At 44.4% G+C, this 112661-nt stretch overlaps 1 protein-coding gene across 9 annotated transcripts; it reads right to left on the bottom strand.

The window, feature by feature from the left end:
- Window positions 1-21345: 21345 nt before the first annotated feature.
- ENTPD4 (ectonucleoside triphosphate diphosphohydrolase 4) lies at window positions 21346-54190 on the bottom strand. 9 transcript variants are annotated; one of them, XM_059695965.1, is made up of 16 exons: window positions 54008-54190; window positions 50469-50590; window positions 48491-48589; window positions 48123-48343; window positions 46562-46759; window positions 45846-46051; window positions 42497-42647; window positions 41873-41976; window positions 34478-34537; window positions 34073-34203; window positions 33893-33967; window positions 32060-32226; window positions 27789-28113; window positions 26132-26217; window positions 24455-24616; window positions 21346-23299 (listed from the first exon to the last, which is right to left on the bottom strand). In XM_059695965.1, exons 4-16 carry the CDS (start codon window positions 48137-48139, stop codon window positions 23071-23073), a joined length of 1911 nt encoding a protein of 636 aa, XP_059551948.1. In that variant the 5' UTR covers window positions 48140-48343; window positions 48491-48589; window positions 50469-50590; window positions 54008-54190; the 3' UTR covers window positions 21346-23070. The 9 variants fall into 9 exon arrangements, with proteins under 9 accessions (XP_059551948.1, XP_059551949.1, XP_059551950.1 ...); XM_059695966.1 differs by lacking the exon at window positions 54008-54190 and adding an exon at window positions 52587-52708; XM_059695967.1 differs by lacking the exon at window positions 50469-50590.
- Between the last annotated feature and the right edge of the window lie 58471 nt (window positions 54191-112661).

The raw sequence follows: 112661 nt of genomic DNA, 5'->3' as shown, positions 1-112661 counted from the left end.
AAGGGTCGCGGCATTAGGAAGGTTGAGAGCCACTCTTCTATGGCATCATTTTCCTATTGCTAGACATCAAGTTGTGTACAACTTTTTACTGGCACAAATTACACCATGGCCATTATCCCTGGGAAAGGAATAGTTACTGAGCAGCTATTACATGGTTTCTACTAATTGTTCTAGACCAGAAAGCCAAGCCTCGGAGACACCCGGTAATTTCCCCAGAGCCACAAAGCTGGCAACTGAAGGTGCCTGACCCCTCCATCAAGTCCGTAGTGGCCGCACACCGGAGGCCTCAGGCAGTCCACCTGTGCCTTACTGCCCCCTCCAAGAGACAGCGAGCTCGGGGAGTTCATTGGCGCGCTGTGGTTGAATTAAACCGAAGGCCTGGGAGACCCTTTGCAGAGGGCAGCAGGCCTCTGCTCTCGAGGAGATAGAGTCATGACCGCATGCTCACGTCTGTAGGTCCGTCTGTGCCATCCCCCATCTTCCAGGCCCTGTGCTGCTGCAGAGGCAGAACCACACCGTGGATTCAGAGCCGTCAGGGGATCTGGGTTCAAATCCCAACTCCCCCTGGACGAGGGCGTGGCACTGTGTGAGCCAGAGCGGGAGGGAAGCAGCACCCTCCTGCCCTCCCCGCGCCCCCTTCAAGGGCAGCAGGAATGACTTTCTGAGGACACAGTCCAGGATGTGAGACTGTCTGCCGTGTCCATCACAGCCACTACTGAGCGAGGACACTACGGGAGTGGCTGGGAGCAAGTCCCACTTTCTCCTGGGAGGCAGCGCCCCCTCGTGGTCCGCGTCTCATACCGCAGTGTGCGTTTGCAGTTTTCAGGGCCAAATTAGAAAAGGAGTCGGTGTTAGAGAACATCCTGTCCAAGCATCTTGCTTAGACCTGGAACCAGAAACCCGGAAAGCTGCAGACTGGCCGCGGCCCCGGGCAGGGCAGCAGCGTGCTGCACCAGATGCAGATGCAGGTGTCTGACCCCTGGAGCCTCCCGCCTGCTCAGAGCGCACAGCCGAGCACCGCACGTGCGCGCCCTCAGGGGCAGCGAGGATGCCTTTGCCTCTTCTGCAGGAAGCGCATGTGTGTGTTTCTAAAGCATCATTTCATTCGTGTAACTGTTTTCTAGGATGCGGTCACCCTTTGTTGCGCACTTTGGGCGGAGCTTCCCCCATTTCTTTCCCTTTCCTTACCCATTCACCCACTAAAGAATATCTTGGTTGCTTCCAAGTTTGGGCCGTTAGGAATAAAGCTGCTATAAATATCTGTGCGCAGGTTTTTGTGTGAACATAAATTTTCAACTCATTTGGCTAAGTACCAGATTGTGCAATTGTTGGATTATGTGGTAAGAGTATGTTTAGTTTAAATGGTATATACACACAATGGAATGGTACACAGCCTTGAAAAGGACAGGAAATTCTGAACGATGCTACAGCATGGATGAAACAAGGATATTATGCTAACTGAAATAAGCCAGTCACAAAAAGACAAACACTATATGATTCACTCATATGAGGTACTTAGTCAAATTCATAGAGACAACATAGAATGGTGGTTGTCAGGGGGTGGGGGGTGGGGGAGAGGGCGTTATTGTTTAATGACTACAGAGCTTCAGTTTTACAGATGAAGGAGCTGGAGTTATGGGATGTCATAGAGAGTTATAGAGCTGGATGGGGTGATTATTGCACAACATTATGAATGTATTTAATAACACTGAACTGTAGCTTAAAAATAGTTAAGAGGGGAAATTTTATGTTATGTGTACTTTACCACAACAAAAACAATTAGCGCCCCGAATGGTGTTAAGTCAGTGGTTAACGCACCGGCCGGTGCACCAAAGGGTCTCAGGTTTGATTCCTGGTCAAGGGCATGTACCTGGGTTGCAGATTCAAACTCCACCCCAGCCAGGGCATGTGTGGGAGGCAACAAATCAATGTGTCTCTCTCACATTTCTCTCTCTCTCTCTCTCTCCCTCCCTCCCTCCCTTCCTTCCACTCTCTCTAAAAAAAAATCAATGGAAAAAATATCCTCAGGTGAGAATTAACAAAAACAATTAGAAAAAAAGTCACATAACGCAGTTATTGGGGTTCGGGGAGAGTTAGTTTATTAAGAAACTGCCAAACTGTCTTCCAAAGTGGCTGTAGCATTTTGCATTCCCGCCAGCAATGAAGGGGAGTCCCCGCTGTCGGGTCCTCACCGGCACTGGTGCCGTCAGGGCTCTAGGCTTTGCCATTCCTGTAGGTATGTGCTGCCGTGTCACTGCTGTCTCAATGTGCTTTCCCCGGGTCATGTATGATGTGGAGCACCTTTTCATGTACTTGCTTGCCATCTGCTTATCTTTTTTGGTGAGGTGTCTTTCAGATAATTTCTCCTTTTTTTTTTTTTTTTTTACAAATGTTTTAAATTTTAGAGAGAGAGGAAGGGAGAGGAAGGTTGTTTGTTTCCTTATTGTTGAATTTTGAGGGTTTTTTTGTATATTTTGGACACAGTCCTTTACGAAGATTTTCTCCCAGTGTGTGGCTTGTCTTCTTATTTTCTGAACAATTTTCACGAAGCACCGTCCTGAAGTTTCATACCTTCCCGTGTGTGCGCATGTGTGTGTGTGTGTGTGTGTGTGTGTGTGTGTGTGTACTAGGAATAAATAAAACTTAATGCAGTGCCCAAGGGGCTTACACTGTGATTTGGGGGAGAAGATAACATAGAAATTAAATAGCAATACAAAGCCATATGAGACTCAGTTCAAAATGCCTGGCTACAAGCGGTGAGCAGAGACCTGAAGGACTTGGGGGGTGGGGGAGAGAGGAGGGACTAGACAGGCAGGAAAGAAGAGCAATCCTCTCCAGGCTGGGCCTGGAGTGGCGAGAGAAAGCCCAGACCTGGAAAACCAGCTCATCCTTGCCTAGGGAGGTGCCCAGGGACACCTGGGAACAGGTGGGACACGGCTGGCATAGAACGAACCTGGAAATTTGGCAACGGCATGAAACACAGGGCAGGTTCTGAAGACGAGCTTTGCCCACATTATAATTTTGCTGCTCCCTCACTTCCCATTTGCCCCCTCCACCAGGAAAGCCTCCTGCTCAGAGGGAGACTCACTTAGCGCAGTGATTTAGGGGAGCAGGGGGGAGGAGTAAAAAAACAACAAAAACTGGTCCAAATCTCATTTCCAGACACCTGGCTTCTGCCAGCTCTGACCACCTTGTCTCAAAGACGCAGCCAAAACAGGGAGGGGTGGGGGTGCAGACATAAAAGGAAGCTTTTCTGTAGTGCGATGCGCTGGCACCTGGCAGGGCCCTCGCTCCAGGCCACGGCCCAGCAAAGCCTCGCTGACTCCCAGAAAGCATTTGAGCGGCTGCCCAGGTCACTCAGGGTTGGCTGAGGACACAGCCAGGCTGTTCATTCCAGCCACTGGCATTTACGAGGCTTCTGAATGCCCAGGCCAGTTCAGCACCCGAGGGGAGGGAGGGAGGGAGGGAGGTGCGAACCTTGCTCTGCTTGCCAGCCCCCCAGTCTGGGGGAGCAGGCCCAGGACAAGCCCACAGGGCACCTACATTATTGTAAATATCTGGAGAAGATAAGAGGTTCAGAAACAAGTCCCCAAACCCACAGGGCTAGTCACCAAAATGGCAGGAACGCTGCTGGGACTGAATTGTGTCCCCTGTTAAGGTAAGAAACATTCAAACCTGTGAAGAATTTGTGTGAGTTTATTTGAGCCAAACTGTCGACAATTGGAGAATCTCAATGGATTGAGATAATGCTCCAGAGAATGGCAGTTTACACCATGTTTTACACAGTGTAATAAAGAGAGAAGTGGGTTACATGAAATCCACTGGTGATAGATTAGGTAGGGAACCGAAGCAAAACAGGGAAACCTCTTGCATTGGCTACAAAGTAAAACGATAGACACACACTTCTTTTACTTGGGTGGGTGCAGGATAGTTAACAGTCAACAGTTCACTCAGTGACAACGAGGGGATGTATGGTCTCCACAGAGCGGTGCCTGTGCTTTGAGGGGCCTGGAAAAAGGAAAATTACTTTGACATTCCAAAGATTTGTTATCGTAGATGCAGAAAGACAATGGGCTCAGTTAAGGTAAAGATTAACCTCTCTTGGGAAGATGGCTAGGACATGACAACCCACCAAAAACTGCTTTTACTTTAAATTTTAATTTCAGACCATCCTGAGTTTGCAAGGCTGCCATGCAGGCTTTCCCAGAGCTTGTCAGGTTAGCACGTGGCCCCTTTTTGTCCATAGCCCCCCGCCTAGATTCATCTGCTGAAGCCCTAAGCCCCCAGCGTGATGGATCTGGACGTGGCCTTTGGGAGGCAATAAGGGTAAGATGAGGTCATGAGGGTGGGGCCCTCATGATGGGATTTGTGGCTTTATAAAAGGAAGAGAGACCAAAGCCCTCTCTCTCCTCCCATCATGTGTGGACATAGCAACAAGGCTGCCATCTGCAAGCTGGGAAGCAGGTCCTCACTAGGCACCTTGACCGTGGCCCTCCAGCCTCCAGAACTGTGGGACATAAATGCCTGTTGTTCAAGCCCCCAGGCTGTGGTATTTTGTGTCAGCAGCCTGAGCTCCAGACAATACAGAGACTTGTGTAGGGGGTGGGAGGGAGAAATAGAATAGTGGAGACTAGTTATAGTTATAAGAAATATTAATCATGTTCTGTTAACTGCGATTGTTTGGTTCTGATTAAAGAAAGCACATTCCGACCTGGCTGGGAGTCGTTCGCCCTGAGACCTGGGAGGCAACCTCCACATGCAGTCCATTCTCCTTACCTGAGCACTGCCTATGGTCATGGAAAGATGGAGAAAGCAATGGAGTCCTGGGGTGCTCAGCCTTTGCAACCCCCCAGCCCAGTAGCCTGTGATCTGTAACCATTATACACATTCTCATTCCTTTGCCATGTGATCTCTGTCCTTCTACCCAATATACCAGTAAGCAGCTGGCTTATGGGAGTCAGGGGAGAGCAGAGTTTTGACCTGCTGTTCTCCCATACTGCCGCAGTATTGGAAAATAACAACACTCATATTCAATTCAGCCCTGTCTCTGCATAATTGGCTCAAGTAGCGACAGGCACAGCCCTGACCCATGTATTGTCTGGTTTCGCTTGGACCCAACAATGGAAAAGTACGTGGTAGCCAGGAATCCAAGTTAAGACCAAGAGGGTAGAAGATGTTGAAACCACTGTTCTGCATATGCATTTGATCAAGGTCTGGCTGCTATATGTCATTGCTGGGATGATGGCAATGAGCAACACCACCGTCTTTCCCCCTCCCCCTTCCCCGCCTCCCCAGCACTGGCACAGAGATAGTTGCCAAGCAACCTACAGAAGGAGGAGCCCTGACATAGAGAATTCTATCCCTGAATCCTTCCAAGCCCACCTTTCTGCCCCCAGCTTATAAAAGCAGCCAAGCAGAGCCGACCTCCAGCCAGTTCAGGGGGCCTTTCTTCTGTGCTGCCTCCCTTGTGATCAAGCATAAGGTTAATAAAGTCTGTCTGCACATTTCTCTGGAGTGTCCTCTGATTTCCATCTAGGGCAGCGGTTCTCTACCTGTGGGTCAAGAACAATGAAAATACATCCTGCATATCAGATATTTACATTATCTTTCATAACAGTAGCAAAATTACAGTTATGAAGTGGCAATGAAAATAATGTTATGGTTGGGGGTCACCACAACATGAGGAACTGTATTACAGGGTCGCGGCATTAGGAAGGTTGAGAACCCCTGATAGGGGAACACAAGAACGGCAATGCCGGTAGCACGCTGACGAAGACACACACACAAGTGGTGTTTCCTTGCCAGGCCTCTCAGCCACAGCTGGGTGCTGGCCACGCTGGGACCAGGGGCTTCTCCTCTCCATCCCGCCCTCTGCTGCAGGCAGTGGGAACAGCACTGGGTGTTAAACCTTTGGGGTCAGACTGGACCTGGGTTTAGCAACCTCGGTACTTGTGTTCTGGCTAGGAAAGAATTCACAGCCAAGGCTCAAATTATAAGAGAACATTTATTTATAAAATCACACAGATAGAAGTAATTTGTAGAAGAAATGGGGTGAGGAAAAAGTTATAGAGGTAAAGGAAGGGCCCATGGAGCTGGAAGTGAGGAGGGTAAAGGTGACATGCCTCCGGACAGGGAGGAGGGGGGAAGGAAAGGCTCAGGTGTGCTGCCATGGGGTCACTTGTCTGGTTTTGCTGCTTTTCTGGGCCTGGAGCTGAAATACAACTGAGGCCTAGATGTTACCCCTAGAGAGGAAAGGTCAGGGGGTTCAAAACGCATGACCAGCGATATGCTAGGGGAGGAAAGCTCTCCGTGGAGTGAGGTGCTGTGGTGGGCAGGCAGACAGGCATGAGCAGAGCAAGGAGGATGGTCAGGTACAGGAGGCCACCAGGGCGGAAAGCCCCGGGTGCCTGGCAAAGGACAATTAAAGGTTGGGACCTGGGCCCCGGGTGCGGCTTGGGAAGGTTACCAAGACCCTTCTGGGGGCCCACGAGGTCAAGCTGTTTTCATAATAAAACTAGGATCTTGTTTTCCTTTTATGCTCACTCTCTGGAGCTGACAACGTGCCAGGCGCAACCAGAGCCACTTCCTCCCGACGGGCGGACCGTGTGGAGAGCTCCAGGAACGCCCGGCAACTTGGGTTCCAGTCCCAGTTTTCCTCCTCAGGAAACAAGGGGCTGAATTCGATAACAAAGTCCCCTCCCAGCTGTCACAGTGCACGGTCCCCACCTACCTCACAGAGCTGTTGAGAAGGTCAAAGAAATGAAATGTGCATGTACTCCAAAGAGGGGCAGGTGCTCCATTGTTCTTAGGTGTGATTATGAAGAGAGGAGCTACCCAGGGAAATCAGTGTAGTTACAGGCGCATCCCTGGTGACCAGATTCCTGTGTTGCTAGGAGACCGCATTCGGGATGCTCAAGGCAATGCAGCATTCGTCTTTGAACATAGCCCCTCTCTCCACTGGCTTCTACCTGGAAAATTGGAATCATTTTTTCTTAAAGGATCATGGGTGTTCCTGAGCGGAAGTAAAATAATAATAAGTAGTGACAAATAAATAATTTTTTAAAAGTAATTTCTTGTGGTTCAACATAAATAATTTCTTTTTAAAAAAATGTATTTTATTGATTTTTTTACAGAGAGGAAGGGAGAGAGATAGAGAGTCAGAAACATCGATGAGAGAGAAACATTGATCAGCTGCCTCCTGCACATCTCCCACTGGGGATGTGCCCGCAACCCAGGTACATGCCCTTGACCGGAATCGAACCTGGGACCCTTCAGTCCGCAGGTCGACGCTCTATCCACTGAGCCAAACCGGTTTCGGCAACATAAATAATTTCTGGCCATTCTGTCTCATTCTCCTGGGTTTTCCTTATTTGGCAGATATCTATCTCAAAAATTTTAAAGTTATGACATATAACCTATATACACAAAAGTGCATAAAATATAAACATGCTTGTAATGAAATAATATAAAGCAAAAAGCCATAGAATTACCACCCAGCTCAAGAACTAGACTATTACTGCCATCCCAGAAGCATCTCCGCAAACCACAAGTTCTTTCTCAAAACTGCCTCCCCGCTCTGAAGGTGAACATTCTTTTTTAAAATTTTTTTTATAGTAATGACTTCTTAATGTCTGGAGGGTGCCAGGGCTGCCTCTGGTATGAGCCCTGACCTGGGATTGAACCTCCACCCAGGCAGGTGCCCTCACTGGGAATCCAGCCCTCAGTCCTTTCTGCACAGGATGATGCTCCTACCGACTGAGCCACCTGGCCAGGGCGTGTCTGATATTTTCAAAGTATTACTTGAAATACTGGAGCGATCCCATCCGGGCACCTTAGTCTAACTGCTTGTAGATGCTGCCAGTTCACGAATGTGTGTCTCCAGCCGGCTCTCTCCCGTACTCTTCCAACTCCTGTGAACACCGCGCTTAACCTCACCACCGGGTAGCTAAGCGGCAACTGTGTTATGTCCCAAACTGCGCTCCTGACCCTCTCCCCACATCTGCCCACGCCAGGAAGGGTAAGGCCGTCCTTCCTGATGTTTGACGCTTGATTGACTCCAAAGCTCGTGGGCTCCGCCTTTGCAGGATGTCCAGAGTCGGACACGCCTCACCTCCTCTACTGGCGTCTCATCGAGAGGACCGGAAGAGCCTAACTGAGCTCTTTGCTTCTACCTTTGCCCCAACAGTCTATTTTCAAGCTCACAGGCCAAGTAATACTTTGAAAATATCAGTTATGCCCTGGACGGGTGGCTCAGTCAGTAGGGACATCATCCTGTGCACCAAAAGGCTGCAGGTTCAATTCCCAGTCAGGGCACATGCCTAGGTTGCGGGTTCAATTCCCAGTCGGGGCACATGCCTAGGTTGCGGGTTCAATTCCCAGTCGGGGCACATGCCTAGGTTGCGGGTTCAATTCCCAGTCGGGGCACATGCCTAGGTTGCGGGTTCAATCCCAGGTCAGGGCACGTACAGGAGGCAGCCAATTGATGTTTCTCCCTCACATCAGTGTTTCTCTCTTCCTCTTCCTCTCCCTTCCTCTTTCTTTAAAATCAATGGAAACATATTCTCTGTGAGGATAAAAAGTATATACCAGTCAGATTCTGTCACTCTTCTGATGACCACCATGTGTTGGCTTCCCACCACATTGAGAGTGAAAGCAAATTGTAAGGACAGAAAAAAAGGCCTTTCCTTTTATTTGATGTGGACTTCCACAATTTATGAGAAGCACCTGGCAATTAAACCCCAAGATTGTGAGCTCCTCTGATTCAGACAGACCCTCTGTTCAAGACAAGTTACTCTAAAGCAGTGGTTCTCAACCTGTGGGTCTCGACCCCTTTGGGGGTCTAACGACCCCTTCACAGGGGTCGCCTAAGACCATCGGAAAACACATCTATAATTACATATTGTTTTTGTGATTAATCACTATGCTTTAATTATGTTCAATTTGTCACAATGAAAATCATCCTGCATATCAGATATTTACATTACAATTCATAACAGTAGCAAAGTTACAGTTATGAAGTAGCCACAAAAATAATTTTATGGTCGGGGGTCACCACAACATGAGGAACTGTATTAAAGGGTCGTGGCATTAGGAAGGTTGAGAACCACTGCTCTAAAGGCTACATTCCTTCATACATACCCCTCCTCCCTGTTGTTTTTACAACTCAGGGATTATTAGTAGAAAGTTCCCTTTCCCCTCCTCTTCAAGAAAGCCTCTTTTGCACTTCATAACTTTAAACATGTTGTACAGACACCTCCCTAGGACATCTGCCTGGTCTATCTCCTAAAAAAAAAAAAAAAAAAAGCAAACAAGTTCGGTTGGCGTGGCTCGGTGAACCAGGTGGTCACGGTTCAATTCCCGGGCTGGTCAGGGCACATACCCAGGTTTTGGGCTCTATCCCTCAGTGTGGGGAATACAGGTGGCAGCCGATCAATGATTCTCTCTTGTCATTGACATTTCTATATATCTCTCTCCCTCTCCCTTCCTCTCTGAAATAAATAAAAATATATTTACATTAAAAAAGCAAACAAACTTTTCAAAGACAACCCTCCTGATGTCTGTTCCATTTCAGCCCCCGAATCCCCTCCCTTCTTTGTCATCTAGCAACAGCTTTAAAAGGCGGAGCCACAGTTTATTTCTTGCCCTTGTAATGATTAGCAATGCACCAGCACTTTCCCTTCGAGGAAAGTAAAATAAACTTTCTCTCTGCGTCTATCTTTTCTTTTAGTTCTGAATTCATTCACAGCCCGTGTCACCAGCCAAACCCTAACACAAAGTTATTACAACAGCCCACAAACTCCTTACATTCTCTGTCCCAAACCCATACTTCTCTAACCTCCTCTCCTCTTTGATTTCTCTGCTTTAGTCCCACTGCCCAAACTGTTGTTTCTCAAATGCCCCAGGGCCTTTGCACAGGTCCCCTCTGCTGGGACTCTTTTACTTACGTCTCCTTGGGCTTCCTCCCATGCCTCCTTCAATGCCACCATTCACAACTAGGGAGTTCCCTCCTCTTCCTTGTTTGTAAGTGGATTTTTATTATTACAAGTATGTTGAATTTTATCCTATGTCTAGGGATGTGATTGTATGGTTTTTCTCCTTTAATATTGAGTTGTTTAATTTTATAAATACATTTCTTGGCTCTTCCTTTTCCTATGGCCCTTTTCTAGTATTAAGGTGCTTAATAAATGGCCATCTGATGTTGTGGGATAAATTGTGCCCCCAAAAGATACTAAGTTGAACCCGCAGTGCCTGTCAATGTGACTTTGCCTAGAAACGGAGTCTTTACAGATGCTGTTGACCTAAAACGAGACTGTACTGGATTAGGATGGGCCCTAAATCCAATGACTGGTGTCCTTGGAAGGAGAGATTTGAAGACACAAAAGAGACACACAGAGAAGGTGGAGGCAGAGGTTGGAGTGATGCTGCCACAGCCAGGGAGGCCAAGGGTTGCCGGCAACAACCAGAAGCTGGAAGAGGCCAGGAGGATTCTTCTCAGATCCCTAGGGAGGAACGTGGCCCTATCGACACCCTGATTTTAGAGTTCTAGCCCTGGAACTGTGAGAGAATAATTTTCTCTTGCTTTAAGCTACCAACTTTTTGGTAATTGGTTACAGTAGCCACCGAAATGAATATATCTGCTATTCCAGCTTGTTGAAGTACTTTTTCTCTAGCCTGCCACTCACACCTCACCACATGGGCCAGGCCCTCCACATGGGGCAGTGAGGGGTGAGCGATGCCAGGCTGCACCCGGCTCCTTGGGTCCTCGACCAGCCCCCACTCTGGTGAGAAGCAGTGGGAGCTCCTAGACAGGCCTGGGCAGCACGGATGCCTCCTCCAGGGGAGCTAACTGGTCAGGTCATCACATTTTCTGGCTCCCTCTGAGGAATGAGTGGAGAAAACAAGATGAAGTCGGTATGCTAAGCTCACTTCAGATGGCGTCCGTAGAGTCAAGCTGACAAAACTGGTTCAGATCAAACGGGCTGAAGCATGGGGAATAGACTTTACTTTTCTTTAGCCTGAGAGCTTAAGCTTTTGAACGTTTCCGTTGTGCATCTGTGCCTGGAGAGATATAGGAACCCTATAGGTAACCCTCTGAAGAACTTAGGAGAGAATGTTCACGTATCCAGACAACCTGGCGTCCATTATCCAGACCTCTGGTCATCCAGAGGATGAGCCTCTCGGACCAATCCAGAGACATTCTTCTCAAGAATGTACTCTTTACCAGAAGAACTCTTAGCTTTTCTTTCTGTTCTGGAACATTCTATTGCATAGTTTTGCTTCGGGTTTGCAAACCGTATGACCCCTGAAGAAATCTTCGTCACTTATTTCCAGCCAAAGCCTCCTGACTCTGTGTGCTCTGTGGATACACTAGCAGTTGGAGTGACGAGGACTTTAGTTCAGGTTCAGAGCGAGCTAGTGCCTCCACGCAGCCACTAGGTGGCGACATCTCTTTCTGTAGCCGACAGCCTGACCAGGGGACACCCCAGACCCCACTCAGGCCCTTGGTCAGCCTCTGAGGGGAAACGATCCAGACGGAATGACTGAGCTGCACCTGGAACCTTATATTTTAAAAAAAGGTGGGTCTGATACTTGATTGGTGACTGGTGATTGATTAGATGGAAAAAGAGGGTGATAAGAAAGAAACCATATGGAATGAATTCCACGTTTCTGGTCTGAGTTGCCAGGTGGTGCAGAGGGAGAGAAGGTGTGGTGCAGGAAGTGTTCCCATTTGGACATGAGTTTTAGGATCCTATGGGACATCTAAGTAACATAGTAGGAACCTCGTAAGAAGGAAATGAAAGGCAGAGGATGGCGTCTTGGAGGCGGGGGGTCCTTCCTTAATATTAGGCCCAGCATAGGCCCAGTATCTGGGTTGGCAAACTACTGCCCACGGGCAGAATTGGCCCACTGGCTGCTTTTTGTAAAGAAAAAAAAAAGTTTCGTTAGAACAAAGCCACACCTATTCATTGGCATATTCCTATGACTCATTTCTCATTATAAAAGCAGAGTGAAGCAAGTTTCAGACAAATGTCAGACGGTCTGCAGCGCTGACGTGTTTACCATCTGGCCCTTCGGAGGAGAATTTCCTGCCTCCTGGTCTAGACAGCACTTGTCAGTGTCCAGTGTCATTGTGAGTGACCTGGAGGCCGTGTGACAGTAAGGATCTGGCTCAGGCCTGACGCCGGCCCTGACGTTCCGCATTCCCACCGGCCTCGGTGACACCGATGCTGGGGCCCAAGGACCACGCTGTCCGATAGAAACGTACTGTGAGCACACACATCAGTTAAAGTTTCCAGTCTCCACGTTGAAAAAGGAAACAGGTGACAGTACTCTACCGACAGTTTATTGAACTCCATAGAGCCAAAATACTATCATCCACACCCAATATAAACAAACTGAGCGATCTGACTTGCTTTTCGTCCTAAGTCTTTGAAACCTGGTGCATAGTTTGCACTCACAGCCACCACAATTGGACTGGCCACACTGGACAGGGCAGCTCTACAGCACAGACTGGCCTGGCTGTCAGCCCCCCGCCCACCCCCCCCCCCACCCCCCCGCTAGACTAGCTGTGCAGCGCAGGCGTGTTACAGGACCTCTCCACGTCTGTTTCTCCACCTATGAGATGAGAGTAAGGAGTGTACCGCCCATGGCATTGTCTTCAGGACTGTGGGTTGATAAAGCGCTGAGGCCGCTATTGTGCTATCACCTTGGTTCTGCGTGAGAAGCGCTTTCTTTCCTGCCAATGAGGAGGCCCTGCTTCCTGCTGCCATGGCCCAGGGTGGAGTTAAGCCTGCCCTTCAGTTCTCAGCCCATCGTTACCCCTTCCTTCAAGGAGCTTTCCTTTTCTTATATTCCACAAATATTTACTGAGCCTTTCCCGTGTATCGGTTCTGTGCCAGGCACTGGGGATACGCTCTGGTAGAGAGATATATGAGGAACATAACGAATATAGAGCATACGAGGAGGTAGGTACCACGGGGAGAAACTAAGGCCGGGTAAGCGGGATGGCAAGTGCTGGGGGGGGGGGTAGAAGTTCAAGTGGGTGCTTTCAGCTTTCAGTAGGTGCCAGGTGGTCCTCCATGGGAGAGCTGGTTCTTGAAGACCCTGAGGCCAGAGGGCTGGGGCAGAGTGAGTTGGGGAGAGAAATTAGATGTGGTCAGAGAGGTGTGGAGACAGTTTGTATGCCTCATAGGCCATCATACAATCTTTGGTTCTTCCTCTGAGTCAAATAGAGCCAACTGAATGTTTTTTAAAAATATATATTTTATTGATTTTTTACAGAGGAAGGGAGAGGGATAGAGAGTCAGAAACATCGATGAGAGGGAAACATCGATCAGCTGCCTCCTGCACACTCCCTACTGGGGATGTGCCTGCAACCAAGGTACATGCCCTTGACCGGAATCGAACCTGGGACCCTTTAGTCTGCAGGCCGATGCTCTATCGACTGAGCCAAACCAGTTAGGGCTGAATGTTGTTTTTTTGTCAAACAAGTTTCTTGATCTGAATTAGGTTTTCCAAGGCTGCCATGCTGGGTGGGTGTGAGGTGACCAGCCATCCCATTGGCCGTGAACGGGCTTTGCTGGAAGGTGATGCTTTCAGTACCCAGACTAGGAAAGACTCAGGCAAATGGGTATGGTTGGGTCGGCCTAAAACAAGACGAATTTTATCTTTTGTCCTCCTTTCAAAACCAGTCTGTGTTCCCCATAACACCCATTTTAACATTTGAGAGGTGAAATGTGCATGTCCTCATGACATAGTGCAGTGTGCTTTACACTTACATGAGTGGCATTATGCAACAGATCCCATTTCTTTAAGCATTCAACATTAGTTTTTAGATCCATCCATTTTGCTGTACTTATCTCAAGTTCATTGTCTCTAAAGGCTGCCCGGTATTCAATGGTATGCATCTGTCACCTTCTACTTATCCAAGAGCTGGCTTGCCTCCAGCACAGTAACTCCAACAGCACTGTGGAGAGCATTCTTCTGCAGTCCCCTTATGGATCCAGGTGGGGATTTCTCGGGGGAACACGGCTCTTGGACATATGCACAGCTAACTTCAAAGTGCTGCTTTTGCTTTCCAGAGTGCCTGTGAGGTTTACATGGCCATCAGCAATACCTGAGTGTTGTCCCCATAGCATTGTCAACATTTTAAGTTCGGCAATTCTGAGGCCACAGGTAGTGGCTCTTTAATTTCATTTGCATTTCTCTGGCTTTCTCAGTTATTTCTCTTGTTTTAAATAGAGGTTGTGCATTTAATTATTACTCTCCATATCTCATCAAAGTGACTATGAGGCACATTCTCACTTTCACTTTTTCTTCTCAATCTTCTTTTTACCATTTGGACTTGCCCTTCTTTGAATCACCTGTTAATACCTATAACTCATTTTTCTTTTGATTTCCTTTTTCTTGTTGATTTGCAAGAAATCTTGTATAATATATATTAATCCCTTTTCAGTTTTAGTCACTGCAAATACCTTCTTGGTCTTCCATCTGTTAGCTTTGACTATGATGGCTTCGAACTTTTGATGTAGCTAAATCTATCTTTTCTCCCCTTACACTTGGTGCTTTTGGGGGAAGATTCCAAATGTAACTAACTTTTAAGGACAATTTAGAGTGGATAACATTTTGAAGCCATGCTTAGAATAAGATCAATATCCTGAAATTATTTTCTCTATGCTGGGCTTCAGAAAACACCCATCTTTTGCCCCTACCCATCGCTACCTAATTCTGGGGCTTCGTTCCCCCCCCACCCCCAAGACTGAATGGGTTAAGAAAGGAAATCAAGTCGCTTGAAGTAATTTTGGTTCTCCTAGTTTTTTTCTAAATATAGCTTTAAAATGCAACACTCCACCCTGGCCAGTGTGGCTTGGGTGGACCATTGGCTTGTGAACCATGGGTTCAATTCCCTGTTGGGGTGTATGTGAGAGGCAACTAATCAATGTATCTCTCTCACATCAATGTTTATCTCTCTCACCCTCTTCCCTCCTCCTTCTCTAAATTAAAATCATTAGAATGTAACACTCCCTTAATAAACTTCATGGTGGCAAAGAAGTGGACAGATCACTGACTGAGAGAGGCTGGGAATTCCATTTCACCCTTCACCTCACATAGTATGTGGTTTGAAAAATGCACAAAACTCTGCAATCTGGAAAGAGGATTGAAAATAAAATACTTGTAAACTATTTGTTTTACAAACCCTAGAAACCTAAACAGGTGATTTGACCAAGAAGTTAGATTTTATTCACTACAAATATGTACAAAGCACTATGTGCTACAAATGATTCTTTACTAGATTATCGAGAAATACAGAAAGTTAACATGATGGTACGGCTACACTGGCACACAATAGGGCCACATAAGATTGAAGAGAATTAAAAAAATGTAATTTGAACATTATGGAGAGCAGTCAGGAAATTCCAGAAAATTCTCTTGTGATGTCATGACCACAATAAAGGGCATACAAGGCTGAGTAGAGCCCATTAAACATGTAAGAGTCTCGATCTTTTTGAATGACATGTATAATCTAGGTAATAAAGCTTGTGCCAGGTGGAGAAGACAGAATCTCAGGAGAAGTGCCGAGTCGGGTTCCTGGGGTTTGTGTCATCACAGGCAAGAATTTTCCAAAAATGCCCACTTCAAACTGATTATCATGAAGACAAAGATAGGTGAAAGGTGGCATTAAAACTGCCAATTATAAGCGTACTAGAGGCCTGGTGCATGCGGTGGGGTCCCTCGGCCTGGCCTGCGGGGATCGGGCGGAAACTGGCTCTCCGACATCCCCCAAGGGGTCCCGGATTGCGAGAAGGCGGTTCTCAGGTGACTCGCCCTGGAATCGGGCTCCCTCCTCTCTGGGTCTGGGGTGCGGGTGAAGCAGATTCGGGCTGACAGTGCCCCAGCAACAACCTAACCCACGGCCAAGTCCTCGAGGAATTGGGCTCCTTCCTCTACTGGTCGGAGCATCTGCCCCCTGGTGGTCATTGTGCATCATAGCTACTAGGCCAGTGGTTGGCAAACCGTGGCTCGCGAGCCACATGCGGCTCTTTGGCCCCTTGAGTGTGGCTCTTCCACAAAATACCACATGCAACCGCGCACACACAGTGCGATGGAAACTTCGCGGCCCATGCGCAAAAGTCGGTTTTCGGCCTGGGAGAAACAAGTATACAAGACGAGTGTGGATGGGAGTCGGAAGGGGTTGACCTCAGCGAATGTACCTCAATCAGGTTGAGGACGTTTTTAGCAAAGGCCAGCTTAGGAGTCCCCTAATTAAGTTAATAACAGTGTCCCTACCTATATAGTTTAAGTTTAAAAAATTGCCTCTCAAAAAGAAATTTCAATCGCTGTACTGTTGATATTTGGCTCTGTTGACTAATGAGTTTGCCGACCACTGTACTAGGCGAACAAACGGTAGGTAGGACGGCCACTTAGGCTTCTATATCTACAGATGAGAAGAGCAAGAAAAGCCAGCCTGGGTACTTCCTAGAGTTAATAGAAGGAAAGAGTAAGTCCCACACCAGGAATTAGGAAGACATTCTTGTCTTCTGATGACCTGGCCACAAACTAACTTTTCCAACCCCTTCCGAGAGAAAAACCAAAAGCCACCTCCCCCTTCCTTTAGTTGAGTTGACACGTTTAAACAAGAAGCCTGTCTTTTGTGCCTGTCACCACGATGTTCTGTGAGGAGCGGTCAGTATTTTCCTCAGCGCAGACACCCTTCGCAGGCCTGGGTTCTTGGCTGGGCTTCTGCAGGTCTGACAGCAGCAGCGTTTATGGCCAGGAAGTCTGGAGCCCAGACAGGACCAAGGAAAGGCACAGGGGGAGGCCCAAGCAGCCCGCCCCTCTGTGGCAGGTCTGCCAACCTTGATGGATATATTCATAGAAAGAGGCATTTCATCCTGCCCCTGCAGCTCCGGGCAAACTGCTGAGGGGCTTTGGGATGACAGGTGGCACCTGTCTTTTCAGGACCTTTCTGAAGAAGACAGTCTGACTCTGACAGACCAGTGAGTGCCACAAACCCCGCTGTGCTACCATTAGCATTCCAGGGTCTCAAAAATAAGTAAATAAATAAAAATGGACCCACCTGTATTCCAGGTTCTTGGGACAAATGGAAACCAGTGAAAAACAAAAACCCAGAACCACTGTCTTTCACATGGCACACCGGCGCGCACTTCCCTTCCATCAAGTTAGTAATGTAGGCCTCTTTAGGTGCCTTGGAGGTGCATTTGCGCGCCAGCACAAAGACCTATACTTCCTTCTCTGCCTCAGAAATACTTAAAGTTCTCTTTGGACAGCTCTCCCAGTCCTCACGTGCACTTCCGCTCACTCCTCTCTGCTCTCCCATCTTGTCTGCCTTCCCCTCCCCTCACACACACTTATTAGGGTTTTATTATTAACAGCTGGTCCCCTTCCCGTTCCATCTGTGTCCATCATCTATTTTCAGCCCCACCTCCCTCCACTAGGAAAACTTTTATTTACATATTCTCCAACAGCTGAAAAAAGTTTTAGCTTCTAAGAGTTATTAGCACCATTAATAAGATTCAAATTTCTCTGGAAATAAGCCAATGGCTTTAAGCTTAGCTTGAAATGCAAAATGGTGTAACATAAAGTCAGCACTTGTTTTTATTATAAGAGGAAATACATAAGTTAGTTCATTTCTTGTCTTTACATATAGTTAATAGGTATTGTTTTAAAAATATATATTTTTTATTGATTTCAGAGAGGAAGGGAGAGGGAGAGATATAGAAACATCAATGATGAGAGAGAATCATTGATAGGCTGCCTCCTGCACACCTCCTATTGGGGATCAAGTCCAAAACTTGGGCATGTGCCCTTTCTGGGAATCAAACTGTGACTTCCTGGTTCATAGGTTGATCCTCAATCACTGAGCTACATCAGCCGGGCAATAGGTACTTAAAGTACTTTAGACATGCCCTAGCCAGTGTGGCTCGGTGGAGAGTGTCAACCCGTGGACTGAAGGGTCCTGGGTTCAATTCCGGACAAGGGCACGTACCAGCTGCAGGTTCAATCCCTGGCCCTGGTCAGGGTATGTGCAGGAGGCAACCAATTGGTGTGTCTGTCTTACATCAATGTTTTTCTCTCTGTCTCTCCCCCTCCTTTCCATTCTCTCTAAAAACCAAAGGGAAAATATCCTCGGGGGTGAGGATTAACAACAACAACAAATACCTTAGACATTGTTTTTCTTGGTGTGGCCTTTATTGCTGATGAATGGCTTAGTGTTGTTTCCCTTGGTAAACACTTCTCCTTGTGGTGTGTTTGGTTTCTGTGGCCCAGGACACACAGACCCCTCTCTCCACGATGACACGGGCACTTCACCACATGCACACCGGACACAGCAAACGCACAAGCGCCCCCAGGTTCAGATAATTTATTTTACTGAATTTAGAATCAAGTTCAACTAAGCATAGCAACAGGTAACAAGATTCAAAGGTCAGAAAAATCTAATTAAACCACAAGGAAGCAAGCTCACACAACTCTGTGGGCCATTGGTGGACTTTCAGCTTGATTCTCAACACCTACTAATGTGCAAGTGTGGCCACGTGAGGTTACTATAAATGAAAGTGACACACCACAAGAATCCCCCAGAGAGAATTATCTCAAATGGAAAACGTTAAACAGAACACATTTATACTCCCTTATTCTTTTTGTAATTCCTAACTGCAAAAATAACATTATAACAGAACAAATCTTTTTCCTTGGTTGGTCACGTCATTTATTATTGAAAGGGAAAATCAGTATCATTAAAAAGAAAACACTGAAATAGAAATAAATAACAAATAATTTACTTGTAGTTTTGCTGAATTGCACATTACCACACAAAAATCCTAAAGCTGATTTTTTTTTAAAGCTTGGAAAACACATTTGCCTTTTTGAGTTTCTTGCTAAGTGAAATGCACGCTTCTTATAAGGAAATCAATTCTACGTAAGGCCGAGTTAAAATTTGAGTATCTGTTAATCTAGAGCTTTCCAACCTGAGTGCACAGGTGTGGACAACAGGTGGTGAACAAGTGATCTCGGCCTCCAAGGTGGCCAGGCTGAGCCACCAGCAGCCTCTTCGGTTTACCCCCAGGTTGGGGGTGCTGCCTAAAGGTAGGAGTATGGGGTGAAATGTGCAAAAACCACTGGTACAAAACAGTATGTTTGTACTTTTACTGCGATTTCCTTAAATGGACTGTAAAATCTTGAGAACAGCCTCTGGGGTCTTCACAGTAGCAGCACACAGTATGACCACAGGAGCAGCACACAGTATGACAGTGGAACAGAGTGTTATTGCAGTGGCTGCTGCCAAGACTGAACACAGAATGTCTTCCTTTGGCAAGGCTTCTAGCAAGTACCCACCAGTCTAATTTCTTTTTCTTTCAATTACAAGTATTCAGAGTTTACAGCCTTCTTGGCTGGCCCTAAGTGACAATAATTCTTCCCCTGAATTAAGTTCTCCACTGCCTGCCTCTCACAGAAACCCATCCCTGTATCACCGAGAAAGCACCTGGCTGCCTCTCCCCTGTGGTATAAGGTGGTGAAAAAGTATATGAGATCTTGTGATTGCAGGTATTTCAACATAACATAGTGAGCCCTCCTGAATAGCACTTTTTAAATGTGTGTGTGTGTGGGGGGGGACGGGGGACGGGGGGGACGGAGCGGGGGGGGGGGGGGGGGAGAAGGACATGATTCCTGGTTTATTAGAAAAGTGACCTTGAAAATAATCTAGAGGAAAGGTTAAGAAATGAAATTCTGGTGCATAAACAAATATTTTAAAATTGAAGTTTGGTCACTTGTCTTGCCATCATTTTTGTGCCCATGAAATGGTAACCCCTAAATTAGGGGGAATTCTGTGTGTCCTTTCTTGAATGTGACTACTCATGCAGGGACAGTCAGTAAATATTTTAGGCTCTCTAGGCCACAGTCTCTGCTGCATATTCTTAACTTCTTTTTGTCTCTAAGTTCCCTTTAAAAATTGAATCACAGTCTCAGCTCAAGGGTCTTCAGATGTTCACCATAGGCAACAATCCGTCAAGCTCTCTGTTCAGGAAGCTCCCTGCAGGGAGCATGGGCACTGACCTGTGCCACGTCTAAGGCTGTGTGGGCCTTGGAACCCTAATTTGGGGATTTCTTTCTTTCAGTGAGTGAGGTGGCTCCTTGCAGAGGGATCCTGAGGCCGGGTGTAGAGCAGGGCTGCTGGGTCCGTCCTTGCACTGCTCCCTGAATAGTACAGAGCAGGACCAGCGGGCACCCTTTACTCAAACAGTAGCTACTTACGGAAGGAAGTTGTAATTCAGGCCTATTTAGCCTGTGCCTTGATTGTAAAGGCAAAATCACGTACACTAGGCATTTAAAATTCTTTATTCTGCAGTTTTGGGCCTTACTATTCCAAATGGTTGGTGGAGAAAAGCTCCAGTGTAAACTTACTTCTTCTTCACCACTAATGCCACCCCCCGTCTAAGAGCAAACCCAGCTAAGAACTCGAGGAGACGCAGACCGGCTCATTCTACCTCCAGAAGCTCGCTTGTGGCTGGCTTCTGATAAGAAAAGGGTTTACCAGGGACCAAAGATTCAGTATCTGGAGACCAGCATTTCTAAGCTGACTCCTTGTGGGGGACAACTATCTCCATCCTCTCTGAAATAAGATTCTCTCCACATTAGCTGCTGTAACACCACACAGCTCCTCCCACCTTCTGAATATCTGAGAAGCAAATACAGTGGCACCTTGGTTCTTGAACTTAATTCATACCCTAAGGCTGTTCAAGAAGCAATTTGTTTGAAAACCAAATCATTTTTCCTCAGTAGAAATAATGTAAATGGAATTAATCTGTTCCAGATCCCCAAATGATTCCATTTTAAAAACTTTTCTTATATACAGATATGCCTAATGTAGTTTAATGTATTAATAAACACTTTAAAATTTGTCAAACTACCCCTTCCTAGCCGTAAAGGAATCATTTCAGGACTCATTCCAGGGTGTCTTTCAGGTCAGCATGAAGCATCTTTGCTTGTTCATACATCACTGCCTCTCAAATGCTGTCACTGGCTAACTGCTCTCCTTTTATCCAAATCTACCTCTTTAATCACTGTTTCTTTCACAGCCTTAGCAACATCAGCACTCTTGATGGCCTCTTTATGTTTTAAGATTGTGCTAATCACTGATTTTGCTAGCAACAAAAGCATTCTCTCCTTTGTTGCCTGAGATAGCTTTTTGTCACACTGAGGTATCAGCATGAAAGGGTTGTCAGGTGGAAGTTTGGTTCAACAACAACAGAGACATTCTTTCTGTGAACAAGCTGATCGAGAACCAAATTGTTGAAGATGGAAGACATTTGAGAAACGAGGTTTGACTGTATTCTACCAATAATTCTTTCCTTGTTAAGATATTCATTTTGAGGAACATAATAAGAGAATCTGCATTTCTTTCACAAATCTGTAATCTTTTAAAATCATCAATATACAGTAATTAATAAACAAGATAAAAATCCCACTCAGGATCTCAATTATTTCTCTAATCAGTGATTTTTTTTTAAAAAGCAGCTGATAGTTCTTGAAATATACATCTGGTACCAACTAGACAGATTTAACTCTTCTGGGGTTAAATAGCGCGCGAAATCTAAGCATTCCCAATGGTTCCAAACTCAATGAATTGGTAAAAAAAACAACTGATCTCACATACGCCAATCCAGTTGTCTTTTTTAGATTTCTATTTAAAATATCAGACTTGTTTTCTTCAAAATGTGGATTTATAGTAGCATTGTCAGTGCAGCCTTAACCCCAACAGTAATAAAGAGAAGTTATCAAGTTACGTATGGGGTCTTCAGAATAAAACTGCAGAGACAACGTTTAATTAAGAGGAGAATACCAACTTAAGTTGGAAGAAATGTGAGCACAATTAAACAAGCAAAGATGCACTACTAAGAAATGCTGGCGTGCCCAGCCAGTGTGGCTCAGTGGTTGAGTGTTGACCTATGAACCAGGAGATCAGTTCGATTCCAGATCAGGGCACATGCCCAGGTTGCAGGCAAGACCCTCAGTAGAGAAAGTGTAGGAGGCAGCCAATCAATAATTCTCTCTCATCATTGTCATCATTGACGTTTCTCTCTCTCTCTCCCTCTCCCTTCCTCTCTGAAGTCAATAAAAAATATATATATTAAAAAAAATACTGGCGTACATGTCAGTTGGCACCAGCTCAAGTTCTATTAACATCAAAACCAGTGAAACTACAAATTTTCCAACTCTTTCAAAGCCCCGGTATTCTAAGGCCACTGGAAAATGGGATAAAGAAAGTAATTACCTATGGTCAGGAAAAGATAATAGTAATGGGGATTTTTCTAAATAAAATAAAACGAAACAGTAAATTTTGAAGTGTGTTTCCAAAAGAGCACTGTATTCCTCATTCTCTTTCCTTAGCATTTTTCTCGCACGTGCACATACACACACACAGCACTCTTAGTAATTATTTCACATTTTTCAGGTCTTTTCACTATCAATTTTAAAAATAGTTACCTCCTGGGAGCTAGTTTTCTCAATTTTGGATATTATATTTCTCTATTTTAGATTTTGATTTTTTGAACCTGAAAAGAAAACATAGTGACAGACCTAAACAATAAATAAAAACTAAACATCACCCTCTTTAGGTTAGAGCTTTCAAGATAGAGGGAAAAGCCTTTTAATTTCATTCAGTAGGTTCTGGGTTCTGTAAAAGTCTCACTCTTCAGTCCCATCTTCACCATAGAAAACACCTTTGCCATTTCCCTCCACTATCAAAGTGCATCTGTTTAAAATTAAACATACCTTAAAGAAAAACCAAAAATGTCCATAATTTTTGGCAGATGTCCTATATAGCAAGTATGAAGTGATTTTCCCTTTTCCCTACTCCTCAGTTTAAAGCTGTGTACCAAGCAGTGGCAAATGCAATCTTCCTGGAGAGCAGAGTTTACACACAATGGATTTTGTTTTTGTTCCAAGGACCAAACAGGGAAGGGAAAAATAAAACAAAGATAAAGAGAAGAAACCCTGAGGCAAAAATGGCTTTTCCTTTAGGTCTTCCTGGGCACTCACTCCTGTTCCTGTTCACAAGGTTCCCGCCATCTTCTGGGCCGGAAGGCCCTCCTCCAGCCAGAGGGTGGCGGCTGCCCCACTGCGCAGCATCCGCCTGTGAATGCGCCTGAGCCGCAGCAGGTAGAGGAGGATGGAGAGCAGGACCACCAGGAAGCAGCCGGAGAACAGGTAGTGATTGTAGACAAAGGAGAACCCCCGCCAGTGAGCGTGACTGGCCCGGAATGCCTCCTGCTGGATATCTCTGCCCACATGGAAACAAAAACCATCAACCATGAGAGGTCACAGCGGACTAATCGGGCAATAATGTGACATAACAGTGCACAGGACATGGGTTAGAGGGGCATAGGTCAGGACACAGCTCTGCAGACAAAAACTAACCTTGAGACTCAGTTTCCTTACCTCTAAAATGTAGGATAATATGGCCTAATAGAGGGCACTTGCAAGTATTAATGAGATAACATGTGAAAGTGCACTCATCATCATAATTTGGTTATAACATATAGAACTGTGAGGGTTTCACTATACACGGAAGGCAATGTGGAGTCAAACCATGCTTCTGATCAGTAACACCCACTACGCACAACTTTTGCAGTTAGCCCCGCTACAAGTATTGCTTGCAGGTGCTCAAGGAAATGAAGTGGGAGGGGGGGTGGGTCTGAAAAAGCTAAGACCTCATTTATCAATGAACCAGGGATCTTCTGTGGGGGTCAACTGAGAGCCTGGTCTGTGAACCTGAATGGGGAAAAGCACACATCTTTCTTTACCCAACTCCACCTAATGTAGTGTCCACTGGACATGAATGTAGCCAGCAAACTACTGTAGTAGCAGCAGGACCTGTGACTTTGTTCCTAGTAAAACTCACAGGTCTCTAGTTCACACTGTGCTGCTCTGCAGATGCCTTAAAATATGACACTAGGACACTACACTGAAATTACAGAAGGTACCATTTCTGTTGCCAGACCTTGTAATTTTATATGTTAATAAAGAAAAGATTACTATATTACAAACTTACTTTCTATAATATTTTGATAAATATATTGCAATACAATGGTTTCCTCTGTAACCTATATATTAATGTTATGCATTAAAAACATTATTTTGAGAAGGGCTCCAAGGCCATAAATGTTAAGAACCCTAGAACTGACCCTTCTGTGCAGGGGTTGGGGAGCTGACACTTGAGAATAATCAAACCCTGTGCTGCATATGAAGGGATGGGGAAGGGCAAGGGGAGGACTGGGGGTGAGGGTGGAGCAAAGTCAAACTCATTGAGTCTGCAATTCTGCCCACGGTCAGTGCTAACAAGAGTGCCCAGACATTCACAAACCACAGGTGCCATGATGATGGCAAACAGAGAAGCATCTTGTGTTTGATTCTTGCTCCCAATTCACGCCCGTACCTTAAGGGTAAAAAGCGGGTCCTGTAGAGGATTGCTCCGAGGGTCCACTGCACCTCCTTGTCATACACCTGCAAGGCTGTCTTTAGGGTTTTATAGTTGACAGGAAAGGAGAAGCCCCTGTGAAACACCTCGAACATCCAGGCAGACTTGAAGCACTGGTACCTGCCAACGCCAAGCACACACAGACGTGGGACTGACTCACTTGTCAAAATACACTGTCACGACAGTCTTCCCCTTTGGGACCAATGTGGCTGTGACGGCTTCATGAGGCCAGTGCTCTGTGCAGCCACACCAGTCGCTTGCATTTCAAGGTGATTGACGTGGTCTATGTCCCTTATCCCACAACACGAAACAGTTTACCTGGCAAATCAACCAGCTCATGAAACCTGGCTCAGGGGAATTTAGTACATTGCATGACACAATTTTTCCTCTGGCATTCCAGATCTTATTCATTAAATAAATGCTGAGCAAGTTCCAACTTCTTAGACCTCATTTTCGTTATTATAAAATGAGAAGAGAGGAGGGTCCTTTTCTGTTATTCTACGATTCTAACTGTTTATCAGAGGCTTACTTTTTGAAAAGCAGTGGGCTAAGCAAGTTATTAAGACACTAGTGGCCTGGAGCACAGATTCATGCACACTGAAAGGAAACTAATTAGAAGGTGGCAGGTGAGGCAGGACTGGGCGAGATGGGCCAGACATGCCCTGGAGCCAACCTCCTCGGGTCCCTCCCCGGCCGGCCACACCTGGCCGTTGCTCAAAGGGCGTCTATGGAGTGAGTGGGGTCCCTCTGGCAGGTAAGGTCCCTTGGCCGAAACCGGCTTTCTGACATCCCCCCGAGGGGTCCCAGAGTGTGAGAGGGCACTCCACAAAGTTGCTGTCGTACAGGGTGCAGAACACAAACACAAGTGTTTAGTAAACCAAATTTGGGGCCAACAGTACCCAAGTAACAACATAACCCACAGCCAAAGGTGAAATCGCGTGGCCCTGTGAGGAATTGGGCTCCCTCCTCTCTGGTTCTGGGGTGCATCACCCGAGAACCGCCGCTGCCATGTCACCGCAGCTCAGCAGCTCCTGCATTAAGCATCTGCCCTGGTAGTCAGTGAGCGTCATACCTACCAGCCAGTCGACTGGTCGCTTAGCCTTTTATATATATAGTATAGATAATAACTATAATAAGTAATAATATAATATATAGAATAGATAATAACTATATATCTATATATAATATAGATAATAACTATAATAAGTAATAAGATAATAAATATACTTAAATAACTTATAATGAAAGGACTTTTTTAAAGCAGAAAAGGTAAACACCACTGGAGAAACATAATGAGCGTTCTGGAGACCCAGAGGGAAGAAGGGAGTCTGGCTGAAAGAAAGACTCAAAAGGGACAGCGCCCACCCTGACTGATCTGGGCAGGACTTCAACAGCCAAGGATGAAGAGAGGAATCCAGGTGGAAAGTGCAGGAAAAGTGAGCAAAAATACATTTGGAGCAATATATGTTTGGGCATAAGTATTTGTCATCATGTTTGAAAGGAGGCCAGGACAGAAGAGGAGAAACAGTGCTTGACAAAGATAAACAGGTGGCTGGGCCTGGGTGCAGCGAGCTAGGGGCCATACTGAATGTGCTGTTTCTAAAAACACTCTGGGCTTGGCTGTCCATGACTTACTTTAGCCTGTGGAGGTCAGCGTGAGAGGCATACAGTCCTCGGTCAAAGCGTTCTCGTAAGATCGACCACTTTGTTGCACAGTAATCCTGAAAGAAATTTTACCCAAAATAAATCATCAGAAAAGGTTTATTAAATTTGTTTCATTGAAAAAAGTGTTTACCAAATTCTTATTCATAACAAGCATATCCTTCCAATTAGAACAGAAGCCTCACTTATATGTGTGTACCAAGAAGACAAGGCACACAGACATGCAGTGAATACTACTCATTAGCAGAGTGCTTGTTCTTGGTCTTAAAATTCTGCCAAAGTTACTGTTAAAGAGATAGTCTCTCCCACGAAATTCTGGGAAGACAAAAATGATTACAAAGGACTGTGTCTTTCAGAGAAGGGAAAGAAATGCCACCTTTCCCTGAAGCTATCTGTAATCATATTAATAGCTTACATGTATTGAGCATCGTGTAAGTACCTTTTCTGGATGTAAATCTTAAAATGACTCCTCAACGTGGCTACTATTCTAATCTCTATTTGAAGGATGAAGAAACTGAGGCCCAGAGGAGCTGAGCAACTTGCAACAGGGCACACGGAGAACAGCACTCAGCCTGGAGTGAGAGGGTAAGGACAGGCATCTCAGGCACAGGAACTACCTTGATAAAGATGAAATGGGAAGTAGCATTCGTGAGGGAAACCAACAGCTGTTTGCTGCGATCACAGTATAAAGAGCTAGGTGGGGAGATGACGCTACAGGGTGGGGATGACATGCTAAGGGATCTGAAATGTATCCTGGAAGGAAAAGGAAGTGCTGCAGGTCTTAACAGGGCAGGTGACGGCACGGCATTTTAACAGAACATTCTGGGAGTGGCTGGAAGATGAATGATGAAGACGAGATGCAAGAAGGTCAACTGGGAGGCTCCCGCAATAGGGCAGTGACAGAGGCCGGGACGAGGACAACAGTAGGACAGAACGCAGGGAGGGCTCTGAGAAATATCTATGACAGCAAGTAACAGGGGTGTCCAGCGAGGGATGAACAAGTAAGTGATGGGGAGTCGATAACTCCTGGGTTTTCTGGGAGGGGACTGGATGGTTAGTGATGCCATTAACTGAGACCATAACAGGGACAGAGTGGGGAGAAAATGGTGGATGTATTTGGAGTCGTGACATCTAGCAGACACGGGGTGGGGGTCAGAACTGCAGCCTCTTCTTGCGAGACAGCAGCAAATCATGAGCATGCATGACACCATCCAAGAACTTGAGGGTCAGAAGGCCAAGCGTGCAAGTCTGGGGTCACCAAGGTTTAAGGGGTTGTGAAGGGGGAACCCATGAAAGAGCCTAAGAAAGTGTCAGAAAGGCAGGGAGAATAAGAGAACAGAAGTAGGAAGGCTGCATGGAATACTGTCAGATGATAATTCCACTATGCACACTAGTGTGAAGGGCTGTAATCTGGGAGCCACTGAGAGCAGACTAGTTCATGGAGTGGGGGCAGAAGTGAGTTTCTTGCTCCTGCTGTGACTATTTCTCTCACCCAATTCCCAATGACATCCTCCACCTTTCCCTTCTCTCGACCTGGGCCTGGGCCTCCAATCATAAAGGGAGGACGTGACCTGCCACTGCCGACACCAGTCTCTCAAAGCACACAGAGAATGCTTTCCTTGAAGGTTACCTTTGCAGCTTTGGTAAACGCAAGCGCATCGTAGTCTCCTCCCATGCGTAACACATCTTCCGTGCAATAGTAGAATTCAGAAAAGCCGTAGAACTCGCTGTTCGGGAAGTGGATGGGGGGCTGGTAGACACCATTGAGGGAAGTCTGTGTCTCGTTCGTTTTGTTCATGAAAGGCTGGAGAGTCTCTCGGCACAGGTCGAAGTCTCCCGTTCCCCGCAGGTACATGGTCTGCCCATTTTGCTGGATTTCATCTTTAATGTCTAGGGGTAAGCAGGGGTCCAGGTATGGAGTGTCAGGAGCTAGACCAGTCTGCTTCCCCAGGAGCCTACAGGACAAAGAGAAACTTTGTCATGAGACCAACAGAAAACTGTGCCCGAAGAAGTGGCTCGGAGCCAGTGCCTCTCAAAATGTGTTTGGTGGAACACAGAGGGTTCTAGGATAATGAGGTGAGGGGAAGACACAGCTGAGCCCCACTTGGAGATTATGAGACACGCTTCCATATGGCAGACACCTTCACAGAGTCCAGTGAAACAACTACCTGGTCAGGTGACCAATGCCTTCCGTTCCTTGCACACAGCCTGGAGACCCCACCCCTGAGTGCTCGTAAGCTCTGCCCACTCCTATGTTCACAGCTCCATTTTTGCCACTAGCACCTGTGACTTTTTATTATATAACTAGAGGCCCGGTGCACAAAAATTTGTGCACTCGGGGGGGGGGAGGGGGGTCCCTCAGCCCGGCCTGTGCCCTCTCGCAGTCTGGGACCCCTCGGGAGATAACGACCTGCTGGCTTAGGCCTGCTCCCGGGTGGCAGAGGGCAGGCCTAATCCCTAGGTGCAGCCCCTGGTCGGGCTCAGAGCAGGGCCAATTGGGGAGTTGGGGCGCTGTCCCGTCACACTCAAGGCAGGGTCGATGGGGAGGTTGTGGAGCAACCCCCGTCACACACAGAGCAGGGCCCATCAGGGGGGTTGGGGCTCTGTACCCTGTCACGCACAGAGCAGGGCCCATCAGGGGGTTGGGGTGCTGCCCTCTATCACCCACAGAGCAGGGCGGATCAGGGGGTTGGGGCGCCGCCACTCTCACACTCAGGGCAGGGCTGATGGGGAGGTTATGGCTCTACCCCGTCACACACAGAGCAGGGCCCGTGGGGGGGAGGGAGCTCCCCCCTATCAGGCACAGAGCAGGGTGGATAGGGAGGTTGTGGCCCCGCCCCCTGTCACACACAGAGCCACAGGGCGATCAGGGGGTTTGGGTGCTGCCCCCTGTCATGCTGATTCCAGTGCCGGGAGGCCTCGCGGCTCCGCTGATCCTGGTGCTGGGAGGGATATTACCCTTTTACTATATAGGATTGAGGCCTGGTGCACGGGTGGGGCCGGCTGGTTTGCCCTGAAGGGTGTCCTGGATCAGGGTGGGGGTCCCCACTGGGGTGCCTGGCCAGTCTGGGTGAGGGGCTAAGGGCTGTTTTCAGGCTGGGGGTGACTGAAGCTCCCAAACGCTCCTTTTTTTTTTTTTTTTTTTTTTTTTAATTCTGGGCCAGCTTTAGCTTGAGGCTTGGCTCCAGCTCTTAGGCCTCCGGCTGAAAGTAGGTTTCTGGCCTTTGCTTACAATGTTGCGAATCTGCTGGCTGAAGTTGGGCGTATTTGTTACAGAGTTTCTTAAACTGCCCGCTCAGAGGCAGCGGCAGGCGGGGAACGTTGGTTTCCTCCGTCACTGAGGCAACCAAGCCTCATGTTAGTTTCAAGCTGCCTGGCTGCCGGCCGCCATCTTGGCTGACAGTTAATTTGCATATCTCGCTGATTAGCCAATGAAAAGGGTATCGGTCGTACGCCAATTACCATGTTTCTCTTTTATTAGATAGGAAGATTAAATATGACTGAAAAACAGGTAGCAAGTGAAAATGTATCCTGTGAAAACTAGGTTAGCCCTAACCGGTTGGCTCAGTGGATACAGCGTCGGCCTGTGGACTGAAAGGTCCCAGGTTCGATTCCGGTCAAGGGCATGTACTTTGGTTGCGGGCACAACCCCAGTTGGGGTGTGCAGGAGGCAGCTGATCGATGTTTCTTTCTCATCAATGTTTCTAACTCTATCCCTCTCCCTTCCTCTCTGTAAAAAATCAATAAAATATATATATATATATATATAAACAACAAAAAACAAAAAAAACTAGGTTAGATGTCTTAGAAAAATATGATAAAGGCAAGTTGCCAGAAAACTGCTGTCAAATTAGGTGTTAGCAAGATTTAAGAATAATTTAGAAAAAGGAGTAAAAATCTAGACAGATTTGGTATCAAATTCTTCAAAAATGTCTTTAAGTTCCTGGTATTCTTTAAAGAAAGTTAAAATGATATTGAGCTGAGTGAGGGTAGTGCACACCTGAGAAATGACAGACGTAGCCTTAAAACAACACTTCAGTCCAGAGCAAAAGATTGGCAAATAAACACGTACGCTAAAACAAAATGCTTGAGATTTGATTCTATTTTTATAATTCTTTGTTTTAACTGATTTTTAAAAAATTAATCAACTACTGACCTCAACTGTTGCATATGACAGCATTTCTATTGTATTATAGGCTCTGAGAAGCTCCACAGAAAAATCTTAACTTTGCTCACCGAACTGCACTGTGCTTACTAACTTGCCAGTGAAATTCCCAGGCATCAAGATCTGTCCTCCTGCTATGTGTAATCACTGTTAGGCATCTGAGAAACGGGACAAGCTTCCAACACTGGAGTTATGTTAGTGTCTGATACCATGAAATCACAGGGACCTACAGGGTTTTAGCTACTAGCAGAGTGCCTGATTCAATATTCAGTCACTGACAGTAATCAAGTGTTTACTAACCAGTCAACTGACAAGTTGTTTATTCCCAAGATCATGAGAACTCAAAATGCACTTGAATGTAATAAAGGTCTTTGCTACATCTTAAAAATGTTTAATTAAAAAATCAATCATCACTACTAATGGCAAGGAGATAAATATACATTTCAAGGCTCAAATTCATAACATATATAAAAGTGTTTCTACCATTTATAATTATTGTAAAAGTCCAAGACTAGTCAAATGTATACTTCATGCTACTGTTTTAGTTGCTTGCCCTTCATCTAAATTAAGAAGTACCACTCAATTGTCCATTACACAAGTTTGTTAACATCAAACCAATAGTAAACATTAGGATTGCAGAAGAAGGCATTTTTCCAAAATTCTGATTCAAATATCACTTATGATTTCTATTTTAAGACATTTGTAAAAAATAATTATACTAAGATGTGCTATATAGAATACTACCTTAAAAAAGAAACCACAGGACTACCAATCTCTTTACAACACTATTCAATTAACATCTGGAGCAAAGAACAAGTTTTCTTGTCTTTTTCTAGTCACAAATGTGAATTTCTGAAAAATGTGATACCAAATGGCTCTGACTTCTTGGTCTTCCTTAAAGTTCGGGCCTCCACAGGTTTAAGATTAAACTGATCAAGGAAATATACTATCATTTATCTCTATGAATAAGAATTTCCCCCTCAAAATTGTTTAATCAAAATGAAGAAAACAAAATAGTAATTAATAGGATATTTTACTTGACTCCCTATTTCAGATATTTTTATCCATCCAAATGGCTTTTCTATTCTATGGACTAATTTCAAATAAATAATTGTTATATAGTTAAACTTTTAAAATAAATTTAAACTGAGTGTTGCTTTTATTAGTTTTACATATTTTCTATACCAGAATTCTTCAGAAACTCGTTTTAAAAAGTTTCACTGATGTGTTTAAAACCACTAACTCTGACTTCTAGATCATTTTTTTCTCTTGCATAACCTCCTTCACTATGGTCTTATCCACTAAATAATTGCACAGGCTGGTTTTTCAGAACATCACATAATTCAATTTTATCACCAGTGACAACTCTATCACACTTCCTGCAGGCTCCAGGACATCTGCCGTGGGGCTGGTGTTGAGTTTCCTGAGGGCCTGCAATCTGGATGCATTACCCAGGGCTCAAAACTACTAATATGCTAAGAGTGAAATTCTCCTCCATCAGGGGAGTGGGTCTGAGGGACAGCCAGCCTCCTTTGGAGCCTGGTGGGATGTCAGGCTGCAGGCAGGACCCTGGTATCCTTTCACTTCCTCTCTCACTCAGCTGGCAGGGGAATAAAAAGATAACAGTGCTGACAGGCTTCTGCTGACGGAGGTCTCCCTGCTTTGCCTCATGTTTTCTAGGAGGAGAGACCTGGATTTGAACATGCCCACTGAGCAATGAAAGATGCTTGCTTTACCTGTTCTTTTGAAACGTGTTGGCAAATATCTTGTCTTCATATCTCTGTCGAGCAGCATTGCCACCAAACCCAAGAAATGTGGCCACATAGACTCGGTACACATGCTCAGTCTGGTGAACATCACATCCCAGGTTAAATTCAGCCAGCAAGTTCTTAGCTACTTCTTCCTGATGACGTAAAGATAACAAATGTTAATATTTTAAGCAATACAAAAACAATCACCTTCTTTAAAAAGAAGGATCTAAAAAATTCTCATTTAAATGGAGCAAAAATTTCTGCTTCTGTATTTCCTTTTAAGCATCCCTCCTAATTCAATATGATAATTCTGACTTGAGATTTCAGATGCAATGCCCATTTGTGGAATTATTACAGCTTTTTGCAAAAGTGAGTTAGTAACATAGTTTATTTCTGCTAACCTAGTAAATCTATTTAAGGAATCCTACGCTTTGGAAGTAATCCTAAACACTGAAAAGTCTCTGTACACAAATGTCCTTTGCAATTCTGGGACAGAAAAAGCTGGATGTCATCTAAATGTACGACTCCTGGGAGGGTTTATAATTTATGCTAATCAAGTTCATGGAGGAAGATGCTTATGCGCTATTAAAAAAAGGGCACAGCCGAAACCGGTTTGGCTCAGTGGATGGAGCGTCGGCCTGTGGACTGAAAGGTCCCAGGTTCGATTCCGGTCACGGGCATGTACCTGGGTTGCGGGCACATCCCCAGTGGGGGATATGCAGGAGGCAGCTGATCGATGTTTCTCTCTCATCGATGTTTCTGACTCTCTATCTCTCTCCCTTCCTCTCTGTAAAAAATCAATAAAATATATTTTTAAAAAAAGGCACAAAACTGCATAAACAGTAAAATTATAACCATATTTCCAAAAACTATAAATAGGGAAAAAAGAATGAAAAGTAGTAAAGCCAAAATGATAACAATTTCTTCATATGATTCATCCATAGGACATTTTTAATACTGATTTTTATTTTTCCAAGCTTGCTTTATATATTTTTTTACTTTATTCTGAAGAGAATGACATGACTTTTTATCGAGTGTAAGTTTCCAGAGCATGTCTAGATAGGAAGTAGGAAACACTGATTGTAATACTTGAATTTACAAAGCACTCTTCTAAGGAGTTTAGTAAATATATCATTTATTGGGCGAACACAAGGTGCCCAGCAATGCGTTAGATATATGCACTATGTCATTTAAACCTGATGATAACTCTGTGTTAGAGGCACTTGCATTCATATTCATAGATGGAAACCAACTCAGAGAAGTTAAGTTACTTGCATAAGGTCACACAACTAGTGAGGACAGGATGACGATGCAGCCTAGGCTTCTTGTCCAGCACCAGTCTTTTTTAACTGACACTACGCTGGGTCAAAGTGGAGGGGACCCAGCTTTGTTATTAATTTACAGCAGAATGGAAACAGGGTGATGAAGACATGTAGCAACTCAGAAATGTATCTGGAAACCCTTCTGCTGCTCTCCACACAAGGCCACCAGCCCTTGGAAAACTGTAGTGACAGAGCACGGAAGGGATGGAGAAAAGACAGTAAACCGAAGTTTAGGAACATAGAAGCAGTGAATACAAACCTCAGTCCTTTCTGGAAAAGTCAAAAGCTATCTGCACCGTTAAAAAAAAAGTATTTTCCCTAGTTATATCAAGAAATCTGATGCTATTTTAAGTTTTTCTAATCCCTGATGAGAAAAGAACTGAAAATATATAAAATTCAAGCATGTGATTGGCATGTATATCAAAGAAAAACTCCATGTAAGTTCAGAAAACAAACCAGCTGACTTCAAAACACAAACGGCTTAGGGGAGGTTTGCCTTGGCTTCCTCCTGTCTCCTTTCTCCTGGGTTGAGCAGAGGTACCTCAGCAAGCACAGTAAAGGCGTGTTCAGACTCAGAAAACAAAACAAAAATGGATGGAGACATGTTAAATGAAACCAAATCAAAAAGAAGGAAATTTGTACAGATAATAACCTGCTGTGAGGAGGCAAAGCTTACAGTTTTGGGGACTTCGTACGCTATCTGAGTTGACACGCCTCCCATGTCGAGAATACCGGCAGTTCTTTTCCGGAGAATGGCTTCACTGCTCTCACTTCCAGGAATGTTAACCTCCACGACTGCCTCATCATCTGGAAGCATGAGAAACACCCATGGAACAGAACAGATGCAGAGAACTGGGATCTTCACAGAGGCACCTTGTTTTCACGGCATGTTTCAAACATTTCTAGGCAAACCCAGCCTCCTCTTCCCAACTAAAATCAAGCTGTGCGAAACAGCAACTCCTCTCATTCCACCTACACACACTTAACTGTGTCACAAAACTTAGCTCCTTTTTATCCTTTCACTACATAGAAAAAGCCACAATTTCCAGTTACACACATTAGTTGGAAACATGATACTTACCATCTTCAATATGCTCAAATCGTCCGAGGACAAAATTAATGCCGATCCAAGCATACACACCTGTAGACATTGCACAGGGTAAAGATAAGAATAGTTTTTAAATACTTTGTATAACTCTGATCAATGCTGTCTGTGCAAACATCTCATTTATTTTACTCCCTGACAACCTGTGAAAACATCATCTGAAATAACATATTTCTACTATGTATTTTATCTTTTCCTAGTGGCTTTACAAGAAATCCCTAGTTTAAAATTTATAGTTTCATATCCTTTACATAGGTTGAAAATATAACTCCCTAGAGGAATGGTTCTCAACCTTCTGGCCCTTTAAATACAGTTCTTCATGTTGTGACCCAACCATAAAATTATTTTCGTTGCTACTTCATTACTGTAATGTTGCTACTGTTATGAATTGTAATGTAAATATCTGATACGCAGGATGGTCTTAGGCGACCCCTGTGAAAGGGACGTTTGACCGCCAAAGGGGTCGCAACCCACAGGTTGAGAACCACTGCCCTACAGGCTAAGTTTCCTTAGAAATTTATAGGTTGTTTTCAAATACTAGAGTTTTTATTTTTTATGAAGTTAAACCTATCAGTTGCAAGGTTTACAAACAAGTTAACTTTGACTCTTCCGTTTCCTTTATCCCTTACTTTCACTCATTTGCAACATCTGATTCTCTTTTTACACCATTTCCTATATCCAATATCTTTACCCATTTTCATTACCATCTTAAGCTGTTAGAGACATCCAATCTTCCTACCTCTACTCTTCCTCTCCAACCCACTCTATTCTCTGCTACTGAACTGATCTACAGAACAAAGTCCACATTTCACAGCTGGACACTTCAAGACCTGTCCAATATTTTTAATTGAATAAATTGGACATGTAACATTCTGTAAGTATGATGTACAGTGTATTACTTTGATACATTTATAAACTGTAATATATTGCCCTAAGAGTGAAATTTATATTGCATAATCATAGTATAATTTTATTATCATTATGCAGTTGAATTTAAACCTGGTATTAAGTTGACCTGCGCAATTCAAATCCTCAATGTTAAAGGATCAACTGTACTGTGCATTAGATCTCTATGGCTCATTTACTAAACACCAACAATCTTACCCTCAACCACCATCCTCTGGTAACAACCATTTTGCTCTTTTACAGGTTTGACTTTTTCAGATTCCAAAAATAAGTAATATTATACGGCACTTGTCTTCCTATGTCTGACTTATCTAGCTTGACATAATGTGCTAAAGGTCCATGTTGTTGCAAATGACAGGATATCCTTCTCATGGCAGAATATTTTTTATCCATTGATTGTTGATGGGCATTTGGGGTGTTTCTGTATCTTGGCTATCATGAACAATGCTGTGATAAACATAAGAGTGCATATATCTGTCAAAGTCCTTTTTCATTTCTTTTGGGAATAAAGTATCTATAAGTGGAATTGCTGGATTGTACGGTAGACTGATTGTTAATTTTTTGAGAAACCTCCATATTGTTTTCCCTAGTGATTAGAACAATTTACATTCCCACTAACAATGTACAGTATAAGGGTTTCCTTTTCAACACATCCTCACTAGGACTTGTTCTCTCATCTTGTTGACAGCCATTCCACAATGGGTGTGAGGTGATAGCTCATTGTGGGTTTTTAAAATTTTTATTTTATTTGTTCCATCACCATTTTCATTGTGCTTGTAATTTGCATTTCCCTGATGACTAATAACATTGAGCATCTTTTTAAGCTCCTGTTGGCCACTTTGATGTCATCTTTGAAAATGTGTTTCACTCCTCTGACCATTTTTCAACTGTATTGTGTTTTTTGTTGTTGTTGTTAAGTTGTATGAGTTCACTGTATATTCTGGATATCAACCTTTATCTAATATACTGCTTGCAAAAATTTATTTCCATTCTGTGGGTTTTTATTCTAATTGTTTCTTTTGCTGTGAAGAAACTTTTGAGTTTGATGTAGTCCCATTTGTTGATTTTTGCTTTTTATGTTTGCGCTTTTAGTGTCATGTCCAAAAAATCATTGCCATCATGAATATTGATGAGCTTCTTCCCTAAGTTTTCCTCTAGACATTTTATGGTATTAGGTCTTACATTTAAGTCTTTGATCCATTTTGAGTTAAATCTTGTGAGTGGTATAGACAGGGGTACAACTTCACCTTTCTGCATGTGTTTCTCCAGTTTTCCCAGCACCACTTGTTAAAGAGACTAACCTCCCTGCACTGGGTGTCGTTTCCCTATTAGCTGACTGTCTAAAGCAGGGATGTACTTTTGGGCTGTTTCCCTGGTTGATGTGTCTTTTGTGACTGTACCATATTGTTTTTATTACTATGGCTTTGTAGTAGTTTGAAATACAGAAATGTAATACCTCCAGCTCTGTTCTTTTATTCTCAGGATTGCTTTGGCTATTCAGGGTCTTTTATAGTTCCATACACATTTAAGAACTGTCCTATTTCTGTGAAGAATAATGCCTTTGGTATTTTCATGGGGACTATGTTGAATTTGTAGATGGCTCAGGGTAGTACGGACATTTTAAAAATATAAATTATTCTGATCCACGAACAAACACATACTGTCTTTCCATTTGTTTGTCTTTTTTGATTTCTTTCAGCAAAGTCTTATAGTTTTCATTGTACAGGTCTTTCACTTTCTTGGTTAAATTTATTCCCGAGTATTTTTGCTTTTGATGCTATTATTTCTTTTTCAGATGCTTCATCATTAAAGGAATACAACTATTTCTGTGTATTGTGTATCTTGCCACTTCACAGAAAATGTTGACTCAATGACTAGTCAATTTCTTGAATGATTCTCTGGAATTTTCTATATATATCATCAGCAAATAGTGACAATTATACCTTTTCCTTTATAATTTGGATGCTTTTTATTTCTTTGTCTTACCTAATTGCTCTGGCTAGGCTTCCAATACTATCTATAATAACAAAATATGCTAATATGCTAATTAGATCAGACAGCTATATGACCTGGACGACCTTCTGGACGAGGGCAGCTGCCTCAGCTGCAAGGGCTAAGCCCCTTGCACAAATTTTGTCCATCGGGCCTCTAGTATTGTATAAGAGTGACTATAATGCCAGCTATGGGTTTGTCATATATGGCCTTTATTATGTTGAGGTATACCCAATCTATTAAGGGTTTTTCATAAACAAATGCTGTAATTTACCAAATGCTTTTCCTGTGTCTACTGAGATAATCATGCTATTTTCATCTTCCATTTTATTAAAGTATTAAGTATTTATTGATTTGCATATGTTGAATCCTTGTTGTCTCGGGAATAAATCCCAGTTGGTCATGGGGCATAATGTGCTCTTAATACTGGTTTGCTAATATTTTGTTGAGAATTTTTGCATCTATATTCATCAGGAGATTGGTCTACAGTTTTCTTTTCTTGTATCCTTATCTGGTTTTGTCAAGGTAATGCTTCATAGAGTGAGCTTTGGAGTGTTCTCTTGTCCTTGATATTTTGGGAGGAGTTTGATGAGGGTTGGTGTTAATTCTTTAAATGTTTGGTAGAATTCTCAGCCATTTGACCCTGGGGTTTTCTGTGTTGGGATTACTGATTCAATCTCTTTACTTGTTATTGGTTGTTCATATTGTTTATTTCATACTGATTCAGTTTTGGTAGGTTATGTTTCCAGAAGTATATCCATTTCTTCAAGTATATCATTTGTTGGTATGTAATTGTTCATAATAGTTTCTTTTGATTGTATGCATTTCCGTAGTACCAGTTTTGTTAACTTTTTTATTCTCTGGTGCCTATTTCATTTATTTCTGCTCTGATCTTATTTCCTTCATTCTACTAACTTTGGGCTTGATTTTCCTAGTTCCTTGAAGTGTAAAGTTGTTTATTTGAGGTCTTTCAAAATTCTTAATATATGTGTTTATTGCTATAAACTTTCCCTTCAGAACTGTTTTTGCTATATCCCAGGATATCTGATATGTTGTATTCCCATTTTTATTTGTTTCAAGACAGTTATTTCCCTTTTGATTTCTTTAACTCATTATTGTTTGGAATGTTGTTTCATTTCCATATATTTGTAGATTTTTCTCACTTTCCTCTTGTTGACTTTTAACTTTATACCACTGTGGTCAGAAAAGATAGTTGGTATGGCTTCAATCTTCTTAAAATTTGCTAAAATTCAGATAATCTACTCTAGAGAATGTTCCATGTGTACTTGAGAAGAATATGTAGTCAGTTGTTGTTGCCTGAATTTTTCTGTAGATGTCTGTTAGGTAAATTGGTTCTAACTTGTGGTTCAATTCCAACATTTTCTTGATTTTCTGTCAGAACAGTCTGTGACTGCTGATAGTGTGGTATTGAAGTCCACTGTACTATTGTATTATACCTATTTTTTCCTTAAGATCTGCTAATATTTGCTTAATATATTTTGGTGCTCAGGCATGTTCACCTTTGCAAGTTAGTAGTTTTCATGGTGATTTGCTCATTCTCCCATTTGTTTGTTGTTGTTGTTTTGTATCTCTGCTCTAGATTTTTTCTTTGGGGTTACCATAAGGTTTACATAAAACAGCTCATATATAAAAGTATTTTTTGGCTGATAACAAATTTATCTTCATTTGCCTATAAGGGTTCCATCTTTTTACCCTTCCCCTTTTATATTTTTCAAGCCACCAATTATCTTTTTATGCTGTGATTTTGTTACTAAGTTGTAGTAGTTATTTTTAATGCTTTCCTATAATGGTTATGCTATAATTGTTTGACATACTATTCTAAAAAGTTAGTTTCTAATATTGTCTATCACCTTAATCAGAGTTTTGTGTACTTTTGGCTTTTCATTTCAGCTTGAAGAGCTTTCAATATTTTTCCTAAGGCCAATCTAGTGGCTGGTAAACTCTCTCAGCTTTTGTTTGTCTGGGAAAGCCTTAGTTTCTCCTTCATATCTGAAGGAGAACTTTGCCAGATAGAATAATCTTGACAGGAAATTTTTATCTCTCAGAACTTTGAATATGTCATCACCTCTTTCCTGACCTATAGTTTCTGCTGGGAAATCTGCTGATAGCTCAATGGGGGTTCCTTTGTAGGTTACTGTCCCCCCCCCCCCCCCGCCCCGCCCCCTGGATGTCTTTACAATTCTTTATCATTGATTTCTGACAGTTTCAATATAATGCATCTTGGAGAAGGTCTTTTTGTGTTGAGATAGTGTTTTACTAGATTTGTACATTCAGTTCATTCCCCAGGTTTGGGAAGTTCTCAGTTATTATTTATTTAAATACACTCTGCTCCTTTCTGCCTTTCCTCTGGTATACCCATTAATCTTATATTGGCTCTTCTAATGGAATCTATAGTTCTTGTAGGATTTCTTCACTTTTGAAAAATCCTTAGTTCTCTCTCCTCTTCCACCTGAAACATCTTTATATTCCTATCCTTGAGCTCATTTATTCTCTCTTCCATCTGATATGCTTTTCCCCCCCCAATACTTTATCTCATTTACTGAGTTCTTCGGCTCCAGAATTTCTTTTTTTAGAATTTCAGTCTCTTTTGTAAAGTACTCCTGTTCATTAATTTTATTCCTGATTTCATTTCATTGCCTGAGTATTCCTGTAGCTTGCTGAATTTCTTCATAACAGCTTTTTTGAATTCTTTATCAATTAGATCACAATAGTCCATGCCTTTGTGTTCAGTTACTAGAAAATTATCATTTTCTTTTTGTGATATTATATTACAGTGATTATGGTGTTTGATGAAAGTGCCTCTGCTGAGCATTTCAAGTAGTGAATACCTTTCTTATCTAGGTAAAGCTTGGTTTATTTTGATTCTAACAATTCAACAAGTTCCTAAGTAGAGTACTTTCTTTTATTTTTCCAGAAGGTGGCACTATAGCACAAGTTTTTGGTTTCTCTTACCCGAGCTGGATAGGTTGGCAGCATGCTCATAAAAAAAAAAAAAAGTTGATGGAGGGGGATTGAGGGAGAAGAGTGGCCACTGAGTTAGGGGAAGTGTGTGCTTAGCACTTGATGTTTTGGGTGTGTCCACAGAACAGAGAGGGGTATCCTCGAGCGAGGGGTGTCCCAGATATCCATGGGTGTTCTCTTTGCCTTTTCCCTTCCCCCAATCATTGTGATGTCTTCTCAGAGACAACAGGTTCCTCCAGCTGCAGCACACACAGCCAGATAGACCCTCACTCACCATCTTCATCCTCCACCTCCTCTACCAGAAAGATTGTCCTGGCCTGCCGCACACCCCCTGCCACTACTCTCCTGGCTCCACAGCCTCCTCTAGGATTCAATCCACCCACTTTCTGGTAGACAGATGAAGAGATATCTTTCAGGTGCCCTCATGTGCTATGCAGAGGTGCTCTCTGTGTGTGTGTGTGTGTGTGTGTGTGTGTGTGTGTGTTGTTTTAAATGTCTAATTATAAATCAAAGGGGAGAGAAAGAAGGAATGATTCATGCTGCCATGGTGATGATGTCACCAAGACCTGTCCAACTTTTTCTATTATTAACACCTTCAAAAGGGCCATAATGCAGTCAAACTAACATATTTTTGTTCCTCCATCTATAGTGCAGCTTTTTCGACCTGTGTTGACTCAAACAATTTCTTCTGCCTGGAATGTGCCCTCTCAGAGCCCTACCTATGCCATGCTCTGACACGCTATAGCTACCTCATTAGTTCAAATGCCATTTTCTCCATGATGCCCTTAGCTAGAAATAAAAAGTCTTCCTCTTTCAAATTCCCATGATCTTCTTTCCTAACCTTCCTTAAGGTATCTAAAACTGTAACTCATATAGCAGTTAACTGTGTACCTCTCTTGCTTGTAAACATAACAATGGCAATGTCCATATTTCACCCAATTCTGTATTCTCTATGGTGTCTTTCATAGAGGAGGCATTTGATAAAATGATAGATGACTTTGAAATAAATGTTTTTTATTTCCATTTCTAACAAGCTATTAATCAAATAATGTCACTGACTTGTCATTTAATTTACAAAGAAATCATTTCTTTGAAAACAGAACTAATATTTTCTCAGTGTATCAAAGTCAAGAATAATTTTCCCTTCCTAGAGAGAAAATCAATATAAGGCTCCAATAGCTTGGTAATTATCGTAATTCCAGAAAGCTGTATATCTTAGGCAAGGAGCACAAAACTTTTCTATCGAAAGGAGTTTAAAATTCATTTCCTACATGTGGTGAAGATAAATTATTTTTGCAATGGCTTAATGTTTGGATAATAAAGGTCAGCTATGTAGGAAACTAATTTAAACATTTAAAAATTATAATATTTCAAAGCTATGGTTTTCCAAATTTTAAGATATTAGGAGTAATTTAATAAAGTATACACAGTGGGAAATGGAGGATTTAAAGCAAGTTTCCTAAATTTCAAAGTGAAGATAAATATACCAACCTTCCTGTTTCCCTGAAATTACTTCTGCATGAGAGTCAGAAAACAGAAAGTCAAAATGCACAGGGATATCAGTCAGAAGGTCTTCCAAGATGGCTTTCTGCTGGCTGTAAGACAATCCAAAATTGTACATATCAAAACATGACATACTGAATTTTTGTTTTTAAAAAGGGCACCCCCACCCCCCACCCCCCATACACACACTATTGCTCTGGTATATCCTATATAGTTTAAAACCAAAGCAATTCATTGAAAAGATTGTTTATTTTAGGAATGAATTTTCAAGTGGAACAATGAATGAATTTTCACATGTGTATATTATGTGATTCTTAAATATAAAACTACAAATCCTTAAACTAATAATATAGAAAATCAATTTTTTAAATGACAACTTTATAGTTTACAATTTACAGTCATAAACAAATATATTAAAAGACAGTGAGTTCTAGCTAGGAAATAGTTCTGCCACTATTCTATATTTCAAAAAAGAAATTTAAATGTCTTCCTTTTGGTGATGATGATGGAAGAGGAGGAAAAGGAAGAGGAAAAGCAACAGGAGGGAAACAAGGAGGAAAATATACCATCATCACCACCACCACCACCACCACAGGCCTGGACTGCTCTCACCTTTCAGGAAGGACCCTCATGCCAGCTGTGCAAAGAATGTAGAGAGGGGTTTCTTTGTGTTTTGCCCGTGGCACATGCTCTGCAGCAAAGTTGAGGAGCGGAGAGATGTAATCACTGACTTTCTCTGGAGAGGTAGCAAATTCTGAAATGCCTACAGAAAAAGGACACCTCTGTTAACAAGCAGATATTTCAGCTAGTAAGTTATACTTCTTCAATGAGGCTAATTTGAGAGAAATTCAAGCTATACACCATACTTTCCTTGTTTTTTTCCTATCCCTCTGGCAACACCTTTCAGTTTCTCTTCCTCAAATGATGGTACCAAACGTTCAGTCCCACATCCTCTTATTCTTACTCATCAAAAATCACAGACCTAACTGAGCATCATATGTGTCAAACACTTGGAGTTGATTGCACAGGAGCTCATCGCTGCCCTTGGGAAGAGCACCCACTTCCCTCACTCTCACGGTTGGCATCACCATCAGATTTCTCCTGTCAGATCTCTGCTCCAACCTGCAGATCAGTGTGTGGTTACTGCCCAGTGAACAAGGCTCACCACCCGCTCACAACTCAAATCTGGACTCAACAATACACGGGCTCTTACTGCCTGTTACCCGCCTCACTGACCACTATCACTAGCCATCCAGTGGCCCAAGCTGATATCCTAAATAAAATCTCTCTCCCTCATCCCAACATGTATTGTGAGTTTCATCCATTGCCTCTCCTTGGTTCCTCTCACATTTTTTCACTTCTCTTCATCTTTTCTGAATACCCCCACCCTCTGCCAGCCTACACATCCTACTGCCCAGTCTTGAAATTCCCCGACCATTCCCTATGCAAAAGGGGTCTCTTTCTGGCTTAAAATCCTTTGGGCTCCTCAATGCCCTCCAGATAAAGCTCAACTCTAGAATGGCATCATAACCTGCTCTGCATACTCACCCATCCTTTCTCTCCCCACATTCCTTCCATTTGGCTTCAACCATATTGAATAAAATTTCTACATCATACTCTGGCTTTATGGCCACTGTACCCCCACTAGGAATAGCCTTCTCTTTGCCTTCCTACCCACTTCCCACTTCTTTTCATCTGGCTAACTCCTCCTCATCCAGAGCTACTGCCTCCATGGAAGTCTTCACCAGCAGATCCCTGAAGATGAGCTCTCTTTACCTCTAGTCGAAGCATTCATTACCTTATCAAAATTACCTATTAACTTGCTTGTCTCATTTCAACTGGAAGTTTCTCAAGGGCACAAACTGTGTCTTGTTCAAATTTATATTCTTAGCACTAACACAGTGTCTAGAAAATAGTAGGTGCTCAGCAAATATTTGCTGAATGAATACATAAGTAGTGAATATTCCTGTCACTGAGCCTACAATACTAAAGATGAGGGGAATTTTAGAAGTCCAAAAATTCCTTACTTCACAGACTAGGAATTTGTGGACCCAGACAGGTAAGTGTTGCTGTAATGCTGTAAATGAGAGACCATGCTTCCAGATACAGAAGAGCTATCAAAAGGTTCTTGATGGTCTACTTCAAGCTATAACAACTGCTATATAGTTTGTTTTTAAAATCCTGCTGAATTTTTCATTTGATCAATATTACTTTAACCCTGAAAATGTTTCTAGATTAGGAATACACAAAAATTTCAGGGGTAGAAAAATAGAAAAGTAAAAATTAAAAGTCATCCACAAAGACTTAGAGAAAAAATGATCTTTGTTAACAAAAAAATGTACTCTGATTCAAAATAATGCTTGCAACAAGAACTCAAATTAAGTTCCCTCTCTTTATCTTGAAAAATGAAGTAGAGATTTTGAGTTTTCTGAGCACTATGCTGGTGCCGATGCCCAAACATCAAGGGACAATAACTTGTTGAGGGTTGCCTACAGAAGGAAGTGGGGCCTGAATTATTCAATGGAGAATGAGTAAGACCCAAGGGGTCTACAGTCTATGTAATTACCATTTTATGAGGACAGGTATTCTTTTATGTTACAATTGAAGGTCCCTCCCTGGCCAGGTAGCTCAGCTGGTTAGAACTGCGTCCCGGTACACCAAGGTTGCAGGTCCAATCCCTGATCAGGATACATATAAGAAGCAACCAATGAATGCATAAATACTAGTAAGTAGAACAATAAACCAATGTCTGTCTGTTTCTCTCTCTCTCTCTCTCTCTCTCTCTCTCTCAAATCAATAAATAAAAATTTAAAAACAAAACTGAAGCTCTTTTTCACTTGTTTTTGAAATAGGAGATGATTATGATAATTATTTATCAACATTCAATATATTTTAAAAATAAATTCCTTGGGTTGTTTGGGTTTAATATTTTACGATCTAACATAATTGGCAAGATGAAATTAAAGTAGTGAATCTCTAGTGTGTTTGGTTCACTGTTTTAAATCAGTGATTATCAACTATCAAGACATAAAATGCCTATTTCAAGGTCCTGACACCTTCCATTCCTAATGTTATTGAAGAAGTGTGCTGCCTGTACAAATTATGTAGATAACAACAACAACAAAAAGGGTGAGAATTACTTGTGTAAATTATCTGACAGGGAAGGCACATCTCAATTTTTCTATAACTCACTGACTTAGAAATTGTATATCTTTAAAAACTGGACATATTCCTGACCAGTATCTCAGTGGTTAGAGCGTTGGCCCATGAACTGAAGGGTCTCTCTCGAGTTTGATTGCTGAGCAAGGGCATGTACCTGGGTTACAGGTTTGATTCCTGGCCTTGGTTGGGGTGTGTGCAGGAGGCAACCAATTGATGGCTCTCAGTGTTTCCCTCCCTCCCCACTCCCTTCTCTTAAAAAACACACACAAAATAATGGAAAAATTATCCTTGGGTGAGGAATTATTAAAACAAAAACAAAAGCTGGACATAATGAAATTCAGCTCTTCTAAGTTTTATGGTCATCTTTATTAAATAATCTAGATAATTAGAAATACACTGGGGCAGCAATTTTTAAAATGACAAACATATACTAATGTATTATTTTGAGTACACATTTTTATGAGTTATCTGAAATAGCCTTGTCATTAAGGAGCGAGACCAATGGCTACCGAATAGGGGGAAAAAAATCCTTCCATAATTAATGTCAATTAGCAAACATTTGAGTAGACACCATGAATAAGGTAAATGCTGCAGAAGATGTAAGAAAGACATGGAGTTTGGATATTTTATTAAGGTGTTAGTTGCCTTATGCAAGAAGGATAGAAAAAAATAAAGGAAGTGAAAAAAGTAAAACAAGGAGAACTGGGTCCTGCTATGAGAGAAAAGGAAAAATGTGAAACATCACAGAGAATGAAAGGACAGAATTTGGATATCAGTCAGATATTTATCACTTACATACCTGGTTTTATTTTCATAACCACTGGCTTTCGGTTTTTATCCCTCATTTGTCTGATATCCAACAGGTCATGAGGATTGCCATTATGCCTGGGCCAGCAATAGACAAATATTCGAGACCCACTGCTACCACAGTCCACCACGATACCATAGTTCACATTGGGGTTATTGGTATCCGTAGCTTCAATGTCAGTAACTCGTGCCAAGTACCTAGTTTAGAACAACAAACATATACTTTTGAGACAGAGAATATCATTCTAAACCTAAAGGAGCAATTGCAATAAACAAACACCAAGTTGGTGATTTCTAAGTGCAGTGACACCAATATAACATTTTACAACTGCCAAATGATCAGTCAAAGGAAAACAAAACAAGTGACAGTGAAAAAGATAATATAAATCAGATACACTCATTATTCCTTTAAAGAAGTTCAAACAAGTTCTGAAAAGTAAAATTACTTCTCAACTATCAATATTAACTGAAAAATCAGCTTAAAAGATATCACAGAAGCTTATGTTAAATCCTCTTATGAGGAGGATTTGGTGGTTAATGATTAAACAGTTTCAGACAGGTTAATTTTTCATGCCATGCTGGATTCAGTGCAGCATCTGTTTCCTACAGCTACAGGCTCCTTAAATGCCACCTAATCCCAAAGTCTTGAAGCCATGAAATGAAAGTATGGCATCCCATCTAGAAAATAAATGGTTTGTATTGTCTTACCTTTGAAACTTTTTGTCTCTGGATAGTCGCCCATATTTATTTCGGATTATGACAACAGAGAAGTATAAAAGTGAAACAGCAGCAGCCAGAATGCTAATAACAACAATTTGGCGAAAATTGGTATTCAAAATTCGAGGACATCCCACTGGAGAGATGCTAAAATGCCAGGAAGCAGGAAAAAGACAGGAGATACCAAGTCTGAAATTCCAAAAAAACCAAAACAAAACAGATTTTAAAGCAATCTGCTCCAAAGAGGACTCCCTTCACCTAACCTGATCCAAAACAAGACATTCAGCTTGAGCTGTCCTGACTTCCCTGCTGACAGGCATCTGTATACCAGCACCTTCCATATTACCACTTTGCTACATAACTCATTACGGTCGTGTGCTGCATAAAGATGTTCCAGTCAATGACGGGCTGCCTACATGACAGTGGTCCCATGAGATGATAATGAAGCTGAAAGATTCCCATCACCTAATGACGACACAGTGCAATAATTCATTACTCATGTTTGTGGTGATGCTGGTGTGAACAAACCTGTGCTGCCAATCGTATAAAAGTGAAGCACATGCATTTGTGCACAGTACATAATACTTGATAATGATAAGAAATGACCGTTACTGGTTTATGTATTTACATACTATATTTTTATCATTACTTTAGAGTACTTCCTACTTATAAAAAAAAGTTTGCTGTAAAACAGTATCTCATGTTATGCACACAGCAGCGTTATATATCTCCTGTTTACCACATCTCTTGAATGCATCATCTTATCTTGTGCTTGATTTAATCTTGTGTTGTTTTGTACAGTGACATACAGGCTTGTAGTCTAGGAGCAACAGGATAGGTATGGAGTAGGACACACCACGTAGGCTTGTGTAAGTGCACTCTGTGATTGCACAATGATGAAACTGCCTAACAATGCATTTCTCAGATAGTATCCTTGTCACTAAGCGGCTCATATTATAAAATTATAGGAATGAGAATTAATATTGATGGTTATGACACTTCTGTGTTTTCCCCTCTTTCTTGAGAGAATTATGCAGATTATCTGTACCCTGCTTTGTTCCAAAAAATTAGAGACAGCTTACAAGAATAAGTTCAATAACATAAACAAATAAATCTGAAACACAATCAGGTTTAAGGATGATGAAACCAAAAGACAATTTAGTACATAGGAATGCATGTAATAAGGTAGTGTCTTAAACAGTGGCTGAGCATCCTCATGGCCAATAATGTTGCCGATTAGATTACGAAACATAAATATCTTAAAAGGAGCAAGATTTTCCTAACACTGAATTCCAAGGCAAATCTCTCCCTGAAGATTAAGTGAGAAAATGATATCTTTAAAAACATCCCCATAACAAAGTCAATAAATGACCTATGTATGTCCTGTGTTTTTGGAAATATTCCTGAAACATTTCTGCAAATAAACACTTCTCAGTTTATGTCAGGAATGAAAGGCTTCATTAGGCTTAAAAAAACAACAACTTGCTAACATACACTCTCCCCTCTAAAGAGTGCTTCACGGACTCACAGAAGAGTGAGGTATCCTACTAACCCAATGGAAATTTCCATTTGTAGTTTCTAGCCTGCATGAGGGTTCTTGGGTCAGTCCATTGAGTTTATCATCCCCTCCGAGGCTCAGAGACAGTTATCCTGTGCTTAATACAACCCGTTGCAGATTCCAGCACAACATGCCCTTTACGATAAACTACATTAACTCCTGCAGAATCCACCTGGCATTATTACTTTCTTTCTGTGACAGGTGCCCATGGGGCCCTGAAAGAACAACGGTATAAAACAGAAGTGCAGCACAACTTTGAATACTTTTCACTTAGGATTTATATCCTCCTCCCAATCAAAATTTGTTTCTGTGGCACCAAAAATCTCGGGCTTCCACTGCAGTGATTAGGCACCATCACTCACCTGCCCATGCTGACAGGTCAGAGGTCAGGTAATGTTCTGGGAGTTAGTCTTCAACCACTATTACAGCAACAACGAGGTCCTCCCAGAATGAGAACTCTCCTGTTTCAGGAAGTAAGAAAAATCACCAATATAGCATAATCCAAGAAACGTCAATGTTCATTATCAACTGTATGTTTAAATCCCACCACACACAATCTGGTACATGATCTGTGCACTGAAGCTGTTAAGAAGGGTTTATTCTGAGCGTGTAGCTTCTGCATTAGCACTAATCTAGTTCCTGTCTATCTTTCTAGTCTTATCCCCTGACAGATAGACGGATATGTACCCTATGCTCCAGCCATCTTAAACACAAGCTGCAAGTCACTGAAATGTCCTGCATTCCTCTGCATTTGTAGAATGACTTTTTGGGGCCCAATGTAATCCTAGTGACACAAGTCAAGCATGATTCCTCTGTGAGGACTTCCCCAATCCCCATATCCCCAGAGCATGTGCTCCTCGCAGCAGTGGGCTGCAGTGTTACACGTGCGGCTGGCTGACTTTCTCATCACAGGGCAAGCCCCTTGGCAGGGACAGCCACTTATTCTTCTGTTTCTCCAGCGACCAGTGCCTGTCACACAAGTGAAGAACAACCATTGTTTGCGTCACGGATGGCTGGGAATGGGAGATGCAAAGATGAATCAGACGTGGATCCAGTCCTTAAATTTCTAATGCAGGAGAGGTGAACCCTCCCTGCCCTCCCCCCCCCGCCGACACACACACAGTGTTAGTAAGGCCTACCTGACAAAGTTAAAAATCACTTTAATTAGTTCAGGTTTTAATAGGTGTCCACATTGTACCATAGACCCAAAACTTAGGACAAACAATATTAATGGTTTAAAATTTTACACAAAAAAAGGAAAAATATGTCAATTACCTAAGTGTTTAAATGAATTTTAATGTTTTTGTAAAATAGCTACCTTTTAGCATTTGACTATAGTGAAATTACTACAATATACCTTTATTAGAATTCCAGTGGCTCAAAGATCTCAGTATTTTAAACATCCATTAAAATGTAAGATTACATAATCCTGGAATGGGTAAGGCTTTTCTACAATATCAATGTCTCAAACCATAAATGAAAGAAAATACACCTACACATGAGTTTAAGACTTCTGTATGTTTAAAAATAAAAATCCATTCCCAAACACATAAGGCTTGAGAAAATTACTTATACCATACATGACAAAAGGTAAATATCCCTTACATATAAAAAGTTCATAACATAAATATGTAAGAGAAATACAGGAACAAGTGAACAAGGACAATTGGAAATTAATGAACGAAGAAATACAAATGATTGATAAAAATAACTTCATTAGTATTTAGATAAATATAAATAAAAACCAAAACTTTACCACTATCAGATTGACAGAAATTAACATCTAAGGATACTTTACTAACAAAGGGGAGCGAGAAACGTCATGAATGCTGCTGGGGAGAACTAAAAAGGTACTAACTTCTGAGGGCATACTGGTTAACAGATATGGCAATTTTTAATACGCTTACCCTCTGCACAACCTATCACACATCCAGAAATTCATGCTTAGAAAACAACAGGGTAAAACTATGTGCCCATCATAGTATTGTGCATAATAGCAAAACACTGTTTCTAAACTAATGTGTATTACAGGGGGTGGGTTAAGTTAAACATGGTCCATTTATGAAACAGAATACAATGTGGCTATTAAAGGTGATCGTGCAGATCCATATTTATTGTCATGGAAAAGATGTCCATGGTATTTCAGTGAAAAAACACACACCATGCATAAGAGAGGGCAAAATGGAAGGAGAGAAACCAAAATGTTAACAGTGGTTAGTTAATTCTGAGTAGTGAGAAATGGATCATCTTTATTTTTTTCCTTAGGCTTAACTATATTTTTAAAAGGGCACATATTAATTTTATCATCAAAAAAACAACAGAACTATTTAAACAAGCTACCTTTGACTGATATCTTCTGTTTCCAGCATCAAATCCTCTTCTGGGTAGATCAAGAAAGCCTAGCTTAAAAACTCTTCATGACACAGGAATTCTGATCTAAACATTTTTTTGTGATAGTTGAACTAAAGAAAAAAAAAAAAAAGAATGCTTTAGTTAACAGCCTAAAGTCAAGGTCCTTGGGGGAAGGAAGGCCTTGAATGATTCAATGATGCGTACCATAAAGGGCACTGAGGAATAACAAACCTTACTCCAGTTTCAAGGAGTTTGCAGACTGGTTACAGAGATAATACTAGCACCCAGGAAATAAGAGTACAACAGAAGGCAAAGTTAAATTATTCGGACTAACAGAGTTCAGAGTAGACCACAAGGAAGGCTTGTAAACAAGAACCACTTCCTGAGTCAGAGGCCAACTTTGGATGGGGGAGAATAGAGAATACATTTTTAGAATGATCATAGCAAATTTAGTAAATGTTATTTAATCTAGTGTTTGTCTTAGGACTTATTTTCGAGATGTGATGATTTTTTTAAAAAAGGATAAATAGGTATTTTTCTGTTACAAAACTTGTGTTTAAAGACAAAAAGAAAATAGGACAGTTTATATGTTGCTGATGTAATTACTTTTATTTAGGACAAAAGTATGGCTGAATATTACCCAGCAATCAACAATATGGTAAGTTGATCTTAACATGTAAACTCCCATTGTTTTTGCAGCTAAAAATCTTGGCACCAAAGTTTAGGGAGGCAAAGTCTTACTAATTCTCTATGTAATAAAAGCCTAATATACTAGTGTCTGGTCAACCAGTTGGCCACTGAATCAATCAAAACGTAATATGCTAATGATATGCTAAGGCCCCTCAACCACGAGGTATGACGTGCACTGACCACCAGGGGGCAGTCGACTGGTTGACCAGTCGCGATGATGTGCACTGACCACCAGGGGGGCAGATGCTCAGACCAATAGGTTAGCTTGCTGCTGGGGTCCGGCTGATCGGGACTGAGTGAGATGGGCCGGACACGCCCTGGAGCCCTCCTGTGGTCCCTCCCCGGCTGGCCAACCTCCCGTGTTCCTCTCCGGGCCTGATCATGCATGAGTGGGGTCCCTCGGCCTGGCCTGCGCCCTCTCACAATCAGGGACCCCACGGGTGATGTCGGAGAGCCGGTTTCGGCCCGATCCCACAAGCTAGGCCGAGGGACCCCACTGGTGCACGAATTTGTGCACCAGGTCTCTAGTATTACATAAAAATGCCACATTTTCAAAAGGCCTAAATTATATTAGACCTATCATCAGAGAAACCCATCTCTCTCACTGAAAAAAAAATAAAAAAAACCACAACAAAAACAAGTGAAAACCATATACATCAATTGTAAAGTGAAATGGTTCCTGTGGTGAAAAATGAAAATGACAGGAAGGGTGCTTAAAAAGAAATGATGTGAATATTAGAGGTTACAAGGAAGAATTTTTGTGAGAGTGAAAGGAAGGTGAAGTGAAGGATATTCAGCGCACTCAATTGTGGGGAAAATACATCAAAACAACTTGATTCATTCTTTGTTTTAAGAAGAATGCATGGAGTTGCATTAGCATCTACATTTTCTTTAGCATTGATTTTTAAATTTAAAATTTTGTCCCCATGTTAAGAGATCTTTTTCTGGTCACACTTTTTTCTGAATCACCTGTCATTTCCCAAATCTGCAAGTCTGACTTTCCTCAAGTTTCAGTTCCACATCCTGAGCTCACCGATGGCTGTTATCATAAACTCATTTAGTCTGAGCCTGTGGTCACAATCTTTTGACACAAATTAATACCACCTTCCAAGTTCCCCAAGTCTAAGAGAGGCATCACCACTGACCAGGGGTATCACCTGGTTCTTAACTTTGATTCCCACTTATCTGTGTGCTATCAATTCTTCCTCAAAAAATCCACACATCAAACATGACCACAGAACACATCACAGGTCTGTAGGCAGGTCGCTCACCTTCTACCTGCACCCTGAACGCCCCTCTTCAGAAATAGCTCCCTGTAAAACACTACCTTCAAAACATAACCAGCTCAAGAACTTTCGGGAGCCCACGGTGTCAACAGCAACTTTCCACCAACGGATCCCATCTTATTTCACCAACCTGTTCTTCCACGGCCACCGATAACATCTTTCTGCCCTAGTAAGGTGGCTCTCTCATTCTTGCCCTGGCCCTTTAATGTCACTTCCTCCTACTACGTCCTGCTGTCAACATTATACTTCCTGCAAGGCACAGGTCAATATTTTTCTTTGCAAAGATTTAAACTGTTGCCACAGGTCAATATTTTTCTTTGCAAAGATTTAAACTGTTGCACTTTCTCTTGTTTTCCCACACTCTGAAACTGTGTTCATTTTTTTAAAAACATGCTGGAATAAATATATAGGAAACACACATATAATATAAATAAATATATAACTCCCCAGATGAACTTTCTTTTTGTTTCTAATGTACACAAGGATTGAGACCATGCATTCCGAATTATTAGGGCTAGAAAGCGGTACACCATACAATCAGTAAGCAACAAACACAGGTGGTAAATTAATAATGTTAAGGTCAACACAGACATAAACGAACTACTTAGACAAATTAGTATTTCGTTTTGTAACTCTGCTGATGTGTCCAGCAATTAACAAACGTGATACAAAGACAAGATGACATCAAATATAACACGAAGAATAGGAGTCTTTTCCGTCTCTTCCAGGCTGGAGAATTAGGTGTTATCATTACACGAGGAAGGGCACAGTCAAAACTGCAAAGTGAAATTAAACTAGGGACTTGCGTCACTAACTTAGAATTCTTTAATAAGCTCCGGCTTATCTTTTAGCGCGGAAGGTGCCGAAGGGGAACGCATGTCTTTCCTTTCCTGACAGTGATAAAGGTTCCCTGAAAACGCTCCGCACCAGTGTGCGTCTAACCGGGTTCTGGAGAATAAGACAACTGTTCCTTTAAAACGTGTCCACGCATCACTAAGGTCTGAGAAGCATTGCTCGCATCAAGACTTTATCGCGCAATTAGTTCCATCTTTTTCCAAGGGGAGAGCTAAAGCATGAAATTTAATAAGAGCAAAAACGATGCTGAACGTGACTGTAAGTGTAATGACAAGGCGCCGCCGGCGAGAACCCCTGGGTCTTCGGCGCAGCAGCCCTTTTCCCGGGCCGGGTCCCTTCTCCCGGGCCGGGTCCCCGCGCAGTGGGCCCGGATCCGCCCCGCTACGTGGAAGAGGGAAGACCCAGCGCGGTCACCGGAGCCGCGCGACAGCGCGACGGCCAGGCTTCTCCTCCAGGAGCCGGGGGACAGCACCTGCCGCCCTGGGTCACGGGCACTGACGGCCCGGGCGCCCGGATGTGGCCGGGCGGCGGGGGCGGCTTGGACCCAGGGAAGACCGACCGCAGGAACCGGGAGGCCCGCGGGCAGAGGGGTCGTCCGGGGTCCGGGGCCCTCGTCGCCCTGCCGAACCGCACGGTCCGACTGTCTCGGCCCCGGCCGGCCGCCCTCCCACCGTCCGCGCCGCGAAGGCCGCTCACCCGTGCTGCAGCGCCTGACTCGGCGGCCGGGACTCCCAGGGGCGGGGAGCCGTGAGCGGAGCGCATCACGGCCACCACCGAGAGGCGGCAGCGGGCACGCGCTCCCGGCTTCTCGGAGACGCCGCTCCCTCCCGGGAGCCACACCGCCGGCCGGCCTCGCCCGCGGTGCGTCACGCAGCGCAGGGAGCGCGCGCGCCGGGGGGCGGGGTCTGCGCCGAGCGGACTGGCGTCACGTGCAGAGCTGTCTTGTGTCAGCGTGAGGGCGTGGCTCTGCGCAGTGAGTGCCGGAAGTGAGAGTGGTGTCCCGGAAGTGGCCGGCACCGTGGCTTCGTTGCCACCAGTCGTAGTGTGCCTGGTTGTCAGAGAGTTACTTGTGCTTGTGACACTGCCGGTTATCTTTCCGTTGTGCTTCTAAGGATTATGGGAAACCACACTTGAAAACCCAGCAAAAACTAAGCATTTCTGCTCAACTCTTGACATTTTTACAACTTTCCCAGTAGCTATCCCTATTTTACAGATGGGGAAACTAAGATGCAAACTCATTCAGTGAATTTCTTAATGTCCACGCCATTAGTCAGAGTTAGGATTTCATTCTTGCCAAAAGTTGCTCATATAATCGCTTATTCCGAGGGAGACAGACGGCCCCAACACACGCAAAGGAGGGCAGCACCGGGTCCTGAGGTTGACCCATGACCTGACACTTAGCTCAAGGACCCTCTTGACAAAACCTGCCTTGAAGTCACAGAGCTGGAAGAGATCGTGAGAATCGTGGCTTCTAACTTTTTCCCCGTCTTTTGTTACAGGTGAATGAACTGCTTTCCAGAAAAAGGAGGTGACTAGACAGCCTAACCACCTACATTTTTTTTTTTTTTTTAATGAGAGTCCTAGAAACATCTCCATTATTTTTGTCAAATCAAACAAGCTTGGACAGAACCAGTAGTTACACATTTTAAGCATCAGATTGGGTCGTCATCTTGGTCCAGCATCAGATTGGGTCGTCATCTTGTGTTAATATTTCATCCCTGGATATAGATGCTCTTCATGGAAGAAGATGAGCAGTGACCAGGAACCTTGTGCTTTAGAACCAAATACTGTCTTTTTAACGATCGCTCTTCATTACAATCATAAAATCACAGAATGTTCCAGCCAAAGGAGCCGCAGGAACTGTCTAGTCCAAACAGTCTCCTTTTACTGCTAAGGAACTTGCTCAGGATCCCCTGGAGGCGAAGTGGGAAGCAGAAGGAATGGTTCTGACTCTTACCTCAGGGTCCTTCAATGGCAATCTGTTACTATTAAAAAAAATAAATAAAAATAAAAAAGACCTGTTTGGATAACTTACACAATAGAAACCTCTGTGACATGCACCTAAGGCTAGCTCTGAGAAGCTGAAGTAATTGGCCACTGACGTGATCCCTCAAAATTACGTGCCCTTTAAAGTCCTTACCATTTGTGATACTGGTTTAGATTATGACAGTCTCTCTTAAGGAGGCCTCCACAAAAATGCCAGACTAATACTATTGCACCATCCATATTTCCTGATAATTCATATGTAATGATTGTTTACTAAGAGCTAGGAAAGAAAGTATAAAGAAGTATGAAAACATGTTACATGGTGAATTAGTTTTCTAGGTCTGCTGTAACAAACTACCCCAAAATGGGTATCTTTAGATGACAGAAATGTATTCTTTCACAGTTCTGGATGCTAGATGTCTGAAGTCAAGGTGTTGGCAGGGCCATGCTTTCTTGGAAGGCTCTAGGGGAGGATTTTAGATTCTGGTAGTTGGTGGCAATCATTGGCGTTCCTCAGTGTGTAGATGCATCACTCCAGTCTCTGCCATCTCTTGTCACATGATGTTCAGCTGTGTATGTCTATGTCCAAATTTCCCTCTTCTTACAAGGACACCAGTCATGTTGAATTTAGGGCCCACTCTAATCCAGTATGATCTCTTCTTAATGTAATTGCATCTGTAAAGACCCTATCCTATCTAATAAAAGACAAATAGGGTAATTAACTGTACCTCCGCTATGCTTCCCATTGGCTAATCAGCAAGATATGCAAATTAATTGCCAACAAAGATGGCAGCTGGCAGCCACGCAGCTGAAGCGAGCAGGAGGTTTGCTTGCTCCAGTGATGGAGGAAGCCAAGGTTCCCCACCTGCCACGCCCCAGCTCTGAACTCCAAAAGCAACAGCTCCAAAAGCAACAAAGTTTAAATGATAGAAGCTAAACAAAACCCAGATACCTGCTTTCAGCCAGCCGCGGCCTCAGAACTGGAGCGAGCAGGATGGCAACAAAGTTTCAATTATAGAAGCCAAACAAACCCCAGATACCTGCTTTCAGCCAGCCACGGCCTCAGAGCTGGGAGTGCCAGTGAATTTATTTACCTTCAATTACAGAAGGTAAATAAATCCCAGAATAAAAAAAGAAAAGAAAAAAAGGAGAGGCTGGGAGCTTCAGTTGCAGGCCAGCCTGAAAACAGCCCTCAGCCCCTCACCCAGACTGGCCAGGCACCCCAGTGGGGACACCCACCCTGAAGGGGGTGTGACCAGCTGCAAACAGCCATCAGCCCCTCACCCAGGCTTGCCAGGCACCCAAGTGGGACCCCCACCCTGATCCGGGACACCCTTCAGGGCAAACCAGCCAGCCCCCACCCGTGCACCAGGCCTCTAACCTATATAGTAAAAGGGTAATATGCAAACTGACCCTAACAGCAGAAAGACTGGGAATGACTGGTCACTATGACACACACTGACCACCAGGGGGCAGACGCTCAATGCAGGAGCTTCCCTCTGGTGGTCAGTGCGCTCCCACATGGGGGAGCTCTGCTCAGCCACAAGCCAGGCTGATGGCTGCCAGCACAGCGGTGGTGGCAGGAGCCTCTCCCACCTCCTCAGCAGCGCTAAGGATGTCCGACTGCAGTTTCGGCCTGCTCCCCACTGGCAAGTGGACATCCCCGAGGGCTCCTGGGCTGCTAGAGGGATGTCTGACTACCAGCTTAGGCCCAATCCCCCGGGGAGCAGGCCTAAGCCAGCAGGTGATCATCCCCCAAGGGGTCCCAAACTGCGAGAGGGCACAAACTGGGCTGAGGGACTGCCCCCCCCCAGTGCACAAATTTTTGTGCACTGGGCCTCTAGTTTCTAAATAAAATCACATTTACAGGTTCTGGGTGGACATGAACATTGGGATGGGGGGGACACTGTTCAACCCAATATGTGAGAGGACCATCTCAGTCTGGGTCATCAAGGAAGGCTATTTTGAGGAGATGATATCTGAAGTCACACCTTCAAGATGAATAGAAATTAACTAGAAGAAGGATGTATCTTGGGCCTATATGAAGTATTGCTTCAGGCAGTGGAAACAGAAGAGGCTCAGAAGGAAAGGAATAGAACTGTCAGAGTGATCCACCAATTTATTCTCACTTTTTAACAAGAGAAACAAAAAAACTAAGCTAATAAGAGATACCACTTACTAGAATTCTGCCAGGCACAATTCTAAGAGCATCAGAAAACATTTCAAATAGAATGATAATGAAATACATAAGAGTTCATGAAATGATGAAATGCAGCTACAGCAGTACTTACCAAGAAATTTATAGATTTAAAAGTACATTTTAATAAGGAAAAAAGTTTGAAATTTATTATCTAACTTTCCATCTTAATAAGTTAGGATAAGAAAAGAAAAGTAAACCTAAAGTGAGTAGAAGAAAAAGAAAATAATTTTTAAAAATAAGACAAAATTAACAAGCCACAAGTTAGTTCTTGAAAAGTATTAATAAAATAGATAAACTCCTAAGGAAATTGACTGGGGAAAAAAAGAAAGAAAACACAAATAACAAATAAAAGAGAAACATCATTACAGATCCTACAAAATTGAACAAATAAGAAAGCATTATGAACAACTTTATGCTGATAATTTCAATAATTTAGATATAAAATGGAAAAATTATTTGAAAAACATATCCCAAAGTTGACATGAGAAGAAACAGAAAACCTGAGTAGACCTGTGTTTTTAAAGGTCCCCTTCCCCCACCCCTGCCACCAAATTCCAGCCCCAGATGGTTTCACTCATAAATGTTATCAATTACATAAAAAGGAAATCATTCCTATCTTACATAAATTATCTCAGAAAAATAGAGAAGGGGACACTTTCTAACTCATAATGTAAGGTCAGAATAATCCTGCCACCAAGAAATAAAAAAGAAATAAAATTATATGTCAATATCCTTTGGAAACACAGATGCAAAAATTCTAACAAAATATTGGCAAATGAAATCCAGCAATATCTACAAAATGTAAGATAGCTTATCCAAGTGGGATTTTTGCAAGGAATACAAGGTTGGAGTAAAATCAATCCATGTCATTTATTACATAAGCAGAATAAAGGAAACAGCTCTATAATTCATATGATCTCAATCAATGCAGAAAAATAATGTTTCACAAACTTCAACATTCATTCATGATTTAAACAAAAAAGCTCTAATCAACTATAAAGGGAATGATTTTCCTCAGTTTGAAAGGGTTTCCATAAAAGAACAAGTTCAAAATACCTTGTTACTTGTTTGTTATTTTTAAAGCATTAAATAAAAGTTAGAAAAAGAATGTGACATCTGGACTGCAGAAGCCATCTTGCAACCACAAGGCAACAATAATGCAGATAAGAAGCCAACACTAAATATGATGAAGTAGGAAGATAGAGTTTCTTATGGCATCATCTAATATCATTGAACCACTGAACTAGTACCAACTATTAGGTCTACCTCCTGACTTTTTTTTTGTACAAGAGGCAAATAAAGCTCTTTTAGCTGAGTATTCCATTACTTGATATTAGGTCTTTAAAAATATTTGTTGACTGGTTGAAAACAAGAAGGGACACCAAGAGGTCATATTTCCCAGCTGTCTCTAGTTAATTTAGATTTCATTTACATTTTATAGATGAGACAGCTGAAGTCTGAGAGGCAAAGTGACTTGCTCAAGCTCCTAAAACTGGAACAGAGACAGGATGATGGAATGTGAAGAGTACCACACTGGGAGGTAGAAACTTGAATTCTGGTCCCTGCTACACTACCAACTGACTGTGTAAGCGTCGAAAAGTTAGTGTACCTCCTTGGTCCTCACCATCCATATATAATTTTTGAAAGGAAATGGGGAGTCCCCCCCCAAAAAAAACCCAACCCAAGGTGCTTTTCTGTGGTTGTGTTTTTTAAATTATGATTAAAGTGCAACATTTGGCCCTGGCTGGTTTGGTTCAATGGTTAGAGCATCGGCCTGGGGACTGAAGGGTTGCAGGTTTGATTCCCATTCAAGGGCACATACCTGGGTTGCAGGTTCCCCAGCCCTGGTAGGGGTGCATTTGAGAGACAACTAATTGTTGTGTCTCTCACACATCGATGTCTCTCTCTCTCTCTCTCTCTCTCTCTCTCTCTCTCTCTCTCTCTCTCCTCCTCCCACCTTTCCACTCTCTCTAAAAATCAATGGAAAAAGTATCCTTAGGTGAGGATTAACAAAAGTTAAAGTGTAACATTTGCTTCTGAAGGAAAAGAAGAGGAGTGGGGAGGTGGCTAGTTTGGCCTTTAAGGTCCTTTTGATATCTAAAATCATGATTTCTAAGAGACAAGAGAGAAGATTAGGAGCAGTTCTTCCCATTCCCCTTTCATTCTTCCCCTCTTTTCCTCCCCACTTCCTCTTCCTTCTTCTTCTCATTAGAAAAATCAAACATAAAATAAAAGAGTCCTTTCTTTTCTTTTCTTTTTTAAAATTGCACTCCAGGTTCCTTTAAACTGTGCATGTGGAAACCTTGATGAGTAGATTAGGGCAGGTAAACAACCATGAGTATTTAAAACGCAAACAGGATTTCTTTTTTAGCCTCACCCGAGGATATGTATATTGATTTTGAGAGAGAGAGAGAGAGAGCGAAAGAGAGAGAGAGAGAGAGAGAGAGAGAGAGAGAGAGAGAGAGAAGAAAAAAGAAGAAGAAGAAGAAGAGAAGAGAGGGAAAAAGAGAGAGAGAGAAACATTGATGTGAAAGAGAAACATCAATTCGTTGCCTGCCATACACACACCCACCAGGTGTACAGGACAAAGCTCCAACCAACTGAGCCACCTGGCCAAGGCCAAACAGGATTTCTTTTTAATTATCTTTCCAAAAAACCATCCAATCTAGCAATTGCTTGAAATTTTGCTTGCTTTGCTCTCCAAATGTGTTTTTTTAAAATATATTTTTACTAGAGGCCAGGTGCGCAAAATTTGTGCAATGGGGGGGTGGTCCCTCACCTTGGCCTGTGCCCTCTCACAGTCCGGGACCCCTCAAGGGATGTCCACCTGCCAGCTTAGGCCCAATACCCATAAGGCCTAAGCTGGCAAACGGACATCCCTCTTGCAGCCTGGGACCCCTCGCTCCTTACCGCCCACCTGCTCGAGGCTCCTGCCACTGCTGCTGCACTTGCCAGCCATGAGCCTGGCTTCTGGCTGAGCAGCACTTCCTCTGCGGGAGCGCACTGACCATCAGGGGAGCAGCTCCTGTGTTGAGCGTCTGCCCCCTGGTTGTTCTGGTCGTTCTGCCTTAATGGTTGCTTAGGCTCTAATTATATAGATTGATTTCAGAGAGGGAGATAGAAACATCAAGGATGAAAGAGAATCATTGATTGGCTGCCTCCTGCATGCTCCTCACTGAGGATTGAGCCTGCAACCAGGCTATGTGTCCTGACTAGGATTTAAACCATGACATCCTGTTTCATAGGTCAATGCTTAACCATTGAACCACACTGGCTGGATTGCTCTCCAAATGTTTTAACCCACCTTTCTAGGGAGCCTAATTTGGCGACACTGTCTCTCCTGGCAGTGTGTGAGTGCTGAGCGGGTGGGGGGGGGGGGTAACTTTGAGGCACTAGATGTTATCTAGTTCATTGAAAACTAGAAGAGACATTAGTTGTCACAAAAACAAAGGAATAAAGTAACCCTTGGAAATGATGAGTCCTGTTGTCCTGCCCTGGTCCGGTTTGACTTCCAGTGCATTCAGGCACAGACTAGTTTTTGGCGACTTAGCTGATAATCATATATATTTAAACAGCATTTATCTTCAAAGAGATCATAGTTTTTTACAGACATGATGTCAGTTATGAGCTCAGCATTCCTAAGGCAGGGAATGGGCCAAGATAATTCTTATTTTATGGTCTTTTGTTATGGAGAACAAGCACTTAAGATGCAGAAAGAGCAAGTGGCTTGTTCAAAGCAGCATCAGAATTCAGGTGGTTTTTTCACCTTTTTCTCATCATAGCAGTGTGACCAACTATACCCTAAGTGGCTCATATGGGATATGGATCATTAATCACATGTAAGGAGAGAACAGGACATACCCTTCTGATTTTGGTAACACTACCTTAAAGTTCTAAAGGAATATGCTCATCTCACACTCAGTCCATTTGGATCATAAAGCATGACCCTGGCCTGGTTAAGCAGAGTAATCTCACCCCCTGGCCACTGAGATTGGCACATGAATCATGCTGTTCTGATGAGATGTAAGGCACATTTTTCAATAGCAGCTTCAACTGCACAAAAGATATTTTGTTTTTTATTTCATTTCTCAAGTCATTCAGAGTTGGACAGGAAGTGTGGGCTATTTATTGGACCCCTTGAATCTCAACACTTCAGTGTTCCTTCTTACCCCATCTAGCATAACATTCTCCTTCTCAGCCTCCTTCATTAGTTTCTCATCACCTCTAGGTTAGAGTTGAAATTCCTGGCAAATCAGCTGGATATCAGTGGGGTGATTAGATGTCATTGACAGGTTGGCCTCACACCCACCTCCAAGGCCATGACGGAGACCCCTCCAGCTTCCCAATCTCCTGTCCTAACACTTCCCCATATATTCCTTGTGTTCTAACATGCATCACTCCTGGCTTGCTCCCAAATTGTTCCTTATTTTTATGCCTCTGTGTCTTTACACACGTTTCCTATGACTTAAATAATTTCCTCTTTCTTAACTGCCTATAAAAAAACAAGTCCTACTGGTCTTTCAATTTGCCCTTCTGCAGCTGTGTTATCCTCAAGTCGTCCTTAACTTACCCAGGCGAAAGAGTCTCTCTCCTTTATCGCTCACCACCATTGTTTGCTTTAACTGCTGTTGGTCTTTGCTGCTGTCTTACTCCCCAGTGTTTTGCTTGCCTGGAGCAAACATGAGTTCAACAAACACATTTTGTGTGCCCATGACCTGTTCCTCCCAGGCCCTGCAGAACTAAGGAGACTCTAGCTCCCTTGCCTTCCCCTTCCTGCCACAATGCTTTTGCCCTACCTCCAAATTCATTCCTGTTTGAACTCATGCTGTATTTTGTAGAATAGGTGCTCAATGTCTACTTGAACTGAATTGAAATGTGATCTTGTTCAGGTAGGGCTAACAGGCCTACTTGAATCTTTGGATCTGTCCGAATCCTTGGATTTCATATTTTCTTATCCAACTCATTACTCTTCTTAGCTTTGACTAATACTTAGTTGCATTCATGTCTTTCTCCCATTACCTCTCCATAGGACTGTAATCTCTTTGAAGACAAGGACTGTGTCTTCTATTTCCTACCCTCCACAGTGCTTAGTACGGTGCTGGTCCATAGAAGGTGCTCAAAACATGTTTGCTAAGTGATTATAGAGTGAACACATGAATGAATGAATATATTTTCCTTCTTGATCAGAGGAGACATTTATGAAGATAGAGCTTGGCAAGGAGGTCACTTCTGTACTTACCACCCTTCAAAGGCACGGAAGAGAGGGCACAGAACGAGAGAGAAAGCGTGGATGATCCAGAGATAAGCTCTCTCTCTTCTCACAGTGTTCTGATCCTCTTGCCTCATGTGCCTGGAGGGAAATTCCTTAGAGTTTGGGGGTTTTGATGAAGCGTTTTCCACTTTGATGATGCAGATTGAATCCTACTTTTACATTTTCTTGCCATTTCAGTTGGAATTGGGGACAAGGAGTCAAATGTGAATTTTCAATCCAACTCTTCCTCCGTGATGCCTTCTATGACCTCCACTTAAAATTGCAAGCTGTTGCTTTGACCCCACACTCTTTGTGCCCATTCCTGCTTTATTTTTTCTCTGTAGCACATACCACTTTAATTTACTATTTGTTTCCCTATATCAATAAGGAAACAGAAAGCATATAGGTTATTTGAATAGGAAAAATTTAATATCAAGAATTATGAATTTACTATAAAAAGTTATTAAAAAATTAAGTATAAAGAATCCTATATAATAAAACAATATACAATATTGTTTACAAATATACAAATCAACCAAACGGCAGAATGACCGGTCACTATGACATGCACTGATCACAGGGGGGCAGACGCTCAACAAAGGAGCTGCCCCCCTGGTGTTCAGTGTGCTCCCACAGGGGAAGTGCCACTCAGCCAGAAGCCAGGCACATGGCTGGTGAGTTCAGTGGTGGTGGCTGGAGCCTCTCCTGCTTCGGTTGCAGGTAGGTAGTAAGGACCGAGGGTCCAGGACTGTGAGAGCCCTGGACTGTGAGAAGGATGTCTGACTGCCAGCTTAGGCCTGATGGGGATAGGGCCTAAGCTGGCAGGCAGACATCCCCTGAGGAGTCCCAGACTGTGAGAGGGCACCATCCGGGCTGAGGGCCGCCCCGCCTTCCGAGTACACAAATTTCATGCACTGGGCCTCTAGTTTAATATAAACTGGGAGGTGGTTCACTAGTAAGAGAGGTAAAACAAACAAACAAAAAAAGAGGTTTCACAAAGGTGTCCAGAAGAAGTGGGTGCAGAAAAGCAGCTACTACCTCTGTTACAGAAGAGCAAAGAAATACCAAGCACGCTTCCTAGAGAAAAGTAGGGACCCCGTTTATTAACACTAGTGGACTCCAGGAATAATTTCCAAATCAGAGTGAAGTACCACGCAGAGGCTTCGCTTTTTATAACCTTCTGGGGTCTTTGTCTTGCAGATGTGGTTCCGCCCCCTTTCCTGGGCTTACAGGAAGGCCCCCAGGTGTTGATCTGTCCTGGGGACAGCAATAACGACCCCCCCCCTCTCCAGGGCAGTGCATTGTTCAGTTTTTATGGCCTGACATGCCTTGCAAGACCAGTTTCCTCCTCACCTCTAGTCTCGGGGAGATTGGACAGGAAAGAGCTGAGGACATGAGAAACATCCCCCAGCTGTAGAGGGCCCCTGGGAAGGCACATGGGCATTTATGTAATAATTGTCAGCTGAATCCAAGAGGACAAGCAGAGCCACGTCCTGGATACACATCTTACCAAAAAGGCAGAAGTGTTCTCAGCTTGACTTTCATCTTTGCCCAGGTGCCTGGGAGTGGGCTTTATTCTGTAAATCCAGCCAAGCACCAGGAATGAATAGAACTCGGCCTGCCCAGAACTGACATTACTTCCTGGTATTGGGGATATAAAATAAACACACGGTTTTGGTGTTGGGCCCCTGTCCCTGTCTCTGTCTCTCCATCAGAAGAGGGCAACGGTTCCACCCGGTCCCAGTTTTTTTTCTTCCATCTTTGTGTTCTGTCTCATTCTTTCATATTCTGAATCCCCAGCCGCCCCTACTCAAAGAACCAGACCACTCTCTTTCCGTGCTGGACGCGGAATAGAGAGACCCTGCCATACCCAACCCCTTCTGTCCCTATCCCAGGCTGAGGTCCAGAGCTCTCCCAGGAGGTTATGGCTTCTTAGAACTAGCTATATAATATGCAGATTCAGTAAAAAATGAAAAGGGAAGGTTCCTTGCTAGGAAATTACTAAGAATTTCAAAAGCGTGAGAGCAGAACATGAAACCAATTGCAAGGCTAAGTGCCAGGTCCCGTGCGATGACACATAGCTCCGTGCAGTTCTGTGGCTGTGTCAGGAATGTACAGCCTGCTGCTGGCAGACATTTGCTGGAGGGCGCAGGCCGGCCTTGGTCTGTGGAAGCTCTGCTGTGGCCCGGGAGTGTGGCCTGGGAGTGCAGGAATGGCCGGTGGAGTGCAGAGAGCGTGGCTTAAGGACAGGGCCAGAGCCTTGAGAGTTTACTGTGTTATCGAAACCACAGCTTTACACACTGTCCCAGTTTGTTGTTACAAAGATATGTTCTTCAAATTAGAATGATGAAACGTTTTATTTACTCATGTGTTATCTGGACTTGTAATCTTAAACATCTCTAAACATATTCACATGCTCCCTCCCCCCCCCGAACCCCCCCCAACACACAGCCACGCCCTGGGCCCTACAAAAGTTTGCGAGCAATCCTGGAAGGGAGAAAACAAAACAGAAGAAACTGCCTCCTGGGAAAGGTGGCATAAGATTCGATTGAGAAAGCAAAGAGAACAATTCCTGTGAGGAGGAGAAAAGACTCCTTTTTAAAAGAAATTGTGGCAAAACACAAATAGCATAAAAATTACCATCTAATCATTTTTGAGAGAACAGTTCAGTAGTGTTAAGTATCTTCGCATTGTTTTGCAACGAATTTCCAGAACCTTTTCATCCTGCAAAACTAAAACTCTGTCCCCATTAAACAACTCCCCATTCCTTCCTCTCCCGCCATTGGCAACCACCCTCCTACTTTCAGTCCCCATGAATTTGACTGCTGTAAGCACCTCATATACATGGAGTCACACAGCATTATCTTTTGTGACTGAGTACTTCACTGAGCATAATGTCCTCAAGGTCCATCCATGTTTAGCAGGTGTCAGCGTTTCCTTCCTTTGGGAGGCCGAAGGCCATTCCATTGTCTGGGGGACCACATTCTGTGTACCCATTCATTTGTTGATTTTCGCTATTAGCACATTTTTGCTATTGTGAATAATGCCACAATGAACATGAGTGTACAAATACCTCTTTTGAGACCCTGCTTTTAGTTCTTTTGGATAAATACCCAGAAGTGGGATTGCTGAATCAGAGTAATTTCGTTTTTAATTTTTTTGATAAATCTTCATACTGTTTTTCAGAGTGACTGCACCATTTTTCGTTCCCACCAATAGTGCGCAAGGGCCCCATCCCATGTTCTCCACATCTTCACCAACACTTGTTATTTTCTGTGTGTTTTTTAATAGTAGCCATCTTGATGTCTGTGAGGTAGTATTTCAGAGAGGAAGGAAGAGGGAGAGAGAGAGAGATAAAAAATCAGTGATGAGAGAGAATCATTGATCGGCTGCCTCCTGCATGCCTCCTACTGGAATCAAGCCCACAACCCAGGCATGTGCCCTGACCAGGAATCGAACCGTGCCTTCCTGGTCCCTAGGTGGATGCTCAACCACTGAGCCACATCGACTGGGCTCATTGTGCTTTTGAAGACTCCTCTTCCTTTGAGATAGGAGGGAAGGAGAGAACTATGAGGGGAGAAGCAGAGCTATTTTGAAGTGAATAAGAAGGACAGTGAAGTGGCTCATAGCTGATCTCAGGTTGTGAGCCCTCCAGATGTTCTTCATCCCTGCACCATCACAGAAGTGTCCTGGGACTATAAGCTGATGTCCAGGCGCTGTGCCTGCTTAGAATTCATCGCAGTTGGCCGGGAGCCCCGCACAGCTCCCAGAGCTGCAGTCTTCAGAAGGCACTTTAGAAACTGACCAGCTCTGCCTTCCCTTGCTCACACAGGCAAACGGAGCCAGGCCCAGTGTGTGTGGCTGGCCCGACACAGACAGCAGCATAAAATGATGAGTCACGTAGCGTCTGCTTTCACAGTTAACCTCTCAGCAGCGGAGGAGACAGGTAGAGACAGGTGCTGCCGTCCCTCAGGGCCATGCCTGGTGCAGTGAAAGTTTTCCAAACACACAGAGGTGTCAGGTCAGGCTCAAATGTGGCCTCCCAGAGTTGGCCACACCTGGGAAAGACCTGTGTGTACAGCTGGATTCCTGCTCCCCTGCTGTGACCAGGCTGGCCTCCTGACCTGCCAAGCAGTTGTCTGTTGTGTTTCTAAACGGGATATTCAAACCCTGCATTCTCAGCAAGGAGCCTGCTCCCACTCTTGTTCTGCTTCGGGACTTCCGTCTGGAGGTTTCTGTTTCTTTCTGCCTATCCATTAATCTAAAGATTATTAACTGAAAAGGTAGTTTAAGAAGATTAAGTAGAGCCTGGTCAGCATGGCTCAGTGGTTGACCATCAACCTATGAACCAGGAGGTCACGGTTCGATTCCTGGTCAGGGAACATATCCAGGTTGCCGGCTTGATCCCCAGTGCAGGATGTGCAAGAAGCAAATGATCAGTGACCCTCTCTCATCATTGATATTTCTATTTCTCTCTCCCTTCCTCTCTGAAATCAATAAAAAAAATACATTATAAAAGGTTAAATAGAATATTTATCATGCCCTAGCATAACACCTGCTTCATATTTTGCTACATCTCCTTCCACATGTACAGATCATTTGATGTTTGCAATCACTATGTACCTCAGTTTACAAGGGTGGAGAGTATATGTACTTTGGCTCCCCTTAATTACTTGGCACTTGTACAATTCCTGATACATTGCATGTGGTCAACAAAGGATTACTGAATAAATACTATTTTATAATATGCTGTTTCCATTTTGCATAATAAGAATATGTTTCCATATTATGAATAATTGTAATTTCTAATGGTTCTGTATTGGCACAGAGTCATAATTTATTAAAGATTTCCTTATGTTGAAATTCTGACTGTTTCCTTTGTTGTTGCCTTTACTATCCTATCTAATAAAAGACAAAAAGTGTAATTGGCCATAACTTAGTTACGCTTCCCATTGGCTAATCAGCAATATATGCAAATTAACCGCCAACAAAGATGGCGGCCGGCAGCCAGGCAGCTGAAGCGAGTAGGAGGCTTGCTTGCTCCAGTGATGGAGGAAGCCAAGGTTCCCTGTCTGCCGCGGCCCAGCTCTGAGCTCCGAAAGCAACAAAGTTTCAATTATAGAAGCTAAACAAACCCCAGATACCTGCTTTCAGCCAGCTGTGGCCACAGAGCTGGAGCAAGCAAGAGCCAGCTCTCAGCTCCAGTGACAGCAACAAAGTTTCAATTATAGAAGGTAAATAAATCTGAGAATTAAAAAAAAAAAGAAAAAAAGGAGAGGCTGGGAGCTTCAGTCACCGGCCAGCCTGAAAACAGCCCTCAGCCCCTCACCCAGACTGGCCAGGCACCCTAGTGGGGACCCCCACCCTAAAGGGGGTGTGACCAGCTGCAAACAGCCATTAGCCCCTCACCCAGGCTGGCCAGGCACCCAAACGGGACCCCCACCCTGATCCGGGACACCCTTCAGGGCAAACCAGCCGGCTCCCACCTGTGCACCAGGCCTCTATCCTATATAGTAGAAGGGTAATATGAAAACTGACCCTAACAGCAGAAAGACTGGGAATGATTGGTCACTATGACACACACTGACCACCAGGGGGCAGATGCTCAATGCAGGAGCTTCCCTCTGATGGTCAGTGCACTCCCACATTGGGGAGCTCTGCTCAGCCACAAGCCAGGCTGGTGGCTGCCAGTACAGCGGTGGTGGTGGGAGCCTCTCCTGCCTCCTCAGCAGCGCTAAGGATGTCTGACTGCAGCTTAGGTCTGCTCCCTGCTGGCAAGTGGACATCCCCCAAGGGCTGCTGGGCTGCCAGGAGGATGTCTAATTGCCATCTTAGGCCCAATCCTCTGGGGAACAGGCCTTAGCCGGCAGGTGGTCATCCCCTGAGGAGCCCCAGACTGCGAGAGGGCACAGGCTGGGCTGAGGGACCCCCTCCCCTCCTAGTGCACAAATTTTTATGCACTGGGCCTCTAGTAATAGATAATCTTACAAACATTTCTACCCACATTTTATTTATCATCTTTGGAATTAGTTTCAAATTTAAAAAAATCCCAAGAATGGAATTGCTGTGCTTGGAGTTTGGACAACTTTATGATGCAGTGAGTATCTCTTTAGGAGCCCGTACTCCCTGGTAGAGACAATCCCTGTGTGCCCTCTCTACAGTACACACCCATAATCTATTTCTAGGTGTGTCCCAGCCAGTGATGAGAGGCACTGAAGCTGTGTCCAGGAGCCCCTAATTCAGAATTCTTAGAGGAGTCTGAAGACATTCACTAGAGGCCCACTCGGTGGGACAGAGTAGATCTTTTGGCTTCTGAGCAATAAAATAGATTATTAACAGAAACGATGTCTTCCCAGGTCCTCAAACAACATCCAAAGAACATGGCCCCTATCAGAGCAGAGTCTCTGAGGGGCAGCATGGCTCCCGTAGTTCTCCCTTTGATTCTGAATGTGACTTTGAGATCTCAAAACCTACTGCCTGTATTCGCTGTTATTTCTCCTCTAACAAGTCACCATGACTTCAGTGGCTTAAAACATTGCAGATGATCTTACAGTTCTGCAGAAGTCCGCTGTGGGTATTACTGGGCTAACATCAGGGTGTCACGGGGCTGCATTCTTTCTGGAGACTCCAGGGGAGAATCTGGTTCCTTGCCTTGTCCTGCTTCCAGGGGCGGCCCACATTCCTTGTTCATACATGACCCCCTTTCTCCACCTTCAAGCCAGCAACATCACAGAACCATTAGAAATTACAACGTCACATCTCTCTTCAACCCTTCTCTCGTTCTCGTTCTCATTCTCTCTCTTTCTCTCCATAGCCTGGAAAGGTTCTCTGCTTTTAAAGGGCTAATGTGATTAGGTTGGGCCTTCCTGGATAATCCAAGATAATCTCCCCATCTCAGAGTCATTAAACTTGATCACATCTATAAAGCCTCTTTGGCCACAGGAGGAAATGTATTCACAGGTCCTGGGGATTAAGATGTGGACATTTTTGGCGGGAGGGATTATTCTGCCCACCATGAGAACTAAAATGGAGATATAGTTTAAATTCAAAATATATGCATTCACAAAACACACATTATTTGTTTTCTTGTATAATGAACGACTAAATTGGGTAACTCAAGGTTAAAAGGAAGTATGAGCTCAGAGAACTCTTCATCACCCATTTGCATTCAGAGAACATCCTCTGGGATGCCATGTAGACCCTCCATGGCCTCTGACACCAAGGCCAAGCCCGCGCCTCTGGACCACTGAAAGCACAGTCTCCCTGCTTTTCCAGGTGCAGGCTCTGCACCACTGCCTGCCCTGCTGGAAGGCGGGGCTGGGGCTGAGGTGTGGCACGCCAGGCAAAGAGAGGGGTCAGGACAAAAGGAGGGAGGCCCTGAAGGCGGCCTGGCACCTCAAGAGGCTGCTGAGGATGCCCCAGTTTCCTAGGCTCTGTTTACAAGGGCTCCTTTGGTAAGAACAGCATTTTCTTCCTTGGTCCTTCACCTTCCCAGGCGGCTGGAGTTTTGCTACCTGAATCTTAGTTTTAGGAAAAGTTCTCCCTGCAGAAGCTCTCTGATGAATGATCCTGACAACAGGTGGTGTGTGTGTGTATGTGTGTGTGTGTGTGTGTGTGTGTGTGTGTGTGTGTAACACCAGTGGAAATAGAAAGGAGAGTATAGAGGGCATTTAAATTTCTTTCTGGAAAGTCTGGAAGGTGAAGGTGCAGGCTGAGAGAGGTCACTCAGTTCAGGGATACAGATCTTGGGCAACATGGGCAACAAATACTTTTTTGGGGGGAGGATGCTACGATGGGTTCTGGGCCTGGGATTCAGGACCCACCCATTACAGCCGACTCTGAATCTTAGCTCTTCACATGTCATGAAGGCTTGTTGGCACCCTTTACAACCCTACAATGAGGCTTCAGACTCGCCACTAGGTGGCAGCCTAGCTGTGCCTCTCCGTCGCAGTGCAGCAAGTGCCAGGCACTTGGTGGTTTGAGGTTTGAGACACCTCTATGGAGCTGGGCTTACCACATACCCCGACAGAGTCACTCACAGAGTTTCACCTGTTAAGACACAGCCACTCCTATCCTTGGTTTTGCTGAATTCAAAGTTAGCAGCCCCCAGACTAAACTAAGCATTTTTTTTTTATCTGTTTGCCGGGTCCAATAATAGTTAAAAAAAAATAATCCCTTTGTTTCTGGGGCTCTGGAAAGAAAAAGTGTGTCTTCCGCAGTGAGAAATGATTCTTTTGTGATTGTATTTTATTTGTTTACTAGTGGCCTGGTGCATGGATTCGTGCACAGTGAAAGGAAATTAATTAGAAGAAAGATTTGTGCGGTAATTATGTTACTGCAAAAAATTACATGTCAAAATAGTATATCTATAATAATAAAAGTGTAATGTGCTAATTAGACTGGACAGCCAAACGACCTTCCGGATGTCATTATGGATGAGGCCACAGTGGCAGGGACCGAGGCAGAGGTGGTTAGGGGTGATGAGGCAGGAAGGCGAGCAGTTAGGGGCAATCAGGCAGGCAGGCAAGTGAGCAATTAGGAGCCAGCGGTCCCGGATTGCAAGAGGGTGCAAGCCTGGCTGAGGGAACACTCTTCCCCCCACTCGTGCATGAATTCAAGCACCAAGCCTTTAGTTTTTTATAGGCAACATGGAGCCAGAATGACTCGAGTTTGAGTTTTGCCTCTCATTTTCTGGGCAAACCTTTCTGGGCCTTCTGAAATAAATCTAATCATCTTTGTCTGATGGGGTTGGTGAGGAGTAAACTGTGATAATGATGCACCATGTCTAGCATGGTGCCTGGACCTTAGAAGGCACTTTCTGTCTCACATCTTCCCCAGGTGGAGCAGGGGCTGGTCCTACTCACCCCTATACCCTGTCAGCATCATAGTGCCTGACGTGTAGATGTTTGGAACAAATGAACAAACTAGCTCATGAATAGAGCTTATTCACCTTGATTTCAAGTGACTAATCTCCTATTATTGAACTACCAAGTTGTGTGGAGGATTCAGAAAATTATATTATAAAACTCCTGCCTGCAGTTCCTAAAATCTGATTGGAGGAGACAATAAGAATCAAAGCATATTAACACTGAACACAGAAGCTCAGAAATGAACGTGACTAAAAAAGTATGGAACAGACTGTTTATAATGAAGTTTATAGGTCCTTCAACAGGGCTCTGTTTCTCAAAATCTGACAAAGACGGGGTTAGCTTACATCTGTACTGTTTGCTGACAGTAGGCTGATGTCAGATCCTGGACCTTTGGAGGGGGAAGAAGGGACATTGTGTCCAAAGGCAGATCTGGGTGGGAACCCAGTGGGCATCAGAAAAGCATCAGGCTCCTAGGAATGGGATGGAGGTGTCTGGGGGCAGAAAAGGGGGTGGGGGGATATTGAAGGCAACATTTAGCCATCACACCATTTGGCTGATGATTACTTCCTCTTTCTGAGTGTGAATAAAGTCATAGAATTTCACTCTGGAAGCTACCTTAAAAATGTTCTGCCTTGCTCTCACACCCAGGATAGCAGCCTGTCTACTATCTCTGACTAGTGGGATTCAGATCACGGCTTGAACAGCCTTGGGGACAGGGAACCCAGCCTGGAAGAGAGCCCACTTCTTCAGTAGGCAGTCCTAATTGTGATTCTTAGTTCAACCCTCTCCTCTAGCTTCTGCACATGGGTGCTGATTCCGCCCTGGAGCCCCATAGACTATGTTTCCTCCCTCTTCCAGGGGTCAGATCTTCAAATTGCCAAGAGAGGCTCTCAAATACCCGGTATTCTGTGTGTGTGTGAGAATCTGTGAAGTTTGGCACCAAGATCTCCTGGGTTCTGGCCCCAAACCTTGTGAGACTTCAGGTGGAGTTAGAGGTCCTTTCGCAGGTGCCTCCCCCGCTATCCCATGGCACAGCGCTAGATGGCGCTGTGGCCAAGGGCCGTGCTGGTGCGCTAGGTCCTCAGGACTAATATAAAGATTGCCCACTGCCCCTAGGAAGTTATCGGTGCCAACCCCATCGCTCCTCATACCAGTTTTCCTCAGTGACCACCGGACGTCTAAAGCCCAGCCTGTGCAGTAATGCGCCATCACCCTGACCGTCATCCCCGTCCTGCTCTGTATGTAACTGATGAGAACATAGGACCTCTGCCTGTCCAGTACCCTGTCTTCCTCCTCTTTTTTTTTTTTTTTTAAAAATATTTTTATTGATTTCAGAAAGGAAGGGAGAGAGAGAGAGAGAGAGAGAGAGAGAGAGAGAGAGAGAGAGAGAGATCACTGATGAGAGAGAACCATTGATCGGCTGCCTCCTGCACGACCCCTACTGGGGATTGAGCCCGCAACCCAGGCATGTGCCCTGACTGGGAATCAAACCGTGCCCTCCTGGTTCGCAGGTGGATGACCCCTCAAGCACTCAGCCACGCCGGCAGGGCACATGTGCCTTTGAAGACTCCTCTTCCTTTGAGGGAGGAGGGAAGGAGGGGAATATCAGGGAAGAAGCAGAGCTATTTTGAAGCGAATACTAGGAAGAAGGACCGTGAAGTAGCTCAGGCTGTCTTCCTCCTCAGCATCGCAATTTTCCTGTGAAGAGCAATTCCCTTACTTGCCAACATGTGGCTCTGGTGGGTTCTGCCCACCAGGCCTGGCCACATAGAGATGCCCCCACACTAACCACAGTGGAGGGTGCAGGTTGGCTTTCACGGGTGTGATGAGGGAAGAGGCAGGTGCTAAAGACCATGTCCACCGGAAGCCCATGCCCTCCTGGAGCCGTGGGCACCTGTGTGTGCTGTGTGGGGAGAGGCTGTCTGAGAACGTAGCCAACACAGGAGGGCAGAGCAGAGAGACTGAAAGACAGCACCCTACACATGGTTTGTGTCCCTGATGCATCTTGGACTAAAGCCAGGAACCCCGCTGGATTTCAAGGTATCTGAGCAATTATATTCTCTTTTCTTTCTTTCTTTTTTAAAAAATGTGTTTTTATTTATTTTAGAGAGAGGGGGGAAAGGAAGGCAGGGAGGGAGGAAGTGAAAGAGAGAGAGAGAGGGAGAGAGCAAGAGAGAGAGAGAAACATCTATCAGCTGCCTCCTACACCCCCCCATTGGGGGTTGAGCCCACAACACAGGCATGTGCTCTGACCAGAAATCCAACAGGGGGCCTCGTAGTTCATGGGACAACACTCAACCCACTGAGCCACATCAGCCAGGGCAAATTCTCTTTTCTTTTGCTTACTCTATTTTGAGTTGGATCGCTGACATTTGAAAAGGAAAAGTCCTAATATAAGCTCTAACCTGACTCACCCTCGCACCCCGCCCCTCTGTGGGGACATTTCACTGGGCCCTCTTGGAACCCATGTGGAGGGATCAGCCCATTCTCCTGTATTCTCATCTCTTCCCAGAATGAGCCTCCCACATCGTTAAGTGAAATCTGGTGCTCCCTTCAGGACATTGGGTCCCCGGTGGGGCTCTCAGAACACAGTCCATCTTTTCCCCTCAGATCTTTTCCCATCACCTTCGGGCACCGCTGGGCCATGAAGTGGGTGGGAGCTCTCCTTGCTCTCTATTGCCATTTAAAAACCACTCTCTTCCTTCTACTTCAAACTCTCCAGCTTCTTTCAAGCTTGGTCTCCAGCTACCCTCACCCCTGTGCCTTACAACCTGCTGGTCATTGCCACACGCTCACTGAGGAGTTTCTCTCTGGTCCTCTCCCAGCCACCATTCTCAGCAAGTTCAACACATGATTCTTCCAACGCAGGTCTCCATCACCGCAGTCACCCTAGACCTCCTTATCACTATGGCGTTAGCACAGCACATCTGAAATCCCCCATTCCCTCTTTCTGTCATCTTCTATCCTTACTCTAGCACCCCCAGGGCAAAACTTTTGACCTTGAGACTGCCAATTCATGTGATCCTCCTATGATCCAACTTTAGAGTCACTCCTCTGAAATACCCTACATTCCTCTGTCCGTCTTTTCTATCATTGTACTCACCACACTATCATTTTGTATTGATGACATATTTATCCTCGGAACTTAGAGGTGGATACAGAAATTCCAGAAGTTCCAGCTTGTACTTATTCTTCGCCTCTCTGCCTCTGTTCCCAACTGCTGGCCCTGCTGACCCACAGTGACCCCAGACCCACCCCTGACACTTGAGTGTGAACTACAGAGGCGGTAGCTATGCAGAACGGACACCCATCCATGGACTCCTACACTAGCCCTTTGTGCTGCTCCTGCAGCAGCTGGAGGTGGCTAGCTTCCAGACTGCCTGCAAGTGCCCACTCATTCCCCAGTGCCAGGGCTGGTTAGTGGCTTTTCTCTGATCCGTTAGCTCCAAATTTGGACTTTTACTTCTCCAGCCCTCCCACGATTGTGTAAGGCCTAGGTACTATATTAAGCTTCTTATTCCACAATGCTTACTTAGCGCAATCCCAGTGACCCACTTTCTTTGAGCTTGCCCCAGAGAGGCTGAACATTGCTGGAGAAAAAAACACAACCTCCTCACTGGTTACACTGTAATGCATGACACACACACGTCATCTGATTTGGTCTGTCCAGAATCCTTCTCCTCTTCATGTAATAACATCACACTTTTGCTGGATGAAGTGTCCATTCCCCACTGAACTGTCTTGGTGAGACTTTCAATCCAATTGTTCTTTGCTTCAATCTGGCCAATCAGACGCTCTCTCCTTGGAACTTTTGAACATGGAGGAATGGGACTCATTCATGCCAAAAGTTGCATTCTAGAACTGCCACCCATGAGCGCCTGCTCCAGCTCCCTGGTGCTACGCTAGTCCCTGGTACTCTGCTCCTTCAGTTTTTCCTGTGACCATGTAAACTCTCTCTATTCTTCCAACAGATTTGTTGCTCACTTAGCCAGAGCCATGGTCTGAGGCTTGCACAAACCTCAAATGGGCACTCGACTTTGCCCAACAATCCTGCTATGTTGCCCTAGTCAATATGGACTCTCGCCTTCCAAGACCGTTAACTTGTATCTTTCCTCTCTCCTCAAACCTGCATGCTGCCCCACCCAACTCAGCGTCAACTTCAGTAAGAATATGGAAGCACTTTACATCATCCTATCACCAAGTCTACAAACCTACTGGCAGCTGAACTCATATTTTCTGTTTTTTCCAGTCACAGTGCTTCCTCTGTCTCCCTGCTCCAACCCTGTCGCCGCCACCCCCTTGCTCTGCACCCCATCTCCACGTGCTGTCTCAAAGATTACGCATCTGCATTTATTTCCCCTCTCTCCTGATCATCTATGGCCTCCAGTAGCTACCATCCTATTCTTTGCTCCCCATTCACAGCAAACACTTCTGGAACTGGTTGTTTCTACCTCCCATCCTCTCTTCAACCCACTCCCACCAGGCTCCCACTCCCGATACTCCAACTAACGCTGCTCTTGTGGTGGTCACAAATGACTTCCATTTTGCCAAAGTCTGTGGTTGCTTCTCTGTTCTCATCTCTCAGCAGCACCCAACACAATCAACCTCTCCCTCATTTTCTAAGTTTCTTGTCTGTTTCTGTGGCCACAAACTCTGATTGTCTTCTGCCTCATTAATTGCTCTAGACCAGTGGTTCTCAACCTTCCTAATGCCGCGACCCTTTCATACAGTTCTTCATGTTGTGGTGACCCCCAACCATAAAATTATTTTCGTTGCTACTTCATAACTATAATTTTGCTACTGTTATGAATTGTAATGTAGATATCTGATATGCAGGATGTATTTAGGCAACCCCTGTAAAAGGGTCGTTAGACCCCCAAAGGGGTCGCGACCCACAGGTTGAGAACCACTGCTCTAGACTCTAGAGTCCAGAGATTATAGCCAACTCTCCACCATTTCCCTCCTTTATTTCTTTTAGACTATAAATATCATGCTTACTTTTTTCATGTACTAGGTCATTTTCAGTCTCTTCCTATATCTCACACCAGAATCTGAAGTTTTTGGGGATAGGAATCTAGTTTTTATTGTCTACACTGATCAACTGGCACATAGTATGTGTTCAATAAATGTCTTTTGAAAGATAAACATGACATTTTCTCCTGGTCCTTTTTTTTTTTTTTTTTAATTAAATCTTTATTGTTCAGATTATTACATTTGTTCCTCTTTTTTTCCCCCCATAACTCCCCTCCTCCCAGTTCCCGCCCCACCTTCCGCCCTCACTCCCCACCCACTGTCCTCATCCATAGGTGCACGATTTTTGTCCAGTCTCTTCCCACATCTCCCACACCCCTTCCCCCCCCAAGAATAGTCAGTCCATTCCCTTTCTATGTCCCTGATTCTATTATAATCAACAGTTCATTCTGTTCATCAGATTATTTATTCACTTGATTCTTAGATTCACTTGTTGATAGATGCATATTTGTTGTTCATAATTTGTATCTTTACCTTTTTCTTCCTCTTCATCTTCTTAAAGGATACCTTTCAGGATTTCATATAATCCTGGTTTGGTGGTGATGAACTCCTTTAGCTTTTCCTTATCTGTGAAGCTCTTTATCTGACCTTCAATTCTGAATGATAGCTTTGCTGGATAAAGTAATCTTGGTTGTAGGTTCTTGGTATTCATCACTTTGAATATTTCTTGCCACTCCCTTCTGGCCTGCAAAGTTTCTGTTGAGAAATCAGCTGACAGTCGTATGGGTATTCCCTTGTAGGTAACTGAGTTTCTTTCTCTTGCTGTTTTTAAGATTCTCTCTTTATCTTTTGCTCTTGGCATTTTAATTATGATGTGTCTTGGTGTGGTCCTCTTTGGATTCCTTTTGTTTGGGGTTCTCCGCGCTTCTTGGATCTGTAAGTCCATTTCTTTCACCAGGTGGGGGAAGTTTTCTGTCATTATTTCTTCAAATAGGTTTTCAATATCTTGTTCTCTCTCATCTTCTGGCACCCCTATAATTCTGATGTTGATACGCTTGAAGCTGTCCCAGAGGCTCCTTACACTATCCTTGCATTTTTGGATTCTTTTTTCATTTTGCTTTTCCGGTTGGATGTTTTTTGCTTCCTCGCATTTCAAATCATTGACTTGATTCTTGTGCTCCTCTGGTCTGCTGTCGGGCGTCTGTATAATATTCGTTATTTCAGTCCGTGTATGCTTAATTTCTAGTTGGTTCCCCAATATAAGATCGAGGGTCTTATTAGTTTTCGTGTAGATCTCATTAAGTTTATCGGCAGCTTCTAAACAGTTCTTGAGAGACCTTAAAAGTGTGGTTCTGAACTCTATATCTTCCTTTGACAATTTTGTCCTGTTTCTTTGTCTCCGCATTTTGTTATGCTTCCTTGGTGCACCCCCTAATGGTCTTTGTTCGCAGTCTTATAGTTAAATCTTGATTGTTGTAGCTAATTCCAGGGAGGGTTTGACCTCCAGGCCAAGTGGCTATGAGAATCAGCTGTGTCAGCAGTGAGAGAACTTCTGTCCTCTAGGGAGGTGCTAATCTAGCCTTTGCCTGAGGCTATCCGGCAAATGCCTCTGTGCAGGGCTTGGGCGGGGCGGGTCGCACAGGATCAACAGGGTGGGCCGGAGAGAGCAGTTATGGCGGCTCTCAGTCCTGTCCCCAGGGGCTCTGCCTCTCTGAGTCCCAGCACCCGCTACAAAGCTCGGAGAGAAAGCTGCACTCGTTCTGACCGAAGCCAGACAGTCCCGCTTCTCCCGTTTGAGTCTGGGTCCCTAAAGACTCGCCTGTATCTGGAGCTCAGAGTCTGCGACTCCCTCTCGATTGAAAACAACAACCGCGCCCTCTGCCGCCAGCCCGCTCCGCGCACTCCGCACCTCAGAATTTGACTTCAGCACTGTGCCTCCTCTGAGTGTCCGTGTGCATTTCTCTTTCCTCCTAGTTGTAGGACTTCCACTCAGCCAGCGTTCCTGTGGTTCTGGGTGATGTCCCTTCCGTTTTTTGGTTTCACTTTTGAAGTAGTTGTTCAAAGCAGCAAACTCCGGCGTTAACCTATGCCGCCATCTTGGTTAATCTCTCCTGGTCCTTTTTTAAAAAAAGATATTTTTATTGATTTCAGAGAGGAAGGGAGAGGGAAAGAGAGATAGAAACATCAATGATGAGAGAGAATCATTGATTGGCTGCCTCCTGCATGCCCCACACTGGAGATCGAGTCTGCAATCCAGGCATGTGCCTCGATTGGAAATAGAACCATGACCTCTTGGTTCATAAGTCGATGCTCAACCACTGAGACACACCTGCCAGGCTCCCCTGGCCTTTTGTCACCCAGGTTACCTTCCTGTTGGTATATGCAAGTTGGTCAGTATCCCTCTAAAAATATGGCCCTGTCTGGAGGCCCAGATGAGCATAATTACTTTGGACCCTGACAGAGAGTCTCTGCTTGTCCTAATTCTGATGGACTCCTCCCTATTCTCTTCTCAACTAGGCCCTGACTTTTTGGCTTCTGTGTTCATCTTTGCTTAGTTTACTTTTAGCAGGAATTCTGTTGGGTCAGTTTAGGGAAAATCCCTCTCCCTATATTTCTTATCCCTCAATATCTCTGGCCCACCTTCAGCAAAACTGCTTTGGGATGGCTTAGCAGGAATCCCCGCTATCCCAGATGCTTCCTCTTAGTAATTTTTCAACCACTGACCCTGCTCCTTGACTATAAATTTCCATGTGTCCTTTTTGTGTTCAGAGTTGAGTCCCTTTCCTCTCCCTGCAACAACACCCCATTACAGTAGTTCCCCTTGAATAAAGTCTGCTTCATCTGTAACAGGTGTCATGAATAAAGTCTGTAACAGGTACCATGAAAACATTTAAAAAATATATATTTTATGGATTTTACAGAGAGGAAGGGAGAGGGAGATAAAAACATCAATGAGAGAGAAACAATCACCAGCAGCTTCCTGCACGTCCCCTACTGGGTATCAAGCCCACAACCAAGGTTCATGCCCTTGACCAGAATCCAACCTGGGACCCTTTAGTTCATGGGCCAATGCTCTATCCACTGAGCCAAACTGGTTAGGGCTACCATGAAAATTTTTAACAACCCTGAAGTTCTATTAATGCAGCCTAAATTCACTGCAGCTTTTTGGAAGCCACATTCAAGGCTGTCTTGCTGAAGTACATGTCAATGGTGCCCCCTGGGGTTGTGAAACTTGGTGGCTCCCTATATTACATTGTTCACCAGCACTGAGGGGTGGGGGGGGAGTTAACTGCATTTTCAAAATTTTTTAGTAGACATGCTAGTAAGTCAGTCGTCCTCCTTTCTCTGTATAGTTTCTTTTCTTTCCTTTAATTTTTGTTGTTGTTAGAGCAGAAATTTTCATAATTCTTCCCAATAGGAAGAATTTTGGTGCATCCTGTAGGTCTATTGAATTTGGAATATTGCTTCTGTCATTCAGTGTATTAGTTACATGTTACCTGAAATTTTTGTAATCCTGCCTTATTCATCTTCATGAAAATGAAGGACAGGATGGAGGCAGGGACAGAGAGCTGTGACACCAACAGAGACCTTCCTTCAAGCTGATAATGAATGAGAGATCAATCCTCTTAGGCTTCCCTTAGCATATTATTGTCTTGTGCACTTCTAGCTCTCAAATACTCAAAAGAACAAGGATGTTTCAGAATTAAAAACAACCAAATTGAGCCACGTGTGGCAGGAGCACTGGACCTGACACACTGGGTTTCAGTTCTTCCCTTTGACCCTTCCTAGATCTATGGTCTTGTACTAGCCACTCACATCCTCTGTAAAATGAGCATATACATGATTGGGAATCTGGTTGCAGGGTGCTGGAGGAGTGAATCTCTTGAGGTTCATGAGAGCTAGAGCTCTATAATTCTGTGACCCCGCCCCAAGATAGGGTCCCCCTCATGCATGTAGTGGCCTTTCAGCATCGGCTTTGGTATCATTTATCAGAGTGAAGCATTGGGGGGAATATCCCAATTAACATCAATAAGATATAAACTTAGATACATACACAATGGCCACCGTGAAGTAATTAAAAATCAAGTTTTAGAAGGATTCTTAAAGATAGGGAAAAATAACTGAAAAACATTGTTTTCATTTATAAAATAATCCCAGAAAAATGTGGAAGGAAGTATATGAAAATGTCCAAAGTGGTTATTTTGGGGTGGTGGGATTATTAAATGTTTCCTATTCATTTTACTTAACTTTACGTTTTTATAAGTACATATTACTCATAAGAAAAAAAACCTAGAAAACATTTTGGGATGCCTAATACATGTATAAAAAGCTTTATAAGTGTTCATACCCTTTTAACTACATGAATTCCACTTTTTGGAATTCAATCTAAGGAAGCAATTCAAATGATAGAATATGCTGAATACCAAGCTGTTAATGTGATGCTGTTTATCACAGTGCAAAGTTGGAAGCAGTCCAACAGGGAGGAAAGATGAGGTGAAAGCACATCATCTCATTACAACCTCAGGTGGACTTTTAAAATGGTGTATATAAAGTCTGTAATAGCAACAGCTTATGAATCACTGTCAAATGAGAAAGTAGAGTAAAATTATATTCTGAATACAACTCGATTATTTTTTAAAAAGCAAAAAATAATGCACTAAAACTAACTTGGCATACAAAGGAGTGATTGTTTTGGGTGGTAAGACCCAGGGTAATTGTAAAGGTTATTTTGATTTTTCTATGTTTTTCAAATATAAGCATGTATTATTTATAAATAAAAAAATGTACAATTATTTTAAAATAAAAACGACGTGCTCTAAGAGAGGGAGACTGATGAGTTGAGCTTATCTCTTTCTGGGGAGCCTCCTGGGGTAGGTGGAGACCAGACTGATAAGTTACTGCCCTTATTCAAGGGCCTGAAGGCCCCACCCAGGGCAGGGGCTCCCAGCCTGTCACTCACTGTCAGGTGGAACACATTCCCTCCCAGATGGAGGCAGCCCAGGCCCCAAAAGTTCAGCCCAGGATGTGGGTCTCTCCCATGCTGCCTGAAATCTTCAGAGAGAAGGTAGGGGGCCTTCTCTCCACTCATTCTTCTTCAGGCTACCCCAACCAGAGAAAACCCCTTGTTCTAGTATTGGTGAGAATGTAGAGGAAAGGGAACCCTCATACACTGTTGGTGAGATTGTAAACCATGAAAAACAGAATCAAGGTTCCTCAAAAAATAAAAAATAGAACCACCGTACAATCCAGCAATTCCACTTCTGGGTATTTACTCCGAAAAACCAAAAACACGAACCCAAAAAGATACATGTACTCCTATGTTCATTGCAGCATTATTTACAATAGCCAAGATATGAAAGCAAAGTAAGTGTCCATTAATATATGAATGGATAAAGAAGATGTGGTACATATACACATGGAATATTACTCAGCAATAAAAAAGAATAAAATCTTGTCATTTGCAACAACATGAATGGACCTAGAGGGTATTATGTAAGTGAAATAAATCAGACATAGAAAGACAAATACTGTATGGTTTCACTTATATGTGGAATATAAAAAACAAATAAATAAAACAAAACAGAAACAGACTCATAGATTTAGGAAGCAAACTGGTGGTTGCCAGAGTGGGGAGGGGTTGGGGAGTGGGCAAAATAGGTGAAGGGGATTAAGAGGTAGAAACTTCCAGCTATAAATGTAAAGGTCATGGGGATGTACTGTGCAACATAGAGAGTATAGTCAATAATATTGTAATAACTTTGAATGGTGACAGGTGGTAACTAGACTTATCAAATCACTGTGATTTAATCTGAAGCTAATGGACATTGTATACCAATTATACTTCAAGGAAAAGAAACAGAAAAATCCCCTTGTTCTATCATTGTCACCTTCTTCTACACCTTCTCTATGGGCCACTTTCGATAACATTGACCTTAAACAAATAGACAGTCAGATATTTCTCCAGCAAAATGGGTTTATTCAGGAACAACAAAGAATCGCAATTCAGGATATGTGGTCTAACGGCGAACCACGTGTAAATCTAAAGAAACAAAGGCAAGGAAGCTCTTTTATGGACTTGGGAGGGACTGCTGTGAAGGAAGAATGAATTGGAGCAAAATGAAAATTTGAAGTATAGTGACTTTTCATTGGCTAAACTATGGCAGTCTCCCATTGGCTGAGTTGTTTCGGGCAAGGAGAAATCTTTTCTTTCTCCAGGAGTTGGAAGAACCTTGCCTGTCAGCCAGGGCCACTCTGCTGGGAACTGTTTTCTGAGCTGACCTCGGTATTATTAGATATGTTTTGCCCCCAGAGATGAGAGTTCCTCAAAAATTCTCTGCAACCAATCACTCTGCCACTCCTCCCTCCACGTGAGAAAGGGATTCTGCCGCTATGGCTCCGTCGGCCTCCCTTCGCTTCCACCAGCAGAGTGGCCACCCAGCTGAATGTTTGGCCCTTCATATCTCCAGGGCCCAGCTGAACCTTGTGGGCCTCATTCTCTGAGCATCTTCCTGGAGCTGGCAGCCAATCACAGGCTGACATGCTGGCGGAGCCAGCTGCCAGGGAACATCTGTTTTAGGAGGGAATTTACTTGAATGTGGCCCCTGCCCTACGCCCCTCTGTTCACAGGTGAACCCAGGCCAACAGGGACACTGAGCACTGTGTCAGAGGTGTCTAAAAGGGTCACCTGCCACTGAAGACCAGAGTGGAAGCAAGAGGGGCTGCCCTGCCCATTTGGTGGATGGCTGGGGCTCCCAGGCTAATTGCAGGTGTTTGAGCCAAAGGTCTTTTGAGCCCTGGCTGGGTAGTTGATTTCCGGTTCAATTCCTGGTCAAGGGACATTCAAGAATAAACTAATGAATCCATAAATAAGTGGAACAACAAACCAATGTTTCTTTCTCTTCCTTTCTCTTTCTCTAAAATCATTCAATAAATTTAAAAAAGTTAAAAGGTCCTTTCAGCACTAGGACCTGGAGTTGCTTCATTTCCCCACATCCCCGCCCCCCCCCCCCCCCCTCGCTTCTCTACCAGATCCACTGGAGCTGCCTCTAGTCCTCCGATGTTCCCAACCGCAGGAGCAGCAGGGAGAGGCTGGCTGTCCTGGGCTTTCCCGTGTCTTCCCATTACATTGTCATTGTTCCTCCGCTCCCCCATCGCCCTGTGCTCGCCCTACCCAATTATAATAACTACAACAAAAAGAAGCTAGTATCTATCGAGCATATTAGGCTTATTAAATCTGATGAGCTCCTCCAACCAGTGGAGTAGGTACTGTCATCCCCATCTTATAGGTGAAAAAATGGAGGCTTAGGTCAAGAAACTTATTCAAGGGCACCCAGCTGGTAAGCAGCTGCCTGGAACCCCACCTACACCTGCTTCACAGTCTGAAACACCCAACATCTTCTCCTCACCCCAAAGCACCAGACCCGGGTTCCTTAGTCAGTCCTCCCAATTAGCAAGCATCTTTTGAACACCACTATGGGCTGGGGCACCTGGGGGGGGGCTCAAAAGGCAGGCCAGCCACAGCCCCTGCCCCTGAATTGCTGAGGAACTGGCTGCGGAGACACGACAAAGACACCCAGAAATTCACACTTAACACCTGTGCGACCTCTGCCAAGTCACTTCCCTTCTGTGGGCCTCAGTTTCCTTCCCTGTAGAATGAGGATTACAAGGGAAAAAACCCTATTAATTCTTGATCAATTGCACACCCCACCTAATGAGAAAATGGGGACACTGAGGCCCAGGGATTAGGACCATCCCAGAAAATAGCCAGAGAAAACAGGCAACACCAGAAAAGCAAGCCATGACATTTGACCCTTAGAAGAACACTGTTTTCTTCCTAAGAAGAGGACTAACACCCAAGAATGGGCCCAGTGAGAGGGCCGGAGTCCTCTACTTCTCCATCCCTTTGTAGCTGACAAAACTCAGAGAGCCTCATCCTGGTGTGGGTTCTCCTTAGTTCTCGGGGCTCAAGGAAGAACAGGGTTGCTTCTGACCCTTTCATTTCCAGGGCACTGCAGGGTGCCCTGACGGCAGAGCGATTTCAAAGCCATTTTCCTTAGAAACACGGAGCCGTGTCTGAGTTTGCAGGAGTGACTGAAGGAGACACGGGAGGCCTGGAGATGAGGGACTGGCCCGGTCTGGCAGGGGCCTTGCCTTCCAGGCACCTTGTCCTAAGGAGGAAGTGTTTGCATTGTTGTTCAGGAGACAATGAGGCAGGGAGATGAGGAGCGGCTTGTTTATTCGGTTGCCAAGTCTTTTTCTTGGTTGTGTTGCCTGTTGTTTCCATGCTGATGCAGAAGGCACGTTTTGAAGCTGGGAGAAAATCGTTGCCCCTCCCGACCGTGGTTCCTAACAATTGGTTGTGAGGCCACCTTGGGTTTGTAGAGCATAATATCATTTACACGACACTGCACAAGCATTGGCTCGACTTGTATGTAGCTGCTATTCGTATGTAATTAGAGCTGGGTGAGATCCTCTTCGCCACGTCCATTTCACAGGCGTGAACACTGAAATGACCATCAAAACAGGACTGGCTTTGCTGAAACCATCCACTGTGATACCCCGGTGGGGAAAGGGTGAATTCTAATAATCCTCCCTAATTTGTTAAAACCCACATGCCTGCCTGCCCGGCGTGGCTCAGTGGCTGAGCCTTAGCTATGAACCAGGAGGTCATAGATCAATTCCCAGTCAAGGCACATGCCCAGGTTGCGGGCTGGATCCCCAGTAGTGATCCTCTCTCATCATTGATGTTTCTATCTCTCTCTCCCTCTCTGAAATCAATAAAAATATATTTAAAACAAGAGAAAGAGCACTTTCTCAGGCTACCTTTAAATTAAAAACAACAACAAAACCCTATATGCCTGTATTCGCAAATGTTTTTTTTCTTTCCTTTTGCACCCTTTATACCCAACACTGTTCTTTCCTTATCTTCACTCAGCCCTTCACAGAATACGGAGACTTACTGCTTCCTGAGGCCTAAACTTGGCTCTCAGTTTAGGAGAAAAATGAGCAGAGGATGGATGGACTGAACTGACCTTGTCTATGATAATCATATGAACTTATATTTGTGAGACCCTTTTAACTTTTAGAAATTAAAAAAGAATCACAGGCATCATTTCATCCCTGTGGCGTGGGCTGGGCAGGGACACTGGGTTTAGCAGCTGCGCACTTCACACAGTCAGTCAGTCATTTAGTCCCAGGGAGGTGTGGCTGTTCCCCAAATGAGGTAAGCAATTTGCTCAAGGTCACCTGGTTAATACGTCAGCGCCAGGATTTCAAAGCAGCTCCATCTGTTCCCAGCCACCCACCTACTGCCTCGGTGGCAGAGTGCGACTCAAACTCGGGTCTCTTCACTGCAAATCCAGCGCTGTCTTCAACCTCCACTCAGGTGCAATGATTGCTCCATCTCTACAAGAAGGTGCCTATAGATAAGGTTAGATGAACAGTGTGGTTGGCTAAATAGTATCCCCCCAAAAGATACCCATGTCCTAATCACAGGAACCTGTGTTACTTTATTGGTAACAGGGACTTGCAGGCATGGTAAATGCAGGACTTCAAGTTGGCGAGATAAGCCAAAACTATCCAGGTGCACCTTAAATATTCCAGAGAGAGGCAACAAGGTAGAGGAGGAAGTAGGAGATCTGAGGATGGAAGCAGGAGGGTGCAGTGGTGGCAGGAAGGGGCTAGGAGACAAAGGAATAAAGCTCACCTCCAGGAGCTGGAAAAGGCAAGGAAACACACCGAAAGCCCCAGGCCTCCTCCTGGCAGACACCTTGATTTCTGTCCAGTGAAACCGATTTCAGACTTCTGGCCCCATAACTCCAGTAAGATAATAAATGTGTGTTGTTTTAAGCCACCCATCTGTGGTAATCAGTTACAGCAGCCACAGGAAACTGGTACAAGCACTGTTTACCTATTTAAGAAAACAAACCAAAGCATTTAAAATGTTATCCTCCAGCAAATCACTGTAAGCAGAAGCCATAGTTGCTTCACTTGGCTGGCTCTTGTATATTTGAATTGAAAATCATTTTAAGTAACCAATAATGCCAATACTAAAGTAGGCCAGGTGTGGCAAGACCGCATGTTATATTGGGGATATGGAACTGTTACATATTTTAAAGTAAATTTTAAAATCTCTATATCAGACTTCCACCAATTCAGACTGACCTCAACCTCAATGGATCTAAGAAGGAAGTGTACTTAGTACATAGGACACAAAGACTAATATACTTAGCCAAGTGGAAAGAATTTTCAGATTACCTGTGTTCACTTCTATTCTAGTAAAGAGCTATTTGTTCATCTATATATTTGTCGTGGATGGAAAGGTCTACATAGATATATGTATCTTTTGGGCACATAATGTAATATTTCAGCTTCATATGCATGATACAGTTTATAATTATAGGTCGTATAGCAAGACAAACACATCAACCCTTCGTTTTGGGACCAGATGTGTAAATAGAAAGAAAATTCAGACTTGCTTATTCTTCTTCCGGAAGGAGTTGTTAGCATGTGGATTTCTCGGATGTAGTTCTGCTTTTGTATAATTGTTAGTCACAAAGATGATATGTATCTCACACATTATCTGCCTGGAAGTACCACTGACTATGAAATTACTACCTGTAATAATACTGTGTTGATTGTAATCCTTTTGTTACTGAACTGGTTGGTAGGTAGTTTATTCACTTGCAACAAGTAAAGAAGGCGGGATTCACACCCAGAGCTCTGCCTCTGGAAGGGAGGCTTAGGCATTAGCTTATGCACTATTTGGTTAATCACACATTGATTTCTCTTTGCAGCTGGCTACACGTAATCCTGTTGGGCTCCTGTCTAGCTCATCGTGTTCACAGCTGCACCTGCAAAATACAGTGGTGCTACGTTGTAACATTTGGCAAGAATCGCCCAGACTTTGAGACCCTTGTCCTATGTTACACGTTTGCTGATGAAAATGGGTTTGAACAATTAATACAAAAATCTAGTTGGCATAGGCTAAGGCGCACATCATGGCTCTCATTAGGTATTGATCCACCTGCTTTGCAAAGCCGTTAAGCAAATGGTCATGAGGGCTCATTTAATAGGAAGTAAGCGACAGACCATGGAAAATTACTACTCTTCGAGTGGTGTTTACCAGTCTTTTCCTGGTGGCAGGATTGTCAGTTTTGTGCAGACACCTTGGTGGGGTTCAAAGACGTATCCACCTCTTACACCCTATGGACTTGAACAGTCATTGACTAGTTCTATTCTAAGAATAATGACTTGGAATTGAAGGGCAGTTGGAGACACCATTGAGGAGTAGAAGATGTGAGGCTTGAGCTGGATCTGAGAGAGAGAGAGAGCTTGTCAATTACAAGAATACGCCCAGTAAATGAGAGGTGGATGTGTGGGTATGAGGCCTGCACGTGGACCCTGCCAGAAGCAGCTGGCACGCTGTTGACATGCGTTTTGGGTCCCAGTACATATTTTCTCTGCTCTAAACTGTCCTCAGGGTGGGACACACATAAACCCTGCCAGCACATGTGTAAAGGCCAGCTGATGTTGCTCACAGGGGACATGATGTGCACCCGCAGTGCCCAGGCCTGGTACTGCGTGGCCACCCTAGGTCTCCTGCAGTCCAAGGCAGACACCACCCCACAGCACATGCATTGACAGCCGGGGCCATAGAAAGCATACAGGGGTGCATTTTAGGATTCTGCCTGTATGGTTTGCTTGGGGTTGGTGTTAATTTGGAGTGAGCATACCCATGGATTGTGTCACAGATCGTTTCAGAACTGTAGGCTCACCTGTTCTGGGCATGGTCAGCGTGTGTGATTTTATCATCCCCTCTGCATTGGGATCACCAGGACCAAGTCCTATCCTTCTGTCGTATCCTCCTGCACACCCGGCCCAATGCCAGGCCCAGAGGGGTGCACCTAAACCGGAATCAGTTTGCAAAGCCAAAGGGGCACCAATGGAAGGATCTGGTGGGATCTCAATAGCAATGAAGGAAAACGTAGACTGCTAGTGCACAAGAAAAAATGATTCTTCCCCACTATCCACATCCTCAGTTGTTCTCCTGCCGTATTCTCGCCTGAAATCACTGTTAGAGACTCCCCTTTGTCCAGAGTCAGGTAAGTGGCTACCTTCAAACACACTGGGGCATCTCTATGGCTGCCAGGCCATGTGTGTAATTTTAATGGCAATAGGCCACCGATGCTATTTTTTTTTGCTTCCGTTCCACCTGGGGAAAAAACACACCTAAAGTTCATTTTACTCTGAGGCCGATGGAAAGAGATATGAATGTCCCCCTGGGCAGCGTGGGCCTGGGAGGGTGGCGACTGCCACCCAGAGTGAACTGCCCTGAAGACGGTCCAGCCTGTCCACTCACAGAGCAAGGCCAGGCCAGGAGCTGCCAGCCCAGCTCGAGCCTCCGTGTGCGACAGCCCCGGCCGGCGCTGTTTCCTCGCCTGCAGATCTGGAAGCACAAGTCTGACAGCACAGCAATCTGCCCTCCCAACCAGATCCAACAGGCACAGGCAGGAAGGCCCTGCCAACCACTCCTGTGGGTGTCGGGGCAGACAGGCACTGGGGACCCCTCCAGGAGCAAGGAGACCTCCCTCCCCTCTGGTGACAGCTGCCTCTTGCAGAGGGAGTTGCCTGGGAAGGGGAGAAACATGCCTCGGATCACACAGCCGCAGGCAGTGGGTGAAGTAGAAACTCTGAGCCCATGACCTAACCCACAGCTGTGCCGGTTGGGCCACTCCCCCAACCTGCTGCTGCTGTCTCCTGGGTTGCCATGAAATCCAACTGCTTCATCTTCTTTTGTTCATTAAATTCCACATGTGAGTGAGGCTGTGTGATACTTGTCTTTCTCTGACTGGCTTATGTCAAACTTAGCATAATATTCTCTGGATTCATCCACTCTGTTGCCAAAGGGTAAAATTTTTTTCCCTTTTTATGGCCAAGTAGTCTTCCATGTGTAAACGTACCACTGCTATTTTATAGAGACCACTTCTTTTTTCCCTTTTCTTTTTTGTTCCCTGCCTCTGTTTGTTTTTGTTCCTGTTTTATTTTGTTCGGGACACACTTGTTGGGGAAGTAATCAGGGAGGCCCAAAATCTTTGACTGGGCGGCCTGCCTGCTATCACTCATGGACACTCCTGCCTCCAGGCTGACTCCTCCCTCACAGCTGGCATCTGGAGGGGGCGATGCTGTGCCTGGGGACCTGGAGAGGCACAGCTGCAGTGAGGCCCAGCTGAGGACTGGCTCCGCCCCTACAGACGGCCAGATGGTGCCTCTGGGTGCCGAGCATCCCCACCCTCGTCCCAAACACACGCAGGGCCCCGCGGCCCGTGTCTTCTCTCTTCCTGTGACTTCTTGCTGTTCTTTTGTCAAGAATGAGAGGAGAGGTCCAGAGACTGCACACTGAAATTATGTGATGGTCACTTAGCCTCGAGCCTAAAGTCAAGGGCCAGGGACGAACCCCAAAGTGGGGCATCCCTAGGGAGGACTGACCATACCTGCTCTAGTTTGGGCAGGATGTGTGTGGAGCCAGAGAGCCTTCCTGCCCATCTGTGCCTCAGTTTCCCAACCTGAACCATCTTCCTAAAAACAAGATATTGCTCTCAGAGAAGAAAAGCTGGAAAGCCTGAAAAAATGTTAAAAACACTCACCCCCAATTTCCCATCAACGTGTTGCTGTTTTCACATATCTTTTACAGGCCTGAATCACCCTGCACATACAAGTATGTACCCTGTTTTAAAACAAGAACCTTTCCTTTTGGATATATAATACATGTTCATTATGTAGCATTCAGAAAATTCAAACACAAAGAAGAAAAGAATATGACTTTTTGTTGCTCCATTGAGAAATAACAAACACTAATATTCTGATGTTACCTTTCTAGTCTTTTTAATACACCCCAAGGAGAAAAAAAGCACAATAGATTCCTACTCTAATTACTTTTTTGTAACTTTTCTCTTTCAGTTAACTCAGCATGGATACTTTTTATGGTATGAAATGTTCTTTTGTCTCATTTATGATGACAGAACACACATGTGCTACGTTTTACTTAACCAGGCTCCTGTTGTTAGACCTTTGGCTTGGTTCTAACTTCTTCCCATCATAAGGAGGGCTATTTGGAGCAAAATCGTGCATTGCACTGTTCTGCATTTACCCCTCTGAATTGCCCAGCCTGGAACCCTCGTAGATTGTGGCAAGATCGTCGCAAGATCGCACCTGATAATGTGCATGAAAGTGCTTTGAGAAATACATACGTTGCTCTACATATTGAGGGGTTATTGCTTGTCAGTTAATTTGAGGAAGTAAGTGTTGTTCCTAGAAATGGTAAATGCAAAGGATGAGTTTTTTAAAAAGCAAATACATGGTACTTCCCCTCGATGCCAGGTACTGTTCCAAGAGTTTCATTTTATTTTTAGCAAATTTAATCCTTATAACAACCCTATGAGGCATGTACTGTTAACTACCTTAGCTTTTAGATGAGGACATTGAGGCACAGAGAGGTTAAACATCTTGCTCAAGGCCACTGAGCTGGAATCCCAAACCAGTCTGACTTGTAAGTCTATTTATTGCATGTAAGCCTCTCTTAAGAGGCTGGTTCCCACCTTCTCCCCACCTGCCCCCAGAGCAGGCCACTGGGAGAAGGTGGGACAGAGGGGGAGCGGACATGATGTAAGATTTCAGTGCCCCCATGATGTCCCGCATGATAGGAGTGGGGCCTGACGGAGGCATATCTTAAAGGAGCGCCTCAGCCCTCAGGCTCAAAGATGAGCGCTTGGATAACAGCACAGAGGTGGTTATTTAAAACAAGAGTCATTATCTTTTAGAGACACACACTTTATATTTAGAAATAAAACAACTCGACAAGTTTTGTTGGCTTCAAAATAAGCATGGTGGTGGTGGCGGGGTAATAACTGGGTGGAGTATAAATGATACAGAATCAGCCATGAATTTAATTTGTTCAGCCGGGAGCTGAATGTGTGGGATCTCTTTCTTCGATTGTGATTCCCTGGAATTTGCCATGCCCAGACATTTTTTTTTTTTTTAATTTGAAATCACGGGATAGTTCACGAATGTTCTTTGCAGGGTTATTCCAACGTACAGGCAAACGTTCAGGGTAGAAAGTAGAAACTAACTCAACTATTGATTGCAGCTTTCTAAATTGCTTCTGGGTGTTGTTAGTGTATGGACACACCTCCCAAGGGCCCAGCTCCCCTGCAGGAGCCTTCGAGGTGGGCCCATTCATTCAAGAACTGTTGGTTTTTACCTTGAGTACAAGGATGACATGTGACAGACACCACAGGCAGACCTCGTTTTACTGCACTTCACTTTATTGCTCTCCACAGATGCTGCATTTCTGTATAAACTGAAGGCAAGACCTCCACCAGCAAGATTACAGCTTGCTTTATGGGGATACTCACTTTATTTTGGTGGGCTGGAACTGGGCCCGCAGTATCTCCGAGGTATGCCTGCATAGAATGAGAAGTTAACTGCACAAGGTAACAGTTCAGCAAACATCCCAAACCGTATAGGAGGCTGAGGGTGGTGAGGGAGGCGGGCAAGGGCTGTGTTCCCTGACCAGTGCTTAGAGTTCTGGAGGGAGGCGGGAGGTAGGATGAGAGAGCATGGAGACACCTTTTTCCCCACTCACCTCCTTCCCACCTAAGGGTCCTGGGCTCAGAGCTGAGCCTGGGTCAGAGGCAGGATGCGGGCTGCTGGCCACCTCTGTTCCTCCCTCTCTGTTTTTATAGCCACAGGCCTGGGCTCGCCTGTACACTTTGTAGAGGGAGACCTTTCCAGCGGGCTGACCCTAACCTTCTTCCACACCTTCTCTCTGCCTCATATGGTGGCAAATGTTATGAAGACCAGGCTGCCTAGTACCTCTTCAGTGACTTAATTTGCCAAGAAGAATAGCAGTGTAAGGGGATATATGGAACCTACTCAAAAATGGATTTTACATAATAAGGGATAGATTCATAGAAAACAATGCCCACAAGGGTGCAGGTAGGAAAGCCTCCAATTTCTTGATTGCCCCACTGTTGTGTACCTGGGGCCACAGCTCAATGGGGAGTCACTGCACCTGCCTGGCCGTGCCTGCGGAACCCTCTGGGGTGCTGACGGCATTGATCCCAAGGCAGGGAAAGTGGGTGGAGGAGGGTCCCCAGGAGTTAGGTTCTCTCTGAATTGCAGGGAAGCCTCCAGGAGGGTCTGCCAGAAGTTCTCCAGGACCCCCAAGGGTGCTAGACATAGAATATTTGGAGTCCTGAGTATTAATTGCCATTTCGCATGATCAAGCACACACATGGGCATAAACAAGACAGGACTTTCAGCTCTCAGAAACAGGAAGTAAGGTTGAAAAGTGGCCACAGTGGGGTTGTCAAATGCTGGGTCTGCTGGTGTGTAGACCTGTGTCTGGAACAGGCCCTGAAGGTGACAGTCCTGGGGTTTCTTCACTGATGGGCAGGCACCCCCTTCCCGGTGAGATAGCATAGGGACTTGGGCCAGGAAGCTACACTAATAAAAGAGTAATATGCTAATTAGACCGGGAGACCTTCCGGAGACCTTCCAGACATCCTTCTGGACAAAGTGGGGGGGGGCTTGGCTGGCCTGCAAACCACCCCCAAATGGCCCTCAGCTCCTCGTCCAGGCCGGCCACACTCCCCAGTGGAGACCCCCACCCCAAAGGGTGTGTGGCTAGCCTGAAAATGGCCCTCAGCCCCTCACCCAGGCTCACCACGCCCCCCAAAGGGACCCCCACCCTGATCTGCGATCACCTTCAGGGCACAGCAGCTGGCATCCACCCATGCACCAGGCCTCTATCTATACTAATAAAAGGGTAATATGCTAATTAGACCAGGAGACCTTCTGGGAGACTGTCCTGACATCCTTCCAGACAAAGCCATGGTGGCGGGGCCAAGGCAGAGGTGGTTAGGGGCGATCAGGCCAGGAGGAGAGGGCAGTTGGGGGCAAGGAGGCTGGTGGGGGGGCAGTTGGGGGCGAGCAGGCCAGCAGGCAGAGTGATTAGGGGCGATCAGGCAGGCAGGCAGGTGAGCAGTTAGGAGCCAGCAGTCCCAGATTGTGAGAGGCAGTCAGACATCCCCCAGGGGGTCCCAGATTGGAGAGGGTGCAGACTGGGCTGAGGAACACTCCACTCCCCATCCCCCACCCTCCGCCCCAGTGCATGAATTTTGTGCACCGGGCCACTAGTAGGAAATACTGGGGAATAGGAAAGCCAAGTTAAGACCAGGTGGTCAGAAGGAACTGGGCAAAAATGTCACCCCCACTCGGTACTAGAAAACGCAAACGCAGCTGATTTTATCTCCTTTCTAACTTCCTGCTTAAACTACTGATCGGCATGCGCAGTTGATCGAAGTTTGACTGCTATAGGACCTTCCTAGGATGCGGTAATGAGCACCCCACCATCTGGCCCCCACTGCCCAGGCGCTAAATGTAGTTACCAGCCAGCCCAGCTGGAAAATGAAGTCACCTGACCCTGAAATGGAAAATTCGGCAAGCCCCCCTTTTCAAAAAGCCCACCTTTCCGTGCAAGCCCACTTTGTCCCCAGCTTATACAAGCAGCTAAGCAGAGCCAGCCCTGAGCCAGTTCATAGAACCTTCCTTTCCTCTGGGCTGCCTCCCTTGTGCTTGAGCATCCTGTATAATAAAGAGCTAATATGCTAATGGTCATCACGTCTTCATGCCATAATGGCTGTTCAGCAGGAGGCTGTGTGCGCATGCGTGGCAGGTCTGGGGTCTGGGGTCCTGTCCCCCACCCCAGGCAGTGCGCCAGGTCTGGGGTCTGCCGCGATTTCGTGCACTGGGCCCCTAGTAAGCTTAATAAAATCTGTCTGGAAATTTCTCTGCAGTTTCCTCTCAACTTCTACCTTGGGGAACTCAAGAACCCCAACATCAGTAACACCTGAGTACAGAAGCTTTTATAGCACCCACATTTCATGGCAAGGAATCTTCAGTTTTCATATGGAAAGGTCTTCTGTTTTCTTATTCCCAGTTTTAAAGCCTCGGCCCACATTTCGCAGAGGCTACTAGAGTTCATCTCCTTCCCCGTGAGGTTTGTTCTCTCACAGGGACAACGGCCTAAGGTGTTTTCTTGACAGCCAGGCCAACAGGCTCAAGCCGGAGTCTGTTATCTCTGACGTGAATGTAACCTCAGGTGGAAGTACCAAGGAAGGAATGAGGTTCTTCCAATTGACTGCACAGGTTGGATGGAATCTGGAGAATTATCTTACCTTATGAGTTTCACTTTTCAAAGAAATGTTGGCTATTTTGCTGCATTTCCAGGGGAGGAAGCTAGAGCATGTCTTAAAAGGACTGGTTTGAGGAATCAGGAATGACAAGCCTGTGAAAGATAACACTGAAGGGGGACCTGAGAGCCATCTGCAAAGCAGCAAGGGCCCATGTTTGCTCCAAAAGGCAGAACCAGAGGTGGGGGTGGGGTGGGGGGAATCCTGGGAGACATATTTTGACTTTATAGCCACAAGAACCTTCTAATAATTAGGCTCTTTAAACGTGAAAAGAGCTCAGTGAGGTAGTGAGTCAGGGCCTGGTCAGAGTAGCCAAGCAGCTCTGCAAAGCCACTCCTGCAGGTGCTGCAGGGCATTCCTGCAACGGGCAGAGGTTGACTCCAAACTCTCCGGAATGCAGGGTACATACATCCTGCATTAGATAAGGGGATATACTGAACACTGTCAGTGTCTTCTTAAAAACATTTAGCCTTTAAAAATATGTTTATTGATTTCAGAGAGGAGGGGAGTGAGAAAGAGAGAGAAACATAAATGATGAGAAAGAATCATTGGATGGCTGCCTCCTGCATGCCCCACACCTGGGATCGAGCCCACAACCGGACATGTGCCCTGACCAGGAATGGACCCATGACCTCCTGGTTCACTGGTCAACGTTCAACCACTGAGCCACGCCAGCTGGGCCAGCCTTTTTGTTTACAGAAATGAAAAATGAATGAAAGTGAACAAATGAAAACCATCTATACTAATAAAAGCCTATGTGGTCATCATGCCCCTCACGCTGTAACAACCCATCACCAGGAGACTGCGTGTGCAATGGGTGGGCGGGGACTTGATGCTGCATGCGTGGTGCACAGGCAGGTCCTGGTGGCTCTGCGTGGAGCCATGGAAGCGGGTCCTGGGGGCTTTGCACAGAGCCGCGGAGGTGGGTCCTGCGGCTTTGCATGGTGAGGAGGTGGGACCCCCGGCTCTGGCCTACATCGAGGATCACTGGATGAGTGGGCGGGGCCTACCTCTTTGGGGAGATTAATTGCGGGGCTCCTGCCCTGTGAGGGCACAGGCCAGGCTGAGGGACCCCCCCCCCGTGCACGAATTTCGTGCACCGGGCCTTTAGTGGATATATATTTTTTAATTTTACTTTCAGTACTTTGATTTCATGTATCTTTGTGTTCCTTCTGATTTCAGATTTTGTTTTCTTTCTTTTACTTCTACCTGTATGTCATTATATTCTATCTCTCCATTTACATAGGTTTGCGTTCATGCCTCAGATAGTATGGATTTGGAGGAGTTTAAGGTCTGGTTATTTGTGATATGATTAGAGCAAAACATCAGTGACTTGCCTCGTCTGGTGTTTCTTTTTTCTCTGTTCTCCAACCACATCTTCTGGTCAAGACCATATGTGAGTTTAAGAAAAATCATGACTGGAGAACCTTGACATCTCTTGAACTCTCTTAGGACACCCTCTGTTAGTTTCTGTCTGCTCATCACTGAGTGTGAGTTGCTTAATTTTTATTCACTTTTGTATCCCCTCTTACTTTCAGCCAGATATGGTACAAGGGATGCTGTCAATTCTAGTGCAAATATATTAACTAATGAATAATATAGGAATTAGAAAAACCATTTGTGCTCATAATGCTACAAGTAAAGAAAAAGGTAGAGTTGTGAGAATGATTCTGGAGGAACACAAGTACAACCAAAGTAATGTTGAAACAAAAAAAGAAAAGAAAGGAATAATGAGGACTTGCCATAATCCTAAAAATGCCATATACCATAATTACAATAATTAACATAAAGCTGGCGAAAGAATACACATCAATTGAAACAGAAGAAAGTCTAGAAACAGACTCGATTCACTATATAATTAAAGTCCCATTTAAATTCATAAGAAAAAGATGACTTATTCATGAAATGACTAACTTTTTGGGGAAAAAGAGTCCCATCTCAGCCTTCAGACTAGGAAAAAAGCAAAACAAAGCAGAAATAAAACCAGGGAAATATTGGAGGAAAATATAGGTGAACATTTATATAGATTTTGGAAAAAAGAAAAGAACACCAAAGACAGAATCTGAAGTGATAAATATTAACATATTTAAATAAAAATATGTGTACATCAAAACCCAGTAAGTAAACTGTAAAGGCAAATGGCAAAACAAAAAAAAAAAGTATTAACAACGGACATGAAAAAGAGTTAATATCATAATAAATAAGGAGCTGTCACTAAGCAATAAGAAAAAGAGGAATGCCCAATAGAAGACCAAGAAGAAACAAACGCCCAATGAATGTGTGGCAAGTAAGTTCTGTGACTGATGGCAAATCAAAATGATACGATTCCATTTTTTTTTTGTAGCCAATGGACAACATATTTTTGTTTAATGTCAACTCTTAAAGTTGGCTTCTGTTTTGGGAAGGAGACTCTCAAATACTAATGTGTGCATGAATCGATGCAACTTTTTTGGAGGTATATTTGCCAATATATCTCAAAAGCCTTGAAAATATTCAGACTCTTTGACAAAGGAAATTTCCACTTATAGGAATTTTTTTTTTCCTAAAGAAACAACTTGTGTGCCAGGGCTTTGCTGTAGGAATGTTTGTTCCAGCATTGAGTAGAAACTGGAATCAGTCTAAATGTCTAACAATAGTGATTGGTTGACTGAATTTTGACATGTCCTCTGTAGCCATTATACATGTTGTAGATGAATATTTAATCACCTGGAAAGATGTGTATACTTCTGTTGCTGGTGTTGAAATAACTCTCACTTATTTATTTTGTTCTAGTTGGTTTGTTTAAAAAAGCTTGGTTTGGTTTGCTCATTTATTTTGTTCTTTAGATGCTTGCCAGAGGGGAGAGGGGCTCGGGGACTGGGTGAAAAAAGGTGAAAGGATTAAGAAGTACAAATTGGCAGATACAGAATAGCCACGGGGATGTAAAGGACAGCATAGGGAATATAGTCAATAATGTTGTAATAACCACTTTGTAAATTACAGAAATGTCTAACCACTATGCTATACACACGAAACAAAGATGATATTGAATGTTAACTATAATTGAAAAAAAGTAAAATTAGGAACAACTGGTATAATCTTTGAGTAAAGGAAGCGAGATTTTAGTCTGGAAGCTCAAAGGAGTGGAGCAGAATTGCGGCTCCACGGTGCCTCAGTGTCTCAAACCAGCCTCCTCCCGGACACAGCCCCAAAGCACTCAGCCTCTGGCCTGCAGACGTCTCCACGTTTTGCAGGCTGTGTCGGTACAAATGGCACACCAGGCCGGAAGAATGGGCAGTGGAGCAGCGGGCAGCACTCCTGGGAGCTCATCGCTGTCCCGTGGCTCCTGTTACATCTCCTCCACTGGCCTGGACCTGTGCAAGGCACTGGAGAGTAACTCGGGACAAACCTAATCCCTGCCTCACCTTCAGGCCAAGTGCTTCAGAGCTGGTCGCTGTGCCAGGGCAGGCAGAGGAGCCCGCAGTCTTTGGGGAGAGACTTTGTTTTCCCTTTTCTCCCTGTTCCTCCCCTCCCCTCTCCTCTTCACCTTCCTCCTCTCCCTCCCTCCCCTCCTATCCTCTTCCCTCTGTCACCAGATCCTCTTTAGGGTGAAGGTGAGCCTGAGGGTTGGTTCCCGCTCTAGAAAATTTGGAGCACTCCCAGCCTTGGGAGGGCATTGTGGGTGCACGTAACTTCTGTAATATTGGTCCTGCGAAGGGCCTGAAGGAGCAGTTCCCTCATTCTATAGACCAGTGGTTCTCAACCTTCTGGCCCTTTAAATACAGTTCCTCAGGTTGTGACCCAACCATAAAATTATTTTTGTTGCTACTTCATAACTGTAATGTTGCTACTGTTATGAATCGTAATGTAAATATCTGATATGCAGGATGGTCTTAGGCAACCCCTGTGAAAGGGTCGTTCGACCTCCAAAGGGGTCGCGACCCACAGGTTGAGAACCACTGTTCTAAATGATCTATGTAGAGTCGCTTATAAACAGCATAAAAGAACATATGCTGTTACTAGTAGTTGCCACTGGACAATGCCATGCCCTCAGTTAGCTACAATGTATGGCCATCAGCTCCTGTCCTGTAAGCCACAGTCATACAGTTAAATATTCTGAACAATCCAAGCAGATGGGGAACAAATATACCTGTGTGGCCCCTTTAAGAGCCTTTATTGGCCTGGGTTCTGGGATGGGTGTGCTCGCTTTGGCTGGTCACTGCCGGCTTATCTCACCATACCTGCCACTTTGCTGAGACATCTTGCTTCATCCATGTGCCTCTGGCCTGAGGGCAGACAGTTTCTGATATAAGCCAAACCCACCCTTCCCCTAATCAACCCAAAGGCCCTGCAAGTTCATGGAAGATAGACAGCTGGGATCTCCCTGCCCAGGAGTGTCTTGGGGGTTAAATACGATACGTGGACACGTGGACGAGTGATGGGCCGGCCGGCAGCTTCCACCTAATATTGCCTTGAGGGCCCTTCGCGCACCTTCACCAGCTGTGCTGGACTGGCGCTTCCAAACAGATTAAAGTGAAAGAGAAAACATCTGAACCCAGCTGGCTCCCTGGGGACTCCCTATGGCTGGAACCTTGGGGAGGGTTTGTCTCGTGGGTGCCCATGCGTCTGACAGCTCCCGCCTGCCTTCGCAGGCCCTCACTGGCTCCAGGCGACCTCGGCAGCTCTCTCCTGGGGGTCTGTCCGGGTAGCACATGGCAAAGACAGGGCTCGGCTTCCCCAACGGCCCCACTAGGAAATCACTCATTCAAAGACAACCTGCATGTTAGCAAGCCCGCGGGGCCGGCAGGACAGGACTACAGGAATTTCCCTCAGCCGGCATTTATTTGATTTTTTTTTTTTTTTTTTATAGAGGTGGCTTTATTGGCTTGAGAAAAGATAGGAAGAGGCTGTTATTTTAATTTCTCTGAAAATTGCCGTAGTAAACAAAACCAGAGGCTCCAAGAGAGCAGGAGAATGGTGTCCCCCCCAACCCAGCTCAGTGTCCAGTGGGAACAAGGGGCCTAAGAACAAAGTGTCAACCGATAAGCCACTAGCTGGCGTGGCCATGGGGCAAGGCCACTTCCTGCTGGTGGCATTCATAAGACTTCCAGAGGCAGAAACCCGCTGGCGTCGGTGCCCCGAGGGTCCTTGGATTTGTCAGGGACCGTGTTGGATTTATCAAGCACACAAGATTAACACATGGACTAGAATGCCGAGTTACCTGAGGGTTTACAGTGACAACTAGATGTGCCCAGCCCCGGCATGTTCTCCCTCTCAGGCAATCCTCTCGGGAACCGAAGGGTGGTCCAGATGGTGGCCCGGTGACACAGCCAGATGCAGGGGAACTAGATGGATGAGATTCTTGACAGCAAGATACCTAAGGGGTTTCATATAATCACCAGCAAAGGCAGCAGGATGCTGGCACGCCAGGGGCCCACTGGCACACCAGGGGCCCCGTGGCCCGTGTGACTTGGCATCGCAGAGGCTGCCAAAGGCTGGGCCTCGAGGTCTTGCCTCTTCCTTCATCTCAGCACCAGCAGGTGCCACTGAGGTTTCTGTCTGTGACTCTCCTTTTATTTCTAGACATGATAACCTGTTCTGATTAACTTTATAACCGTCAGATATAAATGACATACGACACTGTATTGGTTAAAGTACACAGCATAATGTCTTGATTTGCATATACTGTGAAATGATTCCCAGAATAAGCTTAGTTAATATCCATCACCTCCTATAGTTACAAAAATGTTTTCCTTACGATGAAAGCTTTTAGGATTCAGTCTCTTTAACACTTTCACATATACCGTCCAGTGGTATTACTATAGTCACCGTGTCATACACTCATCCCCAGGACTTACTTATCTTATAACCGGAAGTTTGTGCCTTTGAACCACCTTCATCCAATTTCCCCACCTCCACCCCTGCCTCTGGTAACCACAAATCTGATCTTTTCCCCCCATAAGTTTGTTTTTTAGATTTCACATATAATCCACAGTACCCCCAAGTACTAACTGACAGCAGTTACACACCAGGCTTCTAGAAAGATCAGTTGAGGGACTTTTGTTTGAATTCTTCCCCCCTACCCTGTCCATGTTGTGGTGCATACGTAGTACAAAGAGCTTAGGCGGATGCTGGTCAGAACCTCCAGGGCCCGCTAAGGAGGCCACGGTCCTCAGGAAACCCCTCTCAGTGTGGTGCTGAGTGGGGATGTGTAGTGGGCACAGCGTTGGCCCACCCTGTTGGTGACCTCTTTCTCTCCTCCCTGTCTCTGTCACTAGGAAGGACGCTCTAACCTGGCCGAGGGGCCTCTGGCTTCCTTTGGGAATAGAAATTTTCAGCCTGTGACATGCAGCACATTGCCGGGAGCCGGTCCATCCTTGCTGTTTCAAGGGACCTGCCATATATAGCATACGGTTCTTAATATGTTTGCTCACCTTCTTGGCGCTGTGTTTTAACCAAGGTCACCTCTCCGAGAAAGGTTGAATCCCCAGGTAGGGATTTTCCCCTGAAGTTAGGGAGGGAATAAAACCCCTCAACTAAGTGCCAGGCGGGTAATTAATCACTTTAACTATGAACAATCATGCTTAAGCTACCTAATATTTACTCCCTGGAATGGAGATAAGAAACGCCCTAACCTTTGTAATAGAGATTGATAGGATTGAATCAACTGGTATAAATACAGATGTAACCAGACAGAGAGACAGAACTTAGAACACAGAACTGAGAACACAGGGCTTGGAAGACAGGACCAAGAGAGACAGAGAACCTACACAGAACGTTCTCTAGAGACAGAAGAACTTCGCTGGAGAGAGCATGCCGGAGGATCCTGGACAGGGACTGGCCTCAGAGCTTGGAGGCAAAGCCTGGCGAGAGAGCATGGCAGGGGATCCTGGACTGAACCTGACTGCGGAGATTGGCAGGAGAGCCTGACTAGAACCTGGTGACTGGACCTGGCTGGAGAACCTGGACAGAACCTGGCTGGAGATCCTAAGCAGAACCTCTCTGGAGATCGAGACCAGAACTTGGCTGGAGATCCTGGCTAGGCTGCTGATCAACTGAACGCTGTCTCCATGTCATTCCTTCTTCGCCGACTCCGTCTACACCTTTGGGGACCCCTGGACCCGCTGGGGTTCTACCCCGGCAGCACATGGCATCAGAGAAAGCACTACCCAGAAGTGGTGAGGAACGCAAAACATTAGAAGCAGAAGGAAGTGACAATCAGCACCTACAACAGTGCTCAGTGCTCACTAGGTATTTGATACCAACTGTGTGACTGACTGACTGAATGAATACCTGAATAGTCCACTGCCTCTTTTTACAAAGGAGGAAACCGAAGCCACAGGGGACGTTGATTTGTTCCAAGTCACACAGTTGAGCGAAGGCACCTGGGACAGACTTGTAGGGGACTTGAGTTTCAGCTAAAGGAGAGGAGAGAAGGAAATAAGGGTGAAAATCAAGACTCACAAAAAAATGAAATGATTTTAAATAATTATAGAGGAACACAAGCAGCATCAACCTCAAAGTTGGGTCCTCGATCCCACCACCCCTCACTCTCTCCTCCGTCTCCCCTTCCGTCCAGGTTCTTTCTGGATGAGGCACCATTATTTATCATCCTCACTTTCATCTTTGGTCTCTCCTCTCTTTATCCCCTGTAGTCTATATATGTGATCATGCATCTCATATTAAATAAAACTCTCACAAGATCCAGCTCCCCTCAAAACACAGCCTTATTCCTCTGCGACTCTTCACACCAAACTCTTTGAAAAAGGGGACTGGGCCTGTGCTGCCCTCTGTGCTAGTCCCCAGCTCCCTGTGGCTGCTATGCTTGAAGGATGGCTAGTCTGAACTGAGATGTGCTGGGAATATAAAATATACACCAATTTCAAAGACACAAAAAAGGAACGTAAAATATCTCATTAATAATTATTTTGGATAAGCTGAGATAAACAAACCATATTGCTAACATTAATTTCACCTGTTTCCTTTTACATTGTTAATGTGGCTACCAGAAAATTGAAACTCACACGTGTGGTATGCATTGTGTTTCTGTTGGCGGTGCTGGTCTAGACTCTGCCTCAAAGCGATTAAAGACCATGTCATATATTAAGAAAGCACAATGCTCATAAAATTCAAATGGGCTTTGAGTCTATGAAGAGCTTATGTTCTCAAACCATCATTTACAACCACCTTTTAAGTCAGGGAGCACAGAGGCTGTGATGTGGGAAATCATGATGGAAATAACAAGGTCACTTGCTTATTAACCGGTAAAACTGACCCTGAGAATACAATAATGGTAAAGCCAGTGCTGGTGCAGGCTGATATCACTCACCAGACAGCCTAGCCAGCATCACATCCTCAGAGGCGGTGGGAGGGCCCCCTGCTTAGGGCCCCCTGAGACTGACCAGCGATGCCCAGGTGGGGGCGGGGGGAAGGCAGCACAGAGTTCCTGGAGGAGCCCCAGGCAGCTCTGAAGACCTGGCCCTGACAGTCACAAACCCTGCAGGTCCCCTCCTGCGTGCAGCTGTGCTCTGCAGCAATGCTCTCTCTGGAGCATTCTTCTTCCTTATGCCGAGCACCTGGGGCCTGGAATAGGTTACGTGAGATCTCTAAGGCTCCAGTTCTTCATTTGTAAGATGGGGCTATGATAGTGTTATCTTATGGAGCGATGGAGAGTCAATGAGATAATGAGATAACCCAGGCATCAATGTTAAAACAAACAAAAACTTAAGAACTGAAAGAGCCCTAGCGGGTCTGGCTCAGTGGATGGAGCGTTGGCCTGTGGACTCAAGGGTCCTGGGTTCGATTCCGGTCTAGGGCACATGACCCAGTTGTGGGCTCGATTTCCAGTAGGGGATGTGCAGGAGGCAGCCAATTAATGATTCTCTCTCATCATTGATGTTTCTATCTCTCTCCCCCTGTCTCTTCCTTCTGATATCAATAAAAATATATTAAAAAAAATAACGGAAAGGGACCTTAAGGGCCATCCATTCCAACTCTCACCCAAACTCAGGAATGCCTGTACATGTCCCCTGACACCCAGCCCTACTTGTTTACTGCCTGCCAGTGTGGGAAGTTTATCATCTCACAGGGCAGATTCTTGAGTGTCTTCAATTGCATTTATTTTTATTGTGGTAAAATATACATAACATAAAAGTTGCTATTTTAACCATTTTAAGTTTACTATTCAGTGGTATTAAGTACATCCCATCATCCATCTCCAGAACTTTTGCATCATCCAAATGAAAGCTATACTCATTAAACACGGACTCCGTTTCCCTGTCTCCCCAGGCCCTGGTAACGATGCTCTTCTTGTCTCTAGGATTTTGACAACTCCAGGTGTCTTGAAAATTGGAACCCTATAGTATTTGTCCTTTTGTGAATGGATCCTTTCACTTAAAATCATGTCTTCAAGATTCATCTACATTGTAGCGTTCTTCCTTTTTAAGGCAGAGTAATATTCCATCGTAAGTGTTGACCACATTTTGTTTATCTGTTCATCCGTTGATGGACCCTCAGTTTTTGAATATTTGTAACTGATAGTTCCTTCACACAGTGAGCTGAAACCTGCCTTCCTGTGACCTACCCCAGTTTGCCCAGCTCTGCCCTTGGGACCCACAGTATCTAACTGGCCCCTTTCCCACAGGAACCCCTAGATTCGAAGAGAGGTCCTGAATCCATAATTTCCAGACTCTTTGCCATTTTGGTTTAGGTTTTTAGACCTACTTTAATTTACTGGTCTCCTTTTAAATATGAGTTATTCTAAACGGAACTGACCTGAAGTCCACTCTGGGACTACACCCTCTCTTATCTCAACCCTTCATTAACACAGCCTAAGAACACGGTGCCTGTTTTTTTGGCAGCCATATTTCATTGATTCATTTATTGAACACATTTTATTGGGCTCCGTGTAAAGGTGAGGCAATTCAGTGTAGCAGCTTAGAGCCTGATCTCTGGCGCCAGACATCCTAGGTCAGATTCCAGCATCCACCCCTCACTAGGTGCCATTGGGCACGCACCCTAACTCCTCAGAGCCTGTCTCCTCATCCATGAAACAGAAATAATACTAGAGCCAGCCTCATTGGGTTTTGGGGAGGTGAAATGAGTGAGTGCATGTAGAAGCATTAGCAGAGTGCCTGGCACTCCACCAGCGTGCTACTCTCTGTGCAGGACACCGCACCAGGCAGACCAGCTACGGGGCTTTGTGGTTTACAGTCTAGTGAAAGGGCTGTAAGTAAACCATTACATGACAACCAGAATGTATTCATGGGCAAACATATAATTAAAGGATAGCTCTTTAAGTGGAAATGAATCCTAATTACACTACAGTGTATTAAGTCTTATGATGAGAGATTTACAGGGTGATAGGGGAGCTCGAAAGGGGGGCGTCTAACTCACCCTCATTTATTCACTCATTCATTCATGAAAAATGAGTACTTATTAGGTTCCTACCATGTGTTAGTTGCTGTTATAGATTCTGGGAAGTAGCAGTGGAAAAAGCAAAGATCTCTCTTCTAAAGCTGACATTCTATTGAAGGGAAATAAAGGCATAAATAAAACTATGCATAATAAAGTTATATGTTAATAAATAATAAATGCGACTATATTTACCATCCTACTGGGTGGTAGAGGTGACACTGTTTGTTTTTTTTAATTATTAATCCTCACTCAAGGATATTTTTCCATTGATTTTTAGGGAGAGTGGGAGAGATGGAAAGACAGAGAGAAATATCTGTCTGGGGACAAAGCTATGAGAGACACACACTGATTGGTTGCCTCCTGCACGAGCTCTGACAGCGCCTGAGCTGGAGAGGAGTCGTGTCCTTGACCAGAATTGAGCCCAGGACCCTTTGGTCCTCAGGCCAATGCTCTGTCCACTGAGCCAAACCGGTTGGGGTGAGGTGACGTGATTTTTGAGATATTCCGTGTTCTATGTGAATGACAATGAGGATGTCGGGATGACTCCAGGGCTTCTGGCTTGAACAACAGAAAGCAAACATGTGAGTCAGGATGGCTTCCCAGAGTGGGTGCATCTAAATGGGGCCTGGAAGGACAGTAGCAGCTTCCTAGGGAAGAAAGCCTGGAGCTGGAGCTTATGCTAAGCTTAGGGACAGCTACAGTGTCCTGTGAGGTCGCCTCACTTCAGGAGGGCTCTCCCCTGTTTAGCACATCTAGCATTTAAGAGTAAGATTTTGTCTTTAGAGATTTAAAAAAACAACAAAAAACCTTGACTTTTAGCATTCCAAGAAGCTGCTCCTCCTAGTATTTTGTCTTCTAAGAGGTTGATAAATCTGCATTCCATGGTTTTTCCCAGTAGCTGGTAAAAAATACATATAGTTGACATGAACATGGTCAAGGACAGAGTCCTGTGTCACACCTCCTTTCCTGCTGATACTGGCCCCATTAATCAACCTTGGGTCACAGCTACAAATCAGGCCAACTGTCAGATAATATCACACAGCCCGCGTTGCTCCATCTTTCTCACTAACAGCCCTAAGGATCGGGCGAGATAAGATTGTGACGGTGCTTGAACATTCTCCAGAGTTACACAACTGTCGTTTACTATGACTTGGCCACCAGCTTTGGGAACGGAGCGACACGGGGACTCAGGGGGCACGCTGTGGCCAGGGAACAGAGGAGCTACACCGTATTTCTACCCGAATAAATGGGCTAAATAGCAATATCCTGTATGGGTACCAAACTCACCCATTCTGAGAGCTTGCTATTGCTCTTGAAGTTGCTTTTGTGGGTGTGAAACTAACGGTGAGAATTTGAATAGGTCCTTTTCCCTATAACACTGAAATTAAATCGAGCAAGTTGTGTTTGTGCTCTGATTTTATATACATACTTGCATATTTTTTCTGTGGGGAATAAAGAGAACACTTGAAAAGGCAGAATTAACTGCTCCTTAAGAGGCAGAAACCTTTGGTGAATATAAATATGTTATGAAATATGTTCATGGCTATAGTAAGAGGCGACAAACATTTGTCAAACACTAAGAGGAATGGATATTAAAAAAATACACACACACACACACACACAAATACTAGTATAGATTTTACAACTTCTCTTTTAATCCTGTGAAGAATTCCTGTGGCCATTTTATAACTGAGAAACTCGACTCAGAGATTCTAAGTAATTTTTAGCCAGGTAGGAAGTAGTAAGTCAGGACTTCTGACTTCAAAGTTCATCTTTTATCCTATGCTCTGCTTCCTCAATTGATTGAACACAGGTTTATTGCTCCTGCCATGTGCAGGAACCTGTGCTAGGTGCTGGGGATAGCAAGGAGTATAATCCAGGGACTCTGCTCTCTAGGGATTTAAGACCTAGAAAGGGGACCAGAGCATGTACTGAAACTAACCACAGCACATGGTAGTACCTGACAACTGTCATGTGGATGATGTAGCACACACAATCTAGAGAGGTTCAGTGGAGAGAGATGTGTGTGCACTGTTGGGATCAGGGAAGGCTTCCTGGAAGAAGTGACATTTTATTTATTCTTTTGTATCTCTTTTGTGACAGCCAACTCTGTACCAGGCCTGGTCCTAGGCACTGGAGACACAGCTATGAAGATATGACACCCAATGTCTATTCTCTTGAAGCTTACAGTGTGTGTGTGTGTGTGTGTGTGTGTGTGTGTGAGAGAGAGAGAGAGAGAGAGAGAGAGAGAATAAAACAAACCAAAAGATAATTTAAGAAAGCACTGGATGCTAAAAAATCTTTTTGAATGATGGGGTACTGGTTTAGTTTGTTTTCTCTGACGAAGTGGCACAGAGCTGATATTTGAAAGACAAGAAGCCACTATGGAAAGAGCGGGCACTGTACGTCCCAGGAAGGGAAACAGCAAGTACAGAGCCCCGAGGAGGGAGCCAGACAAAACATGAGCTGGAACCTGGTGTGCAAGAGACTTGGAGAGGGAGGGGGACGAGTTGGATAAGACAGGTGGGGGTCAGACTATGCAGGGCCTAGGGGATCCGGCTTCGGAGCGTGCGGCTTTGTTCCAAGGGCAGTGGGAACTCCTGGAGGCTGGGTGCTCCTATATGAATGAATAAATAAACGAGTAGCTTGGGATAGCAAGGAGGAGTACGGATGTGTGCTGGGGACTCGAGGGTTCCTCTGCTCCTAACTAGGGGTGATGATGGAGAGATAGGAGTGGCGGCCCCTAGATTCAATTCTAAAGCATTGGGGGTGGGGGGTGGCCAGTGTGGCTCAGTTGGTTGGGCATCCTCCTATGCATCAAAGAGTTGCTGGTTCGATTCCCGGTCAAAGCAAATACCCAGGTTTTGGGCTCCATCCCCGGTAGGGGGCATGCAGGAAGCAGCCAATTGATGTTTCATTCTCACATTGATGTTTCTCTCCCTTTCCCTTTCTCTCTCTCTAAAGATCAATAGAAATATTAAAAATAAATAAAATATAAAGTGTTGGGGGAGGAAGAGTTCTTCAGTGAATCTTCCATAGGCCTGGTTCCCAGACACCTTACTCTTATCTTCATGAGGAGGGAGGCAAGAGGATGAGTGGGGTATTTTAGTTCTGGATCTGTCATCTATAAGTCTCATCAATACATGAGGAGATGTCATATTTTCCCTCCAAAATATATAAATATTTCTACATTTACTAGTATAATTAAGTTTGACATACATGTGGAAAAGCGTAGAAATCTTGTGAATTTCCACAAAGTGAACATACCTGTGTAACCAGTACCCAGGTGAAAAAACAGAACATAACCAGAACCCAGAGGTCCCTCATGTTTCCTGCTGTCACAGCGTAATCACTATGCCAATTTCTAACACTAACATATACTTTTATCTGTTTTTGAACTTTATATAAAAAGAGTTATATTTTTCCCCGGCCAGTGTGACTTAATTGGTTGGAGCATCATCCTGTGCACCAGAGGGTCACGGGTTTGATTCCCAGTTAGGGCATATACTTAGGTTGCAGGTTCGATCCCTGCTTGGGGCATGTACAAGAGGCAATCTATCCACGTGTCTCTCCCACATAAATGTTTCTCTTTCTCTCTTTCATTCTCTCTAAATGAATGAATGAATGAATGAATAAATAAATAAGTAGAATTATATTTTGCCTATATTTTGTGTCTGGCTTCTTTTGAACAATATTATGTGTGTGGGGTTCATCCATGTTGTCCCCTTGAGTTGCCTTGGCTATCATTCATTCTCATTGCCACATAACCTTCCATTGTGTACTATATTTATGCATTCTGTTATTTTTTAAAACTAAATCTTTTGTTCAGATTATTACAGATGTTCCTCTTTTTCCCTCCCATAGCTCCCCTCCACCCGGTTCCCAACCCCACCCCATGCCCTTACCCCCCGCCACTGTCCTCATTCATAGGTATAAGATTTTTGGCCAATCTCTTCCCACACCCCTCACACCCCCATCCCCCCAAGAATTATCAGTCCATGCCCTTTCTATGCCCCTGCTTCTATTATATTCACAAGTTTAATCTGTTCATCAGAGTTTTTATTCACTTAATTTTTAGATTCACTTGTTGATAGATATGTATTTGTTGTTACTTTGTTGTTCATAATTATCTTTACCTTTTTTTTCTTCTTCCTCTTCTTAAAGGATACCTTTCAGCATTTCATGCTGGTTTGGTGATGATGAGCTCCTTTAGCATTTTCTTGTCTGTGAAGCTCTTTATCTGACCTTCAATTCTAAATGATAGCTTTGCTGGGTAGAGTAATCTTGGTTGTAGGTTCTTGCTATTCATCACTTTGAATATTTCTTGCCACTCCCTTCTGGCCTGCATAGTTTCTGTTGAGAAATCAGCTGACAGTCGTATGGGTACTCCCTTGTAGGTAACTGACTGTCTTTCTCCTGTTGCTTTTAAGAGTCTCTCTTTGTCTTTTGCCCTTGGCATTTTAATTATGATGTGTCTTGTTGTGCATTCTGTTATTGATGGACGTTTTGGGTGGTTTCCATTTTGGGCATGTTGTGATGCCATGCGCATTTTTGCACATGTCTTTTGGCACACAAAGTATGCATTGCTGCTGGGCATACATTAGGAGTAGAATTTCTGGGTCAAAGGTGATGTGTGTGTTCAGCTTTAGTAAATACTGTCAGACTGTTTTCCAAATTGATTGTGCCAGTGCTGGTTAGTTTTAAAAACCAGACTAAAACTACTTCTGATTACGTTGACCAAATACCCTGGTTTTTGATAACCTGTCCAAGGTAGGCATATTTCGTGGCACAAACTGCTACGTAGCATACTGCTACATAGACAGACTTTGCGAATTACCGCATTCGGGCTAAGTTGAGAAGGATGTATTTCTTACATCAAGTGGGACTCTAGTAATTAACAAAGCATAGTTAAAAACTTCACAGTTTGTATGTGTCAGGGTTTTCCCATAGCTGGTCCTTTAATTTAGGGAAGAGGTATGTCCAGTCTATTCTAGCATAACCACGTCGAGAGCCTGGGGTATTGGTGCCCATCTCCTAACACAGTAGCTGGGCATGAAGTCCAGGAGCCTGAGGGAGGGAGAAGATCTGGCTGCTCCCTGCTGCCATTCATTCCGAAGGAACCGTGGAGCTGGGTAAACCCTTCTCCCTCACCTGAGAGGCTCCCACTGCTAACTCAAGCCTTTGCTTTGTTCCGTCATGACCCTGGGCACCTCCAAGGTACCTGAAGCTGAGGTGCACATCTGAGCGACATCCCATGCATAATAGGATGCCATGGGCAGGGAAAGCAGACAGGAAGCCTAAATGGAACATCACAACAGCTGGTGCTCCCAATCACAGAGGAGCTGCTTCTGACAAGGCCAATCTTGAAAGTTATTGAATCCTGGCCTGTCTCCAAAGCACATGCCTTTTACTTTTATGCTAATCACCTCCATTCTCCTAAAGAGCGTCTTTCCCATGCTGAGGGGAGCATTGGAAATACGGCCACTATGCCGTTTGAAGGATCATGATCAACAGACTCTTATTAATGATGCTTAGAGCTCAGTGTAAAACTCACCTGTGTTAACAAGCTGTGTTAGGCAAACCTGGCCAAGGTGGATAATTGATGACTATTGATTTTTATAGAGCAGGCATCTGAGATATAACTAATGACAGCAATAAAGCAGTGTTATCACCCTTGAGTTTATTTCAAAGGTAGGTGAAGGAAAGAGTACTGAATAAAATCTGTTGTGTTCTTTTATTCCACCTCTGCCACTTTTGTGTCCTTGGACAAGTCACCCTACCTTTTGGACCTCTTTTGCTCACCTGTGAGATGGGATTTACAGACATATTATAGGTTTTTTCCAGTTCCTGGCTTTGCAACTCTATATTCCTAAGAAAAGTTATACCCTAATTTAGCATTTGCGACATGCTCCTTTGGAAGGAAATAAGATGTCATTTATTTCTCTCTTTTCCATGCACTGTGTCCAGAGCTTCAGGATCTAAGGCACAACATGGTTTAACTTACTTCCCAGAGATTATGCATTTCTGCCATAATATATTATATTATTATAATAAAATAATGCTATTGGAATATAGAGCTCTTTCGAAGGAAGCTCTTACTCCTTTGTAAAAAATATTTTTTTATTTTTAAATTACAGTCGATGTATGTAAGTTTCAGGTGTACAATCCAGTGATTAGACATTTATATAGCTTACAAAGTGATCACCCTGACAAATCTAGCACCGCACCTGACACCATGCAGTTATCAACACTAATAAAAGAGAAAAATGGTAATTGGCGTACGACGATACCCTTTTCATTGGCTAATCAGGGCTATATGCAAATTAACTGCCAAGATTGGCAGTTAACTGTCAACAAGATGGCGGTTAATTTGCATACATAGGCACAATGCAGGGAGGTGAAAGGGAAAGCAGGAAGAAGCCCCCTGCCACTGACAGTGATCAGAAACCCAGAGGGGAAGCTAAGAGCTGGGGCCGCCTTTGCCCTGCCCCCCCAGCCATAATCGGAGAATCAGGTGCCTTTTCCGCCCTGGCCAGTGATAGCAGGAAGTAGGGGTGGAGCCAGCAATGGGAGCTGGGCACGGTCGAAGCTGGCAGTCCCAGGAGCTAGGGGTCCCTTGCCTGGGCCTAAAGCGAAGCCCACGATCGTGGGGCCGCTGCAGCTGTGGGTCCCCGCTGCCCGGGCTGGACGCCTCAGCCAGAGGCGTCAGGCCTGGGCAAGGGGCCGATCCTGCGATTGGAGGGTGATGGGGGTCAATGCCTGAGGGCTCCCAGTATGTGAGAGGGGGCAGGCTGGGCTGAGGGACACTCCCCCCCCCCCCCACACACACACCCAGTGCACGAATTTCGTGCACCGGGCCCCTAGTTATAATATAATTGACTATATTCCCTATGCTGTGCTTCAAAACCCCATGACTAGTCTGTAACTACTAATTTATACTTCTTAATCCCTTCACCTTTTTTTCACCCATCCTCCCAACCCCCCTCCCATCTGGCAACCCTCAAAATATACTCTGTATCTATGAGTCTGTTTCTTTTCTGCTTGTTATTTATTTTGTTTTTTAGATTCCACATGTAAGTGAAAGAATCTGACATTTGCTTTCACTGTCTAACTCACTTCACTCAGCTCAACATCCTCTAGGCCCATCCATGTTGTTGCAGATGGCAAGATTTACTCTCTTTTATGGCTGAATCATATTCTATTGTATACATGCACCACTTCTTCTTTCTCCATTCATCTGTTGATGGACACTTAAGTTGCTTCTGAATCTTGACTATTGTAAATAATGCTGCAAAAGACAAATGGATGCATATATATTTTTGATTTAGTGTTTTAGGTTTCCTCCGATAAATAACGAGAGGTAGAATTGCTGGGTCCTTCTTTGACTCTGGCTATGCTTTTGTTTTAAAGTCTATTTTGTCTG

This window comes from Myotis daubentonii, chromosome 5 (genome assembly GCF_963259705.1).
Source record: "Myotis daubentonii chromosome 5, mMyoDau2.1, whole genome shotgun sequence".
In the NCBI taxonomy this organism is placed as follows: domain Eukaryota; kingdom Metazoa; phylum Chordata; class Mammalia; order Chiroptera; family Vespertilionidae; genus Myotis; species Myotis daubentonii.
Note: the sequence above shows the minus strand (reverse complement) of the source record. Positions and strands in the feature narration are given on the sequence as shown.

What these genes read in the sequence shown, in the direction of transcription:
- ENTPD4 (XM_059695965.1), bottom strand. An exon ending in GGAGACAGGAGGAAGCCAAG is followed by an intron (nt 32,227 to 33,892) that starts GCAAACCTCCCC and finishes TTACGTCATCAG; the next exon opens with GAAGAAGTAGCTAAGAACTT. An exon ending in GCTGACCTCCACAGGCTAAA is followed by an intron (nt 24,617 to 26,131) that starts GTAAGTCATGGA and finishes TGGCGTTGGCAG; the next exon opens with GTACCAGTGCTTCAAGTCTG.